The 144,179-nt window shown below is 41.7% G+C and overlaps 3 protein-coding genes across 7 annotated transcripts; all 3 read right to left on the bottom strand.

The window, feature by feature from the left end:
• Nucleotides 1-5,511: 5,511 nt before the first annotated feature.
• On the bottom strand, nt 5,512-38,403 carry OPN5 (opsin 5). The gene is made up of 6 exons (XM_061146098.1): nt 38,274-38,403; nt 34,128-34,247; nt 29,093-29,263; nt 25,460-25,794; nt 9,708-9,949; nt 5,512-5,575 (listed from the first exon to the last, which is right to left on the bottom strand). The coding sequence occupies exons 1-6, from the start codon at nt 38,401-38,403 to the stop codon at nt 5,512-5,514; spliced, it is 1,062 nt and encodes a 353-aa protein (XP_061002081.1).
• A 36,927-nt stretch (nt 38,404-75,330) lies between these two features.
• Nucleotides 75,331-104,007, bottom strand: LOC133059064 (adhesion G protein-coupled receptor F4-like). Its single transcript, XM_061146097.1, has 10 exons — nt 103,839-104,007; nt 94,625-94,733; nt 93,337-93,391; nt 90,676-90,827; nt 86,985-87,236; nt 84,266-85,645; nt 81,842-81,883; nt 81,354-81,413; nt 80,104-80,160; nt 75,331-76,170 (listed from the first exon to the last, which is right to left on the bottom strand). The coding sequence occupies exons 2-9, from the start codon at nt 94,709-94,711 to the stop codon at nt 80,113-80,115; spliced, it is 2,076 nt and encodes a 691-aa protein (XP_061002080.1). The 5' UTR covers nt 94,712-94,733; nt 103,839-104,007; the 3' UTR covers nt 75,331-76,170; nt 80,104-80,112.
• An 864-nt stretch (nt 104,008-104,871) lies between these two features.
• Nucleotides 104,872-141,358, bottom strand: LOC133059571 (putative adhesion G protein-coupled receptor F2P). Of its 5 annotated transcripts, none has more exons than XM_061146889.1 (11): nt 141,151-141,358; nt 136,767-136,854; nt 131,590-131,696; nt 128,260-128,302; nt 126,661-126,812; nt 124,940-125,170; nt 121,792-123,153; nt 115,466-115,507; nt 113,715-113,774; nt 109,410-109,486; nt 104,872-108,218 (listed from the first exon to the last, which is right to left on the bottom strand). In XM_061146889.1, exons 3-10 carry the CDS (start codon nt 131,668-131,670, stop codon nt 109,439-109,441), a joined length of 2,019 nt encoding a protein of 672 aa, XP_061002872.1. In that variant the 5' UTR covers nt 131,671-131,696; nt 136,767-136,854; nt 141,151-141,358; the 3' UTR covers nt 104,872-108,218; nt 109,410-109,438. The 5 variants fall into 5 exon arrangements, with proteins under 5 accessions (XP_061002872.1, XP_061002871.1, XP_061002870.1 ...); XM_061146888.1 differs by having other exon boundaries at nt 136,767-136,850; XM_061146887.1 differs by lacking the exon at nt 136,767-136,854.
• Nucleotides 141,359-144,179: the final 2,821 nt, after the last annotated feature.

The following is a 144,179-nucleotide window of genomic DNA, read 5'->3' as shown; positions in this document are numbered from 1 at the left end:
TGGTTCTTTCCGTGAATCAAAGGAGTAGAAATGAAGAGTAAGTAATTAACAGATGACCAGATCTCTTCGCTAGCTTCCCCTTCAACAATCTCCCAAACAAACTGTGTGATCAAACTGTGTGAACAAGTTTCTAGATAAAGACCATGAGTTGTCAAGCCTACACACAGTGGGGGATGGGGATGGCTCTGACCCTTCATCTCAGTGATTAACTGAGATTACTTCCCTGTTTCCCTTTAAAAACTTTCTTGGCTGAATAGAATGTGCAGAGGTAGTTGGGTGGGGGTGGGGGAGTGCTTAGGTCACCATCTCCCCATCTCCCCAGATAGCCAGCATTCTGATTCAAGGCACCTTTACTTACTACCAACATTTGTAAATATTGACTTTATAACCAGCGAGCAGCGAGATTTGATTTGCTAACAATGGGCAGATCTTTTCTCACCTTGGCCGTTCATCCCCATCCTGGAAGAAGTATCATCTTTGGAGAGTTCTTGGTTTCATCCTCATCCTGAGCTAAGGGCTTCATCTCTGACCCACCATCGGACTCAATAGCAGAATTAGATTTTCTTTCAGATGAATGCCCTGCCAGTTCCCCAATGACAGTGAGTTCCTGCAAAACCCTAGCTTGAAAGTATCTGTATCGTGTTCGGGTCTAGTCCTGTATTTAGTGAAGCACTGTCTCCACTCTCCTGGAGTGTTGAAAGTGACTTGCTACTTTAATGTTATTCTTCTTCACTCCCCATGCTTTAAAAGGCTTTATCAGTCTGGGTTCATCCATGGCCATGCTTCCTTCATGGATGGAACATCAAAATTTGTGGATTCAGATATTATTCTGGGCAGTTTGGATAAATCCTGCATGCTGGCTGCTGCCAAGTTTGGCTCATTTTTCAAATGGATCAGATGCTTTTCTTTTCCTCTGACAAAATTAGATTTTGTTCATTTGGGGGTGTGTGTGTGTATTTGGGGAGGGTGGGTGTTGCAAGTGGATGCTACATCCAAAATAGAAAATACTTACAAAAGTGTGACTCTTTGTATCAAGGGAAAATCTCTTTCTCTCTGAACAAGTTAGTTCTGGGCAGTCTATCCCCATCAACATCCCTGTAGACCAGGAAAGTGCTGACTCACCTAGCAGCCTCCTGTTCCCCTCCCCTGCTTTCCTGAGAAGGAGATTCTAACCAGCTTTGGAAAATAGCATATATTAATGCATTCCCTGGTGGCTCAGCGGTAAAGAATCTGCCTGCCAATGTATGAGATATAGGAGATGCAGGTTCAATCCCTGGGTTGGGAAGATCCCCTGGAGAAGGAAATGGCAGCCCACTCTGGTATTCTTGCTTGGGAAATCCCGTGGGCAGAGGAGTCTGGTGGGCTACAGTCCACAGGGTCACAAAGAGTTGGCTACGACTTAGCGACTAAACCACAACCACCACATGGAATCTAGGACAGTGGTATAGACGAACCTATTTGCAGGGCAGGAACAGAGGTGCAGACGTAGAGAATGGACATGTGGATGCAAAGGGGAAGGGAAGAGAGCAACCAGCTGGGAGAGTAGGATTGACATATATGCACTGCCATTCGTAAAATAGACAGCTATTTGGAAGCTGCTGTAGAGAACGGGGAGTTCAGCTCCAGGCTCTGTGATGACCTCAAGGGGTGTAATGCGAGCGGGTGGTGGGTGGGAGGTAAGCTCAAGACAGGAGGGATATATGTATACATGTGACTAATTCACTGCATTGTATAGCAGAAGCTAACACAACATTGTAAAGCAATTATATTCTAATTTTAAAAAATACCTAAGCTCTGGTTCTGAAGACTACACTCTAAGCAAGGATTTAGACCATACTCTAAATATCATACATAGACATTAACTGGTTAAAAATCCTAGCTAAGCCTCCAAAATAGAATTCTCTCTGCTTTAAATGTACTCTCCAGCTAGTAACGTGAGGGCCTGGTTAACTATTCGAGAATTTTTATAACTAGCTGAGCCTCAAAGAGAATTTCTGAGTCCACCTCTATTTCCAAAAAGATCTATAGCAGGAAATTATACTGTTCTCACTTCGGTGAAGTATCTATGAAGGGTTGGTCGTCTCGATCCTTCCATTAGAACAAAATAGACAAGGTACTCCAGCCTCCTTCTCCTTCCAGAAGGGCGCCCACTGTACCTCTACTTTCTTGGTTTAATGTATCCCTCTGCCATCCCCAGCTGTGGTTTAAGCAGGTAAGCACATCCCCAAGGTGGTAGTTCTTAACACTAGCTATGTTGATAACAGTAGCTTTCATTTATGGTATAATTTCAAAGGGCCAGAATTGTCCTAAGAACCTTGCCAACTTAAATCACTCACAACAGCTCCAGTGAGGTAAGACTGTCCCTATTTCGCAGCTAGGACAAATGAGGACAGGAGAGAGTGACTCATCTGCCCAGACCCAAGCAGCTGGTAAATGACAGAACCTGAGTGTGAGACTAGCTCTGGCTAAATGAACATCTGTACCCTGTACTTCTACCTGATGCTGTTTCTCTGATGCTCTAATCTTGGTTTTTGGGAGAAAATGCATAATTCACTGTGCCCCCAAACCACCTATCAGTCTAATTTTGTTGTAACCTGGGAAAAGAAGCAGATTTGTGAACGTTTCCTTTGCTCAAACCAAGCGTTCAAATATCCAGAGTCTACAGCAGGTCACTATCTCAGGCAAGGAAAGAATTCAGTTCTGGAAGACTTGGTAGAAATCCCATATTTCTCCCCTCATCTGGAGCCCAGAGGCACCTATGCAAATCAGCTTCCCCGGATCTGTCTTGACACTCCGCATTTTCTCAAAGTACCCTACTAATGTAAACCCTACTGGTGTCTGTAGATCCCCATCTAAAAATTATAATTATTAAAAATAATATGAACCATTTATGAACTTCCCTGGTGGTACAGTGGTTAAGAATCCGCCTGACAATTCAGGAGACATGGGTGCAATCTCTGGTCCAGGAAGATCCCATATGCCACAAGGCAGCTAAACCCATGAACCACAACTGCTGAGCCCATGAGTCCTAGAGCCCAGGCTCCTCGACAGGAGGGTAGCCGCCATGCGCCACAGTTAGAGAAAACCCGTGTGCAGCAAAGAAGACCCAGCGCAGCCAAAAATAAATAAATAATCTTTAAAAACATTCATAGTGTAGGTAGAGGTCAAGATTTTGCAAAAACCCCAAATTCTTAGAGAACTGAAAGCAAAGCCTCCCTTTCTTTCGTGTCTCCCAAAATATTCAGGACAGGGTAGATGACAGGCCCTTTAATAAAAGCTTCCGGAATGACAGAATGCAGTATTTGCCTACACAGATTTGACCAATATTAAAACCAAATTAAAAGAAAAGCAATAATAATGCACATATACAGATTGAATGACTTTTGCTCTCAAATATGTTTCATGTAATGTATATAATGCATGCTTGTCTATTCTAGAGGCTGTAATACATGTGAGGGTTTATATATATATATATATATATATATATATATATAATTATATATAGTTTATTTTATGTTCAATCTGGGAAGACCCTTAAATACCATTACTCTAGCATGGTTCAGAAAAGCAAGTTCAAAGTAATTGAGAAAAGTACTAGCAATGCTTGTACTTGATTTAAATCTCTTAGATAAAATTGTCTTCGGAATATACTCCACACAATTTCATGACCCAATGAACATATATGTTAAAAGTTGTGCAACCTTTAAAAAATCACTCAAGGTCACAGTGGGGATCCTTGGTTTTACTTTGGGGTGGAGGTTAACTGTTTGAACTTGGACATGCCTTCCAATGTGTTTTCTTGTTAAATACCCTCTGGGTGTTATATTTCTTGATGTTAGCCCCTTTTTTCACAAGAGGAATACAGACTGGTGCACTCTTTGGCCTTCTGAGTAATAGATCTGGCTCACTTTCTACAAAACTAGTCACTGAATCAAAGGCTGATGTTATCTTCCCTAACATTTTTTCTGTAATGACATACAGGCGCTCCTCATTTTACCGTACTTTGCTTTACTGCACTTCAAAGATATTGCATTTTTACAAACTGAACGTTTGTGGCAACTCCACACTGAGCAAATCTAGGGGCACCATATGTCCATTTTTCACTTTGAGTCTCTGTGTCACGTTTTTCTAGTTCTGACAATATTTCAAACTTTTTCATTATTATTGTATCTGTTGTAGTAATCTGTGATCAGTGATCTTTGATGTTACTACTAAACTCACTGAGGGCTTAGATGATGGTTAGCACTTGTTTTAGCAATAAAGTATTATTTAATTAAAGTATGTACACTGTTGTTTTAGACACAATGCTACTGCACACTTGAGAGACTATAGTATCTACATAACTTTTAGATGCACTGGGAAATTACAAAAGTCATATGACCTGCCTTATTGAACTATTCCATTGCTGGCAGTGTTTGGAACCCAGTCCACAGTATCTCTGAGGTCTCCCCGTATAAACGTCCTCTGACATTGGGACAGTCTTTAAGACATTTTGTTATTCAGACATCAGTGACCTCTTCAGTATTCTACTCTCAAGCTCTTCCTCTCCCCCACTCAATTTGATAATATATCTCTAAAGCAGCTTTATACACAAAGACAAATTAAATCTACCTATTGTAAAGAAATTGCACCAATATATAAGATGTGAAAACATACAATGAAATCACTCTATGCCACTTTTAACTGCATCTCTTTACCTGCAGACCTCACAAGGTATTTGTCAGAGGAAAAAGAGAATGAATGAAAGAAAGAACAAAGGTGACAAAGAACAAATGAATAAAGGGAACAACACGGCTATGTTCACTGCATTTGTTTCTTAAAGATTATAACTAGTAATACTCTGTATCACCCACTGCATTAATATGCAGAACTTAATATGAGAAAAATTCCATGTGAGTATATAATTATCACCAGTGGGAATTATTTTGGTCCTCAAATTCTGAGATAGAAGTGTTTTCCATTTAGGGATTGAAGGCAAAATTGATTTCCCTAGAGGACTACTTTGGGACATCACTACCATTAGAGTGTGATCCTCTCTCAGCAGGAGAAGAGATAGGCTGCAAGAATCAAGAGCATCTCCCAATCAAAGAGTCACAGTCCAACACACAGTCTCTATAATCACCCACCTACATGAGCCCCAGAAACAGCCTCCCTGGCCCTACATTTATAATAATAATGAAATTAAGTATGGCCTAATAAATAAAAGTTTCAAACATTGTTCTTAATATCTCAGGCTTAACACTTTGCATGACAATAGGCTTTAAAATAGAATTAAAAAAAAAAACCCAGGGAGGCTCATCCTAGCAATATTCCTTAAAGTAGTAACTTATCATCTAGTTTCCATTTGGCCATTGGATTTCTCAGCAAGTCCTAGCAAGGAAAAAAAGGAAAAGTGTACAAAATATAAAAATATAATATCAAGAGAAAAGTGTGGTCACAATCAAACATTAAGAGCAAGTGAAGAGGCAAGTAAGTGAATCATCGTGTCCATGAGTAATGCTGTGTCCATCTTCATACCTCTTGATGGATTTCCAGCACAGCAGAAGACTTCCTGACTGTGGTTACAGTGTGCAGCCTGGACACAGGAGAAGAAAAATGCAATTTGATATATAACACACACACATATTTATATATATACACACAGTTATAGACACATAAATATGATGATAATGTCAAACTTGAGTACCATGAAGATTATTTGCACAAAACTTGAATTTCAAAGAGATGGGAAATAGTAACTCAATTTAGAATATTCAAAGTCAAGAAATTCCTTGAGCAGAGCTTTCCAAAAGCAAGCCACTTGTTTAGAGCACATTTCCTGTGCCCGAGTGAGTTTCCTGTCCTCTAGGACAAAATCCACTGCACACAACCTACCACTCAATTGGGCCCTGTGACTCAACCAGCTAAGGTGATCAGGGGAGGCTTGATTACAAGCAATGCCAGAGTTTGGGGCTTTGTTCTTCATCTTTACTAAAATACTAGGGATGTGGAATGCCTTGGTCATTCACTATGCACCCCCAGAGTCTTCTGAACATGTCTAGTCCATCTACAATTAGCCTTGCATCTGAAGTTTGGGTCACCTGTTACTGGTGATGAGTGAACTCATTGGTCCTTAGGTGGGGTGGAAGGCCTATGACTTCATGAGCTGCAGTGTCAATGTTTTCCTTCTCCAGACTCTGGTTCACTGGCTTTCAGTAATGGCTGTGTGGGCGAATCATCTAGGGGAGATAACCAACCTAACAACTGACACTTGGACCCAATCCAGACCAATTAAATCCAAATTTCTGCAGATGGGTCCAGGCAGCAGTATTTTTGCAAATTTCCCTGGGTGTTTCTAATACACAGCCAAGGTACAGAACCCCCACTTACAAAATATAGGAGACTATTATGGATAATGGACCCCACGGACTGTAGCCTACCAGGCTCCTCCATCCATGGGATTTTCCAAGCAAGAGTACTGGAGTGGGCTGCCATTTCCTTCTTCGGGGGATCTTCCCAACCCAGGGCTCGAACCCGGGTCTCCTGCACTGCAGACAGACGCTTTACCGTCTGAGCCACCAGGGAAGTATTATGGATAATACAGTGCAGTGAGTAATGACACTTCAAAAGGGGCTCTTGGGCACATTTTCCCCTTCACCAGCTGCTACCGAAATCTCAGGAGACCTCAAGTCAGAGGGGGGAGAAATGCGTTAACTTTTAATGAACCATTGCAGTTACTCCAAGTTTATTTCCACAATCTCATATTTAACACATTAGCTCTTTTTATTTGAATTCAAAGTATTTCCCAAGAGGGTCTCCCAGTAGGAGTAAATACATTTTAGAGCTCAGAAAAGGAAAGACCAAGGATAAAATGAATGCAGTTTCATTCAGTTGAGTTGTTCTGGTAGCATGTGAACCACTCTGGACTGGTTTCCCATCACGACACCTTACTCTATAATCCTCAACATTACCTATTTTCTTAGCTTCTTAATAAAAACAAAGACAAATAAGATTCCTTTTGTTTGTCTTCTTTGGAAAGCTAAAAAGAAAATTCTGGTGACCACTTCTCCATCTTCTAGTTCTCCCCCAAAATAGATCTTTCTAGAATCTGAAACTCATTACATCTCTTCAGCATTTCTTCCCTGAAGATGCTTCAACCTCTAGAATCCAAGCCCCCACCCTATTTCATCACCAGTAACTGATTTTTCCACCAAAAGCTGAAACTTTGGAGTAAGGAAGGTGTCCTTGCCTTCCTCTATATTTCATATAAATGGCTGACAGGAGCAGGTGAACTGAGTTCTCTCTTGCCTGGCTGATTTTTCCAAAGGTTTGTGGCCCTAAGTCACTTTCTTCCACATAATTTTTTTTCTCCTTTTATTATGGGGTGTTGAATATTTATGTGCTACTCACACTTGTGAGCAAATATACAGAACACAGAGTCAGTCTGAAGCAAAATTATGAGGCATGTGAAATTTGCCTTAAAGCCATGACTGTCAAATCCCATCTCCTTCAGAAGAAAAAATGCCTCACTGATTTCTCCCACAACTGCTCTATTAAAACTATTCCCTCCACCTGCATTAATAATAGTGTTAATAGCTGATGAGGGCAAAGTGTCATTACATTCAAAGTAGATGCATTTTAGCATTTGAATTTAGGCTTCCTTGGTAGCTCAACTGGTAAAGAATCCGCCTGCAATGCAGAAGACCCCGGTTCGATTCCTGGGTTGAGAAGATCCCCTAGAGAAGAGAGAGGCTACCCACTCCAGTATTCTGGCCCAGAGAATTTCATGGACTATACAGTCCATGGGGTCGCAAAGAGTCGGACACAACTGAGCGACTTTCACTTCACTTCATTTAGTTCAACAGAGATGGTAATAACCACCAGCAATGTGGAAAAAAAGAACACTAACACCACCTAGCTCTTTTTACATGGGCATTTTCTGTAATTACTACAACCTGAAAAATGAAATCCTAGGTCATCCCAATCCTAGACTCTGAGTAGTTCATTTTTCCAAAGATATAGTTGTTGTTTGCGATTTCCCAGGTAAGAATCCTGGAGTATTGAATTGCCATTTCCTTTTCCAGGGGAGCTTCCCAACCCAGGGATTGAACCTGCGTCTCCTGCATTGCAGGCAGATTCTTTACCACTGAGCCAAAAAGGAAGCCCTATAAATAGCAAAATCCTTCTTCAACAGTGGTCTCCTACCTCTAGGTTGTGTATTCCTTCCCCTAGACCACAGCAGCAATGACAACACTACCTTTTGTTTTGTGCCTTTTAAATCTATTTTATTTGATGTTGTACCTATGTGCTAAGGAAATTCTGGGTCAAAAGATTTGCCCCTTGCTTGAGCACAGCAAAAGATCAGGGTCAAAACCGCATCTTCTCATTAGTTCCACCTTTTTCTGCTGCTCCATATTCACTCAAGGAAAATAAAAACTATCTAGACCTCAAGTGAGTAAGAATTAAGTGGCCTTCTCAACACCCCTCACCTCAGACCTGGAATTTGGTGCCTGTTCCACATTTGACGAAGACTGTCCCTGAGTGAATATAGAAGATGACCAACTCACTGTTGACTCACTCTGAGCCTTTCCAGTCTTTAGGAAAAATGATGTTGGATCCCCAAACTCACTGGTCCATTGTGTAGCAGAAGATGTAAACCAGGACATCAAAATCACAAAATGTAGGAGAAGGGAGTACAAAAATGTAGATTTTTTTCCTATTTAATTTTTTAAAATTATACCATGACTTAAGGATCTGTTTAGAAAGTGGGATAATTAAAAGCAACACAGTAGTCATAGCATAAAATAGCATTAATAATAAGAGTTAACATTAAAAATGTAGATCTTTCAGAATGTGTTTGAACTTAAATGAATATCAGTTTAAAGCAAGTATCAGGAAATATACATATAACCATGTGTGTGTATTAGTCACTCAGGTGACTTTTTGTAACCCCATAGACTGTTGCCCACCAGGCCCTTCTGTCCATGGGATTCTCCAGGCAAGAATACTGGAGTGGGTTGCCCTTCTCTTCTCCAGGGGATCTTTTCAACCTAGAGATCACACCTGCATCTCCTGTGTCTCCTGCATTGCAAGCAGATTCTTTACCATCAGAGCCACCAGGCAAGCCCAGATATAACTACAGATGGAGTTTAAGCAAGAATCAACATGCTTGACTTTTGAAGCCCAAAAGACCTTCACCTTCCTAAAACCTCTGTGTCCTCATCTGGCAAAGAGAAGGAATCATATGGGTCTTTTGTGAAAGTAAAGAAACTGGCAGAGGTTAAAAGTGTCATCTCCCCTCCTTTGCCTGTCCAAATCATACGTCTTAGTTAACAGTAGAAATATCCCAAACAAGACACTCCTTTCTGTTGTGAAAAGTTAATTTGGGATCAATGACATGTGGCACAGACAGTACTCTTGGACTGAACTGAATCTGGTTCCACATAAGGAAGATGATGGATGCTCAAATGGGCATAGCTCCGTATCTTAGCTGCTCCATAATAAAAAACAGAATCACTGCTCTCACCCTCTACTCCTATTGTCTGACTCCTCCATGTCTGATTACTTGATTTCAGGGATTTTGGCGAACAGAAAATAAAGTCCTCCTTGCATTCATCCTAAGTGATTTGAGCTCTAATCCTAAGAAGGCAGCATGTCCTGGTGCCTTGAACCCCACGGGATTCTGAAACAAAAAGGGTGTCATTCATTTCCAGCTTATGAAATTTTACCTGAAGTCTTCCAAAGATTTCTTCTTGGTGGCTTTCAAACCACCAGTTTGGCAACAGGCAAATTTGTAATCGATGACCTGGTAAATGATGGGGTTGTACATTGCTGCTGATTTTGCCAGGAGGGTTGGCACCACAGAGAGCTGTATGGGGATGGAGTCTGGCCGTCCAAAAGCTGACCACACGGAGACCACCGCGTAAGGAATCCAGGCAATCAGGAAGCCAGCGCAAATCAACATCGCCACCTGGTGAGGGAAAGCGACAGAAAACAAAATCGAGACACTTGGTGGAAATGATGGGGGGTGGGGAGGAACAGGTAGCCTATTCACGCCCAAGGAAGTCTGTCTATCATCTTTTCATTTATCTTGCCAGTGGGAATCATTTCATATGGATTTCTGATATATTCAGCCAGAAAAAGTAATGACTATTCTTACTTTAAACACTGCATTCTCCACTCCAGAATTTGAATGTACGCAAAAGACCCAACGTTTGACCCGATAAAAGCTGTTAGAATGTGCCTACATGGAGCAGGAAAAGGATGCTGAAAAGACATGTGTGCACCTGAAATTTCCAGACTTCTCAACCCATGTTCACTTAAAAACTAGATGAAGAATATGTTCACCTTGATGAAATTTTAAATCACCCACATTTGCCTCAGGAAACTTAGAAACTCTGCCTTTGTTTGAAATTCTAATAGGAATCTTCTTCAGAGATTTCTATGAAATGCAATCGCCTTCGGCTCAAGTTTTTCTCAAGTCTGAGGCTCAGGTAGTAGAAATCCACTCGCTACAGAGGAAAAGAGAGTCAGTGAGTTCAAACCAAAGTGACACAGTTGTATGAAGTGAGACTTTTCCAGAAAGTATTTTTCTCTTTCACCAAATTATATTTACCTTGAGGAAACTCTTAACTTTTAGATCAAAGAATAGTTAGAGATAAGGTTTAACCCACCCTGACTAGTTCCTCACTTCCTCCAATCCAGTCTCTTTAAGAATGTAGTCTGACCCTATAGGTTATCCCACTTGAATCCAACAAATCTTTTTTAGCAAGTATTTTGTGTGAGATTCTGTGTAGGTGCTGTGGGGACACCAGCACACTTTCATGCCTTTGCTCCATCCCTTTACAGCAGTCCCCAACCTTTTCACTGCCAGGGACCAGTTTCATGGAAGACGATCTTTCCACGGATCAGTGAGGGGGATAGTCTCGGGACAATTCAAGCACACTTACACTCATTGTGCACTTTATTTCTATTACTGTTACAACAGCTCCACCTCAGATCATCAGACATTAGATCCCAGAAGTTGAGGACCCCTTCTCTAAAACACAAACAACGGCTGAACAAAGCTGAATATGATCTAAGTGCCAGCTTGGAGGAGGACAAAATTACACGCTACGGAGAAAAGTAAGACACAATCTCAGGAGGAAGGTGGCATACAACCTACACGTTGGCAAGTGGAAATAAAGGAACATGAGACCAGCACAAGCAAAGACAGAGACAGGTATGTGTGAGGTTTGTTCAGGACCTAGTGAGCAGTTCGCTTTGGTATACGAGAAAACAACAAAGGGAGATGAGACTGGAAAGAAAGATAACATCCACACCCTCAGGGGTCTGTATAACCTACTACTGAGCTTGCACTGAATTCCATGTGTCTGAAAGCACTAGTAGGATTTTAGGCAGGAGACATATGAGAGGCGTGTTTAGGAAGATTAACCTATAAAAGAAAATGTGGCTGAAAAACACAGGAAGCAGAAAGGTCATTGTTTATTCATTCAACCAACAAGCATGATTGAGCATCTCTTGCATGTTTTTGTTGAGGATAAAACAATGAACAAAGCAGATACAGAAATTCTCCTTGCCTAGAATTTCCATTCTGAGCAGGTTTGTTAAGGCAACATTCTAAACAAGGGACAAGAGGGGTCTTCATGAGAGTACTGAGACTTGAAAAGGAAGTCCAAGCCTTGTGTTTTATTTAAATCTGGACTATTTCAGGCCCTAGTTGAGAGACAGGTGACCTAACTTCAAAGCTCCCTTAAACTGTTATCTACTAGACTATTCTCTCTGTAAAATGAATAATGAAATTTACTCAAACATGCCCTCTGTGTGATGAAGATCTGGTGTTGTTCATTTGTATTTATTTTCCTCTTTCCCTTGTACCTTTGATTAGTACTGCCAGCATTCCTTCTGCCTTGTATAGTCTTTTATGGAGTTGGTGTCATAGGACTCACAGGAGCCTGGTCAAACCAATGGACTGCAGGCCCCTGGCTACAGTCGTAGGAACAAGGTTGGACATATGACTATAAACAAAATAATCAGATCCACCTTGGGATTTCATACAGCAGTTTTAGGAAAAGTCAGCCTTCCTTTTACCTTTGAGTTCCCTACAGCCCTGGGAGGATGAGAGGATGGAGTTATTTGAGCTCAGGTACCGCTTTCTCTTTCAGCCCCCATCCCCTCATTTAAGAAGTAAAATAGGGACTTCCCTTGTGGTCCAGTGGTTAAGAATCTGCCTTCCAATGCAAGGGATGTGGGTTCAATCCCTCATGAGGGAACTAAGATTCCATATGCTACAGGGCAACTAAGCCCTCACGCCACAACTAGAGAGACGCCTATGCATGGCAACGAAGAGACTGCAAGCCACAACCAGGATCTGATACAATTAAATAAATAAATGTTTTTAAAAAGAAGTAAAATAACAGTTCCTATCAACAAGGTCACAACAAGCTGGTGTGGAGGATCAAGGACGAGGAATGAGATAGCAAATGTTTTCTTAATAATAGTTAAAGCGGCAATATTTGTGCATGCTTTTTTTGTTTTTGAAATTCAACTGGGAAAGTTTTCCTTATAACAAAGTCATCTGTGTGCATGTGTATTTCAATATGCTTCTACAGAGCTGAGCTATTGTATGCAGGAAATGGTCTGTACCCCTCAGTCTTCTTGACCTGGGAAGAGCCTGTCAATAGGGTGCACTTGCCCTGGGAACCGCATATTTGTCAGGTGTCTCAAGGAGGAAGCATGAGAAATCTGCCAGAAAGTCTCAGATTCTAAAGTTCTACCCAAAAAGCTCAGGCTCATCTCTAAATATTAACAGCAGCAGAGAAAAACCTCAACAATATCCATTTTGCTGTGGCAATCGAAATCCCAAGCAGAGGAATCAAATGAGACCAGACCTCATGGATATCCTTAAGCCCCGAGTTAGGGTCCTGGACCAAAATTCTCACCTGTGCTCAGCAGTTATCAAGGAGGCCTAAAGCACACATGCAGCCCTCTGACTTGCTTGCTTTCCCATCTTTCTGCAGAAGCTTAGCCAGGAGAAATGGTATTTGGTTTGGTCTGTGTGACTTTTGTTTGTAAATGGACTGGATGCCTCAAAGCTCACAGTGAGGGTCTTTTTTAATTTTTTTCCTAAATCCCCAAATAAACAACATGATATAAATAAAGCTTGCTCTCACAGATGTCTGGAAAGTTAACACAGCCCCATCCTTCCTCCTCTGCTGAGTCATAAGACGGGTTCACAGTATCTCAAAAGCTGTGCTGCTGCCAAAGTCATTGACAAGAAATAGATTAATGCTTAGCCCATAATATTTTCTACATTCTACATACTTCCTGTTTTTATGGGAGTGTGCAATGGGGAACAGTAAGGACTTACAACATTTGCATTTTGTCATCAAGAGAATTAAAATATATCAAGGCTTTTAAACACATAGCAAATGAACCCATGTGGTTTTTCTGAGATTTGAATAAAGCTAAATACTTTAAATTGAATGACTAGAAAGCAAGTTCTAAAGTAGAAAGAGGGGAAAAACTTAGATCTCAAAGTACTGCATAATGTTACTTATGTTTTTGAAGTGAAAATGCAGTTAACATGAGGCACAATCATTTTCTATAACCTTCTCGTGTCAAAATATACTCCACATTGCAGAAGAAGGTAAACTTCCAAACTCATTCTATGAGGCCACCATCACCCTAATTCCAAAACCAGACAAAGATGCCACAAAAAAAGAAAACTACAGACCAATAACACTGATGAACATAGATGCAAAAATCCTTAACAAAATTCTAGCAAACAGAATCCAACAACATATTAAAAAGGTCATACATCATGACCAAGTGGGCTTTATCCCAGGAATGCAAGGATTCTTTAATATCTACAAATCAATCAGTGTAATACACCACATTAACAAATGGAAAGATAAAAACCATATGATTATCTCAATAGATGCAGAAAAAGCCTTTGACAAAATTCAACACTCATTTATGATTAAAACTCTTCAGAAAGCAGGAATATAAGGAACATACCTCAACATAATAAAAGCTATACATGACAAACCCACAGCAAACATTATCCTCAATGGTGAAAAATTGAAAGCATTTCCCCTAAAGTCAGGAACAAGACAAGGGTGCCCACTCTCACCACTACTATTCAACATAGTTTTGGAAGTTTTGGCCACAGCAATCAGAGCAGAAAAAGAAATAAAAGGAATCCAGATAGGAAAAGAAGAAGGGAAACTCACTGTTTGCACATGACATGATCCTCTACATAGAAAATCCTAAAGACTCTACCAGAAAATTACTAGAGCTAATCAATGAATATAGTAAAGTTGCAGGATATAAAATTAACACACAGAAATCCCTTGCATTCCTATACACTAACAATGAGAAAACAGAAAGAGAAATTAAGGAAACAATACCATTCACCATTGCAACAAAAAGAATAAAATATTTAGGAATATATCTACCTAAAGAAACAAAAGACCTATATATAGAAAACTATAAAACACTGATGAAAGAAATCAAAGAGGACACAAATAGATGGAGAAATATACCGTGTTCATGGATTAGAAGAATCAATATTGTGAAAATTAGTATATTACCCAAAGCAATCTATAGATTCAATGCAATCCTTTCAAGCTACCAATGGTATTCTTCACAGAACTAGAACAAATAATTTCACAATTTGTATGGAAATACAAAAAAACCTTGAATAACCAAAGCAATCTTGAGAAAGAAGAATGGAACTGGAGGAATCAACCCGCCTGACTTCAGGCTCTGCTACAAAGCTACAGTCATCAAGACAGTATGGTACTGGCACAAAGACAGAAATATATATCAATGGAACAAAATAGAAAGCCCAGAGATAAATCCACGTACCTACGGACACCTTATCTGCGACAAAGGAGGCAAGAATATACAATGGAAAAAAGACAACCTCTTTAACAAGTGGTGCTGGGAAAGCTGGTCAACCACTTGTAAAAGAATGAAACTAGAACACTTTCTAACACCATACACAAAAATAAACTCAAAATGGATTAAAGATCTAAATGTAAGACCAGAAACTATAAAACTCCTTGAGGAGAACATAGGCAAAACATTCTCCGACATAAATCACAGCAAGATCCTCTATGACCCACCTCCCAGAATATTGGAAATAAAAGCAAAAATACAAAAATGGGACCTAATGAAACCTAAAAGCTTTTGCACAACAAAGGAAACTATAAGCAAGGTGAAAAGGCAGCCTTCAGAATGGGAGAAAATAATAGCAAATGAAGAAACAGACAAAGGATTAATCTCAAAAATATGCAAGCAACTTCTGCAGCTCAATTCCAGAAAAAATAAATGACCCAATCAAAAAAATGGGCCAAAGATCTAAACAGACATTTCTCCAAAGAAGATATACAAATGGTTAACAAACACATGAAAAGATGCTCAACATCACTCATTATCAGAGAAATGCAAATCAAAACCTCAATGAGGTACCATTACACACCAGTCAGAATGGCTGCTATTCAAAAGTCTACAAGCAATAAATGCTGGAGAGGGTGTGGAGAAAAGGGAACCCTCTTACACTGTTGGTGGGAATGCAAACTAGTACAGCCACTATGGAGAACAGTGTGGAGAGTCCTTAAAAAACTGGAAATAGAACTGCCATATGACCCAGCAATCCCACTCCTAGGCATACACACCGAGGAAACTAGATCTGAAAGAGACACATGTACCCCAGTGTTCACTGCAGCACTGTTTATAATAGCCAGGACATGGAAGCAACCTAGATGCCATCAGCAGATGAATGGATAAGGAAGCTGTGGTACATACACACAATGGAATATTACTCAGCCATTAAAAAGAATTCATTTGAATCAGATCTAATGAGATGGATGAAACTGGAGCCCATTATACAGAGTGAAGTAAGCTAGAAAGATAAACACCAATACAGTATACTAATACATATATATGGAATTTAAAAAGATGGTAATGATAACCCTATATGCAAAACAGAAAAAAAGACACAGATGTACAGAACAGACTTTTAGACTCTGTGGGAGAAGGCGAGGGTGGGATGTTCTGAGAGAACAGCATTGAAACAAGTATACTATCAAGGGTGATAGTCAGTGATTACCAGTCCAGGTTGGATGCATGAAACAAGTGCTCAGGGCTGGTGCACTGGGAAGACCCAGAGGGGTGGGATGGAGAGGGAGGCAGGAGGGGGGATCGGGATGGGGAACACATGTAAATCCATGGCTAATTCATGTCAATGTATGGCAAAAACCACTACAATACTGTAAAGTAATTAGCCTCCAACTAATAAAAATAAATGGAAATATATATATATATATATATATATATATATATATATATATATATATATATACACACACACTCCACAAAATGTTAAACATTGAAATATTAAATATTAAAGTTATTTTAGGAGAGACTACAACAATTTGCAAAACTTTCACGTGACACTCAGTTTTCCCAGAAACTTTTTTGTCTTTGTTGATCTGTTACAATATTGCATCTGTTTAATGTTTTGGCTTTCTGAATGTGTGGCATGTGGGATCTTAGCTACCCAAACAGGGATCAAACCTGCACCCCATGAATTGAAAGGTGAAGTCTGAACCACTAGACTGCCAGGGAAATCCCTCCCCAAAACTTTCTACTTAACTTGGAACACATTTAATCTTCCCATCAGTGTGTTCTTTACTTTCCACATTTCTAAGTGTGTCCTCATTTCTATTTTCCAAAATTTCTCTCCCAAATATCTTTAAACCAGTTCTAATACAGGCACCTGTACCAGCAGTCTCTTCTAAGTTGTTTATTTTTTAATTGCTTCATTTTTATCACTGTCTTTTGGTTCACTGGGAGAGGAGTAAAACTTTAAATTCTTAAATTAGACCGTTTTTGTGGGAGGAAATTCACAGAATATGTGTTTAGCTTCTACAAAAGAATCACACATCTGCAACCCAGTTGCTTTTAAATATATCTCGCTGCAGAGGACCAAGCAATACCGGTATGTTCCAACTATGGTTCAAGCTGGTATGAAGTGTCACACAAGCAAAACTGCTCACCATGGATCAATAATAGTGAATTAACCAATTAAAGCAAGAACAGAATAGGGATGAAAAAGCTTTATACGGCTCTACCTCTGACCCCAGTATATCTGAGGCATTACAGCAGAGGAGTTTTCCAAGAAGGAAAGTCCTCTGTCTCATCTGTGTGCAGAGGCTACGTGGAATAGTAGGAAACTCTGACATGAAGGTGGGCTTCCCAAGTGGCGCAGGGGTAAAGAATCTGCCTGCCAATGCAGGAGACACAGGAGACTCAAGTTCATGCCCTGGGCCAGCAAGATCCCTTGGAGGAGGAAATGGCAACCCATTCCAGTATTTTTGCCTGGAAAATTCCATGGACAGAGGAGAGTGGAGGGATACAGTGCATGGGGTTGCAAAGAGTCCGACACGACTGAGTGAGCACAAACACACACACACAGACACACACACACACAGACACACACACATGGACACACAGACACACACACACAGACACACACACGGACACACACATGGACACACACACACACACACACACACACACACACACGGACATGAGAACTCAGGGGTTTGGATTCCAGTCCCCATTCATCTCCACTAAGCGCTGTGAGGGAATCCCTGACTCTCAAGCCCTGCCACCTTAGTTCCTTCCACCAGGCTCCTTTGCCCAGATAGAAATAAGACTTCAGCCAACATTTGAAGCTGCATGCCACCTTGGATAACAAAATAGATGAGGAGATGACTTGATGTGGACGTGAAGGCTTAAAGTCAGGGCCAAAGAGATAGGATAAATTCCCCCCCAAGAATGAGGCTGAATCACACTCCGGAACCAGCTAGACTACCGATAACAAAGAAATTTCAGTGGCTGGGATGAGATCGGGTCCCAAGAAGAGAAATCACCACATCTGTGCTTTGAAAGACGGGGCAGGCAGAGGGTGCCACCTGCCAACAGAAAGCCTGCAGTTGGCAGGAGCACAGGCAGGATCAGATCTGGTTTTTCTCTCTTGCGTCTAGCCAGCAAGTATATGGATTTGTTCCCAACCAGAGGGGAAAATGATATTAAAGGGTAGCATTGCAGTGATAAATGCCAGTTGGGAGACCACAGTCTTCCACGTGTGGGCAGCCTGCCATTGAGAAGTGGCAGAGAGGGAGCTGGGGCAACGGTGACCTTCCTTCCTTGGCGCCCTGTTCCCTCATCTATACAAAAACGGAGCAGCAATATTTTGCTTTCACACTACCTTTAAGAAGTTAAGTAATTTGACCACTCCAAACACGTCTAGTTTGAGTTTCCTCTTTCCTTCTATTTCATCAACAGGATGATGACTAAGGCCAACTGTCTCAGGCCCACCTTCATACACTGATAAAAATTTTTTTTTCTGAGAGCCCCAATACCTCTGTTATATGTTAGCCCTGGTCACGATCCAACTAGAAAATATTAATTCATACTTAAAAAAAAAAGTAGAAGAAAGAACAGGATTCCGCACTTCCCAATTGCAGTTTTCTCAAATCTTGAAATACCACTACTCCATAAACAAGCAAAAGCTGTGACCAGAAGCGGCGGATGTAAATTAGGTCATGTCACTCTGCGCATCTGTGTTTGGGGCTCTGAGTCTAAAACTGAACACAATATTCCCTGACGAGGCAGTGGCTGGCTTACAGAACAGAACATACAGATTTCTAAATACCTAGTTCAACCAAACAAGGGAGACCTCACTCTTCACTTTAGATGAACTGAGGCCTCCGAGGTGGTGTTACTGCTATTCAGAGGGCAACAAATGCATGGTCCAAAGGCCCAGAGATATTAGTAATGAAAGCCATTTCCGCAGACCTTTAAACCACCCAACCAACGCTAGCCATTTCCATAGCAATCCTTTTTGCCTTTCTTATCTGTCACTCAACACAGTCCCCTAAAAGCTGCCTCCTAGAGCCTCGTGGGATTTCAGGGACAAAGGAGCCCAGATCCACTAGCTGGAAACAGCTCCCTGGGCAGGTCAGGGAGGCCTGAGGACAGCCTGGGATTCCACGGAGCAGAAGCTCTGGGCTCCAGCCTCCACTGGGCCCCCATCACCTGTCTGCCTTCCTGTCTCCATAGACATCATTCCCTTGGTCCCCTCATCCCACCCCCAGAATTGTGCACCCAGAAGCTACCTTGCAACACCCACCCGCCCCCTCCACCCCCACCCATCCACACACGGGGCCACCAAACACAGGGGTCCCGGCAGGAATCCTGTTTACCCAGATGATGTCATCTGACCCAGCCCTGATCTGGCCACTGATACTGCGCGTCTGGTTACTGATACTGTGCATTGGCTCTCAGGGTTCAAGCTGCACACAGCTGCCGCTCTGACATCTGGGGCCAGGAGCCCGCCTCCCACGGCACAGTGTCAGGGGGGACACACAGGGCACCTGAGGGTGGCACCCAGGTCCCAGCTGGGCTGCAGGGGCAGCATCGCCCACTTGCCCAGCACTGAGCTGAGCTCTCTGTACTATATAGCAGGGTCCCAAGAGCTGTCTGTTTTACACATGGGAGTGTATATGTCAATCCCAATCTCCCAGTTCACCCCTCATTCCCTCCCCCAACCATGTCCACACGTCCATTCTCTTGAGGCATGGTATTGAGTCCGGGGAACACAAAGTGAACCAAAAGACGTGGTTGTTGCCCCCATGGGCCTTACTGCCTAGTGGCAAAGACAGACATTGACTAAACAGTCACAAAATAGGTATGCAATTGCAAATTAATTTTAAATTGTGGCAAATTCTAATAGAAAAATGCAAAAGCAATGGGGAAACATTTATATAGGAGGACTTGAATTCAATTCAGAGACTGCTTCTATGGGAAAAAGCATTTAAGCTAAGAACAAGTAAGAAGAACCAGAGGAAAGGAATTCATTAATTAGTTTAAAAAAGAAATACAATTCAGCTTTGCCACCAACTGCCCTCAGAGTCCACATGGGGGTCCTCTGACTCTGAACCCTCAATAATAAATAACATTCAATGAGCAATACTGAAGAGGAGTCTTTTGAAGGAAGCAGACATTTTTGAGTTTTAAAAAGACTTCAGGGAATTCTGAAGTGGTCCAGTGGTTGATTCCTTGCTCCCAATGCATGGGGCATGGGTTTGATCCTTGGTCAGGGAACTAAGATCCCACATGCCACCTGGCACAGTCAAAAAAAAAAAGTTGTCTTAAAAAGACTTCACAGTCAATGTGAAAAAAACAAAGCAAAACAAAATACCTCCTTGGGTATAAAAAGGACAGAGGCCCTCAAGCCAGGGGTCAAGAGAACGGTTAACACAGATCAAGGTAATTATGTTAACACAGTGTATTCAATTATTTGTCATCCCAGCAATCCTGATTAAGCATCTCACAGATGCCAGGCACTGGAGAACTACAGCAAACAGCACTTGCCCTCATCCAGCTACTGTCTTGTAAAAAAGAGCCACAACGCTGTGTCATTCAAAAAAGTGAACATGCGACTTCCCTCGGTCCAGAGGTTAAGACTGAGCTTCCAACACAGGGGCCGTGGGTTTGATCTATGGTAGGGAAAGTTCCACAGGCCACACAGAGTCACCAAAACCAAACCAAACCAGAGTAGATATGCCAAGTGCTCTGATGGCCCACAACAGAGGGATTTCAACAAGCCAGGAGGGATCAGAAAAGTTTTCTGCTAGAAATAAAGAGACATTAGGAGATACCCAGGTGTCCACAGGATCTAGATATTAACTATAGGCCTGGGATATTGTGGATAATCTGTGTGTATTGTGTACATGTTCAGTCACTTAATTGTATCCAACTCTTTGTGACCGTATGGAATGTAGCCTGCCAAGCTCCTCTGTATGTGAGATTTTCCAGGCAAGAATACTGAAGTGGGTTGCCATTTCCTCCTCCAGGGGAATCTTCCCAACCCAGGGATCAAACCCACGTCTCCTGCATTGGCAGGAGGAATTTTACCACTGAGCCACCAGGAAAGCCCTCAGTGTGTGTCAAGTGAATAAATATGAGGTACCAATATACACAGCACAGTAATATACAGAAAAATTCATCAAAACTTCTCTTATTTCCTTCCTGTTACCCTACCATCCCCTTTGTTAAAGCAGCAGCAGAAGTGTTCACTACAACAGCACGAAGGTTTTTACAAGCAGAAATGCCCAAAGAAGTAAAACATTCATTTCTCAGCTTATGAATTTCAAAATAGAAATTTGAAACTTACAAGAGAGGAAACAGTTGAGAGAAAAGGGTTTTGAGTGTGACAAAAATGACTTTGAGTATTTACAATCAGAGACGTGTAAGATTAGAGGCATTAAGTGTACTTACTGTGTGGACATGTTAAAGGGGTGTACATGGATTTAGGAGCCAGTTTTCCAAGCCCACAGTGAGTCAAGGGCCTGTAGCTCTTAGCAAGGGAGAACATCAGAGGAGCTAGTAACTGACCCTGAAAACACTCTACTGAACCAAGCAGAGGGAGGAGCAATAGACTCTCAATATATTTGCAAGAGCAGAAAGCTCGTGCCTCACTTCCTAGGGTGCCAGCCAAGCTCCCAAAATCCACCCAGTGGGTTGCTATGGAAAGATGGGGAAGTAGCTCGAATTTCTAATGAGCCCAAAGAGCCTTTAACAGTTGAGAGAGATAGGATGCAAAGTGACCTATGACAATGGATGCCCAAGGCCAGAAGAGCCAGGGTCAATAAATTGACAACAACCAAACCAAGAGCCCCACCTACGGGTCCCACAGAGTTACAGAGACCTCTCTGGAACTTACATAGAGTCTAGGAAGAGGAGGAAAACCTGACTCAATTGAATATATCCTGATCCTGTAATGTTGTTTTTTTTACAAGGTCAAATGCAGGCATAAAAATGAGATTGTACTGCGTCATAGGAATACAAAGAGGTGTTCTGTTTTGTTTTGTTGGTTTCTTTGTTTTTTGTTTTGTATTTTGCACACCTCTGCAATTTTGGTAATCTGTGAAATCTCACCCTGCTATAAACGTCTGGCAAAACCATTTTTTTAATTAATCAGAAAGAAACTATAATGTGGAGAAAGATTTATAGCTAGAAAATCCATATTTAAGCTGATGAGATCAGACTGGCAAAATGTAGGCCTAGATAATTACCCACCTAGAAATAATTAGAGGACATCAAAAGTGAATGATTTTGATCCCATAATGCAGTGAAGTGGCCTTTAAGTAATAAGCTTTTAGACCAAGCCATTCTGGAGATCAGAAAGCACCAAGTGAACAAGCAAACTCCTGATCCCAAGAGGTAGTTGAATGAGGACAAGGTTTCTAAAATTATGAAAAGGTCCAGTGAAGGTTTTTCTACTTATTTTCACTCGGTACCAAAAAAAAAAAAAAAAAAAGGATAAAAATTAAATAGTATTTTAAAACAGCTTAAATTTAGTAGAGAAGGTGCCACAGTAGAAAGGTGTGTTTATTTTTCAGTATGGGTTGAATTGTGACAAATTTTTTGCACAAATGAGAATAATTAGAGGTATATTTTTAGATTATATTGATACAGATTTTATATATACAAATGAACTATAAACGTAATACATAATATTACATGTGTTAAGTGTCAGTCGTGTCAACTCTTTGCAACCCCAGGGAATGTAGCCTGCCAAGCTCCTCTGTCCATGGAATTCTCTAGGAAAGAATACTGGAGGAGTGGGTTGCCATCCCCTTCTCCAGGGATCTCCTCGATCCAGGGATTAAGCCCAGGTCTCCCACTTTGCAAGCAGATTCTTTACCGTCTGAGCCACCACGGAAGCCCCATATATAATATAGTGTCATTTAGAATACATGTTAGAAACTACATGTAAAATAAAATCAACCCAATCAAAAAGTGGGGAAAAGACCTAAACAGACATTTCTACAAAGAAGACATACAGTTGGCTAACAAACACATGAAAAGATGCTCAACATTGCTCATTATTAGAGAAATGCAAATCAAAACTACAATGATATATATCACCACACACCAGTCAGAATGGCCATCATCAAAAAGTCTACAAACAATAAATGCTGGAGAGGGTGTGGAGAAAAGGGAATGCTCTTGCACTGTTGGTGGCAATGAAAATTGATATAGCCCCTATGGAAGACAGTATGGAGATTCCTTTAAAAACTAGGAATAAAACCACCATATGACCCAACAATCCCACTCCTAGGCATAAACCCTGAGGAAACCAAAATTGAAAAAGACACATGCATCCCACTGTGCACTACAGTACCATTTACAATAGCTAGTACATGCAAGCAACCCAGATGTCCATCAACAGATGAATGGATAAAGAAGTTGTGGTATGTATACACAATGGAGTATTACTCAGCCATAAAAAAGAATGCCCTTGAGTCGGTTCTGATGAGGTGAATGAACCCAGAACCTATTACACAGAGTGAAGTGAGTCAGAAAGAGAAAGATAAATATCATATTCTAATGCATATATCTAGAAGAATGGTACTGAAGAACTTATTTACAGGGTAGCAGTGGAGAAACAGATATAGAGAACAGACTTATGGACATGGGGAGAGGAGAGGAGAGGGTGAGATGTATGGAAAGAGTAACAGGGAAACTGACATCATCATATGCAAAATAGACAGCCAATGGGAATTTGCTGAATGGCTCAGGAAACTCAAACAGGGGCTCTGTATCAGAGCGGGGTAGATGGGGAGGGAGATGGGAGGGAGGTTCAAAAGGGAGCGGATGTATGTGTACCTATGGCTGATTCATGTTGAGGTTTGACAGAAGACAGCAAAATTCTGTAAAGCAATTACCCTTCAATAAAAAAAGAAAAGAAACAAACAAAAAAAAAAAAGATTGATGGTACAACATGGCATTTATATTGAGATTGCTGAAAAATATTTTTTCAATATAAAGGTGAGATGTGGTGAAAGTGTACAAACCACTGCATTAGGCTTTACTTGAATTCCTATAGGTTAGAAAAGAAAAGAGGAGCTACAGTTTCTTTGGCCTTCCCTGGTAGCTCAATGTGTCTGCCAGTGCAGGAAATGCAGGAGACTAGAATTCAATTCCTGGGTTAGGAAGATCCCCTGGAGAAGGATATGGCAACCCACTCCAGTATTCTTGCCTACAAAATCCCATGGACAGAGGAACCTGGCAGGCTACAGTCCATGAGATCACTAAAGAGTCGGACACAACTTAGCAACTACACCAACCAACCAATGGTTTCTTTACCATCATCTACACACTAGATGACAAGATAATATGCTTATTTCATTGAATTCCCACCACAACCCAGAGAAACAGACGTTACCATTCCTGGTACACGAGATTCCAAGTATCTACCTCTGGGTCACAAGCCTTGCAAAAAATCCAAACCCGTGTCTGTTTTCAAATTGTCTGCTCTTTTACAGAGCACCACAATATCTGATGGCCCAGACAGTAAAGAATCTGCCTGCAATGCAGGAGACCCGGGTTAGATCCCTGGGTGGGGAAGATCCTCTGGAGAAGGGAATGGCTACCCATTCTTGCCTGGGAAATTCCATGGACAGAGGAGCCTTGGTGGGCTACATCCATAGGGTTGCAAAGAGTTGGACACGACTGAGCAACTAACACTAATATTTGCAGGACTGCCGACTCTGAGACTAGCATTTGTCAAGGGACTCAATGCTGCAGAAACTCCTCTTGTGTGAAGAACCCATAGGAAGGCAGACACAGCAAGCTGTTACCGTATAAATAAGGGATGTCCATAGTCACACCCATCAGAGTCCACATGTGCATGCATGCTCAGCCACTTCAGTCATGTCCGACTCTTTGTGACCCCATGGACTGTAGCCCGCCAGGCTCCTCTATCCATGGGATTCTCCAGGCAAGAATACTAGAGTGGGTTGCCATGCCCTCCTCCAAAGTCCATACAAAACATTAAATACTGTGAGGCATTTTAAGAGTCATAAAAGTTATTATTCTTATTGGTGAAATAATGTTTAAAAATCAATAATATCCTATTCAATAGAGGAAATAAGCCCCCAGTGAAGTGAAGTGAAAGTGAAGTTGCTCAGTCGTGTCCAACTCTTTGCGACCCCATGGACTGTAGCCTACCAGGCTCCTCAGTCCATGAAATTTTTCAGGCAGGAGTACTGGAGTGGGTTGCCATTTCCTTCTCCAGGGGATCTTCCTGACCCAGGGATTGAACCCGGGTCTCCCACATTGCAGGCAGATGCTTTACCATCTGAGCCACAAGGGAAGCCCCCAGTAGATCCATTGTATAAATTTGGTAGATATTAAAAGTGTGTGTGTGTGTAAATGAGACTGAGATAGAGACAGAAGGGATACTACAAAGGTTTAAATACATAAAAACCAAGTTCAGAAGGACATAAACAGAGGGCATTTGAAGTTCTCCCAGTCTTCAGCATTCCCCAGCTTCTTCACCCTGTGAAGTTTTAGTTGATTACAGAACATGTCTATAAATTACGACTGCAGTTACCTTGGTCAATTTCACTTCTAGCACATGGCTGCTATGGATCCGACTGTCAAAATGAGCTACTTCTTTGGACGAGGACTTAACCTTGGCAATGATCTTCACGTAGGAGAACACGATCACAGCCGTTGGGAGCAAGAGGCAGAAGAAGAGGATGTTCAGGATGAAAATCTGGCCCCCTACTGAGGCCTGGGCCAGCCACCAGTCCAGGGTGCAGGAAGTTCCGAAGGGCTCAGGCGCGTAGTCCCCCAGACCTACCAAGGGCATGGTGGTCCAGAAGGCAGCATAGGCCCAGATGACTGCCAGGCAGATGTAGGCGTGCTTTCTTTTCAGCCAAACCCCTGGAGGTGGAAGAAGAGCATTACCAGGATGTAATCTGCCCTCCACCCAGACACCTCCCCTCGACAGGTCAAATTCCACATCCAAAGAGTTGATCCATTGGATTCTGGGAGACGTGGTCAGTAACCAAAGCCGGAGGGAGAGTTGGGTGGAGGGATGGAGAGTTTCAGAGCTTGGGCTCTTTTTCCAAGAGAATAACACCGGAAGTGATTTCACAGGGAAGGTTTTCTCTAGGCGTCTGGGAGCCTTGGGAGGGGGAACGTGACAAAAGCTGGGGAGACGTGGCAGTAAAAAGATGAGAGGATGCTGAAGACGGTGGAAGATATCCAGAATGACCTTGGAGATCCTATCCAGGATAAGAGGCTAACTGGTAGAATATACAAATGGAGCCCCAAAAAAGCATGTGTTAAGGGTTCATCAGATGTAGAGTCCTTTGGGGGAGAAATGAGAAGACACTGCTCGTGTCTTTAAATTATCCTTCTTCCAAAAAGCTTGTGTGCCTCTCACCTAAGAACTTGAGGAGTGGGGGTGGATGCCAGGGTCATGACTGCGTGGGGTGATGTGGTAAGGGTCGGGTGAGAGCAGGTTTTGACTCTTCCAATGTTATTAACACAACAGCCACACTCACAGCCAAAGGTGGAGAAGTGGGGAACCTAGGTAGAACATACCATGCTCTGCAAAAGTAATTCTGTGAAAATATTTTCAGAAAAACAAGGAAAAAAAAAAAAAAAAAAACTCCATGCTTCAGCACTGGTTTCCATTAGCCAAAAGAGAATTCCAAGAGGCAGAAACAGTGCAGTCAGTTAAGGAAAGCTGTAAAACACTAGTGATCATTTTACAAAGTTCAATACCACCACCAAAGACAGGTCAGCCTGCTCTAGGGCTTCAGCCTCTACAGGAAGTTACCTCCACCCCATTTATTGCCTGGAACCCAAAGAGCCAGAGAGGTGACTCTTACCTGCCCTGGGTTTTGGTAGTAGAGAAGAAATATCAAATCATATTTAATAAAAGCCAAATGATTTCTTCAGCACAGACTCTGCTTAGCGTCACGTGAGGTCTGGGAAAATCAGAAGGGCCTAATCCTTCTCATTTCTAGTATTTGACCCGCTTCACGTAACCTTTCCAGACGTCAGTGTTCTTAGCAGTAAAATGGAAGAAATAAAAATCTACTGCTTACAGATTTCAAGAAGGGTGAAATGAACCATGTCAGGTCTCCTTTGCAAACTATGAAGGACTACATTGACATGAATATTCACTCCTGTGTTTGTTTCATTTGGCACTAACAAGAAACGTAACAGATGGTTTCCTTGGTCTCTTTTTTTTTTTTTTTTTTCAAATAGACATCATCATAAAATGCAAATCTCATGGTCCCACCAGATAGGAGTAACAATCAGGTAGCCACGATATCTGTCAGTGCTTGGTTATCCATTATAACGCAGAAAACATTGGCACGGATAATTATATAAATTTACAGGAACGTGCATAAGCATATGTAGAAGCATTTACGGTGAGGGTTGCTTGGTGAGGTGTTTTATACTTACATTCGGTTATGGTGAAAGGCTGTCAATACAGGAGGGAGTAGATTAGTAGATTGGTTCTGTGATGCTCCAGCAGTCAGAACTAGGACCAATGGGTGGAGGTTACTGGGAAGCAGTTTTGTCTCAATATAAGGAATAACATTGTAACAACCAGAGCAGACCAATCAGAGAATGGGCTGCCTTGTGCAATAGTAAGCTCCCCGTCACTGGTCACTGGAATTACTCAAGAAGAGGCCAGGTGGCTGCCTGTCAGGGATGCCTTAAAACACTTTATCCCATTGCATGGGGTACATGGCCCCAAGCGACCTTCTAATTCCAACATTCCATGGTACCGTGTGGAGGGTTTAATTGTGCAACAAATCAAATGATGAAACCAGACTATCGAGAATCAATCTTAGAAGAAGCTGGAAAGCATATACAGTTCCCATGGGAGTTGTGCCCTGCAGTGATTCTGGGGGGTGGTGAGCAACATTATCTCTATATTGGACCTGAAGCCTAAAGTCAAGAAAATATCTAAAAAGCAGAGACATTGAGGTTTAGTATTCCTCAAATATCTTCAGGAAATTGAACTTTTTGCCTCTTCATCTGTAAAATCTATAGGTATATTTAAAGTTTACTTGATACGATCAAAAATAAGTTTATAGAAAAAAACTGACTCTGATATCATCCAGAATAGGTGTAATTGTATTTTTTTGTATTTTATTGGCATTTTTGATTCCAGTTATTTCTATTGCAGATTTTAAACTGTTAGAAAAAGTGATGCAAAATTTTTCCTAAAGATGAGTGCTGGATGGTGCACACGTTGGACCATGACCCTATCCCCCACCCCCACCTCCTGTATATTTTGTTTTTAATTTAGGATTGTAAACTTTTAAAATATAAAGAAAAATTCTACCCCATTGAGAGTGTCACATCAACTTGATCTTTCCCATTTTGGGCCCCAGGCCATGATCTGTCTCCATGGTCACAATCACCAAGCTGATTGAGACTGATGAACAAGGCAGTGTAGCGTGAACCAGTATCAATTTCTGGTTGCACCTAGCTCTCAATATTAAATTTAAAGGGCCAAATGCATCTCTTATGGGTTCAATAATTTTTTCCAGAAGCCCAAGAAGCCAAAGTATGAAAAATTTATCTTTCCCATGTAGTATGGTCTTATCATTAAAATCAGATCACTAGCCTCTGAAAGTGTGTTTATGGCTGCCTCACCCCTGACCAATATTCTTACCCACTGGTCTTTCTACATACCAAGACCACAAAAAGAATGTTGGCTGGTATTTCGTATGTGTGTCCTTTCCTGCAGGCTTGGCTCTCTAACCTGGAGGAGAATTCCTCATCTCTGCAGCCACAGGGAGCCTGAGTGCTAAAGGAGAATCAGAAAAATCTTTCCATATAATTATACTTACTACTTGGGGAAACAGCTAAAACATCTTGGACCCAATATCCTTTCAACGCATTTTATTTCTTTTGCTTACATGACATAACACAGCTTACACACTTTATACAAAGAAATGATACTTTCATAAAAGCATCGTAGAGAAACACCAGACATTCCTACAAAAAAATAGTATTGAAAGAAACCTACATGGACACAGGTTCAAGTCTTTAAGTGTAAGTTAGAACAAGATAGGCTATGAGTAGAAATACTCCTGGTCTCTTGAGTGTATTCATAATCTTTGTTTATTATCTCTGGGTAAAACATGGACCACTCTGACAATCCACCTAGATTCGACTCTCAGGGAATAGAAACCTTCCTACTTACCATATGATAAATAGCAGATTTTCAGGTATCGGTCCAGGCTGACAGCAGTCATAGTGATAAGACTTCCACAGCCAAAGAAAAATCCAGCCCATCCATACCAGCGGCAGCCAATCCAGCCGAACACCCAGCGATGACAGAAGCAAGAGATGATGGTGAACGGTTTGCCTACAACTAGAGCGCCAAGTGACTTGTCAAGGGACGTTCCCTCCGGTTCAACTCTACCCCGCCCACCCAACTCACTGTCGAGTCTTATCCCAGGCAGACAAGAGGGAAAGCTATATTGGGAAACGTTAGGTCCAATTTGTTTACAACCAGACCCAGATCTCTAGGACTTAAACTATTTATCCCTCCAGCCTTCATCAGCTTGTTTCGTTTGTTACTTTCTAGAAAGTAGTCTTCTATTTTAATTCACACCTTGCACCCTCCTTATCCAGCTATGTATTCCATCCCCCACCCCACCCTCACCCCAAAGAGAACAGCTGAGGAAGCTTTCCAATGCCTGTATCTGATCCATCTATCAAAAGAGGGTTCCCCACCTCTTACACTGTTGGTGGGAATGCAAACTAGTACAGCCACTATGGAGAACAGTGTGGAGAGTCCTTAAAAAATTGGAAATAGAACTGCCATATGACCCAGCAATCCCACTCCTGGGCATACACACTGAGGAAACCAGATCTGAAAGAGACACGTATACCCCAATGTTCATCATAGCACTGTTTATAATAGCCAGGACATGGAAGCAACCTAGATGCCCATCAGCAGACGAATGGATAAGGAAGCTGTGGTACCTATACACAATGGAATATTACTCAGCCATTAAAAAGAATTCATTTGAATCAGTTCTAATGAGATGGATGAAACTGGAGCCCATTATACAGAGTGAAGTAAGCTAGAAAGATAAAGACCAATACAGTATACTAACACATATATATGGAATTTAGAAAGATAGTAACAATAACCCTATATGCAAAACAGAAAAAGAGACACAGATGTACAGAACAGACTTTTGGACTCGGTGGGAGAAGGCGAGGGTGGGATATTCTGAGAGAATGGCATTGAAACAAGTATACTATCAAGGGTGAAACAGATCGCCAGCCCAGGTTGGATGCATGAGACAAGTGCTCAGGGCTGGTGCACTGGGAAGACCCAGAGGGATGGAAGGGAGAGGGAGGCGGGAGGGGGGATCGGGATGGGGAACACATGTAAATCCGTGGCTGATTCATGTCAATGTATGGCAAAAACCACTACAATATTGTAAAGTAATTAGCCTCCAACTAATAAAAATAAACGAAAAAAAAAAAAAAAAAATATATATATATATATATAAAGAGAGTTCCCCAACCTTCATGCATTAGAAAACCCAAGTAACTGACATTCACAGCCTGCAAATGCTGGCCCCTTCCATGCTGTGCCCTCGCTTGGTACACTGTTAGTTCAATCAAGTAACTCCTCTTTATTGGGTGCTTTTATAAGCTAGACACGCATCACCTCTAGCTGTCTACACAGCCAGTGCCATACTCCAACTAACTAGACTGAGCATCTTCATCTCAGAGCTTTCTAAACCTATTGGGTCTACACTCCATTGTCAGTAGGGAAACCCAATGTAAAAGAGGTATTGTTTTGTTCAACAAAATAATTATTTAATGCTCATTAAGTAAACGGTGCTAGAGGACAATGTGGAGATCAAGATTAACAGATTCATTTTTAACAGAGGAGACCAAACAATAACTTATAAGATATGATATGATGGAATGATGGCTCATGATGAGAGGCGGGAAGAAAAATGAAACAGAGGAAGGAGAGAGACAGAATTTGCTGTTTTCAAAGATCAGAGAAGACCTCTCTGTGAATGTGAGGTGTAGGTGGATGTTAAATCAGTGGCCCAGAACTCGAGCAAACATTTAGAGGGAAAACATTCTAGGCAGGGAAGACAGCAGACTCAGAGCTTGAGCTGAGGGTCTGCTGGGTGGTGCTAAAGGCAGACAGAAAAGGCAATTGACAGTGACTTGAAGGAGTATAGTTGTGTCTGTTGTGCCTGGGATCCACCAGCAAAAAAGGTATGTTAGGCCTCTATCTAGAGTAGAGCCTTTAACAAACCTCTGGGATGTCATCTAGAACCTTTGGGATGTCAAAGCATTTTTTTAATTTTTATTTATTTGTTTATTTATTTTTGACTGCACTGGGTCTTTGCTGCTGTGTGCGGGCTTTTTCTAGTTGCAGGGAGTGGGAGCTACTCTCTAACTGTGGTGCTCAGGCTTCTCATTGCCATGGCAGGCTCTAGAGCTCACGGAGCTCAGTAATTGTAGCACTTGGGCTTAGTTGCCCCAAGGCATGTAGAATCTTCCCAGACCAGGGAGCGAACCCATGTCCTCTGTGTAAGCAGGCATATTTTCAACCATTGGATCACCAGGGAAGTCCATGCCAAAGGGGTCTGATGAATGTTTTGGAAATGCCTCTCCCTAAACCCAACTGCACATTAAAATCACTGGAGGATTTTTTTGTTTTGTTTTGCTTTGCTTAATTTTAAATATCAATGTCCAGAGTTCCAACCCCCAAATAATCTGATTTAATTTATCTCAAGAAAGCTAGGCCATCACAGTATGTTTTTATCTCCCCAGGTGATCGTGATACATATTCATGATTGAGAGCCATTGATATTTAAACAACAAATATTAGTTGTGTAGATGAAACACATCTAATGTGTTTTTCAAGGTGCTTATAATGAATATATTAAAGCAAGGGAAAAAATTTAAAAGACATAAACATTTTTTAAAAAAATAAACATTTTTAAGATTTATTGAAAGGAAAAAATGTATTTGAGAGATATCCAGGGCTTCCCTGGTGGCTCAGTGGTAAAGAATCTGCCTGCCGATGCAGGAGACACAGGTTCAATCCCTGATCCGGGAAGATCCCACATGCCTCAGAGCAGCCAATGTGTTGCAACTACTGAGCCTCTGCTCTTGAGGCCGACTCTTGGGGCCATGCTCTGCAACAAGAAAAACCACTGCAACGAGAAGCCTGTGCACCACAACTAGAGAGCAACTCCTGCTCACTGCAACTAGAGAAAGCTCACACAGCAAGGAAGACCCAGCACAGCCAAAAATAAATTAATTAAATTAAAAGAGAGACAGAGATCCAGAGGTTGGAAAGAATGGTCTGAGTTGATCAGAGAAAACTAACCCATGGAAGAAAAGGATTCCTGGTGAACTACTCTAAGATAGATGCAGAGCAGGTGGTTTATACAATCCTAGAGCAGACCTGCTTGGTTGAAAGCATTTTCAATGGACCCGGCTAATTATGCGTGCTGTGTGCACCCAGTCGCTTCAGTCATGACTAACTCTTTGGGACCCTGTGGACTGTTGCCAACCAGCTTCCTCTGTCCATGGGATTCTCCAGGCAAAAGCACTTGAGTGGGTTGCCATGCCCTTCTCCAGGGGATCTTCCCTACCCAGGGATTGAACCTGCGTCTCCTGCACTTCTGGCAGATTCTTTACCCATTGAACCACCCGGGAAGCCCCAGACTAGTCTAATTCAACTGTAAGCTTCTGTCCGCTACACGTGAAGGATGTGGCTGAACTGGCAGGGTTGTCAAGCATTTTATGTTCAGTACCAGAGAGAACCTCTAGGGGGCAGCATGGTGAGCCGAGCGGGAGCGCCATTATTCATGTTGCGACACCGCCATCGTGTGTCCAAATGGAAAACGGCACTCATTTTGCAGCGTCGCAAATCACCCCCAGGCGCATCTCAAATTATTTTCACAGATAGGGGCCGGGTCTGTCATGCTCCTCTTAGTATGCATGTGTATTTCCCAAAGAGCTGACGATATTTCAGCCTGTCCATGCTGAGAAAAGTCTTCCCAAATAACCAAGATCATCCAAACTCAGTAAGAAGGCAGTACATCCACTGCTGTGTGATAAATAGTAACTCAATGGATCAACACTTACCACTGAGCCCTGTTTTTAAAGATTGGCAGTAGCAGAAAGATCTACTTATGAAGAGAGAAACAAATACCAGGAAATATTTTTTTTAAGGATGCTTAGATGGGAAACTGCTAAAATATTTCTGGTGGAAAGACGAGTTGATGCGTGCTATTCAAACTCAGTTTCCCCAATTCTAGTAACTTAAGACCACATGCTACATAGCAGAGAATAGGGATCCAAAGACATATTTGTGTGTATCTAGCCAACACTGGGATTGTATAGATGAACCCAAAAGGAGGTGACTTACCCCCAAACCATTCATATTTGTAAAAATGAATTACAGTTAAAGACAAATTGTATTCCAGTTCCTCCTTGCTGGGTAATCAGAGAGGCCAGAAAAGGAAGAAATAAACCAGGGGTTCAAAATTTTTGGCTGCACAACAAATTTACCTGGAAGCTTTAATTTTCTAATCCTAAATAGCCTGATCTCCGAGTAACATTCTCAACCAATTAAATCAAAATTTCTGGGTATGAAACTCAGCCGTAAGCTGTTGTTCTTGTTGTAAGTTCCCCAGGTGATATTTTTGTGCAGCCAAATTCAAGTGCTATTGAACTAAAAGTTTCCTATACTTGCGATCAGTCCCTAAGCCACACTTAAGCATGTCATTACAAGGGCAGCCCTCCCTCCTTCCTAGACCTAGACTCACCTCTCAGATTCATCTTTTAGCCTAAGACCTTACTCGCTTGATGCTTCACAGACTTCCATAAGCATGGGAAGGATGTGACTGAGCTCAAAACAGTGATCTACAGCCTGTCTGTAAGTTTGTTTTTGGAATCGTTTAGCCCCATATACGATGAGGTATCTGAAGCATCATGTATCATTTCAAATTGTATCCTCAGCATCTATACACCTGGCACATTGAAAGGACTCGATACACACTAAATGGACAATCTCTATAGCCAGACAACACTCCGCTGACTTACCACGAATTCTGCAAAGATGATTTGTGAAGAAAAAAGCAAAAGAAGCTCAGGGTAGGGTGATCTGTGAGCCAGTGAGGACTTTATAACTGGGCACTGAAACCCTCAAAGAAGAAACAGCATGGCAGTGTTACCTGAAATCCCCAGATCACAGATTGCTAAATTGACAGTCATTATTTCCGCAGGTCTCAGCTTCTTTTTTCGTCTAGAAGACATATAAAGGACATACCCATTTCCAAACGTGGACAGAATCCCTACAAGGAAAAATAGAAATTTCCATCGTTAAGACTCGGATTTAGAGCTCCCTCGGATATGAAACACTTCTCAATTTCAAAAACGGACACCATTGATTTAAGAGGGTAGTGAGAGGACTCTAAATAAAAATCTAAGTTAAGAAGATGAAATAAAAAGCATGAGGTGTGAGTGACAGGCGAGGGATGGGTTGCCTCCAAAAAGGATAGGAGTCAGGGGTTATTAAACTGCACTTACCCAGAAAAAGGAACCACTGATTTCCCAGTGAAGCTCAGGAGGGTGAGGGAATCCCCCTCAGTACTAGTACAAGAGTCAGTACTTGTACTAGCCCCCAGGATGGAGCATCTCCTTAGCCATCTTTAGAGTACTGGCTTTATAGAAAAAAAACTCCTTCCCTCTGATGAGAAGGGTGAACCCCTTGGCTATCAGTAAATTCTGAAGACGAAGTGACCCAAACAAACTGAGGTGCTTTCACTCTCCTTGTGGACTCCTGAGGGGGAACTGGCATTCAGGAGTGGCAGAGGCCAGATTAGGTTGGCATGGCCCCCTGCAAGGACAAGGTTCATCTCCTGGAGACACATCCAGGGCTTTCTGCATCCTGTGGACATGGACGTAGGGTGTCTGCCACTGCTACTGGACTAGGCATGGAGGGGAAGTGGGTGACAATTGGTAACATGTGCTCTCCCCCTCCCACCAAAGGGAGAGAAGGTGGCCGTCAACCCACCAACCTACCAACAATGGTATCAGTGTGTTCCCACTTTGTAATATCCTTTTATTAATGACTGATCAGCTTTGGCATTACAATGATAACTGTTCAAAAGCTCTTGCAAACCCAGTTTAAATCCAAAAAGACCCAATCCCTGCTGACTTTAGTGAAGAAAAGAATACACCTACTTCCATAGCTTAACATGTAGAGTAGATTTCTTCAGGAATTCTTGCTTCATAGCTGTGTATAAATGAGAATCTGGTACAGCTGCCTTTAGTAGTAAGGAATAAGGAGAGTATTAACAGGAGAAACCCAGATTTTTCTATCTTAACTTCTACTTCTCCACCACAATTCATTCGAGGGGCAGCCGTGCGTTTCACAGCTGGGTGTTTCAGCTGATGCTGTAAAACCAGCAGGCGCTAACTGCATTGTGCTCTTAGGAAACTGTGAATTCCAGGAGTCAGAGCGGCCTTGTGGTCCATTAAAACCTCTTTAGCTTTCTTAAGACAGAAGAGGCAAAAAATAGAAGAGATTGTGGAGATTCTAGAGCAAACCAACTGAAATGAAACCCAGGTCTCATTAAAGGGAACCACCTAGCAAGGCACACTGGGAAATTAAAAAGTGAAAACATGGCTGGAAAAATTATAAACACGTGGCTTCTACTTTGTATCCAAAAAGATTAAAAGCAGTAACTATGCATGCGCATTTGATACACAAAGATCATTTAAACATCCTATGTCTTTTTCTTCTCTTTTGAGAATACTGAATTTCTTACTTTTCTTTTCTTAAATTATTTTTACTACTGATTCATAAGGCTTCACCCAGTGCCCAAAGCTTATTAAAAAATAGTCAACTCTATGAGCTACATATAGATTATTCTCACAGGCAATCTCCCAAAGGGGAGTATTAACAGAACACAAGCTTATTTTTAATGAGAGTTAAAGGAGAAGAAGATGAAGAAGGTAAAAGCTAAAGCAAGGGGGGACTTTTTTGATGATGACAATCCTGATTCTTCCTATGAATACAAAAATGTTAGATCTTGTACATAGACCCTTGATGAACAAGTGTTTCCAGTAAAAGAGCAGAGGATGGAATGGGTCTCTTGTTTATTTCTCCTCTATTCCAAACACACTATTTTTTTCATCTTCCAGTTTTCCTTACGATTTCTAGTATTTCACAAGAATGTCACTCCACTGGTTCCTTAAAAGAATCCGGCATATCCTTACACTTGTGCTAGAAGTGGGTGAATCAGACACAGAACCGAGCCCCAAACCGGGTCAAGGATGAGTCCAGCCTCCCCTCCCCTCCAGCTGAATCTGGCCACACCCTGAACAGCGACTCTGGAACACACGTCTGGTCCCACCTTCGACTCCCTGACTCATCTGAGGCTCCCTTTGTTCCCGGATTCTTTTGGGACCTCTTTTCCTGGCGCCTCCTCAGCACTCCCACTTGAATATTACAGTAGATTGTCCTTCAGACCCCTAATCATCCTCTCTATTTTGTGTCATCTGGAGAAATCTGTCAGGTTACAGATGCTACTTTGTAATTCATTCCTCACAACTGATTGAGACAAATTCTATTTTTAAGATGTCTATTTTTCTGTCTTCTCTGATCACTGAAGGTACTTCCGTTTAATAAAAATGCAATGTGGATTTTACTACCAGAGTCTCTGTGTGGGCAGAGAGCAGCCCATTACGTTCACTGTAGTTTTTCCAGCAACATAAACAGTGGCAAAGAATGGGCACTTTGCCCATGCAGCTGTGTTTGAAAGGATGTGGAGGTCCATTTATAGGAAGCAGAATTTAAGTCAGTATGATCATAACTAATAACAAAGCCAAGGACTCAGGAAAACCCTTTGCAGTAGAATTTCTAATTCAATTTCATTCATTCCTTTTCCTCAAGCACTGACCATAGAGGGGTCTCCAGACTTTTCTAATGAGTTTGGCTAATTTCAGGAGGTTAAATGAAAGTCTTAGCCAGTAATAAGTAGATGAGAAAGAGAAATGGGAGGAGGGAAGGAGGGAGAAGGAGAGAAAGAAAGAAATCGAGAAAGCTTAACCCAACATGTGAAAAGATCAAAGGCAGACACACCTAAAGACGTAACCCACCTGCATGCTGGTTACCCAGATTTAAAACAATGATTTTAAATGTAAGAGAAATATTACGGTTGAATCTAATTACCTAGACTGGTGCTGTCCAATAGAAATATAATGGAAACCAGAAATATGAGTCACATACATATTTAATTTTTTTCTGGTAGTCATATTAAGCAAAATAAAAATATTACTATTTATTTGAAAAATACACTTATTTAACCTAGTGGGTTAGCTGTGTGTGCAATGCTAAGTCACTTTAGTTGTGCTCAACTCTGTACGACCCTATAGATAGTGGCCCGCCAGGCTCCTCTGTCGATGGGGTTTTCCGGGCAAAAATACTGGAGTGGATTGCCATGCTCTCCTCCAGGGGATCTTCCCAAACCAGGGATCGAACCGGCGTCTCTGGGTCTCCTGCATTGAAAGGCCGGTTCTTTACCACTAGCACCACCTGTAGCCAATTGTTTAAAACTATTAATGAGCTATTTTACATTATTCTTTCTGGCCCTGTGTTTTATGGTATCTGATTTCTATTTACACTACACACATCTCAATTTGGAGAAGTCACAAGTACTTCGTGGCCACCAAACTGGATACCAAAGCCAGGAAGAAGACGTACTATGTTGTGGATCAGGCACAAAAACTTTAGACCCTAGACTGATTTCCACTTGTCATTCAGACATTTTTTCAACTCTCACCAAAATCACTTGGTGATGCTACTATGGCCGGACTTGACTTTAGGTGAAGCAAACTCAGTGTGACCCTCCTGATGGCAGCATTGGGATAGAGTTCCCTCTGTGACAAAAAACAGAGGCTAAACTAGATGCGTTCTAAGGTCCATTCTGAGCCTATACTCTTATCATCATATCAAGAACATTTCTCAAAAAATAAAAGCACTCTATTTTAAATAAGATCTCCTTATCATTAATTTTATTATTCGGTAGACAAACCTACTACCAAAGCAATCAAAATGAAATAGTCTCAAGATAAATTATTTTGCTGTAAATCTTCTTTGATTATCGAGGGAATATTTATCCCTAATAATAAAGATAATGGAGTCATTTCTATGAAACATATAAAGGCCAGATGCCACCCGTTTTTCCTGCTTCCTCCCACTCTTCATCTCAAAATATTCACATAAGTGTTGGCATCTTTGTGCAAAGTCAACATAGCAGCCTATGAATTTTCTAGATGCAGCCTTTGTACGAGAAAAAAACAAGGAAACTTACCAATGATTGTTAAGTAAAAGCCAGCCACTAAATCCGCTTCCCAGGAAAGCTTGGAAGCAAAAGGATCCCCATCGCGACGATAAGGCGGCCGGCGCTCGTCCGGGGGCGGGGCCGTGTGGTTCAAAGCCATGCTCTCCTCCAGCGCCGCGGTCTGAAAGGCAGACGCGCGCGGGTCACAACAGCCCAGAAGAAGCCCGCCCGACCCATCCCACGGCCGTGCCCCCAGCTTTACAATGAAAATCAAATTCGCAGGGTCATGCTTGAGTCTCTAATAACTGGTGAACACCTGAGCGTTTTTCTTCCACTATCCACACTTGTCAATATTCAATTCTCCGGTGTGTAGATTATCCAAGTGTATGCTATTTCATTCCCACCTTCACCCAGTTTGTGCCACTTCACACCCTCCTTGGGTGAATAAGAGGCTGAAGGCCAAATCTCATCCATTTTACTGCTTCTCACTATTTCTTTTAACTTTTAAACTTTTAACTTTATATTAGAGTATAGCCGATTAATAATGTTGTGATAGTTTCAGATGGACAGCAAAAGGACTCAGCCAAACATTTAGTATCCATTCTCCTTGAAACCCCCTTCCCTTCCAGGCTTCCACGTAAGGTTGCTTCTCACAATTTTTGCAAAGGTCTGAGCCAAGAAAAGATGTTGTATGGATATACACACACACACACAAACATGTGAGATATTTATTAAAATACTATCGATATATAAAATGTTTTAATTTGCCAGAGTATAGTGGGTTTTTATTTATCCAAATTGCCCAGAGGAGCATCTCTGTCAGTTATATGTTCAGTGAGCTTCAGAATTTTTCTAAAAGAAAAAATAGTCATTAATTATTAGAGCATTGAGTACAAAAAGACATAGAATCTTCACTAAATGAAGTTAAGAACTAAAAGATTGTCAGGAAAGAAACAGAAAAAAACATTTTACAAAGTAATAAAATTTAAAGCTGAGTTATTAAAAAACAAAGTATCTTTCAACATTAGACCATTTAGAAATGAGTTCTATTTTGGCTGTAATTGGTGCAGTGATAAAGAATCAGCCTGCCAGTACAGGAGACCCGGGTTCAATCCCTGGGTTGGGATGATCTCCTGGAGAAGGAAATGGCAATGCACTTCAGTATTCTTGCCTGGAAAATCCCATGGACAGAGGAGCCTGGCGGGCTACAGTACGTGGGGTCACAAAGAGTCAGACACGACTGAGTAATTAAACAGGAACAACACTAGACTCATCCACAGGCAGATTTGAGTTTCAAGTTTCTTAAAGCAGAAACCAACTCCATTATTGCCCACCCCCAGCCCTTCCAATCCATTCTCTAAATCCACTGCTTGCTGTAGAAATACCACATAACAGTGCAAATGCTTCTGTGAAAAGTCTGATATTCCAGGGAAGATGCCAGAGTTGCAAAAGAAGCCTCCTCTCTAAAAGTGAAGAATAAAATAAATGACTGCTCAAGACAACCCCCCGCCCCAGATTTATGATTCTATGAAAAGATTAAAAAAATAAAAATAAAAAAACCTTTTGGAGTAAATTGTACATCATTAGTCACATTTTTCATATTTGGATATTCCTTTGAGCAATAAAATAAACTATGGCGCCCTCGCATTTGCTACTTAATGGTCTTTTGCCCGTGAATAATGCTTCTTAAAACTGTTCTCAGAACAGCTTATTGTAGAAAAATCTAAAAACATCCCCACTCCTCATCACCCATAAAAGTTTTCAGCATTTTTTGAGTTACTAGCATTGACCTCTATGATTTCACAATAAAAATTAAGAGGTAACTTGAGATGGAGCCAGACCCAAGTTCTCCTGTCTAAACTGAAAGAATTTACAAATGACTATTTAGCAGATAGGGAAAACAGAATGGCAAATCATCACCTACTAAGAGGAAGTAAACCCCATCAATCAGTGTCAAGGATGATGATTTAATTCTGTCCAACTTTATCCAGCCTTAGAATTATCTTCAAAGAATGTTAGGCCACAGATTTCTCTCTGACCTGCTAAATTGTCACTGTTTAAAGCAGGATGTAGCATGGGCATTGTAGATAGCTACCTATACAAAGGATCTGAAAGTGTTCTTCCCAAAATGGGCTTCCCTACTGGGCTGCTCCGGCTTCTGAAAAGTTTATGTTTTTGTTTTTGTTTTTATTTGTTTTTTGGGGTTTTTTTGGTTTTGTTTTTTTTTTTTTTTTGCCTGAAGGTTTTATCAACCCTGCATTTATTTCCAGGTATATACCATCTGAGGGGCTTCTCAGATGTCACAATGGTAATGAATCCACCTGGCAGTGCAGGAGACTCAAGAGACACAGGTTCAATCCCCGGGTTGGGAAGATCCTCTGGAGTAGGAAATGGCAATCCTCTCCAGTATTTTTGCCTGGCAAATTCCATGGACAGAGGAGTCTGGCGGGCTACAGTCCATGGGGGTCCCAAAAAATTGGACATGACTGAGCATGCCTGCTTGCACATATATTATCTGAGAAAATAAGATGTGAATCTGTCAGCATCCATGAAATCTTTGACATCAAGGAGTTTACGAAATGAGTCACTTGGTACCCAGTAGCAGCCAGAGGAGCTGAAAATAAGTGGGATACAGGTAACATCAGTTATGACACAAAGGAGGATGGAAACATGGTAACACATGGTGATGCTTGAAAAAACATGAAGGCCATGAAATATCCAGAAAGTTAACAAAGAAGCATCCAAGAGTTAGGGAAAGGACATCAAAGAGAGAAGAGCAGCAAGAATTGACAATATTCAACTTCTAGAGGCGAAATTTCTTAGCATTAAGCCTGATACAATGTAAGCAAGGAAGCACAGATTTTAAAATTCTGTAAGTCCAATGGATGGCCTATCTAGGTCATTGTCAAGTGGGTGTTGGCCCATGTTTACTACTGTCTTCAAAGTTTACCTACAATAGGCCTAGAAGACAAAAGGTCTGTGGTTAGATTCAATTTAACCTCAATTCCAAAACTATGCTGAATCAAAGTGGTGAAAGCAGATGGACACACTTCTCTTGTCCTTGATCTTAGAGGAAATTCTTTCAGTTTTTCACTATTGAGGATAATGTTTGCCATGGGTTTTTCATATATGGCCTTTAATACGTTCAGGTAGATTCCCTCTATGCCCACTTTCTAGAGAATTCTTATCATAAATAAGTGTCGAATTTGGTCAAAAACTTTTGAAAGAATTCCTATAGATGAAAACAATACACACACACATTGATTCCAGAAATGTGTGCCCCTCACTAGGCTGGAGTTTTGCAGTAAGAGGCCAAAAACTCGAGATCACGCTTCCTTGTAGCTCAGCCCCAATGACCAGCCAGCCGGGGCCCCTCATCGTAAGCGGGGAGACCATTACTAAAGACCAGGGGGTGGGATTTTCTTTGCCTGCTTTGTGCTCACCTCTCTGCTGTCCTCTTCAATCTCAGGCTCTGCCTTTCCCACTAGAGAACCACAGTGCCTTATGCCATCACCCCCACCCTATCCTTTCCTGTCAAATTCTTCTCTAAAATATTGGAGTTGACGCATGTGGTTGACATAGGAGAGTGTTCACAATATATTTAGTGGGGAAGAAAAAAATATCAAAGACTTATGAAACACTTTTCTTAAAAAAAGTAGAGAAAAAATAGATATATATCAAGGGGTTATTTTTTTTATTATGAATTGTGGTAGTATTGTTACTATGCATAGTGATATTAGGAGGAATTTTTCCTCTACTTTTTATTTGAGATCACTTGATGATATATTCATTTTCTAATTATGTAGCATGGGTATGTTACTTTTATAATATGTATTATCTATAGTTTAATAGAGGTGTTGTTACAGATTATTTGTGAAATTTGTGAAAATTTTACACCCATTCATTCATATAAACACTTACAAACTACAAGTTATATGGTAGGCCTCTACTGAGTCCATGAGTCCCTTCCCTTGGGACTTTGTCATTAAGGAGGGGCCTCACTGGAGCTGAGTTAGGAGATTTTTCTGCAAAAGACTCTATTCATAGCCCTGAAATCTCACCACACACAGGGAGCAACTCACATCTCTACCCCTGACCTGTGCCTAGCACTGGCCTGGATGTGTGTCAGCCACAGGTTGAGGACCCAGGAATTTTCTCCCCATTTCTTGAGTCTCTTCTTGCTCACTGATTGTTCTGTAAATTGAATAAGCATAAACCGTGCTCTTCATGGCGATGTTTTTTTCTGTGTCAGCAGCTGCAGAAGCTTGATGTGTGTCAAGCAGTAATAATACTCATACTAAAATGTTGTAAATCACATCTGTATCCTAGTGAAGCAATTTGGATGATTCTGGTATCCTTGTATTAAGGATATGGTATTTTTATTTTTTATATACACAAAGAAGGACCCTGCAAGAGCTTCAACAAAGTGGCAATCAAGAAAAAAAAAATAATGTGGGAGCTCAAATAACCCCAATCCAGGCCTCCAGAGAGGTAACCTTTATAAGTGAGTTAAGTGTTAATGAGATCCTTGCCTTCTCTACAGGGGAAATATTCACAGCCACAAAAAGAAACTAGTGATCAGCTGAGGTTGGCTGTCAAACAGAAATGCACATAACACCCTTCAGATTTTCCTGTTGTGGTTCAATATGAAGCTAGAGAAGAAAATAGTCATTTTTTGGACCCACTTAAGACAAGAAGCATGAGAAGGAAGAGAGGGATAGAGGAAAAGAGAGGAAGTGAAGGCGGGAAAAGGAAGCAAAGACTATTTTCTGCTGCAGAACCAAACCAGCAAGAGAGCAATCAATTCAACTCAATAGCTCCTAAGCCATGTAAAAAGGGGGCTGAGTTGTCTGTTGAGAATAATAACCTTCGAGTCAATTTATTCCAAGCAGTTCAGCTTGAAGCAAATTGACAAATCCAAGGCAATGGGAGGATTGTAAGCCATAGAAGTCTGCTTTAATACTGTCTTAAATCATTTATCTTAACTTTTTGTCAGCTGTCACATAACTCCTATTTCAACCATCTCTCCTCTTCTGAACTTCTGAGTAATGAGTTTGAAATTAATTTATCCCACATTCTCTCCAAACCACTTTTCCCAGGCAAAAGGGAGCAGTACAGATTTCATATAAGAATGACTATGTTAATTCCCAGTTCTCAGTACTTTTCATTCTCAGGACAAGAGTCCCCACCTACTCAATCCAAGTACCAGACAACATTGTCCAACTCTGGCATGGGGCACATTTACCCCTTCCTTTGCCAGGAGTATTCCTATCCTCTCTACCTTAGGATCTCTTCCTAAGGAAGCAATCAAATAGCCCAAACCTCTGCAGATTATCAAGATAGCACCTAACCCAGGCAGTGTCTCAAGAGCATGCAGGAAAATGTAAGCCCCAGAGGGGACGCTAGAACCTCAGGACCCCTACTTGCATCATGACAGAACTCCAGATCTTCAAACCCTTCTCAAGTGGGGAATACTTTTGTCTGTACCCTCACAGTGGACATTTTATTTCCTCCCCCCAGCCCTCAAACTCTAGGATAAAAAGAAACTTGGGCAAAATAAAATGGCTTTGAAAAAGGGATACATATCCCCCTGCTTCCTTCCCAAATCCATGTCCTGCAGGCTCTGAGCTCATCCAACTCTCCACATCAGATCATATAGCTGAGATTCCTAGTGAACACGTTGCCCTCAGGAATAGTAATGGCCAACATGAAGCACATGCAGAATCTTCAGCAACTGAATCTATTCATATTCCTTTGAGAAGAAATCAGCCATGCCACATGAGGGTTAAAGGAAAATGGGAGGAACAAACCGGCTAGACACACAGTTACTTTGGCAGGAAATTCAGAGGGCTTCAGACAGATCCGAAACTGTAATTTTACTGCAATCTCCCATTGTTCTACTCTTTTTCCTTGTCGCATTCCTGATCCAATATTCTGTTTCTGCAATGCCTTTTAAGCATAAGTTGATAAGCATTAGTTGATAGATTTCACCCTAAACTCAACAAGAGGGGGGAAAAGAAATCCAGTTCGCTTCATCAATTACACAGTGGCATTCACCATAAAGAGTCAGACAGAACGGCTCTAGCTTGCTCCTAGTTCTTACAACCCCAAAGAGGAGGGAGAGACATCCCTTAAAAGTGAATTAAGAACCGCAGTCTCTGTGTCATCCTCGGCCATCCTTAACATTCCCTTTAACTAACCATTCGACTCAAATGTCCTATTTTCCTGACAATCATCTTAGAATTTGTTGTTTCTTCATTTATTTTCCCCCTTGTTAAAACTCACCAATTTAAGGGCCTGCCAAAAAGAAATGTCTTTCCCTGGGCTTCTCGGGCTGGGGTTGCTCAGATCTTGCAATGTCTTCCTATTGGTTCTTTCCAAAACTCTAGTTACTCTGCCCTTCAGCTGATTTTAAACAGTATCAAGTGAAAGGTACTCATTTTCTAGACTTTCCTGCTCTCTCCACCCCTCTGCTAAAAGGACCAATCATATCTTTGGAAAAAATAATCTCATTTTATTGAATTATTGAGAAGAGATGCAATTTTTGGAAGCTTAACTTATTGCTGATTAAAACCCAGCAGCAGCTACTGGGCCCAGATATTGATCAGAAACTAGAATAATGCTATTTGCTGACTGTACTTTAAGACACCATATGCTTGCTTTTTTTATTTCCAGACTCTAAAATCTCAGATTACTATTTAGGACCAAGAATTAAATCCTAGAGCTTTTTATTGTCTTCTTAGCTTTTTTAAAAAATATCAAAGCACACTCTCTTCGATTACCTAACTTCCTGAAGAGCACAAAAATAGAAAAAGAGAAGCTCATGTATAATTTTTAAAGCATAAACCTTAATGCTTTGTCCTGAGCTGGTTTACAGCTCTGAAGTTTTACCAAAATTAAAATCAAGGGTTTTGCTCTCTGGTCGACTGAGTGACTTCACTTTCACTTTTCACTTTCATGCATTGGAGGAGGAAATGGCAACCCACTCCAGTGTTCTGGCCTGGAGAATCCCAGGGACGGGGGAGCCTGGTGGGCTGCCGTCGATGGGGTCGCACAGAGTCGGACACGGCTGAAGTGACTTAGCAGCAGCAGCAGCAGTAAGCATCTAAGGGATCCTAGCATGGATCAGATATTCTTCGCATAACTGGAACTGTATTTAGTGTTCCACATTCCTTGTTCCATTACAACTCCACGACAATAATTTTTTGTCAGTAAGAATACTGAGGTTGGGGCTTCCTTTGTGGCTCAGTGGTAAAGAATTTGCCTGCCAATGCAGGAGGCACTGGTTCGATCCCTGGTCCAGGAAGTTCCCACATGCCTTGGAGCAACTAAGCCCATGCATCACAGCTATTGAGCCTGTGCTCCAGAGCCCAGGAGCCGCAGCTGCTGAAGGCCACACACCCTAAAGTCCGTGCTCTGCAACAAGAGAAGCCACTGCAATGAGAAGCTCTTGCACTGGAAGCAGAGAGGAGCCCCTGCTCGCCACAACTAGAGAAAAGCCCACACAACAATCCAGACCCAGCAGAGCCAAAAAATAAAATAAATGATAAACTTTGAAAAAAAAAAAAAAAGAATACTGAGATTTAGAGAAACTCAGCAGCTCATGAGAAGTTATACTACTTAACTCCTAGTAGAATCGCGTTAAAAACTTGTGGACTAAATCAATGAACAAACACTTAACCCACACAGAACATTGCTTCAAATGTGTTCAAATGTTTTCATGGACAAAGGGGAGAAATTATATTTATTTTAGAGGAAAAAAAGAGGTATGTGTCAATAAACACAGTCATTTTTTGGAATTCCAGTTGAGCTAGCCTCCTGAAAAATAAGACTATTTCAGAGCAGTCCCAAAAAGAAATATACCCAGAATTTCCAATATAATCTCCATTTTAAATATTCTATCCTGTCAACACAATAATTGTGCTTTTTCAATCATGTGATTCCATTTTTAATTTTAGACTTATTGAGGTATAACTGACATACAAAATTATAAGATATTTTAAGTGTATATCATGGTGATTTGACATACATCTGCAACAAGAGAAGCCACTGAAAGGATTTCCTTCCATTGAGTTAATTAACACGTTCCTCACTTTGTATATTTATCTTTGGTTTGTTTTTCTTTTTTTTTTTTTTTTTGGTGAGAACATTTAACTTACATTCTCTTAGTAAATTTCTATTATACAATATAATGTTAAATTTCAATTACAGTCACCATGTTATATATTAGAGGTTCAGATCTTATTCATCTTATGACTAAGAGTTTTTACCCTTTTACCAACCCCAGCTTTCAGCCCTGGAAACCTCTATTCTACTCTCTGTTTCTATCTGTTTGACCTTTTCTTTCTTTAATATTCCATATATAAATGATATCATGCAGTATTTGTCTTTGTCTGGCTTATTTCACGTAGCAGAATGCCCTCAGTTCAGTTCAGTTCAGTCACTCAGTTGTGTCCGACTCTTTGTGACCCCATGGACTGCAGCACGCCAGGCTTCCCATCACCAACTCCTGGAGCTTGCTCAAACTCATGTCCGTCGAGTCAGTAATGCCATTCAGCTGTCTCATCCTCTGTCACCCCCTTCTTCTGCCTTCAATTTTTCCCAGCCTTAGAGTCTTTCCAAATGAATCAGTACTTTGCATCAGGTGGCCAAAGTGTTGGAGTTTCAGCTTCAACATCAGTCCTTCCAATGAATATTCAAGACTGATTTCCTTTAGAATTGACTGGTTGGATCTCCTTGCAGTCCAAGGGACTCTCAAGAGTCTTCTCCAACACCACAGTTCAAAAGCATCAATTCTTCAGTGCTCAGCTTTCTTTAGAGCCAACTCTCACATCCATACATGATTGCTGGAAAAACCATAACTTTGACTAGATGGACCTTTGTTGGCAAAGTAATGTCTCTGTTTTTCAGTCTGCTGTCTAGGTTGGTCATAGCTTTTCTTCCAAGGAGCAAGTGTCTTAATTTCATGGCTACAATCACAATCTGCAGTGATTTTGGAGCCCCCAAAAATAAAGTCTCTCGTTTCCATTGTTTCCCCATCTATTTGCATGAAGTGATGGGATTTGCTGCCATGATCTTAGTTTTCTGAATGTTGAGTTTTAAGTCAATTTTTTCACTCTCCTCTTTCACTTTAATTAAGATGCTGTTTAGTTCTTCTCGCTTTCTGCCATAAGGCTGTTGTCATTTGCATATCTGAGGTTATTGATATTTCTCCCAGCAATCTTGATTCTAGCTTGTGCTTCATCCAGCCCAGCATTTCGCATGATGTGCTCTGCGTATAAGTTAAATAAGCAGGGTGACAATATACAGCCTCAACGTACTCTTTTCCTGTTTTGGAACCAGTCTGTTGTTCCATGTCCAGTTCTAACTGTTGCATCTTGACCTGCATACAGATTTCTCAGGAGACAGGGCAGGTCGTCTGCTATTCCTATCTCTTGAAGCATTTCCCACAGTTTGTTGTGATCCACACAGCCAAAGGCTTTCGAGTAGTCAACAAAGCAGAAGTAGATGTTTTTCTGGAACTCTCTTGCATTTTCAATGATCCAACAGATGTTGATAATTTGATCTCTGGTTCCTCTACCTTTTCTAATTCTAGTTTAAACATCTGGAAGTTCACGGTTCATGTACTGTTGAAGCCTGACTTGGAGAATTTTGAGCATTACTTTACTAGCGTGTGAGATGAGTGCAATTGTACAGTAATTTGAACATTCTTTGGCATTGCCCTTCTTTGGGATTGGAATGAAAACTGACCTTTTCCAGTCCTGCAGCCACTGCTGAGTTTTCTAAATTTGCTGGCATATTGAGTGCAGCACTTTCACAGTATCATCTTTTAGGGTTTGAAATAGCTCAACTGGAATTCCATCACCTCCACTAGCTTTGCTCATAGTGATGCTTCCTAAGGCCCACTTGACTTCGCATTCCAGGATGTCTGGCTCTAGGTGAGTGATCACACCATCTTGGCTATCTGGGTCATGAAGATCTTTTTTGTACAGTTCTTCTGGGTATTCTTGCCACCTCTTCTTAGTATCTCCTGCTTATGTTAGGCCCATACCATTTCTGTCCTTTATTGTGCCCATCATTGATATCTCTAATTTTCTTGAAGAGATGTCAGGTCTTTCCCATTCCATTGTTTTCCTCTATTTCTTTGCACTGATCACTGAGGAAGGCTTTCTTATCTCTCCTTGCTATTCTTTGGAACTCTGCATTCAGATGGATATATCTTTCCTTTTCTCCTTTGCCTTTGCTTCTTTTCTTTTCTCAGCTATTTGTAAGGTCTCCTCAGACAACCATTTTGCCTTTTTGCATTTTTTTTCCTTGGGGATGATCTTGATCACTGCCTCCTGTACAATGTCACAAACCTCCATCCATAGTTCATCAGACACTCTTTCTATCAAATCTAGTCCCTTGAATCTATTTGTCACTTCCACTGTATAATCATAAGGGATTTGGTTTAGGTCATACCTGAATGGTCTGGTGGTTTTCCCTACTTTCTTCATTTAAGTCTGAATTTTGCAGTAAGGAGTTCGTGATCTGAGCCACAGTCAGTGCCCAGTCTTGTTTTTGCTGACTGTAAAGAGCTTCTCCATCTTTGGCTGCAAAGAGTACAATCAATCTGATTTCAGTATTGACCATCTGGTGATGTCCATGTGTAGAGTCTTCTCTTGTGTTGTTGGAAGAGGGTGTTTGCTATCACCAGTGCGTTCTCTTTGCAAAACTCTGTTAGCCTTTGCCCTGCTTCATTTTGTACTCCAAGACCAAGCTTACCTGTTACTCAAGGTATCTCTTGACTTCCTACTTTTGCATTCCAGTCCTCTATGATGAAAAGGACCTCTTTTTTGGGAGTTGGTTCTAGAAGATATTGTAGGTCTTCATAGAACTGTTCATCTTCAGCTTCTTCAGCATTACTGGTTGGGGCATAGACTTGGATTACTATGATATTGAATGGTTTGCCTTGGAAACGAACTGAGATCATTCTGTCATTTTTGAGATGGCGCCCAAGAACTGTATTTCAGACTCTTTCATTGGCTATGAGGACTACTCCATTTCTTCTAAGGGATTCTTGCCCACAGTAGTAGATATAATGATCATCTGAGTTAAATTCACCCATTCCAGTCAGTCTTAGTTCACTGATTCCTAAACTGTCAATGTTCACTCTTGCCGTCCCCTCTTTGACCACTTCCAATTTACCTTGATTCATGGACCTAACATTCCAGGTTCCTATGCAATATTGTTCTTTACAGCATCAGACTACTTCCATCACCAGTCACATCCACAGCTGGGTGTTGTTTTTGCTTTGGCTCTGTCTTTTTATTCTTTCTGGAGTTATTTCTCCACTCTTCTCCAAGAGCATATTGGGCACCTACCGACCTGGGGAGTTCATCTTTCAGTGTCCTATCTTTTTGCCTTTTCATACTGTTCATGGGGTTCTCAAGGCAAGAATACTGAAATGGTTTGCCATTCCCTTCTCCAGTGGATCACCTTTTGTCAGAACTCTCCACCATGACCTGTCCATCTTGGGTGGCCCTACACAGCATGCTCATAGTTTCATTGAGTTAAACAGGCTGTGGTCCATGTGATCAGTTTAACTAGTTTTCTGTGATTGTGGTTTTCATTTTGTCTGCCCTCTGAGGGAGAAGGATAAGAGGCTTATGGGAGCTTCCTGATGGGAGAGACTGACTGAGGGGGAAACTGGGTCTTGTTCTGATGGGCAGGGCCATGCTCAGTAAATCTTTAATCCAATTTTCTGTTGATGGGTGAGGCTGTGTTCCCTCCCTGTTGCTTGACCTGAGACCAAACTATTGTGAAGGTGATGAAGATAATGGCAACCTCCTTCATAAGGTCCCACACACGCTGCTGCACTCAGCACCCCCAACACTGCAGCTGGCCACCACTGACCCACACCTCCACTGGAGACTCCTGGACACTCATGGGCAAGTCTGGGTCAGTCTCTAGTGGGGACACTGCTCCTTTATCCTGGGTCCTGGTGCACACAAGGCTTTCTTTGTGTCCTCCAAGAGTCTGTTTCCCCAGTCCTGTGTAAGTTCTGGTGGCTCTATGGTGCGGTTAATGATGACCTCCTCTGAGAGGGCTTATGCCACACCCAGATCTGCTTCACCCAGAGCTCCCGCCCCTGCGTCAAGCCACTGTTGACCCATACCTCCACAGGAGACACTCAAACACTCAAATGTAGGTCTGGCTCAGTCTCTGTGGAGTCTCATGGTGCACACAAAATTTTGTTTGAGCCCTCCAGGCTCCTCTGGTGGGTAAGGGGTTTGACTTTCAATGCGATTTCCTCTCTCCTATGGTCTTGCTGGGGCTTCTCCTTTGTTCTTTGACATAGGGTATCTTTTATTGGTGGGATCCAACGTTCTCCTGTCAATGGTTGTTCAGCAGCAAGTTGTAATTTTGGAATTCTCTCAGGAGAAGGTGAGCACATGTCCTTCTATTCCACCATCTTGTCTACTCTGGTCCCTCAAGGTCCCTTCATGTTGTCACCAAAGGATTTCCTTCTTTCTCACAGCTGAATAATATTCTATTGTGCACTATTACAGGATAAGGAAATGGCAACCCACTCCGGTACTCTTGCCTAGAGAATCCTATGGACAGAGGAGCCTTGGTGGGCTGCTGTCCATGGGGTCACACAGAGTTGGACAGGACTGAAGTGACTTAGCATGCAGGCATGCATTGGAGAAGGAAATGGCAATCCACTCCAGTATTCTTGCCTGGAGAATCCCAGGGACAGAGGAGCCTAGTGGGCTGCCATCTACGGGGTTGCACAGAGTCGGATACGACTGAAGCGACTTAGCAGCAGCAGCAGCAGTGAACATTTACACATTTTTCTTTTATCCATTTGACTTTTGATGAATACTTAGTTTGCTACAGTCTCTTGACTACTGTTGTGATCTCATTTTTGAAAATGTTCTCACCATAAATTATGCCTCATTTCCCATCACCCACTTACCCTCCTTCTGGAGGTCAGATACCTTGTTTTTCAAAACCTGGACCCGAAGGACAGATCTGTCTTTATTGAAGGTGTGTGATTTATTTTATTTTTTTAAATTTGATTGCACTGCACAGCTTGCAGGATCCTAGTTCCCCAACCAGAGACTGAACCTGGGCACTGGGCAGTGAATACACAGATTCCCATCCACTGACCAACCAGACAATTCCCAGTTATTTACTTTTTGAAATTTACAAATTATTATGTCTTTCCAAAAACAGATGTTGGAATGAGAAAAGTAATGAAAAGATGGCTTAAATGGAGGGAGGGGAGAAACAATACAACGAACATTGACTTTTTAAATTTGTGTGTGGATTCTCTACCAATGCCAAGCCATGTCTTTTGTGTAGATTCATACTTGCCACAAAATGAAATCTCTATGTGGATTCAAGAGACCCAAGATCCAGGATTAGTTATGCTTGGATGTGTGCTAAATCACTTCAGTCACGTCTGCCTCTTTGTGACCCTACGGACTGCAGCCTGCCAGGCTCATCTGTCCATGGGATTCTCCAGGCAAGAATACTAGAGTAGGTTACCATATCCTCCTCCAGGGGATCTTCTTGACCCAGGGATAGAATCCGCATCTCTACCATCTCCTGCATTGGTGGGTAGGTTCTTTACCACTAGTGCCATCTGGGAAGCTCTCTACTTATGCTTGTTGTTGATATAAAAAGCTAACTAAAGACCACAGAAAGTCAGAGTTAAGTGTCCAAGGAGAGACTCAAATGCTGGATTTCAAGAAGGAAGACATGAATGGTTTAGAAGAGAGTGACATCTTCTTATATGTCTCTTATGGCCATATAATAGTGTACATAAAACTATTTGGGTGATAATATCTATTTCTAAAATTAAAGAATATCTGTTCTTCTACCATGCAAATCTAATCAGTTCTGGGAATAAAACAGTAAAACAACAAAGTTTGTTCCTTCTTTCATGGAGTTGCCATTTTAATGGAGGTGCAAGATCACTACAAAAATGTATTTAATTACTGTTGAGATAAGCACTTATCCAGTAAGCATTAGTAGGAATTACAAGTGTCTCCAAAGTCATGTGGTGGGAAGTCCCTATTTTAGAAGTGGGCCAGGGGGAGTGAGAGGATGAAACAGCAGGACCTTATAGTCTTCCCCCATGTCCTCTGCCTCCTTTTGTCTGTGGAAAGCTTTAGTCAAAGAGTAAGTTTAATCAGAGAAATAAAAACATGCAGAAACAAAGGGAAACAGTCCAAGGAGACTAAATGATAATAATGTAGTCATTAAACATAGTTAAGGACTTTTAGTTCCTTCACAAGGGCTATAGATAATATTCCGAGCCATTTCTTGTGAGCTGTCTTATAGGTACTGAAATTCCGCACCAGGTGGAAGAAGCCATTAATAATTACACGATGACCAGACTATAGCCATGACATAAGCTGCCGCAGTTCCAAAAATTGGCCTCAAAGAAATGGAAATAAACCAACCCTGGAACTGAAGATTAGCTGTAACTAAAACAACCAAGATGATGCTGGTCTGACCACTGATGATCAATTTCAAGATGTCTGCCAGAGATGACTATACTGTGTCTACATGTAGCCCCCTCCCTCTGTCTATAAAGTTCTTCCCCTCTGACTGTCAGTGGTGGGGGAGTTGGCCTATGGACAGCGGTCTGCCCTCCGCTCCAGTTGCCAGCCCTCTGAAATAAAGCAAAATTTACTTTCCACCAATCTGGCTGGTTTATTGGCGTTTGAGTGTCAAGCAGCCTGATCCAATACCTTTCAGTAACAGATGTGCCTTGATAAGGTACTGGGGTAGTTAAAAGCCTCAGATGCAAGACAAGCTGTCATTTATCAGATCCAGCACTTAGCCCCTGCCGGGGGTCCTCCTGATATCCAACCCAAGACAAGAACCTGTGAGGTGCGCATCTCACTCTTTTCTGAGTCTCAGCCAAAAAGATCTCACTACCACCCCCAGGACAACAGTATCCAGCATCTAGTCCACTGACTTGTGTTCTCTGGTGTGTGTGTGTGTGTGTGTGTGTGAGTGAGTGTGTGTGTGTGTGCACGCATTTAGTGGTTCAGTTGTGTCCAACTCTTTGTGACCCTGTGGACTGTAGCCTGTCAAGCTCTTCTATCCATGGGGTTCTCCAGGCAAGAATACTGGAGTGGGCTGCCATTTCCTCCTCCAGGGATTGAAACTTTGTCTCTTGTTTCTCCTGCATTGGCAATATGAATATTGACAGCATTCTTCACCACCGAGCCACCTGGGAAGACTGTGTTCTCCGTTACACATTCCCAAGTAATCTTGAACTTCTCTTTCATAGAGCTCCCTTCTTAATGCATGTCTCTTCTGCCTGGCAGAAAAATTCATGGCAGCAGGAACTGTGACTCTTGGTGACAAATGGTGCCCCCAGGACCAAGCACATCATCAGAAGCATATTTAGTAGGCACTCAGTAAATATTTTTTGAGTGAATCAATCAATGAAGAGGGGGCTGTTCTATGTTAGAATTGAAACCAAGAGGCAAGAAGTCAGGATGACACAGCAGAGGTCTTGCATAGCAAGACTGGATCATGTTGACTGTTCCCCTGTTCCCTCATGAAGAAAATAAAGAGTAGGAATTTGAGTTGACATTTATCCCTTCTCTCTTGCTTCTGAATTCTTCTGATCATTAGTCATGGTGCTATTTTTCTGATTCTCTGGTGCAACTTTTCAGTTATAAACTCTTGGGCCCCAGATATTGATAAAGGAAGATTTTCTCATCCATTTATTTGTCCTTAATCTTCTTTATCTGTCATTTTGACTTAACACCAATAATACTCAAGCAGCTGGTTGTACGTTAATGCTGCTTCCCTGGGATTTAACATATAAACTTGGGCATTAGGGGAAATGCAGATTTATGCCTCTTTTTATATCAGGAAAGCAATCACCATAAAAAAAATCCATCTCAATGAATGTTTTTCCCACACAGGAAGCAAAAATCCTATGCATCTCAACTGAAATAATCTGACTTGTCAACTGAGCTACTATGAATAATGTATCTAGTGGCTTTTCTTCCAGAATAGTAGCCTGCATCTGGGTACTGATGCATCTGGTACTGAGTAGCCAGCTCCCTGGGTTCACAGTTTTAAAGGACTGCTTCCATCTTAGCTGAGGTCAAACTCAAACTTATCTAAGTCATCTTAAGGGATGTGCAATTATTATTTTGAGCATTCCTGCCCTGTAACAAATACACTAGTGCAACATTTAAGTTTTACTATAGCCGACTATTTTTTTTTTCTTTATTCCCTCTTCAGGGCTTTTCTCCTTTCTTTGGCTGGATGGTTCCATTCTAGGTATTCTAGATATCTACTGTCTCACTTCCTTCATATCCTACTCCAATGACCTCTTTACAGTGTGGTTCCTCCCTAGTCAACCTATATAGAAATGCCCAGCTTTCTACCTTGGGAGAAAGGTAGATATACCTTCCAGATATAACTCAAGAATCCAAACATTCTGAGTTGAAGAGACTGAATAGGGAGTTTAAAAAGGTGGGAAAATATCATCTCTAATGGAGCCATATGTCATCCATTCAAAACTGACCCTGACTTGACACAGATGTTTGAATTAACAAAGACATGAAAACAATTATTATTACAACTCTATTATATATGTATATTCAAAACTTAACTGGAGACATGGAAAATGTAAAAATGTACCTAATCAAACTTCTGAAGATGAAAACTGCCAAGTCTGAGACTAAAAAAAATACTATGGATGGTAGTATTAGATCAGAAATGATGGTGACTTTGAAGAAAAAGCAATAGAAACTCAGAAATGAAACAAACAGAAAAAATATAAATTTATATATGCAAATTTTCTCCTCTTATTTAAATGCAGTATGGGATATATAGTATATATAAAAGTAAAGTGAATGAAAACATTACAAAGATTAGAAGTGGAGAAAAATAAGTATATTACTATGTGGTTTTTATGTTATATGCAAAGTGCCTATGCTTTAAAGATAGACTGTGATCAGTTATGTGTGTAATAATTCCTAAGGCAATGACTAAAATAACAAAATAAACAGTTGTAGCTAATAAGCCAACAAAGGAAATAAGATGATGTCATAAAAGTAGAAAAAGGAAGGAAGAACAGAGATTAGACGATGTGTTTGTAAGGGTTCTCCAGAGAAACAGAATCAATCAGGCTGTGTGTGTGTGTGTGTGTGTGTGTGTGTGTGTGTGTGTGTGTGTGTATGAAGAGGGAGAGATTTATTAGAAGAAATTGACTCACATGCTTATGGAAGTTAATAAGTCCAGCAATCTCACTCACTTCTGGGTATTTTTCCAAAGAAAACAAAAGCACTAATTTGAAAAGATACATGTACTTCTATGTGGGCATATTTACAATATCCAACATAGGGAGGTAAACTCAGTGTCCATCGATAGATGTATGGATCCAGAAGATAAATATTGTTGTTCAGTAGCTAAGTCATGTCCAGCTTTTGCAACCCCATAGACTGCAGCAAGCCAGGCTATCTTGTCCTTCACTGTCTCCTGGAGATTGCTCAAATTCATGTCCTTTGAGTCAGTGAGACTACCTAACCACCTCGCCCTCTGCCACCCTCTTCTCTTTTTGCCTTCATCTTTCCCAACATTAGGGTCTTTTCTAATGACAAAATTGTTAAGAATTTTCTGGCTAACTAAAGGAAGAAATGGGCTTTCCTGGTGGCTCAGTGATAAAGAATCCACCTGCAATGCAGGAGACAAGGGTTCGCTCCCTGGGTCGGGATGATCCCCTGGAGCAGGAAATGGCAACCCAGTCCAATATACTTGCCAGGAAAATCCTGTCAACAGAGGCACATGGCAGGCTACAGACTATAGGGTCGCAAAGAGTTCACATGACTGAACAACTGAGCTTGTCAGGAAGAAAACCTCTTTGATTGCAACTGCATTGTTCAAAGGCTTTTAAACCACACTTGTACCATGCCAAGTCACTTCAGTCATGTCCGACTCTGCCACCCTATGCCCACCAGGCTCCTCTGTCCATGGGATTCTCCAGACAAGAATACTGGAGTGGGTTACCATGACCTTCTACAGGGGGTCTTCCTGACCCAGGAATCGAATCCACATCTCTTATGCTTCCTGCATTGGCAGACAGGTTCTTTACCACTAGCGCTACCTGGGAAGCCCAAATCATACTTACCTGTTTTCAAGTCTGAATAGAATCACAAGCCTCATGGCTTTTTGTCTAGCTAGAAGATGACTTTTTTCAGAGATGATCTTTCTCTGCCTCTTACTCTGCTTTCTGGAACACTTTTCCTCGCTCCTCCAAGATCAGCTAAATGTCACTGTATCATTCCATTCTCACCATCACATTCCAATGCAGAGAACCAGTAATTCCTCACTGGCTATATTGACCACTATTATACTATGATAGCATACATCCCACTGTACCTTAGTTAATCCCCTGTGCCCTTGACTATCCCCTCTGTGTAACTGTTAAATACACAGACTGTGTTTTGCTCATTTTCTTTGTATACCTCATACCTTCACCTTGTCTGCCTTATAGTAAACATTCCAAAAAAGCATACCGAGTAAACAGTCATTGTCATTGATCATTTCACACCATGAAAAACACCAGGGTCTTTGTTTCCATTCCACCTCATCTGTGAACCTTCATCACTGACATCTACATATTACGTGTATATTAGAAATTCAAGGTCAGAGTAAGAATGTTAAAGACTGGATTGGTCAGATGTCCTTTAAAGAATTTTACTCTGATTGCACTTTTCCGATCCACCAAATGTACAAAATTGGAAGTTAGCATTTATTGTCCAACAGCATTTTTAATTTAGAACCCTTAGCCACCTGAGAGAACTATGAGCATGATGTCCTAGGGGGAACATTCCTGGAAAGTATTGTTACTCATTCTCATCACCAATCTGCATTTAAAGGTTGAAGTCCGAAGCTCCTTATTACATATGTGGGCAATGACCTTGGAAAGGATTGACTTTTCACTGTCCTCATTCATCCTCAAATAATTATTTTTTCCTAAATAAAATAAATCTTTGATGGGTATCAAAGATTAGAAGGACTTTTACATTAAAAGGGCTTCCCTGATGGCTCAGGTGGTAAAGAATCGGCCTGAAGCACAGGGTTCAATCCTTGGGTCCAATCCTGGGTTCGATCCCTGGGTCCAGAAGATTCCCTGAAGAAGGGAATGGCTACTAAGGTCACATAAGCTATTTAGTCTCCTTTGGTTCTGAGACCAATTCCAGTGTGCACGTGCATGTGCACACACACACACACGTACGCACACACACCAGCAAGTAATTCTCCAGACAGCAACACGATGTCCTGCAATTCAACTCAGTTCTGACACTATCAATCTGAAGAGAGCTTCAGATCCCACAGGTCAAGGAAGGACAAGGTCATTTGTCCTCCACCCGCTACCTGAAACACCAGCCAGTTGCAAGCCCAGGTTGTTATCTGTTTCTGATCAACTGACTACAGACTGCAGGCTCCAGACCCACCCTAGCTCAGAACACCAACTGCAAGTCGAGATGGTTACCTGTACTTCTGACCAACTGCCTATAAATTGGAGGTTCTAACGACCCCTTTTTTGGGCTAGATTAATTTGCTAGACCAGCCCTCAGAACTTGGAGAAATATTTTACTAAATTACTAAATATTAAAATATTTTACTAAATATTTACTAAATTACTGATTTATTGTAAAAGGATGCAACTCAGGAACGGCCAAATAGAAGAGATGCTTAAGGCACGCTTGCCCTTCTCCCCAGATTTCCACATGTTCACCAGACTGAAGCTCTCCGTACCCTGCCCAGTTGGGGGATTTTTATGGAGGCTTCATTACATGGGGGTTCCCCTTGTGGGTACCTTGCCTGGAGGTATTCTTGCCTGAAGAATTCCATTGACAGAGGAGTCTAGGGTCACAAAGAATCTGACACAACTGAGCACTAACACTTTCACTTTCTTTCATTACACAGGCATGATTGATTGAATCATTAGTTCAGTTCAGTCTCTCAGTCATGTCTGACTCTTTGTGAGCCCATGGACTGCAGCACGCCAGGCTTCCTTGTCCATCACCAGCTCCCGGAGATAGTTCAAACTCATGCCATCCAACAATCTCCTCCTCTGTTGTCCCCTTCTCCTCCTGCCTTCAATCTTTCCCAGCATCAGGGTCTTTTCCAGTGAGTCAGGTCTTTGCATCAGATGGCCAAAATATTGGAACTTCAGCTTAAGCATTAGTCCTTCCAAGGAATATTCAGGACTGATTTCCTTTAAGATTGACTGGTTTGATCTCCTTGCAGGCCAAGGGACTCTCAAGAGTCTTCTCCAATATCACAATTTTAAAACATCAATTCTTTGGCACTGGGCTTTCTTTATAGTCCAACTCTCACATCCATGCATGACTACTGGAAAAACCATAGCTTTGACTATAAAGACCTTTGTTGGTAAAGTAATATCTCTGCTTTTTAATATGCTGTCTAGGTTTGTCATAGCTTTTCTTCCAAGGAGCAAGTGTCTTTTAATATCATGGCTGCAGTCACCATCTGCAATGATTTTGGAGCCCAAGAAAACAAAGTGTCACTGTTTCCACTGTTTCCCCATCTATTTGCCGTAAAGTAATGGGACCAGATGCCATGATCTTTGTTTTTTGAATGTTGAGTTTTAAGTCAGCTTTTTCACTCTCCTCTTTCACTTTCATCAAGAGACTCTTTAGTTCCTCTTCACTTTCTGTCATAAGGGTGGTGTCACCTGCATATCTGAGGTTATTGATATTTCTCCTGGGAAACTTGATTCCAGCTTGTCCTTCATCCAGCCCAGCATTTCACATGATGTTGTCTACATATAAGTTAAATAAGCAAGGTGGCAATATACAGCCTTGATGTACTTCTTTCCCAATTTTGAGTCCATTGTTCTGTGTCTGGTTCTAACTGTTGCTTCTTGACCTGCATACAGGTTGCTCAGGAGGCAGGTCAGGTGGTCTGGCATTCCCATCTCTTGAAGAATTTTCCACAGTTTGTTGTGATCCACAGTCAAAGGCTTTGGTGTAGTCATTGAAGCAGAAGTAGATGCTTTTCTGGAATTCTCTTGCTTTTTCTATGATCCAATGAATGTTGGCAATTTGATCTCTGGTTCCTCTGCCTTTTATAAATGCAGCTTGAACATCTGGAAGTTCTCGGTTCACATACTGTTGAAGCCTGGCTTGAAGAATTTTGAGCATTACTTTGTTAGCGTGTGAGATGAGTGCAATTGAATCATTGGCCACTGGAAACTGATTCAACCTCTAGCCCATCTCCTCTCCCCAGAGGTCGAAGGGTGGGACTGAATGGACTGACCATCTAATCACAGATTGGTTCCACAGGCAACCAGCCCCCATCCTTAGGTGTTTTCCCAAAATCGATCATTAACATAGCAAAAGGCAACTTTCTTGCTCTTATCATTTAGGAAATTCCAAGTGTCTTAGGAGTTTTATGCCAGAAATGAGGGAAGAAACCAAATATCTTTTTCTTAGTATAAATCACAATATCACAAGTCAATATTATCATTTTCATGAGAGTCCAATTAAATTAAGCACCTGAGTCTTTTTTATGTCTGCTCTCCTGGTATCTTACTGGCCTTTTTTTATTCTTTTGAAACTAAAATAAATATTGTGGAGCAATATTGATGAAAGCATCCTTGGTGGCTCATATGGTAAAGAATCTGCCTGTGTTGCAGGAGACCTGGGTTTGATCCCTGGGTCCAGAAGATCCCTTGGAGAAGGGAATGGCAACCCACTCCAGAATTCCATGGACAGAGGAGCCTGGTGGACTACAGTCCATGGGGTTGCAAAGAGTTGGACACAACTAAGTGAGTAACACACAAGGACAAAAGAACCAGATGAGAAAGAAGGGTCTTGAAATGCAGGAACAAAAAGAAACAGACCCTTTTCACCCTTCCCACCATGTTGTAACCATTGCAGAATTTTTGAGTCTTCCTGAGTAGTATGGCCTGTCCCTGCTCCTACCCCATTTGAGGAAAACGTATTTGCCTTACTCTTCTCCCATCCTGTGTAGGGAATGTATATACCTCATCTAATCAGGAAATGACTTGCAAGACCTCTATCCTGCTTCTTGTCCCCTGGCTATAAAAACAGACCAAGGACCCACATTTGAGAGGTTGGCTCTCCCTGGCTATCAGGAATTTGCCTTGCTACTGGCATTACACTCTTCCCCCCACTGCTCTAATAAACTTTATTCTCCTTTCATTCTGCGTCATGTCTGGAAATTCTTTTCCAACTCATGCACGGATCATGACATTTACATTATTAAAAAAAAAAAAAAAAAACTGTATTATATCCTTACTGAACTTTCTTTGTTTGCAGTTGATATTCTAAACTGTAAAGATTTGGGCAGGGGGTGGGTGGTTCTCTTGGGTCTTTGTGACACACAGGATCTCTGTTGCATATGCAAGATCTTTCCTTGCAGCTCAGGGGCTCCAGAGTGTGTGGGCTCAGTTGTTGCAGGGTGCAGGCTTCAGAGTACTTGGCCTTAGTTTCCCCTCAGCATGTGGGATCTTAGTTCCCCACCCATGGATGGAACCCACATCCCCCGCATTGGAAGATGTATTCTTAACCACTGGACCTCCAGGGAAGTCCCATGTAAAGTTCCTTTTTAAATCATTGTTTTGTAAGCTCAGTATCCTACCAAAACAAAAGGGTAACTCATAAATCTAACAGGAGGTGAAGGATTTGTTAAACAATGGTATGGCTATATCATGGAAATGCAATACTTCTCTTTAGCTTTAGATGAGTCATACAGTATAACAGACTCTGCCCAATGAATATTTTGGGTATGCATTGTCTCAAAAGACTTACTAATTTACCAAAAAAGCATTAGAAATCCACAGCTTAAAAAATTTGAGCTGGTGGCACAGGTATTCTCAAATCTTTCACATGTGTCACAGAAAAATTTCTACCAGATATGAGAAATTGGTTTCTGCCACAACAGACAGTGCTCTGGATGTTTTAGATCAAAGTCTATGTTTATTGAATTAAACATGAGCATAAAATCCATGTTTATTGGAATTAAACATAAACAAGATGCTTATGCTTTCCTCACTGCTTCATTCCAATGTGTGATACATACAGAAAATATTTTTCCTCACTTTTTGGAAATAGTCTCTATGAAAAGTATCATAGATACAGTTATTATATATATTCCAGTGCCAGAATTCATCACCAATTTGTGGACTTACTGAAAGAAATAGAAATCAATGAGTTTAATTATCTTCTATTCTTTGCGAATGTCCATTGGTTGAATTTGTGAAGATTCTTACGAGTATTTATTGTATTGCTAACTCCATTTCAAAATTTTCTTGAAACAAAAGAAATGCCTTTCAAATATTCCATAATCAAAAACAAAAAATCAGGAGTTTGATTTATTTTTCCTAACTGGTATCACACTGCATATAAATGAGCTAAATTTTCAAGTTACAAGGAAAAAAAGAGCTTATTGCAACCTAACTAGAGAGGTAAGAAAACTTATGTTAGCATCAAAACTTGCAAGTTTCTTAAGACTTATTGTCACATATTTTTCTAACATAAATTAACATAAAGAAGTTTTTTATTATAATTGACAATGTTATATAAACTGGCTACAAACACTACAGGAACTTCTGAATGATGCTTTCTTAACACTGATAAATTTAAAATTGCTTTTCAACATTAACAACATGCCTTTGAAATTGGTGATAATAGTACTGAGTTGGCACAAAAGTTAATCAATTTACGAAACTTGAACAGACATATTTTTGGAAAGTATATGCTTTTGCTTCAAAAGTTAGATCAACTATTCTAAAACAGATAAACCAGTTTTGTCAATGTGAATATAAATATTAAATAATAAAAATTAATTTTTTGGCACTTGATTCAGGTATTGAAAACTTTCAAATTTGCTTTTGAACAATCTGAATATGTAAGTCTCTTATTTACTTTTTCAAATGTAAATTTTATGAAATTTAAATAGGGATCAAATAGAGTACTTGCATTGAGATGTGCTATAAGTATAGAATATACACTAAATTCAAAAAATTTTCATTAACAATTTTCTGCTAATTACACATTGAAATAAAATATGACTAAAAGCTAAATGTGGGAAATAAATGTTGCATAAAAACATAGAACTCAAAACAATATACATACCTACACACATGTAAACAGCAGGCATTTTAAAAATCGATATTATACAAAAGAGCCTTAGAGGGTATTTTAGATACTATTTTCAGTAAAGTTGTTAAAGATTATATTTTAATATTTCTTAAACATGCTTATTACTAGCTTGGAAAAGTGAGATCTTACATAACGGTATTTCTGAATTACAAAAAAAGGAAAGTAAAAAATTGAAAGACATTATACCATGATGAGTAGCACTATAACTTGAACTTTATAGTTAGATTTTTTTAAAGGCTCAACTTGGTTGACTCAGCAGTAAAGAATATGTCTGTTAATGCAGGAAACCAGGGTTCGATCCCTGGGTTGGGAAGATCCCCTGGAGGAGGGGAGGGTAACCCACCCCAGTATTCTTGCCTAGAGAATCACATGGACAGTCTACAGGCTACAATTCATAGGGTCACAACCAGTTGGACACAACTGGAGTGACTCAGCACGCATGCACACAAAGCTCAACTTAATTTCTAATTCACACAGGTGGGGTTTCTGAAATGATCATTCAATATTTACCTTCAAAAAACCCAGAAATCTTTAGCACTGAAATCTAATAATAGGATTTAATTTGTAAGATATCCATCAACAAAATAACTATTATGATTCCTGTATAGACAAAATATATTTTCTTTAATTTCTGGGCCAATTGGTAGAGAGTTGAAAGAGGTTTTCTTTTTTTCTTCTTTTTTTATTTCTTTTTTAGAAATTAAAATAGGAGCTACTTTCAGAAGAAAAGATAAATGAACCATTCAGTTTCCTTTGGGTTCAATATAGGCAGAAATAGGATAGGAAACAAGCCTTTTTAGATACTGACACTTTCCTTTATATTTGCACGTTCAGTACTTGTTTCACAGAGACCAAGAATGTGTGAATATCGTCCACCAGTTGGCTGATTTAGAAGAGCTGTGCTCCACAAACTCTGGAGTAGCCTAAACTTTTAATTGGGCGCTAAAAAAAAAAAAAAAATAGCCCTTGAAGCAATCAGGAAGTTCAATATCATAAGTAAAAAGGATAATAGGCAAGGAGCCATCCAAAAGCTATATTTATTTAAAGAGCAAAGATTAAATTGGCTTACTAGGGAGAGTAAAGTGAATTACAGTAAACTTCCACAGATCACTTGGCTCCCATTAACACGTTGGAAGAGTCTTGGCAGCAAGAACCAAAGCACATTTTTCTTCTCTCCCTGTAGGTTCTGGATGATGAAGATTGCAGATTAAAATTTTCTAAATTTCCTTCTATCTGGCCTTGCTATTTTATCAATATTATTCCTCACTTTATTTTTAAAATTATATCTTTATTTTGTGTTTTCTTCCCGTGTGTGTGTGTGTGTGTGTGTGTGTGTGCATTCAGTCGTGTCCGACTGTTTGTGACCCCCCGGACTGTAGCCCTCCAGGCTCCTCTGTCCATGGGTTTCTCCAGGCAAGAATACTGAAGCGTGTTGCCATTTCCTCCTCCAGGGGATCTTCCCAACCCAGGGATTGAACCTGCAACTCCTGGGTCTCCTGCATTGGCAAGATGATTCTTTGTCACTGAGCCACCTGGGAAGCCCCATCTTTTTCTTTTCAGTTCAGTTCAGTTCAGTCGCTCAGTCGTGTCCAACTCTTTGCAACTGAATGAACTGAAGCACGCTGGGCCTCCCTATCCATCACCAACTCCCGGAGTCTACCCAAACCCATGTCCATCGAGTGGGTGATGGCATCCAACCATCTCATCCTCTGTCGTCCCCTTCTCCTCCTGCCCCCAATCCTTCCCAGCATCAGGGTCTTTTCCAGTGAGTCAGCTCTTCGCAATCAGGTGGCCAAAGTATTGGAGTTTCAGCTTCAACATCAGTCCTTCCAATGAACACCCAGGACTGATCTCCTTTAGGATGGACTGGTTGGATCTCCTTGCAGTTCAAGGGACTCTCAAGAATCTTCTCCAACACCACAGTTCAAAAGCATCAATTCTTCAACGCTCGGCTTTCTTCACCATCCAACTCTCACATCCATACATGACCACTGAAAAAACCATAGCCTTGACCAGATGGACCTTTGTTGGCAAAATAATGTCTCTGCTTTTAAATATGCTATCTAGGCTGGTCATAACTTTCCTTCCAAGGAGTAAGTGTCTTTTCATTTCATGGCTGCAATCACCATCTGCAGTGATTTTGGAGCCCAAAAAGATAAAGTCTGACAGTTTCCACTGTTTCCCCATCTATTTCCCATGAAGCGATGGGACCAGATGCCATGATCTTAGTTTTCTGAATGTTGAGCTTTAAGTCAACTTTTTCACTCTCCTCTTTCACTTTCATCAAGGACTCTTTAGTTCTTTTTCACTTTCTGCCATAAGGGTGGTGCCATTTGCATATCTGAGGTGATTGATATTTCTCCCAGCAATCTTGATTCCTGCTTGTGCTTCCTCCAGCCGAGCGTTCCTCGTGATGTACTCTGCATATAAGTTAAATAAGCTGGGTGACAATATACAGCCTTGACGTATTCCTTTTCCTATTTGGAACCAGTCTGTTGTTCCATGTCCAGTTCTAACTGTTGCTTCCTGACCTGCATACAGGTTTCTCAAGAAACAAGTCAGGTGGTCTGGTATTCCCATCTCCTTCAGGATTTTCCACAGTTTATTGTGATCCACACAGTCAAAGGCTTTAGCATAGTCAATAAAGCAGAAATAAATATTTTTCTGGAACTCTCTTGCTTTTTCAATGATCCAGCGGATGTTGGCAATTTGATCTCTGGTTCCTCTGCCTTTTCAAAAACCAGCTTGAACATCTGGAAGTTCACGGTTCACATATTGCTGAAGCCTGGCTTGGAGAATTTTGAGCATTACTTTACTAACGTGTGAGGTGAATGCAATTGTGCAGTAGTTTGAGCATTCTTTGGCGTTGCCTGTCTTTGGGATTGGAATGAAAACTGACCTTTTCCAGTTCTGTGGCCACTGCTGAGTTTTCCAAATTTGCTGGCATATTGAGTGCAGCACTTTCACAGCATCATCTTTTAGGATTTGAAATATCTCAACTGGAATTCCATCACCTCCACTAGCTTTGTTCATAGTGATGCTTTCTAAGCAAATTAAGAACTTTTTCCTTTAAGCTACCTCATATCTTATGTGATATAGCAGGATCATTGGTGAAGAACAAAGTTCAAAACACCTAGGTCAAATAAATACTAAATTTATTTATATGCTCTATTGTCAAGATCCAGTAACATAACCTGTTAATGCTGCTTCTCAATAAAGCATTCTTCATTTTCTCTCTTCTTAACCTGTAATTTATATGTATATTACAAATTTATGAATATGCTGATTTTTACCTTAATGAGTTTTACCTCCTTTTGAATTCATTCATTCTTTTTTTTTTTTTTTTTTTTTTTTTAATTCATGACAGTAGGAGACCTAGTTGAAAGCTGTAAAGAGCATATCCTGGCCACCGGCCTCCTATACTGGAAGGGTGCACGATAGAGCAAGTGATCAATAATAGATAATAGCATTTCTGTTTGTAAGATGGCATGATCAGTGCTGGCTGGCATGATAGAAAGATCTAAAGGGTGATTCTGAACGTCTCTCTGCTAGTGACATGCATGCCATTCTACCAGTTGCTCTCCATTCTGCAGCCAAGACCTCTGCAGCTTCTCAGGGGTTCCAGGCAGAGTATAGAAGCAAGGACATCTTTTTGCAATGTGGTGTGCCTTTCTTTATGACCTCAAAATTGACGAAATTCGAAAGCCAACTTTGTAACCTCTCTTCAAAAGCATTCGTGAGTCTACAATTAGAATAGTCTTTCATTCCTCAATCAGCGGGTACCAGATCCATTTAACAAGCATCAGTATTCTCATCCCTGCCTTCTTGGATTTCCACGAAACTTGCTATGAAGGCAAACAAATCAAAATGGACTGCTCCCTGAAGAAAGCCAAGCATATGAAAGTATTGATAACTGTGTCAAGTAAATTGAAAAGATGCTCCAACCTCTGCTTATTCATTGAAAGGCATCAAACCTTCTCTTAAGTCTTTGGTTATCGTGGTCATAGTTGGTAACCTGGCTGTGCCCAGTCACTCAGTTGTGTCCAACTCTGCGATTCCCACAGGCTATAGACTGTAGACTACCAGACTTCTCTGTCCATGGGATTTTACAGGCAAGAATACTAGAGTGGATTGCCATTCCCTTCTCCGTGGGATCTTCCTGATCCAGGGATTGAACCTGCATCTCGCACTGGCAGGCAGATTCTTTTCTGCTAGTACCACCTGGGAAGTAACCTGGCTAAAAACTGTCATACCTGGGAGATCAGAAGTTGCTTTTTGGTGCTCCAGACAAATATACTGAATACTAGCTGATTTTTTTCCAAAGTATAAAATAGATTGTCATATCATATAAAATACCAAAAGTTAATATAAATACTATTAATCAATATTAGCAAGAACAGCTTACTGAAAAAAATACATAATCATATCAAGTCACAGACTCTTAAGATATAAAGCAATAATCTCATCTGGTCCAAGGAAATAATGATTATTATTCCTTTTTTTAAAAAATATCCTTGCTAAAATCATGGCCAGCTATTAATTTTTGTCTTTAGAACTTTGAAGGAAAAAAAATCTTGGAAGGGATAGGAGTGGATTGATTGTCCTTATGTGCTCTGACATGTTTTTCAAAGAGATGCTTCACAGTTTGTATACTTAGATGGACTTACAATTTCCCAGTAGTTAATGCCATGGAAAGGATTTGTAAAACACACTCTTGTTCCTGACACATGAAGTCCACGAAAATCTTTCTTCTAACATATATTTCTTCTAGAAGTATAAAGGTATACAAATCTTGAAAGATATATGATTTCTAAAGATAAGTGGGTCAAAATATATATTGAGTCTGGCAGCCACCAATGGTGCCACTCACTGCCTTCTGCAGAGAAGCAGATGCTAGACACCCTCCCACCGTGGCTTCTGTCCTGTGCTAATATTGCTGACACGAAAATAGACTATTTTTACAACAGTAATGATGTTGTAGAATTGACAACTAACTTTTTAAAGCCAGAAACTTGCTATACATTTTGGTATTGATATGGTTAGATTTTTTTCACCTTTGCTAAGACATAATTGATCCATAATATTGTGTAATTTTAAGGTGTATCACATGATGATTTGATACCTCTGTCCTTAGTTTTGTTAACTGAAGATAATATAACCAAACATAAATAAATAAATGAAAAGGTAATGCAGATGTTGTAGCAAAAGTAGTGCTAAGAGAAAAGTTTAAAGTGGTAAATTTCTACATTAAATAAAAAGGAAAATCTCAAACAAACAACCTAACTTTGCTAATGAAATGAAAGGAATCAAGGAATAATAATCTGCACATTAGGAATTGCAACATAGTTTTAAAATATAGTGATACCTAATCAGTCGGGGGGAAAGGTATGTTTCACATATGTAATGTTTCTGAGTAACTGAAGCCTTTCATTTTATATCCTCGTTATTTCAGGGATCTTCAATTTTTTTATGGTAGAAATTTGTGGATCATGTATTATATATTTCTGCCCATCATTAGATTTGAAGTCAATATGGGTGATTTGTAAGATAATAGACGTTAGGCACATCATTTGAGCTTTTAGTATTTCTGATCCTTACCTATAAACTGGAAATTAAATTTTATCCTCTGGCTGCACACAAGGTGTTTGTGAGGGTCAAATGAGATAATATATGATAAAGCAGCTTCAGAATTTGAAAGCACTAAACAAAAATAAGAAATGTTAGCTATGGGGCTTTCTTGGTGGCTCAGTGGTAAAGAATCCGCCTGCCAGTGCGGGAGAAACAGGTTCAATCCCTGATTTGGGAAGATCCCACTTGACGCAGAGCAGCTAAGCCCATGTGCCCCAATCATCAAGCCTGTTCTCTAGACTCCAGAGCCACGACTCCTGGAGCCTTCACATCTAGAGCCGGGGCTCGGCAGGAGAAACCACCGCAACGAGAAGCCGGCACACCGCAACTGGAGACAGCCCCCAATTGCCACAGCTAGAGAAAAGCCCGTGCAACACTGCAGATCCATAATAGCCAAACACAAATAAATAATTGGTTTTAAAAAAATGTTAGCTATGATATTCTAGATGATTCAGGGCTATTGTTATCAGTTCAGTTCAGTTGCTCAGTCGTGTCCGACTCTTTGCGACCCCATGAATCGCAGCACGCCAGACCTCCCGGTCCATCACCAACTCCTGGAGTTTACTCAAACTCATGTCCATCGAGTTGGTGATGCCATCCAGCCATCTCATCCTCTGTCATCCCCTTCTCCTCCTGCCCCCAATCCCTCCCCGCATCAGGGTCTTTTCCAATGAGTCAACTCTTCGCATGAGGTGGCCAAAGGATTGGAGTTTCAGCTTCAACATCAGTCCTTCCAATGAACACCCAGGACTGATCTAAACATCCATCTTTGTTGTGTGCTGGAATAAGTGATATCTTCGGATTTGTCTAGCTCCTCAGCACTCCATATTCTTCACTTTGTAGGCCAATATGCAGGGGTTTTTGTGGGTTCTGAAGTCTTCTTCTTAGAATCTAGGCTGTGATTATTAAATAAATATGAAAGGAGCAAAAAACATATACACACACATTCTCTGTTTTTGTTTATTATTAATGCTTTAATAATATTAAAAAGGCAGCAACTCTCCTTTTAAAGAATCAGAACTCTCTTTTTTGTACAATTAAAACTTCATCATAAGTTGTGAAATTGCCCAACCTGTATCCTCTTGTCAGGGAAACCTTGTAGGTTCTGACTTATTGTCTTGTGAGACTTTTCTTCTTCCCATCCAAATTCAATTCTCTAGTACCAGTGCTTCTTCTATACTCATGGACTCAGTTCTGAGAAGACAACCTATGAGAGAAATAAAACGAACATTTTATTTGCACCTCCTGAGTCATTTTGATTCACACAGGTAAGAGTCAGGGTTTAAATCAGGCAATTTCTGGCTGGGCAAGTTATGCTGTTCCTAAAATGGAACACAGAGGATGGAGGTGTGACCACAGTGTAAAACGACTCATTGTCAGCCACAATTAGACTTTCTCAGGCGCCTGCCAAGTGCTTGACAGGCCTGGACACAGGGCTGCCCAGCCCCTGCTAAAGACTTCCTTGACTTCTGGTAATCTTCCTCAGCTACTGAAAACTATTGATCTCGTTTCCACACATCTCAATGGTAATCGGCTTCTCTTCAAGCGTCCCCATGGATACCACAGACTAACCCGACCTCCTAAATAAGCAGAGTTGTTTCCTATTAATATTTTCTCTCATCTGAGTTAAAGAGTCAGACACCACCAACTGTGGCAACTTTTAATTTGTTCTTAAAATAGGACAAACATTTCCAGATGATCCACTCATATGAGTCCCTATTTCTGAGAGTGATTCAGCAGTATAATTGGTACCCAGATAGATGGTGGTACAGGTTACATCTAGGTAGTACCTAAATGAAAAAGAAAAAAAAAAATCACAGAATAAACTAAATAAGCCGCGTGTGTGTGTGTGTGTGTGTGTGTGTGTGTGTGTGTGTGTTAGTTGCTTAGTCATGTCCAGCTTTTTGCAACCCCATAGACTGTAGCCCACTAGGCCCCTCTGTGCATGGGATTCTCCAGGCAAGAACAGTGGAGTGGGTTGCCATTTCCTTCTCTAAAAGGAACTATAGAAAGAAAGAAAGTGAAGTCGCTCAATCGTGTCCGACTCTGCGACCCCATGGACTGTAGCCTACCAGGCTCCTCCATCCATGGAATTTTTCAGGCAGGAGTACTAGAGGGAGTTGCCATTTCCTTCTCCATAAATAAGCCATAGGGGTTTTGAAATCAGTTTAAATCCTTGATCTATCACTTTTTAGCTATTTGTGATTATCTGTAAAAATTGCTGTTGTTCAGTTGCTCAGTCGTGTCTGACTCTTTTTGACCCCATGGACTGCAGCACGCCAGGCTTCCCTGTCCATCACCAACTCCCGAAGCTTACTCAAACTCATGTCCATCGAGTCGGTGATGCCATCCAACCATCTCATCCTCTGTTGTCCCCTTCTCCTCCTGCCTTCAATCTTTCCCAGCATCAGGGTCTTTTCCAAGGAGTCAGCTCTTTGTATCAGGTGGCCAAAGTGTTGGCGCTTCAGCTTCAGCATCAGTCCTTCCAATGAATATTCAGGACTGATTTCCCTTAAGAGTGACTGGTTTGATCTTGCCATCCAAGGGACTCTCAAGAGTCTTCTTCAACACCACAGTTCAAAAGTATTGCTTCTTCAATGCTCAGTTTTCTTTATATATATTTATATTTTTATGCATATATACATATATATATATATATATATATTTGTTGTTTAATTGCTAAGTCTGACTCTTTTGGGACCCCATGAACTGTAACCTACCAAGCTCCTTTGTCCGTAGAATTTCCCAGGCAAGAATACTGGAGTGAGTTGCCATTTCCTTCTCCAGGCATCTTCCCAACCCAGCATCAAATCTTTGTCTCCCGAATTACCACTGAGCCACCAGGAAAGCCTATCTATATATGCACACTTAGGTTATTTTCATGTCTTGGCGATTGTAAAGAGTGCTGCAATGAGCATTAGGGGGCATGTATATTTTTGAATCATGTTTTTCTCCAGATATATGCCCAGGAGTGGGACTATGGAATCACATGATAGCTTTATTTTTAGCTTTTTAAGGAACCTCATATTGTTCTCCATAATAGCTCTACCAATTTACATTCCCACCCACAGAGTAGTACACCATACCCTCTTTAGCATTTATTATCTTCTGGTAATAATAATAGATAACAAAATATAGATTTTGTGATAAATGGCCATTCTGACCAACGTGAGGTGATACCTCATTGTAGTTTTGGTTTGCATTTCTCTAATAATTAGGGATGTTGAGCATCTTTTCACGTGGTGACATTCAGTTGAGAACTCTGACCTCCAGAACTATAATATATAATATGCTGGGGGATTCTTTGCTGTTGCTGTTTTAATTTTATTTATTTTTGGTTATGCGGGATCTTTTTGCCATGTTTCTCTAGTGGCAGGGAGCGGTGGCTACTTTTTAGCTGAGGTGCTGCGGCTTCTCTTGTTACGGAGCACAGGCTCTAGGCGCGCAGGCTTCTGTAGTTGCGGCTCCTGGGCTCCAGAGCACAGGCTCAGCAGTTACCGTGCGCGGGCTTAGCTGCCCTGGAGCATGTGGGTTCTTTCCAGATCAGGGGTCAAATCCACGTCTCCTGCATTGGCAGGCAGGTTCTTTACCACCAAGTCACGAGGGAAGACCAATTCTATTGTTTGAAGCCACTAAATTTGTGGCAACTTGTTATAATAGCCACAGATAACTGGCACTCATGCCTATCAAGTCCAGCCCACCTCTCATCCCTTCCCTGGCCCGCTGCTCCCATATCTCCTGCTTTCTGCTTCCTGTGTACATATATCGTTAACAAAAAATACATATATATTTTTCACAATTTTCTTATACAGAGTTTCCATACTATATACAAACTCTTTGGACCTAGGATTTTTTTTTTTCTTTTTTTACTGAACAACATACATTCTTGTTCTTTGTTAGCACCTACACAGGACTCCACAGTGAGGATGTTCTATAACTCATTCAACCAGTCCTTAAATGATCAACACTTAGGTGGATTCCGATCTCTGCTAATAAAAATGGAACTTCATAAAGAATGACTTTATGAATATGGTCTCTAATAATCAGGGAGGTGTGTTATCACACTAGGTTTTTAGAAATGTTTCCCTACAGTAAAAGTATATTTGTGCTTGCTAAAATGCTTCAGTTGGGTCAGACTCTTTGTGACCCCATGGACTGTAGCCCACCAGGCTCCTCTGTCCGTGGATTTCCCAAGCAAGAATGCTGGAGTGGGTTGCCATGCCCTCCTCCAGGGGATCTTTCCGACCCAAGGATCAAACCCGGGTCTCCTGCACTGTCGGGCAGGTTCTTCACCACGAGCACCACTTGGGAAGCCCATGTTCTTTTGTAAATACTGTCAAGTCCCCTCCATAGAAGTCATACTACTTTTCACTCCAACAAGCCATACCTGAGAATCCCTATTTCTTCACAATCTCTCCAAAAGCGTGAGCTGTCAAACATTTGTATTTTTGCCGATCTGATGCTTGGAAATACTTTTTAGCATAGTTTTCAATTTTCCTTGTTCTTATGAGTGACAGTAAGACACTCATATAGGCCATACATGTCCAGGCAGATCCCGGTTTTCTCTGCGGAAAAGATCTAAGGGTGCCTTCTAGTTAAACAAGGTTGAATACAAGGTTGAGAAGTGTTGATTGTGCATAACTAGTATCAGGAGAGTAGCGGTCTGATAAATCTGATGGAGTAAGTAAGGCTTGAAGGGATGCGAGTTCCCCCAGCCACCACCATCATTGGCTAATGGTTCATAGGCAGGTCTTACCGGCTGCCTGTGTTCTATCACGGGTCCTTGTAATAAAAGGCTGTATCCGTGAATGTGTGTAAGTTGAACTTCTTTTTCCACTGTATTATTAGGTAATCCATATGAACCATTTCAACCGTATTTCATCATCTGATCACAATTAGCCTCCTGCCTTGCTTGGGGATAGTATCCCTGCTCTTTGTGGGGAAAAGCTATGGGCAGACATTTCAGGTCCGTCACTGTAAGATTTCAGCCACCAGGGGGCGCTAAAGAGTTTAATTAATTCAAATCAGTCCTTTGCACTGTCCGTTTGTCAAGACTGCGACTAATTTGCCTGTGAATTATTTATGATAATGTAGTTACAGCTACTCTATTAGCTTCCTATCACTACTGTAACAAACTGCTACAAATGTATTGGCTTAAAAAAATACAACATATTATCTTACAGTTCTGCTGGTCAGAAGTCCAAAGTGGGTCTTGCTGCCTTAAAATCAAGGTATTGACAGAACTGCATTCCTTCTAGAAGCTCTAAGAGAGAACTCTTTTTTTTTTTTTTTTTTTTTTTGCCTTCCCCAGCTTTTAGAGGCTGCCTGTATCTTTTTACTAGGATTGTCACTCCCCCCATAGAATGCTTTGTACGATCTCAGTTTCACCAGACAGAGGGCCCTGACCACTGTCCATAAAATGTACATTGGACTGTGAGATTAAGTGACTAAAGTAGTTCAAGAACGGAACTTATCTTCTGTATACTTCATTACTCTGAAAACTCTTGTTATCCAGGTAGAGTTCTTTGCTGTCTGTCACCAGCTTCCAGATCCAGTTTTAACTTCTATTCCTTGCTCTGAAACCTTGTCCCTTTTCCTATCTTGGGACCTGGCCAATCCACTAGAAGCACATTGAAAGGCCTCCTCTGACCCTTGCTCTTCAGTCTAATGAAAGCCCTGGGTCCTCAATTTCACTTCCTTATTAGTTAGTCCACACCACCACCCAGCTTGCTGCAGAGTCAAAAGCTCTGCCACACGAAAAGCAAAGCTCTCACGCCCCATCCCCAGACAGGTGGAAGGATGGGGAAGGGAACTAACATTTCTCAGGCATCTACTATGGGGGCAGGCTCATGGGGGCAGGGTCACTCAGAGGCATCCTCTTCTTTGCTCTCCACAATACCATAAAGCACGTTTCATAAAACCATTTAATAGAGGACCAAAGTAGGAGACTCCTAGGGACTAAATAGCCTCCCCAAGTCACTCATTAGAAGGTGGAAAGGATGGACTCCCCTGGTGACTCAGGGGTTGAGAATCCACCTGCCAGGGCAGGAGGAATGGGTTCATTCCCTGATCTAGGAAGATCTCACAGGCCGTGAAGCAAAGCCCGGGTACCACAGCTGCCGAGCCTATGTTCTAGAGCCGGCGCTCTGCGACAGGAGAAGCCACGTCAATGAGAAGCCCGTGGACCACAACCAACAGAGTACCCCCCCCCCCCCCCACTGCAGCTAGAGAGAGGTCCTCGCAGAAGTGAAGACCCGGCACAGCCAAAAGTAAATAAAGAAAATTGCAAATTTAAATCTTCCACAATTAAAAAGAAGAAGGAGGTGGTAAGGTAAAAATTGAAACACACACCTGTCTTCAAATCCTGTTTTCTGGCCCACACGGCTTATGTATAAAGGGCATCAGTGAACCAAGCCTCAATCCATGCTTCCTCCCCAAATTCCCCAGGCCCAAAGGCTGAGGTGTTTGTGGTCTTCACCTCCTGAGTTTTACAGCCCATTCTTGTGTCTGAACAAAGGTTCTACCCACTGTCTTAAAATGGCTTCTGTCTACACGTGACTGTTTCCTGTTGAATGAGTTTCAACATTCTTCATTTTGTTTTATCAGCTGAGAGCTTCTCTTTGCTGCCTCATCATATCCTGTGCTGAGGGCTCTTAAATCTTAGCAGAAGATTGAAGAGGAAATTGTGCGAAAGGGCAGGATGTGCTTCCCTCTCTGTTGCCTCTTTAAGTGATGTTGCTTTCTGACTGACTGGTTCCCAGAGATCTTGTAACTCTCTGAAAGCCAATTCCCCTCTCTCTGAGCAGTTTTTAGCTCTTGGAGACTTGGGCTGGGAAACCAAACACTAAGTGAAAGCCACGCCTGCTGTTTGCAATGCAAACTTTTAGCCACACCTCTTTAAGCAATGAATGGAAGGTGGGAAGGTAGAAAGAGATGGTAAAGTATCACCAAACCACCTAACAAGGGTGAAAAATGTATTTCTCAATGGACTCATTGAGTTATGTCCAAAGATGAGAATTACCAGGAGGGGAAAAATTCCAAGGAGAAAATTAATCTTCAAACTGAGTTGCTCAGGTCTGAGATATCTCTGCCTAAGGTTCACACCTGGATGTTGGAGTCAGAAAACAAGATATTAATATTTTGAAGAATGTGGGTATTTCACTTCTGAAAGCATAGGATTATGCAGGAGATATTGTATGTTCTATTTTGTAATATAATTATATTAAATAAAGAGACAAAAAAGAAAATAAAAGTTTTCATTTTTATTTCTAAAATAACAACCAAAATAGTTGTACATATGTACAGAGGTTTAAACAGACACAAACACACATGCACACACAAATAATAATACCTACAAGAATTTTTTTTTCTGCTTCACAAGTGGAGAAAGCAAGGTCCCAGGGGCAAAATTATTTTACTCAAGATCTAAAACAGAGCAAAATAGCAAGCACATTGAAAAGTCCTCTTGGGAATTGCCCGGTAGTCCTGTGGTTAGGATTCCACAGTTTCACTGCTGAGGGCCCAGGTTCGATTCCTGGTTGGGGAACTAAGATCCCACAAGCTGCACAGTGCAGCTCCCTGCGCCCCACCAAATAAGTCCTTTTTATTTATTTAATTATTCCCTATCTTTAGGAAACCTAGCATGCTTTAACTGTCTCCAAAGTAAATTAAGTATGTTCCCTGCCACCCCACCCCCATGCCTATCCCCAACCAGCCCCAAACCTGGATCCAGATCCTGACCTCCCAAAGCGCCCAGGATCCATGCAGAGACATGGGAGGTTGAGCCAAGGAACCGCAGAGCAAATCCTGGGGGGTGGAAGGGGATTAAGTCTTAATCTTGCCAACATTGACCAAGAAGCTAGGCTTTTGCAGGTCATGGATAGATCAAAGGGTCCATAAATCCACGTCCTTAAAGCCCAGTCACCAAATGCTCCCCTCAATTTTTCCTCGGCAAACCTTCTTACTGAGAGTTCAGACATCATTTCTGGCAAGAAGAGAAAGTCTTCCAAAGAAACATGACTGTCCCTCTACATTGCAGCCTGTCTTCCAGCCTCCTGCAGGAGTTCAACTCTCCAGCCAGGACCCAGGACTTCCATGAAGCATGGGGCAGCCTAGGCAAAATGATTGACATGCTGGTTAAGTCAGAATAATAGCTGGCATGTACGGATAACTTGCCTCCCAGGTGGCTCAGTGGTAAAAAAAAAAAAAAAAAAAACTCTGCCTGCCAAGGCAGGAGACACAGGTTCAATCCCTGGCTGGGGAAGATTCCCCTGGACAATGAATTGGCAACCCACCCACTCCAGTATTCTTGCCTGGGAAATCCCATGGACAGAGGAGCCTGGCAGGCTACGTTCCATGGGGTCACAAAAGAGGCAGATACAACAACTAAACAAAAAACAACAACTTAATTTGAACCAGGTATTAGTCTATGAATCTTGAATATGTTGGCTCATTGAGTCCTGAAACCTGAGAGGTGTATACTGTTATTATTAGCTTCATTTTACAGATGAGGAAATGGAGACACAGAAACATTGAGCAATTTCTTCAAGGTCACACAGTAGGAAGGCTAAGCTCCCAGCTTTATTTTTCTGGGCCTTTTGCCTTCCCCAGGCCACTCCTGCACGCCTAAATTCTCAAGGCCCCCTCTCACTCTTCTGCTAGGTAAGCTTGATCTCTAGAATGACTCAGTCCTCTGAATTTGCAACTTTCTAGGAAAACCTTGGTGCTTCTCTCCGGGTATCTGTTCTATCCGTCCCGTTTCTCCCTTGGAATAAAGAGATTTTTTAAGTGAAGTTTAACCACGAATACATGGAAGAGATTTCAGAAGAAGGGAGGAGCCATCCTAGTGACTCTGAAATCACACTAGGTTAATAACAAGCTAATCACAAGCTCTACTGGGTCCTATTAAAGGCAGGCCCTCCGTATGAACAGCAGAGGGCGCTGTGCAGCGTTGGCTGCGTGTTAAAAAACCCCCTTCCCTTTCCTCCCCTACTTCCCAGGACGGAGTCCCCCAGTTAGGATGTGGGGGAAATGGCCCGGTTTTCACACCGCTGCTGTCCTTCCACAGTCCCCGGACCTCTCCTAACACGTGTCCAGACCTTGTTCCTAATAACAGTTCCACCTGAGGTCCCTGGGATATGTGGTGTTTCCAACAATGGGGGGCCCTTTATCTGACCTCCGGCCCCTTTTCTGACCCAAGAGCCCTTTAGTCTAAGGTTTTGTGTCCTGGTTTAAGCTCTGAAAAACTGCCTTTGCCTTGTGATTAACCCCAGCCTCGACCGCGATCCAGCTTTATGCTCCCCACCTGCCTGTGTCTTGAGCTGTAATTCTGTTCTCAGCCCCGTGACGGGAGACCTGCTTTCTGCTGAAAGACCTTCCCAGGGCTGCAGAGGATCCCTGGTCATGAACTTCCCGTCCTATCCTCTGAGCCTGTTTTGCCTCCAGCATGGTGCCAGCTGCTGCTTTTGAGCGCTTCTGATTCTTCCTGGGTTCAGATGTAAAAAGCAGAGAGACTGCAATTACCGGGAAAATTCAATAGGCCCAGGGTCACCCACAGAAGATGTGCTGAAAGAATGCAATCCTCATCCATCCCCCACTTCACAGGTTCAGAAATAGAGGTTGAAAGCTGAAGAATGAGGCGCTGAGCATTTCTTTTTGCAAAATTGTTAGTGTGTTGCCGCCTCCTTCCTCCATTTCCTCCTGATCCGGGCCAAACATTGAGCACCTCCGATTCTACTAACTGGTGCAATCCCAGATCTTGTCTTCTGCTGGTTGTCTCCAACAATTAATACAGTCAGCCAGGTGTGCTGAGCTAGCTAAAGTGGAGACTTCATCTACACCTCTCTTCTCTAGAATCGTTAGAGGTCATATCCCCAGGTGGCCCAGCCTCCTCCACCCAAGATAGTCTAATACAGGGGTCCTCAACCTCTGACATCTAATGTCTGATGATCTGAAGTGGAGCTGATTAGAATAAAGGACCCAATAAATGTAATACTCGTGAATCATCCTGAGACCATCACCACCCCCAGTCCATAGAAAAAAATGTCTTCCACGAAACCAATCCCTGGTGCCAAAAACATTGGGGACTTCTGGTCTAAAAAGCTTCCCCAAACAGATCCAGTTAGAACCTTGATGGAAAGATTGGACTTCCCTGGTGGCTCAGTGGTAAAGAATCCACTGCTAATGCAGGAGATGTGAGTTCAATCCCTGGTCCAGGAAGATCTCCTGGAGAAGAAAATGGCAACCCACTCCAGTGTTCGTGCCTGGGACATCCCATGGACAGAGGATCCTGGTGGGCTACAGTCCGTGGGGTTGCAAAAGAGTCAGAAATTACTTACAACAACAATGGAAAAGATCGGCTTTACTTGGTCATCTGAACTACCTCTCCTCAGGGACTAATCAAGAAATTCTATAGCAATGTCCCACCATGGAAGATCCCTATAGGCTAGGATATGGACAGAAGTTGGGGGCATTAGCTCTTCAAAGTTCTACTGAATCCTCCCCTTTAAAGTTCTAAAAATTAAAATTCAAATATGAAGGCGATTAACTAAGGATAATGCACCAGTGTTTTCCCCTCTCTTTTCATAGCACCAGGTACATGCCAGTCAATGTATATGAAAGAGCCCCTTCCCTCTTCTGGGGACCATGTGACAATGGCCACAGCAGCATGACAGCAGGTTTGTATCATCTTTAATCCAAGAGGTCCCTTAAAGTTTCTTCCAACTCAGAGAGTTTTTCATTCCATGAGATTGTTTCAACCCCTTCCTTTGCCCCATTGCTCAATAGATGGGCCATGATTCAGAAAGGAAAGGAATGTAAAAGAGGTTGTGCCTGTTGCTGGGTGGTGTTAAAAAAAAAAATCTGAGACTCCTCTGCATCCATGCAGAAAGGCAGGAAGCCTCTCCGATTACCCTGCCCACATTCCCCTTTTACCTCTCAGGCTTCAGGCTGCCACTTTGTGATTTATCCTCCCCTGCACGACTGACTAATATTTGTTTTCCCCTGATTTCACCTGTGTCGAAATAAGGCTCAGAGGGTGGCTGTGAGGAGGCAGCTGATTTGCACAACTCCACCCTCATCCCTTTAGGGATGATTCTGAACACCAGCTTCTTTAGGGAGAGACGTGCTTGTTGCTTTGTGATTCCGATCAATGAGGTCTTCCTGCTCAACAATGGGGCTACTGTAAGTGTCAACACTCACTGGCAAGAGAGAATTAAGGTGTGTGTAATCACTGCAGATGGTGATTGCAGCCATGAAATTAAAAGACGCTTACCCCTTGGAAGGAAAGTTATGACCAACCTAGACAGCATATTAAAAAGCAGAGACATTACTTTGTCAACAAAGGTCCGTCTGGTCAAGGCTATGGTTTTTCCAGTGGTCATGTATGGATGTGAGAGTTGGACTATAAAGAAAGCTGAGTGGGAAGAATTGATGCTTTTGAACTGTGGTGTTGGAGAAGACTCTTGAGAGTCCCTTGGACTACAGAGAGATCCAACCAGTCCATCCTAAAGGAGATCAGACCTGGGTGTTCACTGGAAGGACTGATGTTGAAGCTGAAACTCTAATACTTTGGCCACCTGATGCAAAGAGCTGACTCATTGGAAAAGACCCTGATGCTGGGAAAGATTGAAGGCAGGAGGAGAAGGGGACAACAGAGGATGAGATGGTTGGATGGCATCACCGACTTAATGGACATGGGTTTGGGTAGACTCCAGCAGTTGGTGATGGACAGGGAAGCTTGGCGTGCTGCGGTTCATGGGGTCACAGACAGTCGGACATGACTGAGCGACTGAACTGAACTGAACTGAAACAGCAAGATATATCCTGTATCAGAATGGGGATGATGACTGCATCCTCTCACTGAGGACAGAAAAAAAAAAAAAAAAAGATGTATTCTTAAGATCTGATCAAGTAAACTGAGCTGACATGGGTTTTAAAGATGTGTGTGTTTTCATTAATGTGCTCGGCAATAAAGACGTTTCCATTCTCTGAAAGATATCCCTAGCTCCCTTCCCGAAGCTTCTCCTTGATTTTTTAATACTCACATCTTATCCTCAACGATTCATTAATTTAGATCCATAGGTTGGGCTTAATGATGCATTCTAAATAGGGGAAAAAAATAACACTGATGTCAATGAAGAATGGCATTGACCGGAAAGCACATAGATTTATATTTATGTCTATGCCTGACTGAAGATAAACATACAACAATGGAAACATGAAGTACCAAAGTTGACACAGCTACCCTGAATTAAATTATCATATTTCACTGAATCTCACATTGTAAGCAACATCATTATAATTTATGTCCGCAGAGGAAGGACATGAAAAAATAACTTGCCAATTAAGTCATGGCATGCCATTGATTACCCAGTGTGTTCCAATTTCAGAAATATTCAAAAGTGGATAAAAAATGCCTATCTTAGAATCGATGGTCTCTGGCACTAAAAGTCACTCAGTACTAGCTGACTATAAATTCTGACTCTATATGTCTCCAGAGAGCCTTTTATTTGTTTGTTTAAAAGCAGCTCTTATTGAGAAACTGTTGATTGAGTAAATGACTTCTTTCTCATTAATATAACAATGGTGGCAATTTCAGTTGGTAGTTGATGAGACAGATAAGTAGGTCAAAAGTCATCTTCAAGATCTTTAGATACACAGACATTTCAGTTCAAGGGAGTGTGGCTCGCTGCAGAAGCCCGCGGCAGGAAGAATGCTAATTCTCACAAATTGCTGGGTTGCTCTGGTCAAATCTCATAAGTACTCTGGGCCTTCGTTTCCTTACCTCTGAAATGACAAGGGTGGTCTAGTATCTCACTTCTAACTCATGTCTTATTTCCAGCTCTGGCATTTTATGAATCTATGGTCTGCGTTCACATTGTCTCTCTCTTAATGGTCCAAATGTATTTAGTTGAACTACAACCAGTATGGAAACTTTGCTTTTTTTTCTTTTCTTGCCATGCTGCAGGGCTTGCAAGATCTTAGTTCCCCAACCAGGAATCAAACCCAGGCCCCGAGTGTGAAAGCATGGAGCCCCAACAACTGGGCCATCAGGGAATTCCCTGGAATTCCATTCCAGGATTCCCTGGAAACTCTTCTTGAGGGGTATGTTCCAGTGATCCTAAGCTCTAGCAGGATGCTCCAAATTTGCTGATTGAAGAAATGAATGAATAAAGGTATGCCCTCATGATTCTGTTTGCTAACAAATCCCAAACATTGAGCTATAGTATTTGTCTGCATGACTCGACTGAGAACACTGACCTTCCGGTTTTGAGACTGAAAGGGAGAGGCTTACCTCTACTACCCTCGACTGCCCCTTCAGTGAAGACATCCTTATCCTCAAAGCATCTCGTATCTAAAGAAGCAATGAGAGTGAAGAGATGACAACATCCTCAAGGTCTAGACCTGGGTCCTGAAACTCTGAGGCCAGCCACTCTGGCAGAAGCAGCATCAGATGGTTCAGCACCATGCTTGAAAAATAATGAAACTTGGATAAAAGTTGAGGTGTAATCATAACTCGATTTAGGACTAAGATTAAAGTTCTGGTCATGGTTTCTATTTGTTTCACTGGCTATGTTCAAATATAACCTCCAGTTGACTTGAGAAGGAACAGGACAAGAGAGAGTATAGTTCTTCCCTCCCCCCACCCTGCAGCGGATGCCTTGAACCACCCCACAAACTCAACTCTTCTCCACTGTCCTCTCTGATCAAGGCTGTTTCATCCTCCCGCTCCCCCCAACCACATGGAAAACATTTACAGTGAGTGACACAAATTCAAATTACCTTGTGGTCCATAATGGTTCCAAACAGCAAGATGAAGAGCCCCTGTGACAGAATTCAACAAAAGTATGAGGGACAGTTCTGCAGACCATAACCCAGTAGTTATTTTAATACCACTCTTCTAGATTCCATCAAAGACAGTTATCATATATTAGTCAGTGTCTACTGACTCTCATGCACTAATGAGGGTTTTCTTTGAATGGACGTCAAAAAGACAGGACCACCTCCATGTTTGTGCGTGAGAGTGATTGATATTTCTTGAATGGCTTCAAATGTAGGATAGTTTTCAAACTTATTAAATCTGTTTACTTTCTTCCCAGGTATTAAGGTGGTTGTTCTTACTCATGATGATAGTAACACACATGTAAAATTTTGTCATTCAAAGTCACAATCAGGGAAGGTGTCATGGGAAAATGAAATGTATTCTAGCCTACTTTCAATAGAAAAGTCAAGAAACAGGCAGCTAGAGTCTCTAAAACTGGTGAAAGAAGTTACTGCATAAAAAAAAGAGAGAGAGAGAGAGAAGTCTAAAGAAACCTGTAAGACCAAGGTCTCTCGGAGTTTAAATTATCTGGTCACCTACAAAATCAGAGTAATTGACAGTCAATCCTTTTAAGTCATGGGAGTTGGGGGTCCAAGGAAAATCTGAATCCTGCCACAAGAGTGAAGAGAATCCTGGTTTCTAAGGATGGTTTCATGGGGAAGAAACATTGATCAGAAAACTGAAAATGTTTAATTGTAAGTCACAGAGAAAGCTTGTTTTAGAAAAATGGAATGTGTGTAACTAAAGGGAGTCTAGAAATTTTCTTTCTACCAAGACAATAGAAACAGAAATGATCCAAAAGAGAAATGCAGAACAGAATTTCCTGGGGTTTAATTAAATTGCAAAATAATGAGGTAAGGTCAGTGGTAATAAATATAACTTCAAGAGCAGGCGAGATTTATGTGAGTCCAAGAGCTTTTGATCCCCACCCCCAAAGAAAACCTTAAGTAAAAGGTTTCTGTTTAAGGCAATACAGAGGAAAGATTGAAATAAATGTTCTCCATCGTTATTAAGGAATTATGAATAAGGTATATAATTGTACTGAGTTGGCATTACTTTAAAGTTGGCTTTATTATTTCGCATTAGGTTTTGAAATAGAGTAATTGTGACATGGAATATTTTGTTGCTTTATTAAACAGTTATGTTTATTTTCGTTAAAGCATTGGTCAAAAAATTTTTGAATATATTTTTCTGAAAAGAAGCAGATAATAAATATTTTAGGCTTTGCAGTTTCTACAGCCTCTGTTCCGACTATCTCACCCCTGCCACTGCAGCACAAGAGCCACCACAGGGGAAATGTGTGTGTGTGTAAGTGTATTTCAATAAAACTTTTTCAATAAAAAGATGTGTTTGTAAGCCTGTGTGTAAGGTGTGTTTCAAAAAAACTATTTACAAACACAGGCAGCAGGCCACAGTTTGCCAGCTCCTGATTTAAAATATATTAAAAAGATATGAACCTTCTGGGATTTCCCTGGTGTCCCAGTGGCTAAGACTCCACACCACTAATGCAAGGGGTCTGGGTTTGATCCCTGGTCTGGGAACTAGACCCTACTTGCTGCAACTAAGACCCAGTACAGCCAAATAAATAGATATATTTAAATATATATATATATATACATAAGCTTCCTAAATTTTCTATTACCCATGGGTGCAGAAAGCAGCCTAATGACAGCTTCCTAAAAGTGGCTTAGTAGCCAAGATGAAGTGGAATGACTTTTAGATGGATAATCTTATTAAAGCAAGCATGGTAAACAAGAAAAGACATTAGAGATCATTTTAGATCTATCTTTATCTTACAGAGGAGAAGTCGAGGACCAGAGAAAGTGACATTGCTGGGATCCATTTCTGTGAATAACAAATGACACTTATTTTACAGAGAATAGCAGGGAGGGGGTACGAGAATCCCTGACTGATTAACATCCAAAGTGAGTAGCGTGGGCCATCATCTCTGCATGCTGTGAAAAAAATGACTATTATTTCATAGATTCCCTAGACTATTTGAGAAAGGATAAAAATTGTGCTTGTTTTGAGACATAATATGTAACTGCAGCCTCACACATCCCTAACCAAAGACTAGTCCTCCATAAGTGAAGGTCAATGTCTTTTCACATGGAAACTTTAGAAAAGACAAAAGGAGATGCCGGCCCAATCAGCCTGATCATCAAAATCCAACTGGACAATCAAAGGACAGAGAGATGTCACAGATATATGTCTCTAAGATATGAAAGGAAATGGAAGGAATATGGGGTATTCTATATTTTTAAACCATAACCATATTATGTTGTATAGCCAGAATACCAAATTATAAGATAATATTTTGTAAATAAAAAGTAGCTAATAGTATCAATAGTATCAATAAAATAAGTCTCTCTCCCAAAACTTACCTGGAAAGCATTGAGCAGGGCAAAGATTATATGGAATATCAAGGAAGTGCCTTCTATGAGCGTAGCTATTCCAAAACCCCAGGTCAGTCCCAACAGTGGGGTGAGGATGGCGACATTTTTGCTGATCCTCAGGATTATGGCCACATCTTGAGACTTGGAACTGCCAATAGAGGGTCTCTGAGTGTTGACAGCAACAACCAAAACCACAACAAGATTCACAGCCACAATGACCAAGGCTGGGATGGCAAAGGCTAAAAGGGCTTTGGTGTCATCCCAGTTAAGCCAACAGGCACCATGTCTCACGTAGCCTTTCCCCGGCACTGTGATAGCCACGGTGGTGGCAGCAATGACTAACGGGCACCCGTAGCCAACGGCAAAGCCAATGGCCAGCATGCGGGACTTCATCATCCTCCGGAAAACGACCAGCAGTCCATAGATGATGAGCAGGGCTTTGAAGAGCATCCAGAAAAACAGACAGAGGTAGAAAAAGTGGCTAAAAAATGTCACCGCAACACACCAGTTGTAGTCCTGGGCCTTTTTGTTGAAGTTGGAGCCTAAGATGAACCACACATTGGCAGTCAAGAGCGATACAGCTATATTCACAATGCATACATGTCGCATATATGATATGTCTGTCATGACCACACGGGACCAGACGGTGGCTTCGATGATCAGGCAAAGAATCAAGCTAAGGATGGAGACGCTGAGTCCAACGCAGGTGATGTAGTCCAGAACTTTGTTGTCCACAGATATGGGGGACATGAGGATGGAAAAAGACATCATCACGTTGGTGTAGTTACACCGGCATTTCACTCGATGCTTGGTGTCCAGCGTTGTTTCGCAGACATTCTCATCCCACCTCCTTTTCCTGGAGTGCCAGCCAACACATCGGGCCCTGGCATTCTGGGATTTGTTGATCTTCTCAAAGGTGAATAAGATTTGCTCCAATCTTTCTGGTAAAATCACCGACAGGACCAGTCCATTTACCAGCCTGGGAAGGTGGGCATTTTCCAAGTGGGCCTCTTTCAGGACAGCCCCCAAAGTGGGAAAAGCTATGCCAACAGCTTGGGAGGCATTTGGGGGCAGCTTCCGCAGCTCTTGCCTGGGAATCTCTATGATTCCTAGGATACCCTCCACTGTATTGTTCAAGTTCATGGAGAAACTGAGACTTCTCTCCGAGGTATTGTTCTTGATGGGGAACCCTTTTGTCTGAATGAAGAATTCATCCACAATGTGCTCAGGTTCATCCTGGATGTGGAGTTGCCTCGCAAACCAGTTCACTGACTGCAACAGATCGGAGCTGACATTTTTGTCCGGAATGAAAGCCCAGTTTGGAATGACCGCTGGGTCGAGGATGTGGTTGGCCACTTTGCTGTAGCTCTGCAGTGGAGAAAAGTGGATACTATACTGGGGATGTCCACGCTGTGGTACAAAGTTGATTTCTAAAACCTCAAGTTTCTAAAGATCAAATGATTTGCTATTATTTGACATGTTTCTCTTCAAATTCACTGTTTATTAGAATTCTCATACTAGTAGGACTTCAGAGAGAGGAAAAAAATTAGAAATGTTAAAAACAAAATATGATAAAAAGAAATGAAATATGCAAAGTAAGATTGAGGGTTGACATATGTACACTAATATGGATAAGATAGATAACTGATAATATTGATAACTCTACTTAATGCTCTGTGGTGACCTAAATAGGAAGGAAACCCAAAAAAGAGGGGATCTATGTATACTTGAAACTGGTTCACTTTGCTGTATAGTGGAAATTAACACAACACTGTAAAGCAACTATACCTCAATTTTTAAAAATCAATAAATATAAACTAAAAAATAATAAGACAAAATAAAATGAAATAAGCAAATAAGATGAAATGAAACCACAGAGCAGGGATACCTGCTTTATCATATGCCCCAGGCAGCATTTCCAACTTCAGTTTGTATAACCCAAGTTTTCCATGAGATATTAATGACTGTTTAAGGAGGAAGTTGGGAGTAGATCCTATGGCAATCCAAATACAGCACACCATATCCCTATCCACAACCCGCCCCGTCCCACTGACCCTTGTGAAGAGTGCCAAAGTTTATTAACACATTTAAAGCTCTATAAAGTCCTGCCGTAAGACCTATTTGGCTTCATTTACCCCAGAATTCCTATATCTGCTGTACTACAGATCTCTCTTTTAAGAAATGGAATCTCTGCTGACATTTCTCAGTACAATAACATTTTACAAAAGTAAAATTTGGGAAACTTTATAGTAGTCAAAGTCTTCCTCACAGGATTATTATGTGATAGTTCCTTGCAAATATTCAGTCTGTACAAAAACCTGTATTAAAAATATTCTTATTTCTTCAAAGGGGTTTCACTGAGAGCTCAATTGGTAAAGAATCCACCTGCAATGCAGGAGACCCCAGTTCAATTCCTGGGTTGGGAAGATCCGCTGAAGAAGAGATAGGCTACCCACTCCAGTATTCTGGCCTAGAGATTTCCATGGACTGTATGGTTCATGGGGTCGCAAAGAGTTGGACACAACTGAGCGACTTTCATTGTTTCTTAAAAACGTCCACAAACTAAGATGAATCCATACCCAAAACTGAAATGAACTGTTATTGTGGTTATGGTAGTTTTTACCCTGAAAACTATTTTGAAACTATTAAAGTGCAAGATTTTGAAAAAAAAATTGTCAGATTTTTGAATGAAATTAACAAAGAATACCTTCATTTTCTCTCGGGTGACATTATCAGACAAATCCATAGAAATGTTTTTTAGTAACTCCACTATAAATGCAATATTTCCAGATGTTGCTTCTGATGATTTCACAGCATTAATTATGCAGGCGTAATCCAATGGGCAGTTCTTTTGGATTCCTTGAGCTATACTCCTGATGGGCTCTGGGGCTTGATAGTCAAGAATGTGCAGAGTTATAGACGGTGCTGCCACGGAGAGGCGTGATGCACTGTTTGAGTCCTGTTGGTAAAAAGATGGTTGTTTCACTCAAAAATGATTAAGCACCCAACATGTCAGACGAAGGAAGTTAAAGGCACAAATAATCCACATGAGAAAAAAAGAGGAGCAAGAGGTCCTGAAAAGTGGTTTAGAGGCTGAAAAATATGGAGAAGGTAAGGGAGCTCACAGCAGGGCAGGAGATTCCACCAAAATCCCCACAGAGGTCAGGATGTGAACTTTTCTTACTAGAATCTGCTTTCAGGACAGTGATTGTAGCTAAGTATTACAACAAGACAGTTTTCTCCAGAGATATGGAGGAATTCTAGAAACAAAAATTGTCTAATGATTTTCATTGTTTTTTAAAGAGGATCTATATAGAACTTCAGAGGGGAGTAGTTTTTGGAGGTTGACAGAAGGTTGACACAGAAGGCTAAAGCACTGTAATTTTTAAAAGTTTAGAGTTCACTAAATAAAAGAAGCTGGGCTTCCTGGTGGCTCAGTGGTAAAGAATACACCTGCCAATGCAGGACATGCAGGTTTGATCCCTCGGCTGCAAATATCTTCTAGAGAAGGAACAACCCACTCCAGCATTCTTGCCTCAGAAATCCCATGGACAAAGAAGCTTGGCAGGCTACAGTTCATGGGGTCGCAAAGAGTTGGACACAATTGAGCAACTGAACAACAGCAAAATAGAAGTTGTTTGCTCACTTCCTCATACCTTTTACCTAGAATTTCCCAGAATAGGCTTTAGGATAGGCCAAAATAATAATTTACTTCATTTAACTCCCTTTTAAATGGGCTATAGTTGCAAGGACATCTATGTGATTAGCCAAACGATTATACAGTGGAAGTGAGAAGTAGATCTAAGGGACTAGATCTGATAGACAGAGAGCCTGATGAACTATGGACGGAGATTCGTGACATTGTACAGGAGACAGGGAGCAAGACCATCCCCAAGAAAAAGAAATGCAAAAAAGCAAAATGTCTGTCTGAGGAGGCCTTACAAATAGCTATGAAAAGAAGAGAAGCAAAAAGCAAAAGAGAAAAGGAAAGATATTTCCATTTGAATGCCAGAGTTCCAAAGAACAGCAAGGAGAGATAAGAAAGCCTTCCTCAGTGATCAATGCAAAGAAATAGAGGAAAACAATAGAATGGGAAAGACTAGAGATCTCTTCAAGATTATTAGAGATATCAAGGGAACATTTCATGCAAAGATGGGCTCAATAAAGGACAGAAATGGGATGAAACTAACCGAAGCAGAAGATATTAAGAAGAGGTGGCAAGAATACACAGAAGAACTATACAAAAAAGATCTTCACGACCCAAAGATAATCACGATGGTGTGATCACTCACCTAGAGCCAGACATCCTGGAATGCAAAGTCAAGTGGGCCTTAGGAAGCATCACTACGAACAAAGCTAGTGGAGGTGATGGAATTCCAGTTAAGCTATTTCAAATCCTAAAAGATGATTCTGTGAAAGTGCTGCACTCAATATGCCAGCAAATTTAGAAAACTCAACAGTGGCCACAGGACTGGAAAAGGTCAGTTTTCATTCCAATCCCAAAGAAAGGCAATCCCAAAGAATGCTCAAACTACCACACAATTGCACTCATCTCACACGCTAGTAAAGTAATGCCCAAAATTCTTCAAGCCAGGCTTCAACAGTACATGAACCATGAACTTCCAGATGTTCAAGCTGCTTTTAGAAAAGCAGAGGAACCAGAGGTCAAATTGCCAACATCTGTTGGATCATAGAAAAAGCGAGACAATTCCACCAAAACATCTACTTCTGCTTCATTGACTATGCTAAAGTCTTTGACTGTGTGGATCACAATAAACTATGGAAAATTCTTCACAAGATGGGAATTCCAGACCACCTTAGCTGCCTCCTGTGATATCTGTATGCAGATCCACAAGCAACATTAGAACCAGACATAGAACAACGGACTGGCTCCAAATTGGGAAAGTGGAACGTCAAGGCTATATATTGTCACCCTGCTTATTTAACTTATATGCAGAGTACATCATGAGGAACGCTGGGCTGGAAGAAGCACAAGCTGGAATCAAGATTGCCGAGAGAAATATCAGTCACCTCAGATATGCAGATGGCACCACCCTTATGGCAGAAAGTGAAGCAGAACTAAAGAGCCTCTTGATTAAATGAAAGAGGAGAGCGAAAAAGTTGACTTAAAGCTCAACATTCAGAAAACTAAGATCATGACATCCGATCCCATCACTTCATGGCAAATAGATGGGGAAACAGTGGAAACAATGGCAGACTTTATTTTTTTGGGCTCCAAAATCACTGCAGATGGTGACTGCACCCATGAAATTAAAAGAAGCTTACTCCTTGGAAGAAAAGTTATGACCAACCTGGACAGTATACTAAAAAGCAGAGACATTACTTTGCCAACAAAGGTCCATATAGTCAAAGCTTTGGTTTTTCCAGTGTATGGATTTGAGAGCTGGACTATAAAGATAGTTGAGCACCAAAGAACTGATGCTTTTAAACTATGGTGTTGGAGAAGATTCTTGAGAGTCCCTTGGACTGCAAGGAGATCCAGCCAGTCCATCCTAAAGGAGATCAGTCCTGGGTGTTCATTGGAAGGACTGATGTTGAAGCTGAAACTCCAGTACTTTGGCCACCTGATGCAAAGAGCTGACTCATTTGAAAAGACCCTGATGCTGGGAAAGATTGAGGGCAGGAGGAGAAGGGGACGTCAGAGGATGAGATGGTTGGATGGCATCACTGATTCAATGGACATGAGTTTCAGTAAACTCTGGGAGTTGCTGATGGACAGGGAGGCCTGGCGTGCTGTGATTCATGGGGTTGCAAAGAGTCGGACACGAATGAGTGACTGAACTAAACTGAACTGAAGTGAGAGACTGCATTGATACTCCTATTCTAAAAACACTTGACATTTTAGGATACGCAGAAATCAGTGTGCTTCTACAAGGATGAAGGAGAGGCAGAAGGAAACAGTGGCTAAGTGAAAGGATACAAAATAAAATATTTTAATTGAGAATTGTTTTATTCATTGAATTTTTATTCTTTCTGGAACACACACCTCTGTCTTCCTTTGGTCAAGTGATTGAAAGTATTAGAAAAAGATATTAAAGTGAATTTAACCCTAGACACATTCTGTTGCTTAATTCATTAGCATAAGAGGTATAAAAATCCATTTTTAAAGCTAAGACTTTAATCGCTAAGTGTTTATCACTCTCAGAATGAATTTCAGATCCTTTTTTTTGTTGTTGTTGTTGTTGAGAAAAGATTTTGAGAGAGAGAAATAAAGTGGTTGAGAACTTGGGTGAGGAAGGAATGGTAAGAGACAAACTTGAACCCACTCTGTAGAATTTCTCAAGTCCAGATCTGAAACATTATCATGCTGAACAGAAAACATTTAAAATGTTTCTGGTAGGATATGCAAATAAAGTGCAAATATGCAAATACATCACCATAAAGAGTGTTTCCACAGAAAGGCTTGTACATGTTTCTGTTGATTTCTGCCACTTGTTTCCATTACAGATAAATCCTATTTCTCCATGAAAGTGCTGAGCACAGGGCTGGCTGCAGTTAGAAGAAGGGCTGCAAGGTCCATGGCATTTTCCTTAGAAGAGAGAGAGGCCTGATTAGCATTTCTACACTTTGACAAGGACATCTAACTCCTTCCTGGGGCTTGGGGGTTGCTTCCCAGAGGAGGCGACTTTGAACTGGGTTCTCAGCCACCAACCACTAAGACGTTTCAGGCAGACTGTGAAGCTGATGTCTAGAGAGAGTGAAGAACATGTGGAAAGGAGGGTCATTCATAAAGACTGGTTCAGAGTGTCTGAGGGGAGAGTGGCAAGAGATGAGGGTGGGGAGGAAAGCAGGGTCAAGTCCTGAAAGACCTTGGATTCTGTGCTTATATGAGGGGTACCAGGAAACATGATTAGATTTGTAAAAGATAATTAACCATGCATGGAGCAGGAGTTAGTAAACTTTTCTGTAAAGGACCAGGTAAATCGAGTTGACAGATAAAATACAGGTTAAATGCCAGTTAAATATTGATTTTATTTTCAGATACAGTCAATTCTCATTATTTGCAGCAGTTGTAGTCTATAAAGTCACTGCCACAAACACTGAACTAGTGAATATGTAACCATTGCTTCTAGGAGAAATACAAGGTTAGGTGCCTATAAGTTTCGCTTGCATTTTCACCAACCAATCAATATAACAATACATAAGCTTGTTTTGTGTGTTTCCATTTAAAGACACCTTATTTAATATATGCTTTTGATTCACTGACATTGAACTCATAGCCAAGGGCACTATAACTAATGACAACACATTAACAAAGCTTATCTAGCACATATATTTTCCCCATAAGGCACATCACAACCTTCTTAGGCACAGTACACATCGCTTTGGAACTATATTTGGGGGCCATTTTAAACAGCAAAATCACCAACTAAAAAACACAAAACACGTGACACTACATAGACCACAAAAAACACTTGTTTATAGTAGGAAGGTCAAGTGCCGCCTCATTCAACTGGGAACATGCACCTTGGCTGACAATTTTTCTGTTATTCTGTGCATGTCTGTTAAAGATTGAGAGAGCACTGTGACTGCTGATTTGGAAAAGATGCAAATACAGAATCCATGAATAAAGAGAACCGACTAAATATGTTCAGTAGAACAATGGATAATTTTTCATTTATGTATAACCCATGAAATATTACTCATGGCTTATCTGAAATTTAAATTTCACCAGGCAGTCTATGTTTTTGCTAAATACAACAAAGCTAGCCAGAGAGTAGACATTTCAGTTTTGAGGGCCATATGGTCTCTGTCACAAATACTCGGCTCTGCTTAGTAGCATAAAGGTAATCAAAGACAATGTGTGAATGAGTAAGTATGGCTGGGTTTCAATAAAACTTTATTCAAAAAAACTGGTGGCAGCCTAATTTGGCCCATGAGGAGAGTGGATTGACTTGATGCAGCTGTTGAAGTATTCCCAGGAAGAATTGCCTTCAGATAGCAACAGTGCAGTAGGAAGAAGTAGATGATACTGAGAACTATCGAGGTATTGAAATAAATACAAAGTGAAGTGCCCTACTGGCTGTGAGCCAAAGGATATTGATGACCAATATTTATGATTCAGACAGAAGAATAGAAGCAGGTTGTTTTGCATCTTTCTTTGACATCTACCCAAATGTATTCATTGTTGCAATTTCCTTAAGCTGAGTGCATCTTATTTTCTCATTCATATAGTTTGGAGATAATGCCATAGTCTTGTTAAAAACATTGAATGAGACAGCATCTTGTACAGCACTTAGATCAGTGTTGTCATAAATGTTCAATGCACATTAGCTACATTTCTCTCCTCTTTCCTTTCTTAGTTCCAAATCTGTACATATTTGTATTTGCCCCAGAAATATACTTGGCCATGACTGTGTAGATCCCAGTAATCTATGTGGGTGAGAGCCACAGGATTTCACTCTTACTTCTCATGATGGTTCCATAGTTTGTCTCTCACTTCTCTAGAGTGACCAATCTTGCCAGTTCAGTTCAGTTCAGTCGCTCAGTCATGTCTGACTCTTTGCAACCCCATGGACTGCAGCACGCCAGGCTTCCCTGTCCATCACCAACTCCCAGAGCTTGCTCAGACTCATGTCCATCAAGTTGGTGATGCCATCTAACCATCTTATCCTCTGTCAGTCTCGCCAACATGATACCTATTACATCACTTGAAGAGATCGCTCAGCCTCAGAGTGCTACAGGCTTTTGAGAACCTTGAAAGTATCTTTGAATGAAGGAATGAATGATCCTGTCCTCTTCACTCTTCTGCCTCTTGTTAGCTCATTAGTTCGGATTTCCCTTTTGAGTTTTAAAAGGGACTCTCGTCTACTATTCTAGAACATGTATGAATATCTGCCAACTTGTTTCATTGACTGTGCCGTGGGTAATAGTATAATTGCAAGAAAATCTATTGATGATGTTTAACATTTAGAACTTATTTGAGATGGTTATTCTATGTGAAAACTTGTGGTCTGGGGATTGATCTGCAATATCCATGCCCTTCCTTTATTCTGCCCAGTCTTCAAATGGAAGAAGACTGTCCTGTAGCTACATACCTTGAATTCTTCCAGTCTTGGGTTTTCTTTCAGGACCTTGAAGTTTATCTCCAACCTGTAAAACATAAATTCTCAGAGGTTTTCTTTACAGTGGGACTCTACTCTCTCATCTCAACTTAGAGACTCCATGTGAATATGAAGAGAAAATGTGTTCAGGACTAGGAAGAAAATGGCACCTGATATTGCAGGAATTTGCTGAAGGGATGTGAGCCCTGACAGAGAACATGCTGCCCCCAGTGAAGACGAGAAACTGGGTGTGGTCACTTAGGCGCTGAAGGTCAGGGGATGGGGTACATCTGTTGGAAAGTTTAAGGACCCATGGAGAGCACAGTGACAACAATTAGAGCACTAAACTCTTCTCTGCTATATTAACTGTAGCTAGGATAGGGAACTAATATGGTTCACCCAATACACAGAGAAAGACCTGAGCAGATACTAGGAACGAGTGCTAGGTTGCAATAATAGAATCATAAATTTTTTTGTAGCTATGTTGCTATTGTTTAGTTGCTAAGGGTGTCCAACTCCTTTGCAACCCCGTAGACTGTAACCCGCCAGGCTCCTCTGTCCATGGGATCTCCCAGGCAAGAATACTGGAGTGGGTTGCTATTTCTTTCTCCAGGGGGAGCTTCTTGACCCAGGGATCAAACCCGAGTCTCCCCGGTGGTTCAGTGGTTAAGAATCCGCCTGCCAATGCAGAAGATATGGGTTCAATCCCTGGGTTGAGAAGATTCCCTGGGGAAGGAAATGGAAATCCATTCCAGTATTCTTGCCTTGGAAGTCCCTTGGACAGAGGAGCCTAACAGGTTACAATCCATGGGGTCACAAAAGGGTCAGACACGACTTCCTGACTAAGCATCTTGTAGCTATAAAGGACTGTAAAACTCTAAAAGAGAAAAAGACACTGTTCGTGTTATAGGTAAGGAAATTAAGACCCAGAGAAGTGAAGCAACTTGTGCGGCTAACAAACAAACTTAAGGTTTGAACCTAAATTGCTTGACTGCCAAGTTAGTACTTCTGCCTCTCAAGAGCTGCATGTCTACATACTCCATGGCTTGCAAAGTGGTTTTTCTACTAGACTGTTGCACCCTGTGACAATACTGCTCTGTCACAAGCCCCAGCCACCTCTCAACTTTTCATTGCCCCTTTCTTTAGAAAGTTGCCATCAGAAAGGGTAACATCGTAATCATTTGAAAATTTCTTTGAAATGACATGTTATTTATCATAAATCAATCGTCTCAGAGAACTGATTGATTTCTCATGGGATCACATAAGAACTGATCAAACTTACTTTTGTGCGGATATGGAATCTACTATGAGAATATTCTGTGGCCAGAAATAATATTAAACAGCAAATCGTGGTTGCCTGGGACTTCATTTTCACACATGAGGATCTTCACCTGCAACAGACAAGGGTGGATCCAGCTGAAGATGACAACACCACATAACTAACCTAATATTTAGTCAGCTAACCGACCACTGAGTCTGCAGCAAATGTAAATTTCCTTATGCTCTAATGGAGATTCACTCACTCTTATCCATTTAGGCTCCCGAGGCAAACTGACCAGGAAGCAGATGAAACTCATGGGTCTTGGATCAAAGCCTTCCTGACTGGAGTCAAGACTAACAGGGACTTTCACAACTCCACTGTGCCTTCTGCTGAGATGATGATCCACAGACACTTACAGGAAGGCTTCCAAGTTGTCTTTTAGTTTAAAATTGTCTTTGAACTGCTAACCAATGAAAAAAAGGAAAGTATATTTTGATGTACACCATCATCTTGTAGAACAAGTCTGAGCAGGAGAAAGGGAACATGGTAGAACGACAGGCAAAGTTGGTAATGGATTTGCATAGGTGTTGAAATAGAATTGTGGAATTCATAATCTTACAGTGTGGGTAGAAAGATGTTTTCATGTATGCAACCAGTTGGTGGATAGACACAGAAGGCAGTTTTCAATATCATTATTGTTTAGGATAGATTTTTAACTGATCTTCACAAACAGAAGTAACAGAAGAACCAGTATGAGTTGTCTTCAAATAACTGTATGGTTTACATATAATTCTCCTGTAGCTTTCAAGATGATGCTTTTGAACTGTGGTGTTGGAGAAGACTCTTGAGAGTCCCTTGGACTGCAAGGAGATCAAGCAGTCAATCCTAAAGGAAATCAGTCCTGAATATTCATTGAAAGGACTAATGTTGAAGCTGAAACTCAAATACTTGGGCCACCTGATGCAAAGAACTGACTCATTAGAAAAGACTCTGATGCTGGGAAAGATTGAAGGCAGGAGGCGAAGGGGACAACAGAGGATGAGACGGTTGGATGGCATCACCAATGTGATGGACGTGAATTTGAGCAAACTCCGTGAGTTGGTGATGGACAGGGAAGCCTGGTGTGCTGCAGTCCATGGGGTCACGAAAAGTCTGACATGACTGAGTGACTGAACTGAACTGAACTGAGTTTTCAATAATTTTTTACCATAACACAGTAATAAACAGATCTTACATTGTTACTCAGTGTGTACCGACAAAAATATGTGTGTATAAAGCTATGTCTATATAAACATTTAAAAATAAATAATTTTTATATTTTGAAAACTTTTATGTTAAAATACTATTCTTCCTATCTGCAAGAAAGACATTCTGATAAAGTCACAATTTTTATCTTGTATTCCACTTTATTCTATCTGACATTCTCTCCAAAATTGGTTGCTACCCACTCAATTGAATTTACAAACTTCTAATGGATTGTAACCTGCAATCTGAAAAACAGAAATATAGACTATAAGATTCCTTTTCCTTTTCAAGTCAAAAACTGTTCACTTCTCCTGCTGAATTGGTCATGTTGATCCTTTCTCTTTGCTTTTCTTCACAATTCAATCACAATTTCCTTCCCCACGTACACTTCTCAGGGAGAAAAGATACCTACATTCAGAACCAAAGAACAGGGCTGATGGGTGAGTGCAATTCTCCTCTACCTGGAGAACATTGTTTGAAATGCACAGTCAAATGATCAAAGTCAAGCCAAAGGGAGGCATTTAAAAATATTAATGCCTGCTATCTAAGGCTTCAGGTGAGAGGCCACTCTTATTCTTCATTATTTTCATTATAAGAATCCTGCTTAAAGCTAATCTTGCTGGAAGAAAGTCAAGGATTTGGCATAGTGACGTGATGTGATTTATGGAATCCAAAAATATTCCCCAACCAGTGCTAGGGCCTCCAAGGCCACAGTTTCAAAAAATGTTCAAGGAATAAATAGCCCAATAGCCATGGCATTTTCTGTAGATCATTATGCTCTTTGTGGAAGACTATGAAATGATACATTTTATGTATTCATATAAACTAAGAAAAATTTTAATGGTATAAATATTTATGCAATATGAAATCACAAGCATACACATAAGAAGCACAAATTTTGAACTAAGCACTCTTGGTTAGTTTGAGGTTAATTTGCTACTTAATCATTCATGTTATCATTGTCTGGTATGTGCAACCCACATACCACATGGTATGATAATTATATGGTAAATTTCCTTCAGTGACTGCAAATGCTGGGGAGATACTGTTTCATGATATTACTCAAGAGAAGTCATAGCATTCTCATCTTTGTCCAGTTTGACTTATGGGGATGAGTCAGATGGATAGATGTTTTTAGGTTAGTTCCAATTGGGTTGTTTCTCTCCTCACCAGAAAGAGTTGGATGGAATCCCTCCCATCAGAATTCAGATGTTGGCTGAGGCCAAAAGCCAGAGTGCTCTGCAGAGCAATGGGGAAAGCTTAAGACCCCTGAGAATGAGGAATTAAAAAATAATAAGCACTGCCGGCATAATCCATAATCAGAGGTTGATATTGTACAGAAAAGAATGGAGGAAACATGTTTTCTTAGATTAATCATTGATAAAGCCTTGATGGGGGCTTCTCTGCTGGCTCAGACAGTGAAGAATCTGCCTGCAACAAAGGAGACCTGGGTTCGATCCCTGGGTTGGGAAGATCCCCTGGAGAAGGGAATAGCAAACCCACTGCAGTACTCTTGCCTGGAGAATTCCATGGACAGAGGAGGTAGGCGGGCTACATTAGTCCATGGGGTTGCAAAAAGTCGGACATGACTGAGCGACTTACCCACACAAAGCCTTGATAACTAGAACAAACTTTGAGTTTGTATAATACCAAGCTGAAAAATTTCTGGAAGTACAAATAAAATGCCTCTCTAAGGCCTAGCACAATGTCTACATAGAGTAAGATTCTCCTTGAGGCTTAATATTCATATCTTATCCTCAGTGATTCATTAATTTAGATCCATTGGTTGGGCTTAATGATACCTTCTAAAAAGGAAAAAAAATAACAGTGAAGGCAATATGAGAAGTGACATGGACCAAAATGAACATATATTTATATTCATGTCCATGCTTGACTAGAGATAAACATGTAAAGATGGAAACAAGAAAGTACCCAAATTGACATTGCTACACTGAATTAAATTATCATGTTTCATTGAATCCAACATTGTAAGCAACATCATTATTTTCATGTCCACTAAGAAAAGAAAAGAAAAGAAGCTTGCCTATTAAACCATGACATGCCACTGATTGTACAATATATTCCAATTTCAGAAATGTTGAAAGGTTAGAAAAAAATGCCTATCTTAGAACTGATGAACTATGGCACTAAAAGAGGGCCTTCCCAGATGGTTCAGTGGTAAAAAAAGAAAAAAGAAAAAAAATCTGCCTGCTAGTGCAGGAGCTGCAAGATACTCGGGTTTGACTCCTGCATCAGGAAGATCCCCTGGAGTAGGAAACAGCAACCCACCCCAGTATTCCTGTCAGTATAAACCCATGGACAGAGGAGCCTGGCGGGCTACAGTCCAAGAGGTCAAAAAGAGTCAGACTTGACTGAGCTCTCACATATGCAGCACTAAAAGTCTCACTCAGCACTAGCTGACCATAAATTCTGACACTCCGTGTATCCAGAAAGCTTTTTATTTGTTTGTTTCTAAGGAAACAGCTCTTCTTGAGAAACTTGGTTGAGTCAATGATTTATTTCTAATGACTATAACAATGATGGCAATTTCAGTTTTTACTGAAAAAGATAGATAGCTAGGTCAAAATTCATCTTCAAGCTCTGTAAATACCCAGACACTTCAATTCAAGGGAGTGTGATTTTCACTGATACAGCCCAAAGCTAGGAGACTTCTAATTCTCACGAATTGCTGGATGGCTTTGGGCAAATCTCACAAGCGCTCCATGCCTTGGTTTCCTTACCTTTGAAATGACACAGTTGGACTAGAATCTCATTTCTAACTCATGTCTTATTAGAAAGCTCTAGTGTTTTTTTGAATTTAAGGTTCTGGGTTCACAGTGTTTCATATCAATGGTCCAAATCTCAAGTTGAAATGCAACCAATATAGAAAATTCTTTTGAGGGGTATATTTATATAATTTAATTCCTGAAAACAGAACAGTCAACTCTCTTGAGGCCCCACAAGCCAGCTCCAGCCCAGAAGTAGACTAGCGCTACAATCATGTATATTTATCACAGGACTGATGCGTATTATCCACCAGCTGTTGGGCAATAATTTGTCCCAGGCATCAAAAAGTGAAGACAAAAAGGATGGAAGAAAAACAACACTGAGGACTTTTATATACTTCAGTGTTCTACAAATTCAGGAAATCTCTCTGCTTCACTCATAGCAGGCAACAATATAGAATTTGGTGTCTAATGGATTTTGCCAAGGCATTCTGGTCTCATAGAAGAGCAAGGGGGCCCATGGTCAGGTCCATCTGGGAAACACTGCATAACAGCACCACCACCACCCACCCCTCACACACACATGCTTTCATATAGCAACGTTCCGAGAGTTCTTGAAGTGACAAGATTGGCACCCAGGTTTTACCAAATTTACTCCATCATCAAGTGCCTTGGGTGCATTGAAAGCTGCTGTCCAAAGACAGTATGCTATTTGGGAACACATTGATCTCCCCAGATTTGGGCTTCCCATGCCTTTGTCAGGCCCCTACCCCATGCTACCACCAGGGACTTCCCTGGTGGCTCAGATGTTAAGGGGTCTGCCTGTAACACGGGAGACCCCGGTTCAATCCCTGGGTTGGGAAGATCCCGTGGAGAAGGAAATGGCAACTCACTCCAGTATTCTTGCCTGGAAAATCCAATGGATGGAGGAGCCTGGCCAGCTACAGTCCATGGAGTCCCAAAGAATCAGACATGACTGAATTACTTCACTTCACCCCATGCTGCTAACTGCTAAGTCACTTCAGTCGTGTCCGACTCTGTGCGACCCCATCCCTGGGAATCTCCAGGCAAGAACTCACCCCATGCTAGTCCTGTGCTAATTCCTTCAATTCACTCAAATTGTGATGCAAAGTAGGCCAGCAGAGGGTGATAGTCCTGGTGTTAGCACACCCTGAAAGAAGGAGGAAGTGTAGGGGTCATCTTTAGTCCATGAAATAAGCCAGAATTATCCTGAAACTCGAGATGATGCTCGGAGTAAAGAGGGAGGGGAGGCAGGCACAGGTACGAGGCAGTCAGACGTTTGGGATGACCACACGGAAGGGCAAGACAGTCTCAGAAATGAAGGATAAAGAAGAGGAAAAGAAAGATACAAAGAACTCTCACCAGAGCCATCTGCAGTAATTAGGTAAATAAATAGCTATTTGATTTACAAAGAAACTCCCTCCAGCTTCTATACTCGTCACCCAATAAAGGCAACTCCATACTTTGTCCCAAAGTATCCAGAAGAAGATTTATTTCAGAGATAAAAGCAACAATCAGGGGACTTCCCTGAGGGTCCAGTGGTTAAAATCTCACCTTCCAGAGTAGGGTGTGCAAGTTTGATCCCTGGCCGGGGACCTAAGATCCCAAATGCCTCTCGGCCAAAAAACCAAACAAAATACAGAAACAGTGTTGTAACAAATTCAATAAAGACTTTAAAAATGGTTCACATCAAAAAAATCTTTAAAAAGTAAAACTAACAACAAAAAAAAAGCAGCAAGCAATCAATCTGAAATGGTAGCTTCTCAGGAACTAGAAAATTTCCAATTATTCCTCCTTAATCCCGAAACCCACCTCTCTTTGTGCATCCTCATAAAGGTGTGAATCACCTCCTTTTGCTTTTCGCTTAATAATGAGGCAATTCTGTTAGGGGAAGCACACTGATTGAAACCGCCCACCCTGGCCAGGCACCATAGGAACCATTTGCATGAGTTGTTTTATGGCAGGAGATCCTGATAAGGAATACGGAACTAATAGGCCACCACCAGCCGGAAGAGTTCGGGAAAGATCGAGAGGAGACACTACCTGTCCGTCCACTTCCCAGAATCCCTGTTGCTAGCATCCATCTTGGCTGAGCGATGCGTGCGCCACCAGGAAAGACTCTGAATTAGAATGATTGGCCAAAGACCACCCGGAAACTAATCCCATCACCATAAAACCCAAGACTGCGAGCCACGCGGCAGAGCAGTTCTCCTGGGTTCCCTTACCTACTGCTCTCCACCCGGGTGCCCTTTCCCAATAAAATCTCTTGCTTTGTCAACATGTGTCTCCTCGGACAATTCATTTCCGAGTGTTAGACAAGAGCCCAGTTTCGGGCCCTGGAAGGGGTCCCCCTTCCTGCAACAATTCTAGGTGGCTGAATGGAAGCCAGGCTCCCTGCTCTAACATGGTGATTACTTCGGAGAGAGAGAGAATATAGTGTTTGCAGCCTCCAGAGGCTTAAAGGAAAATACAGCTGCACTCAAAAGTCCCAGAGGGACTGCATCTCAGGATTTAACTTGCTGGAGAATTCAACGCCAAGGCATCTCGCACACCATTCACTGCCTGTGCTCTGAGCCCTAAGGCCATGGGGTCAGCACAGCACTGGGCTTAACGCTTTTAGCCCCAGAACCCTAGAGAAAGTAGACTGCACCTGTGGGAAACTCAGGGTATCATTAGTTAGGAGGTAAACATAGAAGGACATTTCTCTGTCCCCAGCATCCAGCAAAGCATAAAGTGTATAATAGACTCAGTAAATATTTGTTGGAGAAATGAATAAAGGAGTGAATAATGCCAGCTTCTGATGCTTTTGTTTTAAAACCACAGAACCATTCTCCCCAGGTGGAAGGAAGGTCCAAGAAGGAGGGGATATATATATTTTATATATATATAATTGATACATATATCAATTCTGCAGTACAATTCAATTCATTGTACAGCAGAAACTAGCATAACGTTGTCAAGCAATTATATGCACTCAGTTGCTCAGTCATGCCTGGCTCTTTGTGACCCTTTGGACTGTATCCATCCAGGCTCCTCTGTCATTGGGACTTTGCAGGCAAGAATACTGGAGTAGGTTGCCATTTCCCTGGCCAGAGGATCTTTCCGACCCAGGGATAGAACCCTCATCTCCTAAGTCTCCTGCATTGCAGGCAAATTCTTTACCTGTTGAGCCATTGTGCAAGCCTGCCAAAGCAATTATACCCCAACAAAATTTAATTAATTAAATGATTAATTTAAAAATAAAATCACAAGACAACTTTCCTATCTTAGAGGAACAGATGAGCATATTTGCAATGCTAGGTAAACTTCAATTCAGTTCAGTCACTCAGTCGTGTCTGACTCTTTGTGACCACATGGAAAGCAGCACGCCAAGCTTCCCTTGGATAAACTTGGAACCTGGTAAAGTAAGTTGAAATGCACCCAGTCTAATGGACCTCCTCTTTGCTATACTACGTGGAGCTTTATGTAAAAAAAGATTTTGAGGTCTCATCTAGTTTCAGTAGGAAAGTATGTGCTGTCAGATTAGTGATGTCTTCCACAGGCATGACTGCAAATGTCTGTCCACTGTTGCCATAAAGTCAGGAATCACAAAATACTGTCTCCCTGGACACACATAGAAGATGCTGTCTATGTTTAGACTGTCTTCTAACTGTCCCACCTTCCTTGTACCTGGAACTGAGTTTCTGAATGAGTTGGAATTAAAAAATACAGTTAGCCTTCGTGGGTCCTGGAACTGTTTCTGATACTAGATGCTAGACGGTCTTGGAGCAGGTGACTCACACAGCCTCAGGCACTCCCCGCCTGTCTGAACATGCTGAGCGAGGGCTGGCATCAGGACTCGCCAAGAAAATAATAGGAAGTGCAACCTGGGAACTGTAAGTGCAGTCAGGCAGGGAGGAATGCAAGGAAATGTGTGATCTCTCAAACCTCTTCATGCGAAACGCTCTGAGGTGAGCTGCCTGAGAATGCTTGTAAACTCCCTGGACACTTTCCCAAGGCGTTGCACTCCACTGAACTTCACCCCAGGGTGAGAGGGACAGAAAGCTCATTTTCAAACCTTCTAGATGGCACCTCACCGCATACTCCTCAACCAATCCCACTGGTGGGAAGGATCAATTCAGAAAGGGTAACTGGAGGCTGAGGAACTCAAAGAGTTCAGTGACCCACATTTTGGTGTGTGTGTGTGGGTATGCTGCCCTCAGCTTAATCTTCTGTCTATCCCACTAGTATAATTAAAACTCTGATTAAATAACCAGATGGCAAGTTATTTGTGCGTTTCTTGGCCTCGATAATAGAATATATTCAGTCTCTCTTACAGGTTCTCCCTTGCCATGGATGAGTTGATTCATAGGGAGCCTTGGGGGAAGAAAAAGATCCAAAAGATTTGCTAGAATCAGAAACATCTCATCCTAGGTTATTTTAGATGGCGTCCAGCCAGGGTCTTTGTAGTTGAGCATCTTCTCTGAAAATTGCAGTCTGGATTCAAAGTCTGATAAGTCTGAATAATCACATCATCTCAGAGTTGGAAATCTTCCAGCATCTCACCAACTATCTTGATACTTATATGATGTTAAAGAAATTGATAAGACAGGCAATTTCCCTGCTTCAAGAAGAAAGTTCCCTGGAGGGTTGACACTTAAGAAAAAAAAAAAAAAATAGCGTCTCAAGATGCACACTTTAGAGGTTCCAGAATTGTCCTCAAAGTATAAGCAATATATGCCATCAAATGACATAGTATTGGTCACAAAATGAGGGGGAGATGCCTTTGAAAAAGGTTTCAGCAGTTAAGTGGAGGAAATGTTTCCCTTTTAAGGGCAGATTTGTCAGTCCCACTAAAAGAAGAAACTACTAAAGCACGCTTCATTAAAAAAAAAAAGAAGAAAGAAAACATCTAGCTTTACACTCAACCTAAATAAGGGAATTGAAAGCTAGTTTTCTCATCCAATTATCAAGCAAGGGGGACTATTGGAAAATAGAGGATTTAATTGCCATTTTCAGCCCTAGGAGTGAGCAATTTAGAGCAAATGACAAATGACTTTTTAAAGAGAAACCAATAAAAGAGATGGAGGAAATACTCCAGACCTGAGTTAGCCAATCTCTAAATAATAGGAGGGAAGTTTCCTGCAGAGTCAAGCATTCCAGAAAATACCATCATAAATCACACATCTTCCCCACTCTGGGATACGTCTAACGACAGTCCTGTCTTCAGCAGGAAAAGGTGCTGGTGTGGCGTGTGTACTCACGGCATCCAGGAAAGCCCGCAGCCCAGCAGGGGGTCGGCGCTGGGCTCCCCCCCAGGGTGCCCCACCATCACTGTGTCCGCCCTGGCACCCCCCACGATCCTGTCAGCGGCTGTGATCTGTCTTGTCCATGATTGAAAGGAAGCTGAGGCGGCCCTGGTGCTCACCAGCCTTGGTGAGACGCCGATGCGAGAACGGTAAGCCTGCCCTGGGTTTCGAGGCTTGTGTAAGTCTGTGATTCACTCCTTAGTGGGTCGGTCAAACACGCCTAAGAGAAATTACAGGTTCCTCTCGTCTGAAGCAAATCCATTAAAATGAGTCAGTTGTTTGTCCTTTCCTTCCTCCTCTTTATCTCGGATAATCACATGAGACGGTTGCACCTACTGCACTGGGGTAATGAGAACTCAGGCAGGCGGGTGGTAAACGCAAGACTGTGCCACTCTTGTTGTCCATGTTAAATTGTTAAAAGGCGATCCCGTTTTTGCCTGCACTGACGTTAAACTTGGAACACACTGGCTAGGACGTGATCCAATCCCTGCCTTAACACCAAAAATATCTTTGGTTTATTTTTTAACGACTGATCCAAGGAGTTCTTACTGAGCCTCTACCTTGATGCACATCCATGGGGAATTTTGAGATGGAGAATTTCGCCTGTGGGAAACTTCCCTTGGTCTGACTTGGGACAGGGTGGCCAGCTGGATTGTCCTTGTCACCCCCCAAATGGTCCCACACCTCCCGATTCTAGCCCCTCCCATTAACCTACCTTCCTGGCTCCTCCATATGACTGTTGCAAACTTCCATTTGACTATTACCAGGGGAGATGTAGACAGAAGAAGAAATAAGTGAGAGGAGTTTTATTATGTCTGTTGTACTCATGAGGCTCAAGGAGACCATGCCTGTGGAAACAGGTCATTCCATTTAGGTCATTAGTTAAGTACCTTGTCATTTGGAAATTTTGAAAAATCAGTATCATCAAACTTTTGGTTGTGTAATCACAGGACTTTATTAAACATATTCTATGTACAAAGCACCTTGTTCTGCTCTTTGGACATACAAAGCAAGTGACTTATCGAGTAACAAGGGTAAATCTGTCTCCAAAGGTTTATGGTCTTATCTGGGAAAGAAAATACATGCACACAAGAAGGCTAAAAGTAAATAATACTACACAATAAATACTGACTCAACAGTGAATGGGCCAGATATACATATTGCAGGAAATCAGTGGAGAGAATCAGCACTTCTGGTTGGACTGATCAGGGAAGGCTTTACAGGGAAGGCAAAAAGTGATGCACAGTTCGGACACAGAAGGCCCTGGATACGTGTATAGTCTCTGAAATATACTCCTCCCAGGGCAGGATACCAAGTATCACAATTCTGTAAACACTGAGTGAAAAGATCCTTCAGTAGATTTTGCTGGCTAGTCACCCTGATGAAAGAAACTGAATCCAATGCTCAACACTTTCATCTAGATGCCAGTGAACCAAGACTTCCCTGGTGGTCCACATTTCTGAAGCAGGGGGCACAGGTTCGATCCCTGATTGGAGAACTGAGATCCCACATGCTTCGCGGCCCAAAAATTTTCTTTAAAAAGAGAAGAAATTAGATGTCAATGAACCAACTCCTATGAGAGTGTCTGATCCACACTCATGCACATACATGAATTCATAGGTACTCTATTACAAACAGCTTACATTTTAATGCCAATTATTATTTGCCAAGTCCTATTCTCAGTACTTTATCTACATTTGTTCATTTAATCTTTCCAATAGCCCTATAGGGTAAGCACCATTATTCTCAATTTCTGGTTGGGAAAATCAATGTCCCAGGAATTTAAATAACTGTCCCAAGGATTATCAAGTACTAAATGCTCTGCCCAAGAATCTGCCTTAGACACCACTAGCACCAGTTTCTCCTTGAGCCACCTGGCCAAGTCACTTCCTTGGTGAGATGTGAACGGGGCGTTCCACGTATCTCCACCCTGGGTCTTCCATGGTCAGCCTGATCCATGCCGTTCTTTGTCACCTTTCAGGATGGGACAGACTGAAGTGTGGGCCACAAGAGGGAGGGTGGACTTCTCCAAGGGATCGTCAAATGATTGTGGGGTTTCTCTGTTAGCATCCATGAGCTTTTATTCAATTATTTTTTATCTTTAGGTCACACCACGCAGCAGGTGGGATCTTAGTTTCCCTGCCAGGGGTCTGACCTTCACCCCTGCCCTGGCAACGCTGAGTCTTAGCCACTGGACCACCAGGGAAGTCCTTCATGAGGCTTTCTTAATGAATAATAACCCCAACATAGAGTCTTTCGCACCTCCTCTCTTAGGGAGTGAGTGCATCGGAGCAGAGGGTGCTTTCACATGAAATGTGGTTGCCAAATTCACAATACAGATGAAAGGCCAGTCTCTCTGTCTCTCAACCTCTCTCTCTCAGGCTCAGACATTCCATCTGTAAATTGAGGCCGTTGGACTCAGTCTGTTCTAAAGTTTTTTTCAGAATTATAAATCCTAAAACCATCTAGCTCCATGACATTGCGTCCTTCCTTCAACATGTTGATTTGGGGTAAGTGACCTTTCTTCATATGGAAGTCTCTGCATCGGGAAAACCAGGACTGTGTCTGCTCCATGCTCTTCCCTTGAAGAGACCCTACAGAGACACTGGGAAATGTCAAATTAAAACTTCTTTCTGACCTCGTCTGCAAAGGGTGCAATTGTTGTCCCAAGATGAACAATACCACTTAGAAGATGACTCATTCTCCCGGTTGGTATATTTTTCTACCTTCTGATTATTATATTTTTGCTTTCTTAAACATTCCTACTTAGAGGAAATTTTCTATAGTAAAAAAAGAGAGAGAGAATAAAAAAGTTTTACTACAGTTTTCTGTGGTAAAAAAAAAAAAAACATGACACCCCTCATTCACAAAGTGAGTCACCCTTTTCCATTTGTAATGTAACATCATTAATACTGGCTTCTTTTGTATATAACTTTAAAAAATCATTTATTTATTTGGCTGTGCAGGATCTCAGTTGCAGGATGCGGGCTCTTAGTTGCAGCATGTGGGATCTAGTTCCCTGACCACGGATCAAACCTCAGCCCCCCTGCATAAGGAGCTTAGAGTCTTAACCACTGGGCCACCAGGAAAGTCCCAGTACTGACTTCTTGGGGAGATAACTAAGGGCTACTCATTGCCTCTTGTCCTTTATTCACTAATTTTTTTTTCCTGCTGCATCGAACTGTGTGCTTGCTTTAAAAAGGACCTTTTTTTTTTTTTTTCCTAGAAGGATTTTTATCTGTAATACTGTTCTCCTATCAGGTGGCTCCTCATTTGAACATTGAATTTGTTTACATACAAGGTAAGAAAATCAGTAACTCTCTCTTTGAAATATAATATTTCTCCTTCCTCATCCCCGGTTTCAAAACACCATATTATTCGATGGGGGTTCATCTTACATGGGCTTCCCAGGTGGCGCTAGTGGTGAAGAACCCACCTGCCAATGCAGGAGACACAGGAGACATGGGTTCGATTCCTGGGTCTTGAAGATCCCCTGGAAAAGGGCATGGCAACCCACTCCGGTATTCTTGCCTGGAGAAGCCCATGGACAGAGGAGCCTGGCGGGCTACAGTCCATAGGGTGGTAAAGAGTCAGACACCACTGAAGCAACTTAGCATGCAAGTACCTCTTACATAGTCAGAGTAGACAGAGAGACCCTCGGTGGCCCCGTGGTCTTGAGGAGAAACTCCAGGGCTAGGAATCAACAGTCTTGGGTTTTTACCTCTGGCTTAAACCTCTATTAGCTGTTACTTGTCACTGCAGCCTTCAGTCTCCTTAACTTAAACACCTTTCTTGTTCCAAAGCTCTATGGTTTTGCTTGGTTCACGGCCAAAGAAGTTGTATCTAAGCCCACACTAGGCTGACCATGCAATCAATTTAAAGGTGGAGGGGTGGAACATACTGGCCCTTGAATTCCTTTTGTCCAAAGAACAATGACCTACTTAGAGTCGGCCCAACGTTGGTGACTATGCATGAGGGCCCTCCCTCAGCCACCCATAGAATCCAGCTGGGTGACATCCCTGGCCACCACTGCCAAGACAGGCCAGAGCTCTCTTCCTGATTCCAACAGCACAAGGCTGGAGACCCTGGCAAGACCAGGATTCTGCTGTCCGCTGTTGGATACCCAGCATGGCATATACATGTAGACGGTGGATGGGGAAAAGGTCAGCAACCCAGAACAGCTTAGACAGAGGGGCCTTCCATCCTCTCTTCACGCCCTCCTCCGTCAGCACCACCAAGAGGGAGGCTTCCTTCATACTCTTTGGAGGCAAGAAGACACGAGACATGAATCAGGACATTTCTCCTGGGGTCTCTGCCACTCCTGAAATGTATGACCTGGTCAAGAACAGACAATCACAGCTTTAACACGCAAGCAGCAACATCTAAAAGCATCATGACGACGGCATCATGGATTGACTCTTTCTTGAACAAGAAGCCCCTTTGGGTAGAGCCCCCTTGGCAAATGAAGACTCGCTTCCCTTTAAGTCCCTTGGGAATCCAGGAATCAGCTTTGTTCTCTTGCCTGCAAAAGCTGTTACAGAACTTGTCTGTCTCCAAGTTGGACCATGCCCTTTCCTCTTGGGAAAGACCTCTTTTTTGACCAAGGCCCTGGGTTGTTGCAGAAGCTCTCAGCCACACTGGCTACTAGATCCCTGATGTCCTGGGATCAGGGAGGCAGGCTCTTTCTATATTTCTTTCTCGGGCAATCTACATGTGTCTGTGTGCGTCTCTGTGTGTGTTGTTGTCTGTGTTTCTTTCTGGATTTCTCTATGTCTCTCTCTGCATCCCTCAGCCTCTCTCTGTACCTCTTTGTCTCAGCGTGAAAGTAGGGGTCCTGCTGTAGATGTCTCCATCTCTCTGCCTGGTCTTCAGTCTCTAGATCTAGAGGGACACGGAGACAGAGGATTGGAAGTCCTGGCTTCACGTCTGTTTGCTCTTCCAGCTCTGAGCTGCCGCCCCATGTCCCTAAGGGTCCCTGTCTGTCTGTCTGTCTCCCCCATGCCTCCCTTGCCTTTGCTTCTGTCTGTCTCTGACCCTCCTGCAAATGGAAACTAACTTCTGCATTATCTCTGAAGGCCTCCCACAAACAGTGTATATCATAATGCCTTGATCTTTTAACACTGGGGAAGAGAGGGTGACAGTAGGAAATGTAGGGATGTTGTTGATGTCATGGAGGATGTCCTGGAGATGGGAAATAAAAAGCGGGGGAAATGGAGCAGCTGGGACCACAGGTCCCTCTGCTCACTCCCCTCTCAGATACTCCTGTTGATTTAGAAGGCACCCCCCGCCCCCCGCCCCAGACAAGCCTGACTGTTTTACGGGGTCAATAACAATTTCAGACGTCAAAGAATTAGAAGTGTGAATATATCTCCAGCCAGAGCTAGGTGGGAGTAGATTGCCTGAGAAGAATCATTTCAATCAAGAAAACATCATTTCTGATTAGAATGAATCAAATTGAGATTTTTTTTTTCCAAGAAATGTCACATACAGGCCATGTATATGGGGGCCCCTTTGCTCCGTACTCACCTCCCAAGTTAGGAGTATAGCTTGGCTTACTAGCTTGGCCCTTTGGTGGGGTGACGAGAGAAATCAGAAGAAACATTCTGAGGAAGACACAGGATAGTGGACTTGTCACCGGCAGTCTTTTCAATTATTCAGTCATTAATATGATCACAGTTATTCAAAGCACATGGAGAATTATTTCATTAAGCCCAGTATTGTGCTTACTAAAACATGTCAGACAAAGACAAACCCTGGATGTTATCACTTATATGTGGAATCTAAAAAAATATAAAACAAACCAGTGAACAGAAAAAGAAGCCGACTCACAGATGTAGAGAACAAACTAGTAGTTACCAGTGGGGAGAGGGGTAGACTAGGAGTAGAGGATTAAGAGGTACAAACTACTATGTATAAAACAAATAAGCTGCAAAGATATACTGTACAGCATGGGGAATAGAGCCAATATTTGGTAATAATTTTAAATGGAGTATAATCTATAAAAACATTAAATCACTATGCTATACACCTGAAACTAACATGATATTATAAATCAATTCCATCTCAGTTTTTAAAAAAAGCACATGTAGAATTGTGACCTACAGCAGTTTATTTCTTGCCTTCACCTCCTCCCTGTCCTTTTTTATTTTAGAACCATTGACAACATGCAAATAGGCTGGTGTGAGAGACTCTCCTCCTCCCTGGCTTGGATCCTTCTCCTGAAGCCTCTAGTTTGAGACGGAGGTGGGGAGAAGGCAGTTGACTGGCGTGGAGAGAGTGAAACAGGAAAGCGACCCCTAGTCTTCAAATGACTCCACTTCTTCACTTAACTTTTATTGGAGTATAGTTGCTTGGCAATATTTTATTAGTTTCTACTGTACAGGACAGCGAATCTGCACAGATACAAATATCCCCTCTTTTCTTTATTTCCTTCCCATTTCGGTCACCACAGAACACTGAATAGAGAGTCCCCTGAGCTATATACCTAGAAGCTGTCAAACAGAGTGAAGTAAGTCAGAAAGAGAAAAACACATGTCAGTATTAACACATATATATGGAATCTAAAAAATGGTACAGATGATCTTATTTTCAAACAGCTCCTTCTCAGCTACTGAAATTCTCAACAGTATCATCAACTCCTTGTGCTAAATTATCCTTGTGTTCCAGATACATGTTGTGGATTGGAAATATCATCTTGTTGGTGGAATTATCACGATGTGAACATGGCACCCCACTCCAGTACTCTTGCCTGGAAAATCCCATGGATGGAGGAGCCTGGTAGGCTGCAGTCAGTCCATGGGGTCGCCAAGAGTCGGACATGACTGAGCGACTTCACTTTCACTTTTCACTTTCATGCATTGGAGAGGGAAATGGCAACCCACTCCAGTGTTCTTGCCTGGAGAATCCCAGGGATGGGGTCGCACAGAGTCAGACACGACTGAAGTGACTTAGCAGCAGCAGCAGAACAGAGATTAATTCATCACATAGGATATAAAATGAACACAAACAAGTATGTTTATTATTTTAGTTTAGGGGAGCTGGGACTGCAGGTAGCCCAAGGAGAAACACTTAAATCTGGACTGTAGGATATGGTGACCTACAAGTCAGAGACTTACAGATAGGAGAGGTGGAGACAGGTAATAGCCTACTTCCTCTGATTAGGGCTAAAACACCAACTTACAAAGGCTACAGCTGGTGGCAGAGTGAAGGAAAGACATAAAAAGGTAAAAACAAATTTGCCTAGGACCCAGAAAAGTGATTCTCTTTTTTTCACACTTATTTTTATTTTATTTAGCTGTGCCAGGTCTTAGATATGGCATGTGGGATCTAGTTCCCTAACCAGGGATCAAACACAGGCCCCCTTCATTGGGGGAATGTGGAGTCTTAGCCACTGGCCCACCAGGGAAGTCCAACAGACCAGTGATTCTTAACACTAACAGTACATTAGAATACCTGGGGAGCCTAAAAAGTATAATAATAACTCGGCTCTACTCTAAGACTTCCTAGTTTAATTTCTTGAGTGAAACCTGGACAGTGGTATCATTTACAAGCACCTAGAAGGTGCTTATGAGGTGTAGCCAGTCTAGAAAACCACTGATTCAGACAATCAACAAGCTAATAATGAAATTCTGGGTATTATCCTGACTTACCTAGCATATAAAGACACAAAGAGAAGGATGGGGGGAAATCATTTTCTATAACACCACCAAAGAGCAGAGCTTCCCTGTGGTAGCTGAATGGATAAATACCAGACACATGTAAAGGAGTGAAACTAGGCTGAAAGAGATTGGAAGAGTCAGACCCCTCTCCTGAGAGCATCCCGGCAGACCCAGGGAAGAGGTGGGAATACATCAGATAGGGTAGCTGGAGGCAAACATTTACATTGCTGAGATACTTCAGGAAGGTTTAGATGAGTGAGTCTCAACCCTGACTACGCTAGAACCACCTAGAGAGCTTAAGCATCTCCCCAAACCCAAGTCACAGTGCAGACCAACGCAATTAAAACCTCGGGGGACGGCAGGGGTGGAGCAACATTTTTTTGCAAGCTTCCCAGTTGCTTCTGATATCCAGCCGACATTGAGAACCACTGCTTTAGATAATCATTAGTGTTTCCTCTCAGTAAAAGTTGGCTTTTTTTTTTTTTTTCAGCTGGAAAGCATGTAAAGGTATCAGCCATCTCCCAGGTACGCAGACCAAGGACTGGGAAGGAGACCAAAGCTTCGGTAAGAGTAAGGCGAAAAGGTATTTGCAACAACATGAATGGACCTGGAGATTAGCATACTACATGAAGTAAGTTAGGCAGAGAAAGACAAATATCATATGATATCACTTATATGCAGAATCTTCTAAAAAATGATACAAATGAACATATTTACAAAACAGAAACAGACTCCCAGACATAGAGTACAAACTATGGTTACCACAGGGGAAAGGTGGGAGGGAGGGATAAATTAGAAGCTTGAAATTGACAGATACACACTGCTATATTTAAAATAGATAACCAACAAAGACATACTATATAGCACAGGGAGCTCTGCTCAATAGTCTGTAAGAACCTAAATGGGAAAACAATTTGAAAAAAGAATAGATACATCTATACTGATAACTACCTTTGCTGTCCACCTGAAATGAACACGAAATTGCTAATCAACTATGTTGTTGTTTCATCTCTAAGTCATGTCTGACTCTTTTTGGGACCCCACGGACCTTAGCCCACAGGCTCCTCTGTCCACGGGATTTCTAAGGCAAGAACACTGGAAAGGGTTGCCACGCCCTCCTCCAGGGGATCTTCCTGACCCAGGGATCGAACCTGCCTTTTCTGCCTGGCATGCAGATTCTTTACCACTGAGCCACCTGGGAAGCCTACTCCAACACAAAATTTAAAAAGTTTTTAAAAAGTAAGACAAAAGTATAGGAAAATAAAGAGGAAAGGAGGGGAAGAGAAGATGAAAGCTAAAGAAATCAAAGGACAGGAACCGGAAAGGCAAGGGATCTAGGGAGGGGGCAGTGCTCTTACTCGGTGCCACTGACCCAGTCCCCCTTCATGCAGAACTCCTGCAAGGTTAATCCACACAGAACCACAGGGATTCCTTCAGATGCCGGCATGGGAAACCCTATATCACCTCTCCTCTTATTGCTGGGTTTGTTCTCTAGGTCAACCCTGAATCTGTTTTGTTGCCATTTAAGTTTTTTCCAGTTTTTCCCTCACTCAGAACAGCTGAAGGGTCACACCTTTGCATAACGATACATGGTTTCGAACTTTATAGGAACTTAAGATAAATGATAGGGTTTGTACACTATGCAATGACCGAACCATCTCTACGATATCCTGACCAGGTCCCTTACCTTCTACAACTTCAGTAACCATGGAAACAAGCCCTCTTGAACATCAAGCTATTGATATTAGGGAAATCTTTGTGTAGGGTTAGAATTTGTTCCTCTGGAATTGTCACACCTTGAATACGGGTCAACTGATTAGAGTCATAATGAACGAGTGAGCTGTCATGGGGACCCAAGACTTTCCATCTGCTCTCGTTTCTGTTTCATCACCTGCTCTCCTGCTCCATAGTTTGAGGGTCATCCCCTCCAGGCCCTGCTGCCTTGTCACTCTCCTCTAAATGCATTTAAGTCTACTTTCTGTCTATGGATGTGGTCCCAGTGCTCCACCTAGATTCTGAACAACTCAAAGAGGCACTCACAAAGCTCTTCTGAAAAATCCATACCGCGAAAGTGTTAGGTGATGGTTTGAGCAACACTCCAGGTGCTAGAAACTCCAATGTGGCTGTTACCTCGTCAGACTTTTAAATGCAAAAATGAGCGTGAAGGCTTTACCTCTGAGATCCTGGAGATCCATTTTGCAGAGTTTACTCGATCCTTTAAGGCATCTCTTATCTGGGGGGGGGGAGTGGGGGTTAACAAAAGGAATTAAGGATTATAAGATTATGAAGAACTAACGCATATGCTTGAGATAGGCAAACACTAAGGTGAGAGTGTGTCTCCAGCAAGAACTGTTGGCAAGACCAACAGTAATAAAGCTCTTGTTAATACTTTGACTACAAACACTAGTTGTGGTATTCGATTCATTTCAAAAGTAATCATATGGTCTGTAACTACATAACACCTTAAATGCTTTTTATGCAGTTTCACTTGCAAAATTGCATTTATTCTCTATCCTACTCTAGCAGAGAAGGCAGGGCATCCGAGGTGGCTCAGTAGGTAAAGAATGCCTCTGCAGTGCAATTGCAGTGAGAAGATGTGGGTTCAATCCCTGGGTCAGGAGGATCCCCTGGAGGAGGGCACAGCAACTCACTCCAGTATTCTTGCCTGGATAATTCCAAGGACAGAAGAGTCTGGTGGGCTACAGTCCGTAAGATCACAGAGTCAGACACGACTGAAGTGACTGAGGAGCACGGAAGGCAGGGAAAGCATTATTATGTCTGTGTCCCATTGAAGAATCTAAGGCTCATGAGTTAAGGACTCTCTATCAGCACACAGCTATTCCACAGAAATATCAGGATGAAAGGGCTAATTTCTTAACCCTTACCTCTTTTACTTTTAGGTTGATATTGTATCCTCATGGGAAAACAAAAGAACCTCTGTGAAATATGTCTTTTACAAACCTTGCATATTAACTTTGTAGTAAAACAGCATTGATAGTACAACAAACAGATACATAAAATTCAAAAAATAAAAAATAAGCCCTGCAGTGTGAGTGTTTGCATCTACGATTTAGGAGGTTTGCTTTTCTCAATCCAAGAGGCAATGTAATAAAATAGAATGAGGGTGATCTTAAAAGCCTGAATAAACATCTGACGTTTTGTTCCTTTTTTTCACTTATTTTCATCACACCACCTACACACACCCATCTGTATTTGGAGAATTTCCTTCCTTAAGTCCACTGCTCTTTAAGGTAGAAGCCAGCAACTCACTTTCTCAGCCTCTTTTGCAGCTAAGATGTAGCCACGTGACCTGGGCTCAGCCAATCAGACATGATAATTAATGCAAGAAGCAGGTATCAGTGGTCCTCCCCAGGCAGTGTGGAGGGGCTGCAGTAGCAGGAACTCTAGCTTAGCACACACTGTCTGATGTTGCCCTGCTGAGCTGTGCTCTCTGTGCCCAGAAAAGTAAGAAGGGGCAGGGAGGCCTCCTGTGGAGTCATCTGTGCTGTGAATCAGGAACTACTCTTTATGCATAGCCTCCATGCCTCCCAGCCACAGAGAGACCTTCCCAAAGATGTTATTGTGAGATGTAATAACTTTTTCTGCTTCATCTAGCTAGAGTGGGTTTCGGAGAAATTGTGAGCAAGCTACTTCATCACTCTGAGTTTCAATTTCCTCATCTGTAGAACTAAAAATAAGAATAACCAGGATTGCTTTCAGGGTGAGAGCTAATGAATATAAGAGCTTAGCCCCATAAGAGCTTGAAAGCTGGTAGTATTACTTGCATCATTGAGACCTCGATGTCCTGCTCAAGTGTCTGCACAAGTGATTGAGGTGAGAGACTCCCAATAAGTGGTCTTTATAAGTGAGCATTTCAGGGCCAAATATTGATAATGCAGAAAACAGCAGAAGAATTTATTGTACCTTTGGATCCAGGATTGTTCCAAACACCAGGATGAAGAAGCCCTGAGAAAGATGGAAGAGGGAGGAAGAGCCATTAAACAAAATAAAATGATGATAATAAATACCAGTACTTATTATCAGTTCCTATTCTGGTAGAAGGTAAAAGTAATTTTACTAAATCCTTAAATAGAAAAACAAAGACCATTTTATTAAATCTTTGACTCTCTCATTTTAAAGTCGCAACACCTAGATTGATCCATTCAACAAATATGGATATAGAATTTTTCATGCAGCAGCCACTGCTCTCGACACTTAGAATACTACAGTAAACTAAGCAGATTGAGGTCCCTGATGCATGCAATACTATAGGAAGTTTTTATTTGGGCAAAATAAAGCGTTTTGTGTTTATCAGGAGTTGTGCATCTCATCAGAGTATAATGGCCCAAGAAAGTCCGAGGAGACAGGCTATGCACAGCCACCTCAGAGTTCTTGAACAATCAGTAATGAAAGAAACTTCCACAGAAAATAACAAAAGCAGCTGTGTTCAGCTTTTATGAACACCCCCAACCACCTTCCCCCATCCACAACTAAAAACTGTTATAAAACTTGTGAAGAAAAATTAAGTCCACGGATATTCATAACAATTCTAGAGTTTCTAAGTAGACTAACAGGTGCTCAGAAATGGGTGCTCCAGATATTGTACTATAGAGAGAATTTATTAGTTCTCATCTCTCTTATCTCATACCAATACTTTGGCCATCTGATGTGAAGAACCAATTCATTGGACAAGACCCTGAGGCTTGGAAAGATGAAGGTAGGAGGAGATGGGAGTGACAGAGGATGAGATGGTTGGACGGCATCACCAACTCAATGAATATGAGTTTGAGAAAACTCCAGGAGATAGTGGAGGACAGGGGAGCCTGTCGTGCTGCAGTCCAAGGGGTTGCAAAGAGTCAGACACTGAACAACGACAACATCTCTTATGATTCATAACAAAGATAGACCCCATTAAAGTCACACAGTGGCTGTTCTCCTATCATTATAGTCCATTTGAGTTTTCAACTTTTTTTTCATGGAATTGGCACAAAAGCACCCTGGGAGAAGGAAGGAAATGTATTCGTTCCATTTTTCACGTAAGGAAGCTCAGAGATTTAACTTTCAGAATGTGAAAGGCAACAACAAAATACATTAGACAAAATTCCTCTTGGAGATGAGGTTACTCAGGTCTTGACTCACCAGACAAGAGATGTAAGATAATGACCTTTGATTTAGGCATCCTTGTTAAGCTGCTTCTATTTCATAATCAAATGTGATCCTTACCCAGGCTGAGGCCTGCTAACGTACATAGCTTAAGACAACCGGCACCATAAAGGTGACCATCAGCAGAAACAATATAAAACCGCCTGCAATCATGATCTGCAAAAACCCAGCTGAAGGGTGGAGGACTTCACAGACCAGTACATGGCTATACAGCTCAGCTATTCCTCCAAACACACTAAAATATGCTTTCCTGTTCACCCAGTCCATCGAGCGCTCCCAAGCATGGAATGATTCTATCACATTACTCTTTTTAGTGTTTCTCTTAGCCTACAGGAAAACCATTGAAATCTGTCATTGTGTCTACTAAGAAAATGTCATTGATTTCGTGAACCATTCAGTTATAAAGTATCACTTGTATAAAGATGCCTGGGCCAAATACATCCCAGTATGGTTTTGGTACTAGGAATACATTTTAAACCAAAATCTTCACGAATTTTACGCAGGAATTAAAGTTTAAAAGATCTAGGAACCACAATTCTAGCCTTCAGGATGAAGGCTAAAGGACTAAGCTCTCTCTTTGAAAGATCTTTAATTTCTTGAGTTTGGATTAATTCGTATCTGAACATTTACCATAATGCTCAGCACAAAAGAAATAATAAATGTTGTGTCTCAGTGTATTTCTGTATGTGCATGTGTGCATTTAATTGCTTTATGATACAACCTGCATCTATAGCAATAAATACATAACAGGAAAACATTCCACAAGGATCACTTTTCATTGGTCCATGCCACCTTGGGAAAAGTTACAAAAAATACCCTTCAAAAAATTCAGATAAGATTTTAGTCACAGTTTTATATCTGAGTAAGAAGAATTCACTGGTAGCAGCTTCTTTGAATTTCTTTTAGTAGATAAAGCACAATTTGAGCAGATAAATCTCAAGGTGTTCTCCCAGGTTTTAAAATATGTGCTTTAACTGCTGTAGACTGAATATTTGTGTCCTCCAAAAATTCATATGTTAAATCCTAGTGCTGAATGTGAAGATATTTGGAGGTGGGGCCTTTGAGAGGATTAGTCATGAGGACAGAATCTCATGAAAGGGATTTAGGGTCCAGATAAAAGAGGCCCCAGGGAGTTCCTGGCCCCTTTCACCAGGCAGGGTTATGGCAAGAACAAAACTGTCCATCTGTAAACCAGGAAGTGGGCTCTCACCAGATACTCAGTCTATCTGTGTGTGCCTCGATCTTGGACTTTCCAGCCTCCAGAACTATAAGAAATAAATATCTGTTGTTTATAAGCCACCCAGTCTACAGTATTTTTTGTCATAGCAGCCCAAATGGACGGAAACATTTACTTTTCTCCCACCAAAACAGCTAGAGGGGGTCCTCAACCCTCACCCAGCCAGTTATTCTCAGTAAATATGAGGGAAGACAGGGTCAGAAGTTATGGATTGACAAATGAACAGTCAACGTAGCTCTTGACTACATAATAACACTTCCCTAGCTAAAGGGTGGGGCTTCCCCAGTGGCTCAGAGGTAAAGAATTCGCTTGCAATGCAGGAGCCACAAGAGCTGCGGGCTCAATCCCTGGGTTGGGAAGATCTCCTGAGGGAGGAAATGGCAACCCACTCCAGTATTCTTGCCTCAAGAATCCCACAGACAGAGGAGCCTGGTGGGCCATAGTGAGTGGGGTCACTAAGAGTTGGACTTAGCACACACGCAACTTGAGCTTTAAAACCCGTGGTGATGCTCCCACAGAGACAGAACCATGAAATCTTTAAGAAGGTCTTTCTGCTACATCCTGTTGACCTCCTGTATATTTAGGAGTCTCTCTTCTCCGTCTGCGCCGTCAGCCTCAGCTGCCCCACATCTCGGTTCATCCTTAGTCCCCACATGTCCTACTACTTCTTGCTCAATTGATTCCGTCTCCTCCATCAGTGAGGGTTGATGACTGTCCTTTCTCTCCTCTGGCACTGGGCATCCTCAGGATACTCTGACCCACAGACTTGCTGGTAAACAGTGATAACCAACTCGCCTACTTTGTAGCACTTGCCATTCTCCAAGTTTAAATACTTCCACCATGGCTGATTTAAATCTAGCAACACTACCATGTGTAAAATAGATAGCTGGTGCAATAGATAGCTGCTGGATCAGCTCAGCTCAGTGCTCTGTGATGATGGGTGGGGGGTGACGAGGGAAGGTGGGAGGCAGGCCCAAGAGGGAGGGGATATATTATACATACAGCTGATTCACTTCCTTATACAGCAGAAACTAACACAATATTGTAAAGCAATTATACTTCAATAAAAAAAGATTAAAAAAAATGAAAATAATATCAATCAATCAATCCAGCAACATGGCATCAATGAACATGGAGTCAGGAAGAGATGGACACATCATACACAGTGTTCCCACCACCCAGATATAACGGTTGCCAATAACCTCAAAAGCACAGTGAAATGTAGATGCAATTACAAAGTGATGCATTTTGAGGATGTATGACCTTTGTTTTCAATCTAACTTATTTAATTTGTAGGGATGTCTATGTTTACAATCAGCTCCCAAAATTCCTGAAAGGTAGCAGTCAGCTCTCTTGAGCCAGTACAAACCAGTTCCAGCCCAGCACTGCCTCATGCCTGCCCCAGTGTCTGACCTTCACCCAGACTCTGCTCTCAGCTCCTCACTGTCCCAAGGGTCCTGGCGTTTAGATGGATGGCCCCACCCTCCTCCTTGTCAGGAGTCAAGGCAGAAACAGCTGAAATTACAGGTTGACCCAGTAATAATAGATAAAGGAGTTCATGGTATCAAAATAAATGCTCACAGCCTGGTTTAAAACAAAAATCACAGTAAAGTGGCCCCAAGGGAGACAAGGGGAAAAAAGGCTTAAAAGTGAAACATGAATTCATTAAGCACTCATGATGAATGGCCATGGGGTACCCAGAAGAGAAGCTTTAGGAACATTACATTTTTTTAAATATTTTTTATTTTGGGGGTCTTGCTGCACAGCATGTGGGATCTTAGTTTCCCAACTCATGCCCCCAGCAGTGGAAGCATGGAGTCTGAACCACTGGAGTGCCAGGGAAGTCCCTCGGAACACTACATTTTGAACCCAGTTCTACCAGTGACTAGCTGCATAAATGTGGATAAGGCAATTGATAATTACCAAGAGCTATACAAAAAATGTATGGTGCAATTAATATCTTCCATAGAAATGAAAAAACAAATTCGAAAGGTGAAACACCTCTATTTTTGTGTGTGTGTTTTTAAAACTGAAGGATAGCTACTTTACAGTTTTGTGTTGGTTTCAGCAGTACAACAACGTGAATCAGCCATAAATGTACGTATATCCCGTCCTTCTCGAGTCTCCCTCCCACATCCCCATCTCACCCCTCAAGGCTGTCCCCAAGACATCAAAACACTGGCTGCAGAATGAAATCATGTACACTGAAATTCTGAAAAAGTAAAATGAGAAAACATTTGACTTAAAATTTCTAGTATAAATAAAACATTTATTTGAAAAGAACCTTATTTGAGATAATAAAATAATAAAAATAAGGTTATTTAAATACACAATTAGGAACAAAAGGAATATTTTTATGTTTTATATTTTTATGTTTTATAAATATTTTATAAAATATTTTATAAATAAAATAAAAATATTTTTTAAAAATATAAAAAACAAAATTTTTATGTTTTAAAGGAAGCCTTTAAAACAATAAAAGCTCACTTTTCAATTAGTTACTATACATTTAACATTCAGTAGAAGAAACTATGGTATACTATAACTGTAAAATGAAAAAACCATTTCAGTCAGGTAGGGAATTATTAAAGATACATACATAGTCACCTGGTAAAATGCTCGGATGTATTTTTAAGTGAAAACATACATTGTTTTTTAGCCCCTATGCTATGTGAAAGCATATTTGTATGTAAGCATAGAAAACTTGGCAAAGATACATATAAAACTGAATATCGCTTAATTCACAGAGGTGAAAGATGAGAAGAGAGATTGTCTTTAATATCACTCTGGATGGCTTGCCTCATTAAAATAAGATGGTTTCCAAAGGCCTGTAAAAATTCTAAATGGTGATGGGGTGGGAGGAAGGTTTAAGAGGGAAGGGACATATATGTACTCATGGCTAATTCACATTGTTGCACAGCAGAAATCAACACAACAGTGTAAAGCAATTATCCTCCAAGAAAACACTTTTATAAAAAAGTAAAAATAAATTTAAATTTTTTTAAGTTTAAATAGAAAGAAATATAATATGTGGGCACATTTTAATACCTCCACTTACATACCTAGATTTTGGGGGAAGTAGTTTTATTTAGTTTCTAAACAGCAACAGCTCAGCTTTTAATATTTTATTTATCTATTTCACTGTTACAAGTCTTAGTTGCAGTATGCAGGATCTTTCAGTTGGGACTTGAGGAATCTCAGGTTACAGCAAGTGGGATCTAGCTCCCTGACCAGAGAACAAACCTGGCCCTCTGCTCTGGGAGTGCAGAGCCTTAGCCACTGGACCACCAGGGAAGTCCCCCATTCACTGTTTTCTTTCCTTTTTAAACAGTCCTATAAAATGGGAATTCTTCTACCCATTTCATAAGGGAAGAAAACATGGCTTGGCAAAGTTAAGCAAATATCCCAAGAGAGTGTTACACATTCATAAGTCAGAGAGTCTAGGTTTTAATCCAGGTCTTTCTGGAACAAAAGCTTACTTCCTGCCTCAATTTCCCTTCCAGGAGCACGCTCAGTCAAATCAATCATGTCCTACTCTTTGCCACCCCGAGGATTGTAACCTGCCCGGTTCCTTTGTCCGTGGGATTCTCCAGGCAAGCATATTGCAGTGGTTGCCACTTCCTCCTCCAGAGGATCTTCCTGACCCAGGGATCAATCTTGAATCTCCTGTGGCTCCTGCATTGGCAGGCAGATTCTTTACCACTAGCGCCACCTGGGAAGTCCTCCTGACTCAATAGGCTATTTCAAATTCTTTGTCTTTTATAAAGAATTATGATGCTAGGAGCTCCTGATCACATTACTTTCTCCTAAAATCTCTCACTGTGGACTCAGTCAGAACCTCTGGACTTACCTGGAAGGCATTGAGCAGGGAGAAGATGATGTGGAAAGCCAGCAAGCTGTCATTGAGGACCGTGGCTATGCCGAATCCCCAGGTCAGTCCCAGCAGTGGCGTGAGGATGGCAATGTTCCTACTGATCCTCACAATGGCCCTCACCTCCTGGAACATGGAACTGCCGATGGCCGCTCGCCGGGTCTTGACAATCACCACTGTGACTGTGAGCAGGTTGACAACCACAATGGCCAGAGCCGGAACCACAAAAGCCAGAAGGGCCTTGGTCATGTCCCAGTTGAGCCAACAGGCCTCAGGCCGGAGATAACCTTTGCCAGGCTCAGTGGCAGCGACCGTGATAGCGGCGATGAGCAAAGGGCACCCGTAGCCCACCGCAAAGAGAGCTGCCACCAGGACGGACTTGGGCAACATATGGAAGACAATCAGGATTCCGTAGAGGATGAGGAGTGCCTTGGCGAGCATCCAGAAAAACACAGAAAGGTAAAAGAAGTGAACAAAAAAGGTTGCTGCCACGCATGCGCTGTGGCGCCTCATTGGACCACTGAGAAAGGAAGCCACAATGAACCACACATCAGCCATCAGTAAGGTGGTCGCAATGTTAGCAATGCACACGTGGCGTAAGAATGAGATCTCTGTCTTCGTCACCTGGCCCCAGACCAGGGCCTCGATGGACAAGCAGAGGACCAAGCTGCAAATAGAAACACCCAGGCCTATGTAGGTGATGTAAATCAGGATCAGGCTCTGCACGACGTGGGGTGCCATCAGAATCGAGAAAGAGGTAAATATCTTGCTTGGGCTACATTTGCAAACCACCTGCTGGGAGTTCTCCTGAATCATTTGGCAGACCTTGTGGTCCCATCTGCTCTCCAAAGAGTGCCAGCCTGCACACTGTGTCCTCCTGTCCTCCGACTTGCTGATCTTTTCAAAAATCAGAGAGATTCTTTCAACTTCCTTGGGCAGAATGACAGACAGGACAAGCCCATTCACGGTGATGCTTTCCAAAACACTGGTTTCTAAGATGGCCCCGAGAGTTGGGAATGCGATGCTGACAGCCTGGGAAGGAGAAGGCACCTCCTGAAGTTCCTCTCTACTGATCAACACTTTCCCCGTGACCACGTCGCTGGTGTCGTTAACTCTCATTGAAAAGGTGAAATTCTTTCCGGCATTGTCTCTAGAGAGGATGGTTCCCACCGTATGGATGAAGCTCTCTGCTATGTCAATGGGATGCTTATTGAAAAATAGCTTTCTTGCGAAAGAATTGATTGAATGTAGCAGAATGCAGCTGCTGTTTCTGTCGGGGATGAAAGTCCAGTTTGAGATGCTTTTGCTATTAAGAATGTGGTTGGCCATGATGCTGTAACTCTGTCAATGAAGAACCAGGATTAGTACTGAGCCACTCTCTGAATCTGCCAGGACAATCAAGATTTACTTTTTAAAATGCATGGTCCTGGGACTTCCCTGGTGGCTCAGTGGTAAAGAATCTGCCTGCCAGTGGGGAAGACACGGACTGGATCCCTGAACCGAGAAGATCACACATGCCATGGAACATCTAAGCCCATGCGCTACAACTGTTGAGCCTGTGCTCTAGAGCCCAGGAACCACAACTACTGAAGTCCACAGACTCCAGAGCCTGGGCTTCGCAACAGGAGAAGTCACCGCAATAAGAAGCTCTCGCACCATAACTTAGAAAGTAGCCCCTGCTCGCTGCAAGAGAGCAAAGCCTGAGCAGCAACAAAGACCCAGCAGAGCCAAGACTACATAAGTAGATAAATAAATAATTAAAAGTATACATAAAAATGTGGTCCTCCAGCTGGCAGCAAAGGCATCCCCTGGAACTGCCTAGAGATCCAGAATCTCAGGCCCCACCCCAGACCTAGTGAATCAGAATCAGCATCCTTTTTTACAACTGAAGTATTGTTGATTTACAGTGTTGTATTAATTACTGTTGTCCAGCAACAGACTCAGTTACACACACATATATATAAAGACACATTCTTTTGCATTTCTTTTCCATTCTGGTTTATTACAGGATATTGAATATGGTTCCCTGTGCTATACAGTAGGACCTTGTTGTTTATCCATTCTCTGTATACTAGTTTGCATCTGCTAATTCCAACCTCCCGATCCAGCCCTCTGTCACCACCCTCCCCCTTGGCAAACCACCAATCTATTCCCTCTGTCTATGTAGAGCCAGCATCTTAAGGAGACTCCCAGGTGAGGTTAGTGCTGCAAGGGAATTGCCTTCCTCCCCATTTTGTGCAATGCCTTCCTTCCCCATGCCCGTTGCCATCATCAATTCCTTTCCATACCTTAGTGAAACTAGCATTTGTTTACCCTGGTCAGAGCACCCATTACGTAATTAGCATCTAATGAATCCCAGTTGTGAGCAGCACCCTGTATAGGAACATTTGTTGTTGCTTAGTTGCTAAGGCATGTCCGACTCTCTTGTGACCCCACGGACAGTAGCCTTCCAAACTCCTCTGTCCAGGGGATTTCCCAGGCAAGAATGCTGGAGTGGGTTGCCATTTCCTTCTCCAGGGAATCTTCCTGACCCAGGGATCAAACCAGTGGCTCCAGCATTGATGGGGGGGTTCTTTACCAATGAACCATCAGGGAGCCCATGTATAGGAACATGCCAATCTGGATCCTAGAGGCTAAACTTAGTTTTCAATGTCCTCTGCTTTGAAGATCAAAGTGAAAAAAAAAAAAAAAATGGATCCAGTTCCATTTTATATTCCTGAGGCAGATATGTATGACTGTTTTCTTTGCACTCAGTTATTCTCCTTTTTTGCAACCTGTTCTGACTCCAAATGAAAGTAAGAAAAGACTCTTTCTCTCTGCTACTGTGGTTCTTAGTTTTCCGTAGCCAAATAGACACTGGAAAGATGTACGCTGGGGTTTGATCCACACCCCATAAGTGGTCTCTCTAATGTTTGTTGTTTGAATGTTTCCACCTTTTCGTTCTTCTATTCATTAGCTCTTCATTCACTCTTCAATGATGATTTATTGAACACTGGCTGTACTAAGCCCTGGAGATACTGAGATAAAAAACACGGTTCTCAGACCCCCAAAAGCTCATAGAGTATCCAGCTCGCTTGCATTCCTTTTCATCAAGATGATACTCTACCACATCCTCACCACCACTCACCTGCATCTTTGCCTCACCAACATCCGTCATTGGCACAGTGGAGATGTTGTGTAAGAGCTGCACAATTACAGCGATGTTTCCTGGAATCCGGGGAGACTTCTGAATGTTCCTGATCACGCAGGACAGATCCTGTGGACACTTTTCCATTAACAAATCTGTAATGGTCTCAGGCTTCTTGGTATATTCACTGAATTTTGATCCTCCAAATATTTGAACATGAGTTGAATCTTCCTAAGAAATGGCAAAAAACAACAAAAAGTTTCTTAATGTTCATTTTGTTTTAAACAGAAAAGGAGTTTTACTGAAATTTACAACAGTCTGATTACATGATTGTATATTGCATAATGTTTTTGTTATTTTACATTCTCAAGCTCATACTCGCTGTGAATAACCTGCCCAATACCATGGTGTTTCAACAGAAAAGGAAAGCCCTGCCTTGTCAGCCACCTGCTTCCTGCCCAAAATAGCAATTGTGGTTTTTAGTACACCCCTTCTGACTTCTTCTATGTATGTATGCTGCACGTTCATTCTGTAGATAGGTTACTAGTGCCCTCTAAGCTTATTTCTACTATTCTTGAGGGGCAAAGCATGAGATATGAGCATATTTTTAAAATAGAAATTCTGAACTGAATTTGGATGAATCCGTTGGAACATCCATACAGAAGGACTGAAAGTGTTGATAGATCTCCCGTGGATTCAGGCTTGAGTCTCACCCTTGAGAGCAAGCAGGTCAAACTATGGCCCCAGGATAACCACCTGATTTGGGGCAGGAGGCGGGGCAGAGCATGCGGCATGGCTCGTGGGACCTTAGTTACATAACAAGGAATCGAACCCAGGCTCTCAGCAGTAACAGTGCAGAGTTTTAACCCCTGGATCACCAGGTTACGGCGATAGTCACCAGGTTATTATCACCAAAAATGGCCTGATTTTTGGTAAATATAGTTTTATTGGAACTGATAGATTTATTGGACAGGTACAAACACACTTACCAACCACACAGCCTCATGTCCACTTTCCCCTTATTGAGTGCTACAGGCATTGCTAATTTCTTATTTTTAATTGAAGTATAATTGCTTTGTAATGTTGTGTTAGTTTCTTCTGCACAACAAAATGAATCAGCTATATGTATACCTATATCCCTACCCTCTTGAGTCTCCTTCCCACCCACCCCCTTCCCACCCCTCTAGGTCATCACAGAGCAGTAAGCTGAGCTCACTGTGCTACATAACAGCTTCCCACTGGCTGTCTATTTTATTCATGGTAGTGTATATATGTCAATACTACTCTCCAGTTCGTTCCGCCCTCCCCTCCCCTGCCACAGCCACATGTCCATTCTCTATGTCTGTGTTTCTTATTCCCGCCCTACTAATAGGTTCATCTGTACCATTTTTCTAGATTCCCTATGTATGCATTAATATACAACATTTGTTTTTCTCTCTTGGGCTTACTTCACTCTGTATGACAGATTCTAGGTCCAACCACATGACTACAAATGATCCAATTTCATTCATTTTTATGGCTGAATACATATATATATTTTTTATGGCTGAATATATATATATACACAATACACACAATATACACAATATTGTATCTATATACCACAGCTTCTTTATCCATCTCGCTGTTGATGGACATTTAGGTTGCTTCCACGCCCTGACTACTGTCAACAGTGCTGCTAGTGTGGGGCTCTGCTTTGCAGGTGGGAGAAAGGATGTTACCTCGAAGATGTTGAAGGCGGTGAGAGTCCGGCAGGTGTCAGTAACTTTGTGCCATTTCTTTTGCCTGCATAAAAACCCCACATCCCCCGGAGTGTCTGGAGGGCAAGGTTGGCTGCAGTAGGAATTGTCCACACAAGCGCCATGGCATTCACCTGAGAATAGAAAAGGTGTCAGCGTCGGATGGAGAGGTCTGGGCTCTGGACCACATGGGCCAGTTACCACGGCGTCTGCACAGTGAAGGCACATCAGTTCTATGGACATCAGGTGTCTTTTCTTTGTAAAGTGCAGGACGATTGAAATAGATCAGGGATCATCATCTCTTTCAGTGACAACCTCCTATTATTTCTAACAAACTGGTATCCTGAACTCTAAGGTTTAAAATAGATAAAAATGGTACCATCCCAGCACAAGTGAGTAAGAGCCCACAGTTCAGTCCACTAGCTCCCTCTCTCTCCTCACAGGAACCCCCTAAACATGCCTCACACCTGCAGCTAGCTCCCCAAGAATACAGTTTGGAAGCCAGCATGCCTGATATTCTGTAAGAAATTTCTCAACTCCAATTCCTTAAAAAGCTAGGAAGAAAACCACATATGACCCAACAATCTCACTCCTAGGCATACATCCTGAGGAAACCAAAACTGAAAAAGACACATGTTCCCCAATGTTCATTGCAGGACTATTTACAATAGCTAAGAATATGGAAGCAACCTAGATATCCATCGACAGATGAGTGGATTAAGAAGCTGTGGTATATATATACCATGGAATATTACTCAGCCATAAAAAGGAATGCATTTGAGTCAGTTCTAACGAGATGGGAGAACCTAGAACCTATTATACAGAGCAAAGTAAGTCAGAAAGAGAAATGTAAATATCATATACTGACACATATATATGGAATCTAAAAAGATGGTGCTGATGAATATATTTTCAGGGCAGCAATGGAGAAACAGACATAGAGAACCAACCTATGGACGTGGGGGGAGGGGAGGAGGGAGGGGATGAGATGCAAGGGGAGCATAAAATGGAAATTTACAATACCATATGTGAAATAGATAGCCAGTGGGAATTTGCTGGATGACTCAGGGAACTCAAATCGGGGCTTTGTGACAATCTAGAGGGGTGGGATGGGGAGGGAGATGGGAGGGAGGTTCGGGAGGGAGGGGACATGAGTGTACCTATGGCTGATTCTTGTTGATGTATGACAGAAAACCACAAAATTCTGTAAAGCAATTATCCTTCAATTAAAAAAGTAAATTTAAAAAAGTATTTTATAAAAAAATAAATTTCTCAGTTCCAGAACTTTACAAGGAGTTACATCATCGACGGGGTCTCATAGACCCCCCCATAGCTTCTGCTCTATTTTGAGTTGGTTCAATCCAAAGGATTTACAGCAAAGAACTCTCAGACCAGGATGGAGCAAGAAGGGAGCAGGGGCCAAAGGTACAATTTAAGATGAGAAGACTAAAAGAAAAGTCCAGATACATGCCGTCGAGGTGTGCCATCTACCATGCCATGAGACGGAGGGCTGAGAAGAGCTCTGAGTTACAACAGATGGATAGGAACACACCCAACTCTTAGTAACTACTGCCAACATACCGTGTGCCCTGGTAGATACCTGCTCCTTGCTCTTGCTGGCAGCCTAGGAAGGGAAAATTAAAATTCAGGTCAAACACAATCACTAAAATGTGCACCCAGTGATTCACTTTCATCACATCTGAATCAGCTCTGATGCCAGCATGCCACTAAATCTAAGACCATGAATTTGTCACCATGGTCCCATTTCCCCTCAGCCTGAACAGATTTCTTTCCATGGCTATTCAGCAGGAGAACTCCTTCCACTCCAGGAAGAATGATCTGCTTTCTATCCAGGAAATACACCCTGGGTAGATGTGGACTTATTGGAAATTAATGAAGGTTAAGCTGCAGAACCCCTAGCTTGCATGGGCCCCTTCCATGCACTGAAAGAGCATCTAGCAATGTGTTCACATGATCATTGTTGTTGTTTAGCTGCTAATTCGTGTCCAACTCTTTGTGACTCCATGGACTGTAGCCCCCCAGGCTCCTCTGTCCATGGGATTTCCCAGGCAAGCATATTGGAGTGGGTTGCCATTTCGTTCTCTAGGGGATCTTCCTAACCCAGGGATCAATCCTGCATCTCCTGCATTGACAGGCAGATTATTTACCACTGGGGCACCAGGGAAGCTCCATTATTATCATATGTTTTATTAAATTTTCAGAAGCAAAATAGTTTAGCCATCATCTGTTCAGTCCTTTTTTTTTTTCTTTTTCCAGTTTCCCCTCCTTTATATTCTCCCTTATTTTGGATAGCACTCAAAGGATGTAGCTGTTTTTGGTAGAAGTTGAGTTAGGTATGTGTTTAGTTTGGATTCAATAGGATATATTTATGTAGCTTGCAGTCATATCTGCGTTACAAGGAGGACATCAACATATAAGTGGCAGTCGTTCTCAGAGTATTTACAATTAGTCATAGAACAAGAAAATCCTAAGTGCTCGAGATACATTGCAACTAACATATTAAAAAAAATTTGGTTTCCACAAATTTGACAACAGTCTTTCTTAGATGTTTACATGACATTATTAACAATGAATTGAGAAGCTGAAAGCTACTTTTTTTTAAATTAGCAATAAGAATGAAAAAAATTTGATCATCAATTTTAGAGGTAAAACTGAATCATCTTTCTATTTTTGTTATAGAAGAAAACTACAAAATTATTGACATGCAAGTATGCAGCCAAAAAATGTAGGGAGGAAATGTTGGCAGTTTATTTATAAAAATACTGTTATTAATTTATTACTGGAGGGACTGCCCTGAGGGTCCAGTGGTGAAGACTCCATGCTTCCAATATAGGGGACACAGGTTTGACCTCTGGTCAGGGAACCAAGATCTCACATGCCACTTGGTGTCAAGCAACCAAATAAATAAATAAATAGATGCATGGAAGTGCAAGCACTTCAAGATGCCCTCAGCCCATCTTGAGTGGATCATGGTCTCCAATGAACCATAATAAAGCACTTCAAAATGAACAATTCTGGATAGTACTTGGCCCATTAAACAGACTCCAGTGAGGTCACATCCTGCTAGTCAGGTAGGAGGGCAAAAGGTGATGGTGTGCTCTTTCCAAGGAATTCTGGAAACTGTCTTCTCAAGTGAAGGAACTGATTCACTTCCAGTTAATTTGCCAAAGTCCCTGTATACACAACTCCATGTGACCTCTTCATTTCTAGGGTGGTATCTGATGGGGCCACTTAAGCTTCAGCTAGCAACAATGCACGGACAGAGCAGCTTGGTAGGCTCCAGTCCATGGGGTCACAAAGAGTCAGACACAATTGAGCCACAACACACACACACACACGTAGCAACAATCCTCGGACTAATACTGTGAACAAGACACTTGCAAACCCATCACCCGCTAAACCTGCAGAATTGCCTGAGAGAGGTTGGAAGGCAGATAGCACCCCAAAGAAAGCTCAGCCCCCAGCAACTTGTAAATTGAAAAGAAAATGATGGAACATTTCTGGTAAGGTGAGTCCCTGATAATCAAGAAAACAAAGCCAGCCTCCCATGCTCAGCCTCCTATTTCTGTCTTGTGGAAGAGTGTGGATGAGGAAATGAAGAGGAAATAGTGTGGGGTTGGGGTGCCTCCCAGAAAAGGCCTTTCTGAGGGGGTCTCTAATCTTTCCTAGAAACTGGGCTGTGACTCAGTATTAGGGGGAGGGGAGTCATGGAGAAAATTCCCATCCAGGGGCACATTACTCACAGGGTGAATATTATTTGGAAACTTCTAGAAAGAATCCTTTATTAAGGTTTTTATTTTATACTGGGTTATAACTGATTAGCAATGTTGCGATCATTTCTGGTGAACAGCAAAGTGGCTCAGTCATACATACACACATGTTCATTCTCCCCCAAACTCCCTCCCATCCAGGCTGCCACATGACCAAGGTGCTCATCGCTCCTTCCTGCCCATTGGTGGTGTTCACCATCAGGCTTCTCAAAGGAGATGCCATTTTGGGTGTGACAGTGTTTCATGGTGTCAGGACCATTCCTAAGTCCTTCTCACTCAATGCCATTAACCATCTCCCAGTTAAGGTTGGAGACTTCCCAATAGTTCAGATGGTAAAGAATCTGCTGCCATGCAGGAGACTCAGGTTCAATCCCCGGGTCAGGAAGAGCCCCTGGAGAATGAAATGACAACCCACTCCAGTATTCTTGCCTGGAGAATTCCAGGGACAGAGGAGCCTAGCAAGCTACCATGGGGTCTCAAAGAGTCAGACACGACTTAACTAACACACACACACAGTCAAGGTAACACTCCTGCCAGCCTCCACATTCTCCAGTGCCTTTAAGGAAGAGGCACCACCCTGTTTATCAGCCACTGAAAGCTTCACCATCAAAGGATATGGGAAGAAGAGTGGATTACCCTTACATCATTCGGACCCCTTTGCATCTCAGGAAGTTATGGAAAAAGCAGATGGAAAAATAATTGGCAGCTATTAGCTAAAATGGATTTCAGTGACCTGCAGTTGCAGTTTCTTCTGGTTGGACCGTTCTACCCCGTCTTCGGGCTTCCCTCATGGCTCTGTTAGTAAAGACTCTGCCTGCAATGCGGGAGACCCCAGTTCGATTCCTGGGTCAGGAAGATCCCCTGGAGAAAGGATAGGCTACCCACTCCAGTATTCTTGGGCTTCCCTTGTGGCTCAGCTGGTAAAGAATCCACCCACAATGCAGCAGACCTGGGTTCGATCCCTGGGCTTGCAAAGAGTCAGACACAACTGAGCGATTTTCACTTTCACTTTCACCCCGTCTTCTACCTACCCTTCAGCTCAGATGGGCTGGCTAACTCATGGGTTCTAGTTTCCATTCGGTCTCCCCACCAGCTCATCCTCCCACCTCCCTCTTCTTACCTGGCATAACGTCCTGCAGGACTCTGTGGCCAAAAGAAACATGAAGCCGTACAGCAAGAGCAGAAGCATCTGAGTCATCATCTTCAGCACAGTTGACTTTCTGGCTACTAGAAGAACAAACGAAAAGGCAAAATGTCTCCCATCAGAAGCTTTCAATGTTCCACGCAGAACCAGTCAGCCTGAGACTGGGTTCTGTCCTTAGCGCTGTCTGCTTGGGCTCCTCTGCTCCAGAGGTGGGGTCCCCGTGGTCTCCCTAGACCTTACCAGGAGGCTGCAGGTATGCGCACCAGCTGGCCCTGGGAGGTGCAGGCAATCGCTGTGATAACCTTCAGGTTCTGCTGTTGTCTTGCATGTAACACCTAGCATGGGAATCCCTCCAAAGGCATCTGCCTACTGGGGTGTGACATATCCAGCCCATATTTGGGGAGCAGGAAGGATGGTGCTCTCTCTGGGTTAGGCAGGGCTGAGAAACCTGTGGGTGGCTAGGTTGGAAGGTAAGCTGGCGTTCCCACATGCAAACTCAGGTTAGAAATCGCTTTTGAAGGAGAGTAAGCACCAGGCTTGACCTATGCTCCCTCCTTTCCACCTAATTCTAGAGCTATATTTTCATAGGTAGGTAGCAGCTTCTTCAAAACTGATTTTAGACATGCCCTGGTATTTGTTATTTCTGCCAAAACTGATGTCAAAACTAAAATGATTTCTTAGCATCTAGAACCATGTTGGACACATGATAAGGACATAGAAAACTCCATAAGAAAGAGGAAAGGAAGTGGGGAGAGAAGGGAGACCGGAAGAACTGAGGATTTACATCAGAGTCCATGCTCTATAGATAAAAATTTTAATAACTTCAATATTTTTTATCCCTGAGTAATATATTCTTTGAGTGGTGTTGGCTGTTTCTTTGCTTTTATTTTTTTTATTTTTTATTTTTAGATCTTTTTTTTTTCATTTATTTTTATTAGTTGGAGGCTAATTACTTTACAATATTGTAGTGGTTTTTGTCATACATTGACATGAATCAGCCATGGATTTACATGTGTTCCCCATCCCAATCCGCCCTCCCACCTCCCTCTCTACCCGATCCCTCTGGGTCTTCCCAGTGCACCAGGCCCGAGCACTTGTCTCATGCATCCAACCTAGGCTGCTGATCTGTTTCACCCTAGATAATATACATGTTTCGATGCTGTTTCTTTGCTTTTAGATGGAAGGAGAAGATTTGGATGTCATCAACAAAGGCCAGGAGCTTTTGCAATGGTTGATACTGACTATTTCACCATTATTTGGTGAAAAAGAAATAGTCTTTATCCCAACCATGCATAATTCTGTAGAAAACAATGCCATTATTTTAAAGACTAGGCAAATGGCATTTTAAAATCATGTTTGCTGCATGGAAATAATTGCCTAGCTGAAATTCCACAGAAATCTAATGATTATTTAAAATATTTTGCACTGCCTGTTTCAGACCATCATTAACAGTTTTCTGAAAGTCCTATAGTGTTTTATTCTCCTTTAATTAAAAAGAATTTTTTTTAATTGAACTGTAGTTGGTTTACAATATTGTGTTAGTTTGAGATGTACAGCAAAATGAGTCAGTTAAACACACACAAATATATATATATATATTCTTTCAAATTCTTTTCCTATTTAAGTTGTTACATAGTAGTTCCTTGTGCTATCCAGTAGGTCCCTGTTGGTTATCCATTTTAAATTCAGCAGTGTATACATGTCAATCCAAACTCCTTAAGTATCCCTTCCCCCCACCACCCCTGCTTCCTCCTGTATTTGTTCTCTAAGTCTGTGAGTCTATTGTTTTGTAAACAAGTTCATTTGTAGCAGTTTTTTTTTTTAGATTCCACATATTAGTGATATCATACTATATCTGTCTTTCCCTGTCTGAGTCACTAAAAGTGATATATTTTAATCTGGACTTAAGGAAATCCTTTTTCTTCCAGATTTGTTGACATTTAGTCAAAGTCATGAGCTCTTCCTCTAGTTCCGTGCAAGCAGAAAACTTAGAAGTAAAAGTATAGTGGCAAAACAGTAACAGGAATCCAATCTTTGGCTATCCTCTCCCCAACCCAGCCTTCTTCCTTCCCCATTTTCATGCAAAAAGTCAAGGTTTCTGATGATCCAGACCTGCTTTCCCAGGCTTGCTCCACACCTTTCTGAAAGGCAGGGGTAGCTGGAGTGGGATGCTTCCCTCTCAAACAGATGTTTAAAAATGTCGGTTCCAGGGACTTCCCTGGTGGTCCAGTGGCTAAGACTCCACACTCGCGATGCTCGGGTCCCAGTTTTGATCCCTGGTCGGGGAACTAGATCCCACCTGATGCAACTGAAGGTCCTGAGTGCTACAACTAAGGCCTGGCTCAGCCAAATTAATTAATTAATTTAAACAAGTGTTTATTCCATGCAGCTCAAGCCAAAAAAAAAATTGTTAAGGACATTTATTTCAGAAAAGGTTTATCTCTCCAGAATGTACAATATGAGAAAAGTCACTTCATGAGATTCTCACCAAAAAAAATTTCATGAAGCAATCACCTCAGCTCTGAAATTTCACACAGTGAAACATGCCAAATACAAAGTGCTGGAATGCTTTTTATTAAGAAACTGCCCCCCTTTTCTTTATAAAAAAAAAAAAAATCAACAAAACCAAAAACTCAGCAACATGAATGATTACAATATCTAGATCTGTACAGATGACATTTCAAGGTAGAATGTTTTCTCATTCTCTGTTGACTACTTTCTAAATATGAAAAAAGTGTTTATGATGTTCATTTATGTATTTTCTTAACAAACATAAAATGAGCTTTCCGTCTCCAAGCAACGCCCTAACAGAAATTAAACAATGGTGTCCTAAATAGAAATTAAACAATGACAGCAAGAATGACTACTTTCCGTGTCCCCTCAACATCTCGGGAAGTCGCAGTCTAATGGCACTCTTGAAGCACCACCCATTAGGTGGCAACTTGGCTGGGGTTTGCTCCCTGGAGATCTCCGGACACTTGAAGTCAAAGCAAGACAAGTAGACATGACAGGAAGTGTCCCCAAGTTCCAGATTCCACAAAGCAATTCCCAAATTTGTTAGCAATTCAATTCTGAAATATTTCTTCCTATCTATGTCAAATTCCTCCATCCCCAAAGCCATAGGTTGAGTGGTAAAGATAAAACAGGCAGAAAGAAAGCATATGGGCTGCACACTGCATGTGTTTTGCGTATGGCTCCATTGGAAACAAACATTTGTTTAATTTAAACACACTCACACATACAAGTCATAGAGACCAGAGCGGCTCTATAGAGTGATTTGAGGGGGAAAAATTCTACAACTTTAACCCTTAAATCTTGACTAGGAAAAAAGAAAGTATTGGAATAGCAATCATGGCAAACACAAACAAGAGTCAAGAAGACTCCAGACATATTTTGATCAGACACCCAAGAGTATTTCAATCACCAGCCTGGTCAGCTGAGTCTGCGGCTCTTACTTGCATAATTAGGTTTCGAGGTGAATTGCTGAGGCTTCTAGTGAGATCCACAAAACACTATGTAAGTTCCCAGACAGACTGTGGGAATACACTTCAGATGATCTCAGGGGTGGACGATTCCATAGCGTCTATCCTGTAGACATTGTACTCTTTCACCCCTAGTCAATGACCAATCCCTCCTCCTGCCTAAATGCAGACACTGTGAAAGGCAAGAGATTGGTAAAACAAATAGACACTGCCTATTACTATGTGTCTGACACTATATTTACATTCACTCTTTGCGTAGTTCTAAGTAACTGAGTGATTGCCACAATTTTTTTTTTTTTAATTAAAGGTATAAAAGTTGACCCTGGCTAACCTCAAAGTTACTAAGTGGCATAGCTAAGATTTAAACCCAGATCTGCAATTTTTTTCAGTATGTCACGTGTCTTTTCTGATATAAGAAAGAGCTGATCTTTGTAAGGAGTTAATTCCTTCAGAACATTTCACATATTGACTTTTACCTTGACCTCATAAAATTTTATGCAATAAACAAAAAAATTACCATTTTCCCTTTTTTATCAAAAAGGAAATTGTCCAGATAGCAGGAGGCTTTTCTAAGATCATACCCCAAGTTACTGGAACCAGATTCTTTTGACTCTTGATCAAGGGCTTTTTAAACTACATCGATCTGTCCCTGTCCTCCTTCCTGTCCTCATTGGAGTTGTAAAAGAACTGATCACTATCTCTCTCTCAGTAAAAAAAATTATATACATAGAGATAGTTAGGGACACAGATGGAAACAGTGATGTCAGAGATAGATGATAGATAGAGAGATCTAGGTTTAAATAATCTTTTAGAAATATACAACCTAAGTAGAATTGCCTTCAGAACTCCTTCAGTCTTCATCCTGAGTCATGTCCATGCTGTGCCCAGATGCTCAGGGTCTCATTTTGACTCCAGTCTAAAATCTCTCTCCTTGAACAAAGCTCCTTCCTTACTCTGAAGCAAACTTTGCCACATCAATGACCTCCTTTCTTGGGTCTTAGTCATTTGGAAATCTTCTGACTGCCAAGAAGGAACTAATCAGATAGGTTGACTACCAATAATGCAAAAGTGAATATTAATGGTTTGTGATTTGATCATCTCAGGTAAGTGTACATTCTAACAGGAATTTCCCAGAGGCAACCACTCCAAATCTGGCCACCTAACACGAAGAACTGACTCATTGGAAAAGACCCTGATGCTGGGAAAGATTGAAGGCAGGAGGAAAAGGGGACAACAGAGGATGAGATGGTTGGATGGCATCACCAACTCAGTGGACATGAGTTTGAGCAAGTTCCAGGAGTTGGTGATGGATAGGGAAGCCTGGAGTGCTGCAGTCCATGGGGTCGCAAAGAGTCAGACACAACTGAGTGACTGAACTGAACTAAACCTCTCCAACAGTAGGAAGTAAAGGCACCTGACCGTGGTCAATGGGCCAAATTCTTGGGCACAAGGATGACCCTCTATGATCCCAACCATACCCACAGAACTACCTCCTCTGATATGTTTATGTAAGTCCTCTGTTTTCTCCAGATGCCCAGTTTTTTAAACCTTCCATCAACTTCACTGGTTCCCCTGAGCCTTGGCAAGCTTCAATAACCTGCTTTTGAATTGGATGTTTTTCTCTTTATGCATGCAGATTTTAAGCCATGATGAGTAATGAAGTACTCATACCTGAAAGGTAAACAGCAAACAGGCAGGAACATGGGTTGATGGCATCTCCGCAGGCACTTGGTAAAGGTGTACCCCAAGAACCACCTGCCTCATGAGTCACCACAAAATCAAAGAGAGAATTTACTCTGACAGAGGCAGCTGAGATAAATTCAAGAGATCATAAACATATACAAAATTTGGAAAGAAAGGCTAAGTAACTAGGTAAACCCAAACTATTGTGGCATTGAGGCACTTCTGGGATGCCATCACATAGAAGTAACTTGAAGTACAGAAAAAAGCATGACTATGTAAGTTTGCTGATCACACTTGCATAACATATGGTAGGTGGAGCAAGTGGTAAAGAATCTGGCTGCCAAGGCAGGAAACACAAGACACCAGGGTCCCATCCCTGGGTCGGGAGGATCCCCTGGAGTAAGCAGTGGCAACCCACTCCAGTATTCTTGCCTGGAAAATTCCAGGGACAGAGGAGCCCAGCAGGCCACAGTCCCTGGGGCACAAAGTCAGACACGACTGAGAGACTGCACAGATAACTGTCAAATAATAATACAGTGCATAGTAAATTCTGATAAATCTATATAAAGGAATATTACACAAGTATTAAAACATTTATGAAGAGCTTTGATAATATATTTGTATGAGGTAGCAGTGTTTTATATATATATATATATACACATACATAATTTTATAATAGCAATGGGAACATCAGTCAATAGGATGCAACAGTCTCATGGGTTATCTTTGTGAACTTTAGCTCCATCTTATTTGACATTTGGTATTCTCTCATTTATATTATATATATGAAAATAGCTGTTCACAACTCATGCGTATGGAAATCATGAATATTTTCTAGTATAAATAGAGGAAAATGTTTCCAAATAGATCTTCAGAAATTAAAAAATATATACATGGAGGGGCTTCCCTGGTGGCTCAGTGGTAGAGAATCCACCTGCCAATGCAGGAGACACGAGCTCGCTCCCTGATCTGGGAAGATTCCACATGCTGCAGAGCGACTAAGCCTGCGCGCCGCAGCTACTGAGCCTGTGCTCTCGGCCAGGGGAGCTGCAACTGCTGAGTCCGTGAGCCGCAGCTACTGACGTCCTCTCACCGTGGAGCACTCCTCAGCAAGAGAAACCATCACAATGAGAAGCCTGAACACTGCAACAGAGAGTAGCCCTCACAGCAACAAAGACCCAGCACAGCCAAAAATTAAATTTAAAAAAATTAAATTATTTTTAAAAATAGTGAGGAGTTTAAAAAAACAAAACAAAACAAAAAAAAACAAAAAGCGACAACCCAATATGGAAACAAGGCATCACCTAGCTCCTAAACCTGAAACAAGTCCGCCCTGTTCAGTTCTGAGTTTCGGAAAAGAGACACTACTCCTCCTGGGGTCCCTTAGGTGTCATATTCTGTCTTGTACTCTGCCTTTTCTCTACATTCATTTAGGTCTTGCTGGAATGTATCTTCTCAAACTTCTGTAATGAAGATCTTTGAGCGGTGAGTCCTCTTAATCTTTCCTTCCTGAAGATTCCTGGGGTGAGGACTGGTCTACCCAGCTTGGGTCAGCTGCCTTCCCCTAATCCAATCAGCTGTGGCCAGGCCCATCTTTCAGCTCCATGTGCAGTAAACACGGAAGACGTAAGGCAGTTTCTAGAAAAGTGTGGGTGGGGTGAGGGTTTATCTAGGCAAAATGATTAACAATGTAATAATAATAATAATAGGTGTCCAATGTATTCCTCCAACAGAAATGCAAATTGAGTCCTGAACTGCTGCATCTGAGAATATCTGTTGATAAGCCAAAGCCATTATTTCCTATTTTAGCTATCTTTCAAATTATGTCATTTTTTTTCAAAACACTCACTCTCTTCTAGAGAAGCTGAAAGAGACAGCAGCTCACGCCAGTAATTTTCAGCTTTACACATTAGGATTCCCAGAAAAGCTTTCTTTATTTACTTTTAGTTGCCAATGTCTGGATCCTACCCCAGAACCACTGAATCAGAATTTCTGACAGTAAGGCTCAAACACTAATATTTTTCCCCAAACTTTTTATTTTGAATAATTTCATTACTACTGAAAAGTTGAAAGAATAGTACAGTGAAACCCTACATATCCTTCACCTAGATTGCACTAATTATTAACATTTAGTGATGAGTGGGGTTTTTTTTAAGTCCCCAGCTGATGTTCGTGTTATGGGATTGAGAACACCCCTAACTACAAAACAAAAAAGAGCACAAAATGAAGTAGATACACCAAGAAAGACAAAGATTAAAAAAGGTGTCCTGACAACACTCAAGATCCTATATTTCATGCCCTGGGTTCTATGAGCCACCTTAGTATCATCATCATAAAATCACCTTCGGGCCTTAAAGTAGCATGACTTAGGAGTTTGTTTATTGCTATCAAAAGAGTCAGGAATAATATTCTATAAAATAAAATTCTATAACCTCATCCCTAAATTAGCAACAACAACAGAGGGTTTATTGACTTGGAAGATCAAGATTACAATAAGAGGAATATATTTTTTTTTTACCAACCCAAGAATTGAACCAGGATCTCCTGCATGGCAGGCAGATTCTTTACCATCGGAGGCCCCAGGGAAGACCTTTTAAAACCAGAAGCTGTGTATTCCCGAGAGTGGGATGGGATTAAAGATAATTAGACCACAGGCTATGGTTTTGTGGAAGCAACAACCACTAAAGTAGCCAGTTGGTGAATTAAGTCAAGCCTTGCACAAGCCAGGCTCCATCTGAAAGGGGAGGTGTGGGGAGGAGGAGAGGGAGGGGAATGGTGTGTCCCCGAGGTGACAAGTGTTGTATCATATCACTGATGTGGTTTAGAATCACCAAAACCTGATAATACAAGGTAGACTGAATCTCAGCTAGTTCTATTATTCTTTTCAGACATATTTAGAAATATGACTGTCTATGGATACTACATCCCATTATTGGCTGGACCCGGCAAACCACTTCTACTCCCAACCCGTGTGCCTCTACACCCATGTCCAATTTTAGAAAGATCAAGCGGTCACCAGGCTTGGAACTGTCCCCTGATCACCTCATATTTGAATGAAAGCCTTGGTTTTTGTTTACAAAATATCATTTATTTTGCAAAAAGACAATGATGCCATAATTCTATATCATGCAAATACTGTTGGAAAAGGCATTTGGGTCTTTATGATCTTAAGATAGTTCTAAAGACAGAAAATAGTTTTTGCTGTCTTTTAAGTTTTGCAGGTTTTTTTTTTTTTTTTGTCTTTATTGAATTTGTTACAATATTGCTTCTGTTTTATGTTTTGGTTTTTTGGCCTCAGGCATGTGGAATCTTAGTTCCCTGACCAAGGATCCTTCACCCTGCCGTGGAAGGCAAAGTTTTAACCACTGGAACACCAGGGAAGTCCCAGTTTTGCAGTTTTTAAAGCTAAACATTTGCCCAGAAATGTACTTGAAATCATCCCTGTGAGCTACAAATAAACTGATTTTTCCAAACTGTAAAAATATGAATGAATTTTCTAGGAGAAAATTTAAGAAACCCAAATAATGCGAGGCCCAGTCAAGCCTCATTCTTTAATAGGCAAGTTTAATTTAGAGGGGAAAACTCATTTTGTCAAAATTCAAAGGGAAAAAAGTTTTTAAGCAGAACTAAACTTTCAAAATTCACACTCAACAAATACAAAGAATCCTTCAGAAAAAGGAAAGACTCAAATTAAGCACTAATTTCAACAATATTTTAAGGAAGAACATGAAAAGCAATAGACATGGGGATGTCTGGGTGGCTACCACCTCTCCCCGACCCGCCATGCAAAGAACAACACAATTCGAGAGAAATCTACCTAAACTTCATATTCCTCCTGAGAAAGTCTGATCTCAGGAAAACAGCATTCAGGATCAGGAATTCTTAATGCCATAGGTGAGTCTTTAGAAGTGCAGAATTTTTGTGTGTGAGGGTGTAAAAAGATTCCTCTGTATTCAAGGAGACTTTAAGGCTAGTGATGACTTGATACTAAGCCAAAATTATAGACAAAACATTACAAAGTGTGCTGAGGGAAAAATCATGATTTTTAAAAAGTTGATTAGCTTCTGTATCTGTACTTAATCACTGTCAAGTCATCAAAGAAAAATTTCTTTAAAGATTCTAGTTTCCTGGACTCTATTTGCATGGAATCAGAGAAGCAGAGAGTAATAAACAAAAACAAAAATATTTTCCTACCAGATTAGTGCTCTTATTGAATTCTGCCAAGTGCCCCTAGGTTACCAAATTCCTTTTTAAGACTAACTCCCTGTATACGTTATTAATGAAAGCCCACACTACACGGCCTCATTGGCTACTCATCCCTGAAATTCTCCTAAGGAAGGCCTTGGATTGAGAAAGTCATGGGGCTACTCACTGTGGCTAGCCAACGACACTGGCGAATTTGTCACTGGCAAATTCGACCTACTCCCGGCAGCAGGAGATGCAGGTGTCAATGACTTCCCTTTGCCATATCTCACAGCAAACCAGCAAGCTGGGCTCCTGTATCTCTGAGCAGTCAATTTAGCCCCGAATGGTGGTGCGCCTGGCTGAGGCCGTCAGGCTGGGCTCTGCCTGACACAGGCAGCCAGCCCCATATGCCCTGCAGCCTGACAGGCAAGTCCTGCTTGGGAGTAGCCTCTGCCGTGGGAGGAGCAGCGTGCCGGAAAATGGATGAGTCACACACTAGGTGAGCACATGCAGATTCTCACAAAAGGCCAAGGCTTCTCTTTCTGGCAAAGGATCCACAACTCTAGAGATGGCACAAGATTTGTGGTACTTGGTCACAGCTACTAACATCCTCACGCATCTGCCTAAGCCTGAAAATGGGATATGGGAAGCACAAGTGTCTGTGCTTGGAACTCTGTCTTTGGCTGGCTTTCTGGTTATGAAGATTATGGTTGTTTGGTTCCCTAATTGTCTCTGGATGTCCCTAGTTTAGGTACAAGGTGACACTGCCATTCCCAACCTCCTTGTAGTTGGATGGGGTCATGCAAGTTGTTCTGCCATGAAGAGCAGCAATTCAAAATGGTAGCCACTCCATCCTGACTTCCTGAGTAACAAGTATGGGGGCCTGCTCACCTGTGATGGGCGTGAGCAAAAGTGACGATTATTTTTAGTTGCTAAAATTTGTGGGCTATTTGTTACTTCAGCATAACTTACCCTCTACTGATAGATACAAGGACCATGGCTCTTGGAAGATGACATGGACAGTTACACATCATTCTAACTTTGAAACCCTCACAAATCTTTTCCAAATTTTTAGCATTCATGGACTTTCTAGCTCTCTCAAGTCCATGTTTCAAAAACCACACTCACATTTATCAGCTGTGGCATTTTTCAAAACCTGGATTAAAGGGTTCTTGTAACACAGAAAGAGGCCCTCATTCTTAATCCCAGAGATCCCTCATCCTCATTTTGCTTCCTGGATCTTCTTTTGCTCTGGATCTTCTAGGGAAAGAAATCTGAGAATCCCCTTTGGGGCTGAAATCCACTCAAGTTCCACCAGCAGATGGAAAAATCCAATATTCTTATTGTATATGTACCATACACCCAAGCGTCCCCTATATTAGTGGATATATGTAAATTATGTAAATTTCACTGCTGACCTCTCAGAGCTCACCGTCTTGTTGGGAAAAAAAGAAACATAGATGTGAGACTTCCCTGGTCATCCAGTGACTAAGAATCCATTTGCCAATGCAGGGGACAGGGGTTCAATCCCTCGTTGGGGAACTAGATCCCACATACCTTGGAGCCACTAAAGCCTGTGCCACAACTACTGAGCCCAAGTGCCCTAGAGCTGTGCTCCACGACAAGAGAAGCCACTGCAATGAGAAGCCAGCGCATCACAACTAGAGAGTAGCACCTGCTCGCCACAACCAGAGAAAGCAAGTAAGCACAGCAACTAAGACTCAGCACACTTAATCAATCAATAAGAGAAACATAAACATGGAAAATGAGTAAGAACAAAGCAAGGATGGGTTGATGAAGGCTGGTCCAGGGCCGCTCCATGCAGCCTGAAGGCTTGGAAGGGCACCTCCAGTTTCTAGTGATGGCAAAGTTGTGGCAACAGGAGAAACTGAGGCTCATATGCTGGGTTAACTTTTCTTGAGTATCTACTAGAGACACAGAATATAAAAGATACAGGTGTTCTCGGGGATCATCCAAGCCCAACCTCGCACTGCCCACAGGAGAAAACCAGTTCATTTATTTTTACCAGAGACTCTCATCTTTGGAAGAGGCACTTCTTGGCCTAAGTTAAATAAGCAGAGCTCGGCAGCAGGGCTTCAGTCTCATCAGCAGTTGCTCCCTGACTTATACATGGCTCACTGGTTGAAGCTTTTCCTCATGTTGTTCCAAGTCTCCAAAACTCCAAACCCACTGTCTGTTTCTAGAGGAAGTCTCCTCCACAGTTTGAAGTGAAACTGGGTGCCCTCCTTTTGCATACAATTACCTTATCACGACTTTTGTAATGTTGGGATCGGAATCTTCCCGTCTGAAATCATCTTTACCAGGGTGGTGACCTAACCTGTCTTGTTCGTTTTGTTCTTGCTTACAAACTGGGTCACATTCCTTTTCCTTTCCATTGGCCTCTTCTGCCACCTGAAAGGCCTCCACCCATATCCACCCAGAGCTTCACCTGGTGACTCATTCCTGTCCTCAAGTGTCTACTCAGCTTTTGGACCATCCACCACCAATTAACCTGGCCCAGGTCCCCCTCTGCACCACCGAGATATGTGGTACACAAGATTGGCACCACTTCATCATTTAGGTTTCGGCTCAAATGTCATTTCAGAGAGGCATCCTCTGATTTGGTAGCCATTATTTACCTAGCCAAGGTCATTCTGTCTTCTTTCTTGCCAAAAAATCTAGACTTGATGACTCATCATTATTTTGAACCAGTGGTGACAACACAAGTCCTCTTACTGATCACTGAATTAGATGTAGATTGATGGCCATTTGTATTCAGTGAGGTTTAGTGGGAAGTCTGCTGGGGGATAAGGGAACTTCTAGGAAGGATTTCTCCTGATAAAATGAGGGAGCTACCCTAGGGGAAGAATTTTATCTTGCCTCTTTTCATCTATCCTTTTCTCCCTTCCGGCTTTGGCAGCTGTGAGAGGATGTAACACCTGCAGCTATAGCAGTCATCTCGCAACCGCAAGGAAAATGGCAATATATTGAAGATGGGGAAACAGAAAGATTGAAAAAGTCTTGGTCCTTAATGATACCACTAATTTACTGAACCCACCCTGGGATCGATAACTTCTGGACTTTTTTGATAAATAATTAGTGCTCCTAAGATTGATGTGATCATAAGATTTTCTATTATATGTAGTCAGAGTAGTTTGACTGATAACTCTAGTACCCTCTCCAAAGTAGCGCCCCAGTCATTGGCTATGATATTCC

Source organism: Dama dama, chromosome 7 (genome assembly GCF_033118175.1).
Source record: "Dama dama isolate Ldn47 chromosome 7, ASM3311817v1, whole genome shotgun sequence".
In the NCBI taxonomy this organism is placed as follows: Eukaryota; Metazoa; Chordata; class Mammalia; order Artiodactyla; family Cervidae; genus Dama; species Dama dama.
Note: the sequence above shows the minus strand (reverse complement) of the source record. Positions and strands in the feature narration are given on the sequence as shown.

What these genes read in the sequence shown, in the direction of transcription:
- LOC133059064 (XM_061146097.1), bottom strand. Translation starts at nt 94,711, where the DNA reads ATGAAGTCCCAGGCAACCACGATTTGCTGTTTAATATTATTTCTGGCC. An exon ending in GATTCCATATCCGCACAAAA is followed by an intron (nt 93,392 to 94,624) that starts GTAAGTTTGATC and finishes TATGTTTTACAG; the next exon opens with GTTGGAGATAAACTTCAAGG. An exon ending in GAACCATTATGGACCACAAG is followed by an intron (nt 81,414 to 81,841) that starts GTAATTTGAATT and finishes TTGCTTCTTTAG; the next exon opens with ATACGAGATGCTTTGAGGAT.
- OPN5 (XM_061146098.1), bottom strand. Translation starts at nt 38,403, where the DNA reads ATGGCTTTGAACCACACGGCCCCGCCCCCGGACGAGCGCCGGCCGCCT. An exon ending in CTTTTACTTAACAATCATTG is followed by an intron (nt 34,248 to 38,273) that starts GTAAGTTTCCTT and finishes TTTTCCTTGTAG; the next exon opens with GGATTCTGTCCACGTTTGGA. An exon ending in AATCTGCTATTTATCATATG is followed by an intron (nt 25,795 to 29,092) that starts GTAAGTAGGAAG and finishes TTCCACCTCCAG; the next exon opens with GGGTTTGGCTGAAAAGAAAG.
- LOC133059571 (XM_061146889.1), bottom strand. Translation starts at nt 131,670, where the DNA reads ATGATGACTCAGATGCTTCTGCTCTTGCTGTACGGCTTCATGTTTCTT. An exon ending in CCCTGCTCAATGCCTTCCAG is followed by an intron (nt 115,508 to 121,791) that starts GTAAGTCCAGAG and finishes CATCTTTCTCAG; the next exon opens with GGCTTCTTCATCCTGGTGTT. An exon ending in GGATCTCCAGGATCTCAGAG is followed by an intron (nt 109,487 to 113,714) that starts GTAAAGCCTTCA and finishes TGTCTTCCTCAG; the next exon opens with AATGTTTCTTCTGATTTCTC.